This window comes from Nannobrachium achirus (assembly GCF_963921795.1).
Source record: "Nannobrachium achirus genome assembly, chromosome: 1".
NCBI lineage: Eukaryota > Metazoa > Chordata > Actinopteri > Myctophiformes > Myctophidae > Nannobrachium > Nannobrachium achirus.
Genome location: NC_137810.1, coordinates 47,684,411 through 47,828,589, shown reverse-complemented (window position 1 = coordinate 47,828,589; position 144,179 = coordinate 47,684,411). Strand labels below are relative to the sequence as shown.

At 44.0% G+C, this 144,179-nt stretch overlaps 9 protein-coding genes across 17 annotated transcripts in view; 5 read left to right on the top strand and 4 right to left on the bottom strand.

The window, feature by feature from the left end:
• Positions 1 to 20,675, top strand: part of usp24 (ubiquitin specific peptidase 24) — a 90,793-nt gene extending 70,118 nt beyond the window's left edge. For all 9 annotated transcript variants that reach the window (XM_080734253.1, XM_080734252.1, XM_080734250.1 and 6 more), the window contains 19 exons: positions 944 to 1,158; positions 4,815 to 4,939; positions 5,056 to 5,197; positions 5,704 to 5,854; positions 6,285 to 6,380; positions 6,561 to 6,664; positions 7,262 to 7,375; positions 9,242 to 9,449; positions 10,044 to 10,133; positions 11,539 to 11,641; positions 12,178 to 12,302; positions 12,680 to 12,793; positions 12,925 to 12,990; positions 13,394 to 13,460; positions 14,012 to 14,090; positions 14,310 to 14,385; positions 14,505 to 14,591; positions 15,378 to 15,488; positions 17,310 to 20,675. In XM_080734253.1, the coding sequence (XP_080590379.1) occupies positions 944 to 1,158; positions 4,815 to 4,939; positions 5,056 to 5,197; positions 5,704 to 5,854; positions 6,285 to 6,380; positions 6,561 to 6,664; positions 7,262 to 7,375; positions 9,242 to 9,449; positions 10,044 to 10,133; positions 11,539 to 11,641; positions 12,178 to 12,302; positions 12,680 to 12,793; positions 12,925 to 12,990; positions 13,394 to 13,460; positions 14,012 to 14,090; positions 14,310 to 14,385; positions 14,505 to 14,591; positions 15,378 to 15,488; positions 17,310 to 17,372 (2,136 nt within the window). In that variant the 3' untranslated portion in view covers positions 17,373 to 20,675. The remainder of the gene's footprint in view (positions 1 to 943; positions 1,159 to 4,814; positions 4,940 to 5,055; positions 5,198 to 5,703; positions 5,855 to 6,284; positions 6,381 to 6,560; positions 6,665 to 7,261; positions 7,376 to 9,241; positions 9,450 to 10,043; positions 10,134 to 11,538; positions 11,642 to 12,177; positions 12,303 to 12,679; positions 12,794 to 12,924; positions 12,991 to 13,393; positions 13,461 to 14,011; positions 14,091 to 14,309; positions 14,386 to 14,504; positions 14,592 to 15,377; positions 15,489 to 17,309) is intronic.
• A 7,232-nt stretch (positions 20,676 to 27,907) lies between these two features.
• Positions 27,908 to 31,598, bottom strand: bsnd (barttin CLCNK type accessory subunit beta). The gene is made up of 3 exons (XM_080726247.1): positions 31,130 to 31,598; positions 30,215 to 30,291; positions 27,908 to 28,035 (listed from the first exon to the last, which is right to left on the bottom strand). Exons 1-3 carry the CDS (start codon positions 31,304 to 31,306, stop codon positions 27,927 to 27,929), a joined length of 363 nt encoding a protein of 120 aa, XP_080582373.1. The 5' UTR covers positions 31,307 to 31,598; the 3' UTR covers positions 27,908 to 27,926.
• A 969-nt stretch (positions 31,599 to 32,567) lies between these two features.
• Positions 32,568 to 35,532, bottom strand: LOC308288419 (uncharacterized protein; the record flags this gene model as incomplete). Its single annotated transcript, XM_080729855.1, has 2 exons — positions 32,568 to 32,955; positions 35,273 to 35,532. The coding sequence occupies 2 exons, from the start codon at positions 35,530 to 35,532 to the stop codon at positions 32,784 to 32,786; spliced, it is 432 nt and encodes a 143-aa protein (XP_080585981.1). The 3' UTR covers positions 32,568 to 32,783.
• An 18,849-nt stretch (positions 35,533 to 54,381) lies between these two features.
• LOC308288408 (uncharacterized protein) lies at positions 54,382 to 57,105 on the bottom strand (the record flags this gene model as incomplete). The annotated part of the gene is made up of 2 exons (XM_080729843.1): positions 54,382 to 54,637; positions 56,792 to 57,105. The coding sequence occupies 2 exons, from the start codon at positions 57,103 to 57,105 to the stop codon at positions 54,382 to 54,384; spliced, it is 570 nt and encodes a 189-aa protein (XP_080585969.1).
• A 1,280-nt stretch (positions 57,106 to 58,385) lies between these two features.
• dhcr24 (24-dehydrocholesterol reductase) lies at positions 58,386 to 72,789 on the top strand. Its single transcript, XM_080723621.1, has 9 exons — positions 58,386 to 58,786; positions 59,732 to 59,887; positions 62,803 to 62,908; positions 64,500 to 64,618; positions 65,723 to 65,986; positions 68,525 to 68,668; positions 70,047 to 70,244; positions 71,336 to 71,514; positions 72,384 to 72,789. Exons 1-9 carry the CDS (start codon positions 58,556 to 58,558, stop codon positions 72,535 to 72,537), a joined length of 1,551 nt encoding a protein of 516 aa, XP_080579747.1. The 5' UTR covers positions 58,386 to 58,555; the 3' UTR covers positions 72,538 to 72,789.
• A 1,759-nt stretch (positions 72,790 to 74,548) lies between these two features.
• Positions 74,549 to 80,572, bottom strand: LOC308288398 (ciliary microtubule-associated protein 2-like; the record flags this gene model as incomplete). Its single annotated transcript, XM_080729832.1, has 9 exons — positions 74,549 to 74,683; positions 75,444 to 75,572; positions 76,178 to 76,318; positions 76,797 to 76,937; positions 77,548 to 77,685; positions 78,189 to 78,308; positions 78,896 to 79,066; positions 80,016 to 80,103; positions 80,523 to 80,572. 9 exons carry the CDS (start codon positions 80,570 to 80,572, stop codon positions 74,549 to 74,551), a joined length of 1,113 nt encoding a protein of 370 aa, XP_080585958.1.
• Positions 80,573 to 82,053: 1,481 nt separating this feature from the next.
• Positions 82,054 to 118,121, top strand: ankrd24 (ankyrin repeat domain 24; the record flags this gene model as incomplete). The annotated part of the gene is made up of 22 exons (XM_080729816.1): positions 82,054 to 82,089; positions 85,953 to 86,083; positions 87,157 to 87,245; positions 89,084 to 89,148; positions 89,462 to 89,519; positions 91,599 to 91,669; positions 92,361 to 92,467; positions 97,863 to 98,041; positions 99,770 to 99,792; positions 100,463 to 100,549; positions 101,379 to 101,540; positions 102,325 to 102,444; positions 102,937 to 103,084; positions 104,212 to 104,351; positions 108,120 to 108,283; positions 109,679 to 110,484; positions 111,893 to 112,191; positions 113,366 to 113,587; positions 116,060 to 116,236; positions 116,934 to 117,110; positions 117,498 to 117,563; positions 118,056 to 118,121. 22 exons carry the CDS (start codon positions 82,054 to 82,056, stop codon positions 118,119 to 118,121), a joined length of 3,393 nt encoding a protein of 1,130 aa, XP_080585942.1.
• Positions 118,122 to 121,262: 3,141 nt separating this feature from the next.
• Positions 121,263 to 125,245, top strand: LOC308288382 (E3 ubiquitin-protein ligase CHFR-like; the record flags this gene model as incomplete). Its single annotated transcript, XM_080729805.1, has 2 exons — positions 121,263 to 121,385; positions 123,308 to 125,245. 2 exons carry the CDS (start codon positions 121,263 to 121,265, stop codon positions 125,243 to 125,245), a joined length of 2,061 nt encoding a protein of 686 aa, XP_080585931.1.
• A 7,704-nt stretch (positions 125,246 to 132,949) lies between these two features.
• Positions 132,950 to 139,606, top strand: LOC308288373 (uncharacterized protein; the record flags this gene model as incomplete). Its single annotated transcript, XM_080729794.1, has 5 exons — positions 132,950 to 133,367; positions 133,480 to 133,563; positions 134,206 to 134,277; positions 134,715 to 134,846; positions 139,569 to 139,606. The coding sequence occupies 5 exons, from the start codon at positions 132,950 to 132,952 to the stop codon at positions 139,604 to 139,606; spliced, it is 744 nt and encodes a 247-aa protein (XP_080585920.1).
• Between the last annotated feature and the right edge of the window lie 4,573 nt (positions 139,607 to 144,179).

Below are 144,179 nucleotides of genomic sequence, written 5' to 3'. Positions count from 1 at the left end.
GAGTGATTTTCACTAACTTTGAAAAATCGTCGAATATTCAGCGTCGCTCCGATTAGCTTGCGGAAGTTGGAAAATAATTCCTGTCCACTTGCGACGATCCACTCCTAATGTAGCCACTTCCACGTCGAGCTTGTGCCCAGACCCGTCTCCCATACACATTTATTATGGTTCATTTCTTTTTCTTTTTCTTAAAAAAAGGGAAACACTGTTTTTGTTCCGGTGAGGTCATCGCCGTATCAGGTGACCTTTTAGTTACCCCGGAAATAACTGGTGACCCATAAGCTAGCGAACAATAGAGTTCTCAAATTCTGCCCGAACCCGACCATACCCGAACCCGACCGACATTTAGGGTAGGGTAGGGCCTAAAATGTATGCTAATTAGTAAGGCCGGGTAGGGCCTCGGGCTCAATGAAAAAAGAAAATATTTTTTTGTATTATTTTTGTATTTATTTTATTACTATTACTGTTATAGACCCGACCATACCCGACCCGACCCGAGGGTTTTCGGGCCGGGTAGGGCCTAAAATGTATGCTAACTAGTAGGGCCGGGTAGGGCCTCGGTCCTGCCCAGTTAGGGCCTAGTTAGGGCCGGGCCTTAATTTTCAGGCCCGTTGAGAACTCTAGCGAACAACACCATCCAGCGATAGGTCGTGAAAGTTGTCGGTGTCACTGTTGGCCATTGGGAATAACTCGTCACTCTGCAATCAATGTGTTACCTATGTATTATCTATGTCATTGTTTTTCTAGATTTATATTCCTATGCCTTGTTATATTGTTGTTGATGTACCGACATATTATCTTGCTTATTATATTGATGTATTTTAGCCTGCTTATTGTAAGTCGCTTTGGATTAAAAGCGTCTGCTAAATGCCTAAATTGTAATTGTAAATTGTTAATAATAAAGACAATGACCTTGTTCTTTCCTTTGCCGGCTGGCGTGCAGTTCCCCTGGGTGCTGAACATGGAGCCCTACACAGTCTCTGGCATGGCCCGCCAGGACTGCAGCGGAGAGGGCGGTGAGGGCCGCTGCGACGGCGCCGGGGGAGGCTCCCCGAGGAAGAAGGTCACCATATCGGAGAACTACGAGCTGGTGGGAGTTGTAGTTCACAGCGGCCAGGCCCACGCCGGACATTACTACTCCTTCATAAAGGACAGACGGTATGTTACAGTTCATTACAGCGTGGCTCTGCAAGAGGCTTGCCTTCTCTGAGAATGGTCTGTGTGACTGTCCGGATTCTGGAGATAATCTTGCAAAAAATAAAACACTGCTCAGTGCACAATAATTTCCTTTCACATATCGTTGCTGTCGGGCAGAAACCTCTTCTCTCCTTATATATATATTTTTTTTTAAATAAATTAACGACCTACTTAATCATACTACAGCGTGGCAAAAAAAAGCATCTGCTAGCTCGAAATCTACAAGCTCAAAACGTGGCGCGAAGCAATGTGTTTTGCTACTTTTGAATTTGAATCCTGAAAAGTATTGTACGTTTTGGACATATGAGGTTTCCACCCGACGAGAATTTTTTTCTACTATAAATTGAACAAACCTCTGTCTGTCCGTCATTCTGTCTGTCCACATTTTTCTCCCTCAGTGGGTTGAGCAATTGATCTGAGCTTGCACACGGGCGTCGACCATTATATGTATGAACACGGTGACGGAGCTCATTTTTAACTTTAAGCTGTTTATTAGCGTTTTGTCACCTCGTCTAATCTTGCACGGCCACCGGCTTTGTTGTCACGGTTACGCTCCACGCTGGCCATAGGATCTCAAGTAGTTTCTGAGTTATTGCACACGCACAGCTACGGCCTATGGGCTCTGTTGTCTCGGTTACGGTCCCCACAGGCTTACCGACTTACCTTCAGGGCTACAGTATTCACACACACACACACAACGCCACCCAGAGAACCCCAGCATAGACAGACCTGCGGGTATTGACTCGTTCAACCTCCATTTTATAATAGAAGTTGCATTATTAGTTACCTTGCATGTCATTCAACATCGCCTCTCATTCCCATCTCTCCCAAAGAAAGGAGCAGAACATGATCTTAAATATGAATATTCTGAGGAAACCAACCGTCAAATCGATGCTGTATTCATTCAGTTAGGACCAATCCCCTGTGTTGCCAAAATGCTCTTGTTTCATTTCCCAGCAGCCATTCCAACACTTGATTGTAAGGGATACTCAAGTAGTAATTGATAATGTTAGCAGTCTGAACGTTTGGGAGCCTTAGACGACCTCGTTGGCTCATCATGAACGCAGCATTAGGCTCCGTGTGGCCTCCTGGTTGCAGCCTCTAAGCATCTCCAGATGTCTGGCTGTGGAAAACAAGAAGACTCGCTGGAGAACTGGAATGTGGGGAGACCACAGAATCTAATACTTATAGTCCCTGTTTTCTCTTCCCTGCTCGTTCTGTTTCCTCCTCGTCCATTTCCCTCCTACTCCCTCTTTACGTTACAGCAAACACCGTTCACTGTCCGGAAGTTTCACGTCTTCACAGTTTCACACGTTGTGGATACGTTTCGATGGAGCAGTGGTTCTCTAACCTTTTTTATGTTGAGGACCTCGAGGAAATGTTTCGTGTCAGGAAACAACAGAGGAGACGATTATGTAAAATAAATATAACAATTTCAATATGTTTCAAAGAATTTCAAAAATACTTTTTAGAAATACTTTGGGAAAAGTACTGCTTCCAATCCATCCATCCATCTTCAACCTCTTACCGGAGTCATATGGACTGTTTGATGGACATATTGTAGAACTGTCTTACTAACCAGTTTTAGTTGGTAACTGTTCTCAAGTGGAAGTGGGTTGGATCAGCGGTTTTTACACAACCAGAAATCTACAAATCTGTCTCTGTCTGTCTTCCTTTAGTTTTAGCCTGTATGTGGAGATCCCTGATATCATCAATATAATTTCATGACATCATAGACTGGCGTCAAAGATAATGGCCTAGGTACTCTGATAATGGGTATTATTGCATAACCAAGGGGTGTGAATTTCCAACGGAAAAAAACATTTCAGATGACTAAAACGAAATGGAAATTTATTCAAAGGCAATGACTAAAAAGTAAATCAAAATGTTCTGTCAAAATCAACACTGATGTACCCCCAGGCAGCTTCTTTGAAAAAAAGAGAGACTTGAGAGTCTAATAATGGAGTGGCCTCTCTGTCCAATCTTTGGCTACAGTTCTCAAGTTACAAGTTACTGTACTTGGTGATCAAATCATTATCTTCTGTGCCATTCGTGTGGGTTTCAGTTCCCTGCTGCAACGGGTTAACCCAGCATTCACATTATAAGCCAAGGATGCAGCGAATGTCCATTCTCTTATACACTTAAAACATTGAGTATTTACGTTTCTGGTCAGGGATATAGTGATGTGGGATTTCTTTGGGGGGGGGGGGGGGGGGGGGGCATGGAGATAAACCCTGTTCTAGACGGCTTGGCATTCAGCCATGCTGTAATTTCTAGCTCATGACCTGGCATGTAATCCCTGTTTCTGTCCAATCTATTGAATCTTTCCCCAGTCTAAACATTAATAAAAAATAAATAAAAATGCACTCACTCACAAAAATATTCTCATTGGGGCGTCTTGGTGACTCAGCCATTTAGAGCACATAGTAAGCATAGTCATCACAGTGACATCACAAGTCTGGTCAGCGAACTTTGTCACATTTCATTCCCTGCCTCCTTCTCCCGCAGTCTTTCCCATCGCTCACTGCTCTAAGCTATTTAATAAGTGCAATGTCTTAAAATAAATACTCCTGTGCTCCAGAAAGACTTGCAGTGCTATGAGGACTGACCTTGATATACAGCCAGGCTCTTCCTCAGCCAGCAGACTGGACAGTGAGAGCAAGCCCTGTGTTGGTCACTCAACTAGAACTGATCATCACTTTTGATGTAGGCAAGAGTTTCCAAATTTGGAATGCTTGGGTTTCATTTTTACCGTCTTCCTAAAACACCTTGGTCTCCTCTGTCTCTCCTTACGAAATCCCTTCTCTCTTTCTGTTCCTTACTCTTCTGTTTCCCCAAACAGTGGGTCGAGACCAGGGGGAGAGTTCCGCCGATTTAAAATGACTCCAATACGGAACTAAAACTTCCTATGGTTGGCCGCTAGTTGCGCTGTTTTCCCCCCCGGCCGATCGCAAAAAGAATTGTTCTCCTTTGGACCCCATTCATTTCCCCCTTTCATTTTCTAACCTCAATTAACACTTTCATACATACTTTATGGTTCCTATCGCTAGTTAAAAATTGCCTTTCAATCACGATGATATGCGTTTTGTGAAAATAAGGTCCCATTTATGTTAAAATTGATGATAACGTTGCAGGGGGGCCAACTAAACTGATACCAGCCGGCTGTGTTCTTCTTCGTGTGCTGTATTTCGGGAGGCTTCGACCACATTCTCCCATGTATCCCTGCGGTTGCACGTAACCGTTGGCAGCCAATAGCCTCCTCTGATCGCATTTCAATCTATGATGGCGACACCCATGCCAAGGACCCATATTGTTTCATTTGCGCTGCATAGAAACCAATGGCGTCGCTTTGTCCATATCTTTTATACAGTCTATGGTCGAGACCCATGTTGCGAGTAAATGTCCTGATTTTTTTGTGTGTCTTCCAAAAGATCACAACTTTTCATCAATTAAATGAAATCCAACATACAAGCATTTCATAATTAAAAAGCGTGTAGATCTGCCATTTTCACTAGTGTGGGTCCCGGGCAAACGTCTCATTTCTATTTTGGGTGTTGAGCTAAAACATTTGGGAACCACTGCCTTACACCACCTCCTCCCTTCTGTCTCTCGTCCAGGGGCAGTGCTCGAGGACGCTGGTACAAGTTCAACGACAACGTGGTGGAGGAATTCGACATGAACGACGAGACTCTGGAATACGAATGCTTCGGAGGGGAGTACCGCCCCAAAGTCTATGACCAGTGTAAGTCACGTTATGTTCATTTACATTTAAACGACTAGCAAGGCAGACAGCGTTTAAAGAGAGGTAAATGAGGAATCCCTTCTCTTATATGAACTGTTGTGTGTGTATGCCTCTAGCCAACCCGTACCCTGACGTGCGGCGGAGGTATTGGAACGCCTACATGTTGTTCTACCAGAGGATCAGTGACCAGAACTCTCCTGTCCTTCCCAAGAAGAGCCGGGTCAGCGTCATGAGACAGGAAGCCGAGGACCTCACACTGTGAGTCAGCAACGCGCACACAACGCTGATGCTAATTCTACGTGAAAATGTTTGTTTAAAAAACAACCGCTTACAGTACTTGTTAAAGCTGATATAAGTAGTTTTCTGCTGGCATAAGCCGATTTTTTGGGGGCGATAGCTTATTTTTATTTAAATAAATCTAGTCTCTGTGACAGTCTGCCGCAGTCTGCCTTCAAAACTATTGTGTTATCTGTGAGTAGCTCTGTCACTAGCAGCTCATTGGTGCATGAACCGGCCGACCCCGGGGCTAAAAGGATTGACAGACAGGTCTAACCAATCCAAACGAGAGTCACACTGATTGGTAAGTTGCAGGTGGGCATGTATTTCTGGACCAATGACAGAGCTTCTCACAGTTAACAGAATAGTTTCGGAAGCAATCGCCAAAAAACCTGCTATGTCAGCAGAAAACTACTTATATCGGCTTTAATTCTAATGTGGAGGTCGAAGTTGACTTTGCCGCTGTCGTCTCCGTGTCTCCCCCCCAGGTCGGCTCCCTCCTCTCCCGACGTCTCCCCCCAGTCCTCCCCTCGGCCCCCCAGGGCCAACAATGACCGGCTCACTCTCCTCACCCGTCTGGTGCGGAAGGGAGAGAAGAAGGGCCTGTTTGTTGAGAAGATGCCCGCCAGCATCTACCAGGTACACTGGCATCATGCTTATCCTTTCATCCATCCATCCATGAATCCATCCATCCATTCATTCATCCATTAAACCATTTAGGCTGAACGCAAATCTGTGTCACTTTAGATTTGAACCACTCTAACCATTATTTTATGCTTTAATTATTAAAAAATAGCAGATATACAAGCTCACAGCGCGGCACCGAGTGCCGCACTGCAAGCTTGTAGATCTGCTGTTTTTGAAAGTCTTTGAATATTTTTGACCCGATTCTATAAATGTCTTAGAAAATCCTTCTTCTAAATCAGTGGTTCTCAAACTTTTTCATGTCAAGGACCCCCAAAAGTACATGTATTTGGCCGCGGAAAAATACATGTAATACAGGTAGTCATAAGACCGCTCTGCAGTTCACGGTTACACAACTGTCTTTCTCCAAATGGTGCGTCTGCAGATGGTGAGGGATGAGAACCTCAGGTTTATGAGGAACAGGGACGTCTACAACAGCGACTACTTCAGCTTCACGCTTTCCCTGGCCTCCGTCAATGCAGTAGGTGTTTGAGCTGTGTGTGTGTGTGTGTGTGTGTGTGTGTGTGTGTGTGTGTGTGTGTGTGTGTGTGTGTGTGTGTGTGTGTGTGTGTGTGTGTGTGTGTGTGTGTGTGTGTGTGTGTGTGCGCGCGCGCGCGCGCGTTTGGTCACAAAAAAATCTCAAATATTGCGTGTGTTTCAGACAAAATTGAAGCACCCAGCCTATCAAGCTATGGCCAAAGAGAGTCTTCAGCTTGCTGTTCATTTCCTCTTCCATACGTACCTGCACACCAAGAAGAAGCTTCGGTACACGCACGCACAAACACACACACACACACACACACACACACACACACACACACACACACACACACACACACACACACACACGCACGCTGTAATCAACCCATGACTTTGTAATCTAGTCAATAAAGACAATGATCATCAACAACAGCATTATAGTCTCTCTTGTTGGCCAGTGTTTTTTCAATTCACCGTTTGTGAGCCTTCTGGTTGGTCCCTGACTGACCAACCAGCAGGCTCTATCTGCCTTGTCCCGCCCTGGTTCCGCCTTTTTCATGTTGAATTTGCTAAAACATAATTTTTTGAGAAATAAAAACTGCCACTGAGCAGCTCCATTTTACTGAAACCAAGTTTTAAATGAGAATTGAATACACAGAATAACAATACGAAGCAACTGAATTACAATGGTAGTGGATGGAGTGTCCCTCCGAGTGTCCCACCAAGATACAGTAACCAATGGGTGTGAAGTGGGGCGGGACAACGGGCGGGACTTGACAAAGGGTGAATTGCTCTCCTCTCTGCGTCTCTTATCGTTCATCCTCTCCCTTTGTCTAACCTCCATCCCTCCCTCCCTACTATCTCTCCCTCTCTCTCTCTCAGGGTTGACACAGACGAGTGGATGGCTACAGTAGAGGTGCTGCTGTCAAAGAGCAGTGAGGCGTGTCAGTGGATGGCACAGTACCTGGTGGGACCGGAGGGAAGAGAGATGACCAAGTTAGTAAAACTGTTGGCTTATTACTGATTTCAGTCATTTGGGTTCCATAGAAGCCAGAATGTCTTCTATGGGAGCATGTTACACATCGAAAATAGCCAATCTATAAGCTCACAATGAGAGATTGTAGATTGGCTATTTTTGGATATTATTTTAACTCATACTCTGCCCCCCTCACGAGTTTCCCGAGTTATTCCTGTTGTCTGACGCCGCCACGCCCCCGAGTTTTGGTCTGTTTTTGCATACAACTTCTTCTTCTTCTTCTTTTTTTTTGGGGGGGGGGGGGTTCCTTCTATTTACCAGGCATGATCGCGATCGTGAAATTGCATGTTTGACCCCCCTGCTTGGCACTCAGCATCAAGGGTTGGAATAGGAGTCTTAATCTTCCTCATTTCTATCTTTTCTCCCTCTCATTTTCAACCTGTATTCTTTTCTTATCTTTCTCTGTCTCTCTCTTCTCGCCCATCCTCTCTCTCTGCAGTGCTTCTAGCGTGTTTGGGAATTACCTGAAAACACATGGCCCTTATGCAGTTTCACAATGTAATAAAGGACATGCCTGTAACCATGCACACGTTAACACTGAGGGGATTGATAGCACCTCTGTGGGCCGGGCACGGCTGACTGACTCTATGCTCATTGGCTGAAAGAGTAGGCTTGGCTCTGGAATGTAAACATGGCCCTGGCCTGGCTGTGCCAGACAGTATAGTTTACCCCAAATAGTTTACCCCCAAAGAGTGTGCGCGCGCCCGCGTGCGTGCGTGCGTGCGTGTGCGTGCGTGCGTGTAAGAGACAAAAGTCTTGGGTTTCATACACAAAGACAAGACTCGTTTCCAAAATGCTTACTGTACATACGGAATCGACTCAAGAAATGCATGAAACCACTGAGAATGCAACAAAACCACTGTAGTATATATGCCAGGCTTGTGAGTGGTGCTGTAAAGCTGCCACAAAGCACCCAAAAAGAGAGAATAAAAAAGCAATGTGGGGTTTGTTTAGCCTTTTTTATGTCCACTTTTTGCTGACTTTGGTAGTGTAGGAGCCTGGAGGGAGCTGTACTCAGTATAGTACTGTGCTCAGTAGCAGTACATCACGCAACATCTTTGTTGTTGTTGTTGGGGGATGCGAGTTAAGGGATAGGTTGGCCTGGAACGTCATCGTTTCAGGAAATATGCGTATTGGGTTGTACAGATGGAGACGCGTAGCCAGCGTCTTCAGATTTATTCACTATGGGAGTTGGTTTCAAAGATATGCGTATTCAGGTACCCATAACGCTGGCTCCGTGTGGCAGAAAGGTCTAGACCAGTGTTTCTCAAACTTTCAAATTTCAAGGTCTCCCCGTAACTCTGACAGTGTACAAATGGAACCAAATGAACCCGTTAGGGTTCATTTGGTTCCATTTGTACACTGTCAGAGTTACAGACTTGAATGGGTCAATTTAGACCCCCATAACGGAACCCACAGAGTCCCTGGAATCCACTTTGAGAAAAAACTGGTCTAAACGATTAAAAATGATGTGGATTCACCTAACATCGTTTTCATATGGACGGCGCCTCATTCATTGTTGTAGGTTGCGGCATGGGGTGATTGCACTGCTCTAAGATGCACCAATACACTCCAGCCACCCACGCACTGTTCTGGTTGTCAGCCACAAACCTGCTAGCACAAAAACTGTGTTCTGGGAAATTAACGACTTGTACTGTGTCAGTCCACAGTCCTCAACAAAAATGAGTTGCAACAGAATCCCAAAACTACGGCGACCTACACGCCAATCCAAATATATAGTTTTCAGTGTTCATACCAAACCTCTGTTGAAGACGTAATGTTTAATAAAATGTGTTGCGCTGTGGCGGTTCCTCCTCTCCTCCCAGGGTGTGCCTGTTGGAGTGCAGTGTCAGGGAGGTGAGGATCGTGGTGGCCTCCATCCTGGAGAAGACCCTGGAAAGTGCTCTTCAGTTCGGAGACCCCGGCCTGGACAGCCTGATGGACGCCCTGCTCTCCTTATTGGACAAGGACGTGCCTGAGAACGTCAAGAACTGCTCACAGTACTTCAGCCTCTTCAGCAACTTTGCCCAGAGGGTAATATATCTGCATCCACATTAGGCACACGTCATGTAGTATGCACAATTTACATTATTCAATGTCATTTTCTTTCTTATTTGTTGCATATAAACAAACAAGAAAAAGAAGAAAAGAAAAAGCGATTTCATTCTGCAAAACGAGAGATTACCAACACAAGCGTATTGGGGGATTTGTGGGGGCCTCTACCTACAAGTTTAGCTGTGTACGATCCTTACAAGTTATACCTCGTTCATAAAGGGGACTAATCAGCGATAACGATATAACGATAAATAGATAGATACAACACAATACCAATTGGTATTATTGAAGGGAAGACTTAATCGACCAAAGTAGTTTATATATATATAAATAATGTTATATATTTTTCAGTTAAAAATGTTCACTCTGAATTTGCAGTAGAGATACACGCAGCTCAGACCCGTTGGCAAACGAAAGGTCGCGTCAAGAGACACTGCAACTACACGCCAACACTCTTTGGATTCGACTATACCTCACTTCATATATGCCTTTTATATACAGTTTATAATAGTTTTGAGGAGTTTATATACGTATATCATTGTTTATAAGATATTGGAACGATTTCATTTCCAGGGTTTCAGTTCTTGTCAGCTGTTGTTGAAACACTCTGCGTATCGGCGGATGCTCATCTTCCTGCTGGGACCCAACAGACAGAACAACCAGGTAAGACTGACAAGCTCTACAAAGTAACACGTTTTCTAATACTTGTAGTGGAGTAAAAGTGTAATATTTGCCTCTGAGATGTAGTGGAGTAGAAGTGAAAGTATTGGAAATTGGAAATACTCAAGTAAAATACAAATGCCTCATAATTACAGTACATTACCTGAGTACATGTACTTCGTTACTTTACACCAGTGGTTCTCAACCTGTGGGTCGGGACCCCCAGGGGGGTCCCCAAATTACTTTGGGGGGTTCCCCAGATGATTAACTTATTGCGCAACATTGTTTTCTCACTCAATGGTAAACAAACCAACATAAAGATTTACGTTTTTAAAGGGTATCTGCACATTTCTACAGTGACAATTCAAGGACTTTAATACCTCTAAAATGACAAATTAAACATTGGCCAAATTGTCAAATATTAGAGGCAGAAATTGTGAAAATGGACGATCTACATGGTCACAACGCCTTGCAACGCCTCGCATGTAGATCTTCTATTTTCACAATAGAGGGTATGCGCGTGACATCATCATCATACCCAGGAGTTATGCGGGAACGCCTACTGAGTGGCAAAAAAACTACTTTCTGGCCTTGACAGCCCATACATCCAAACAGAAAAGTCCTGTATGATTGCATGAAGTAACGTTAAACAGCGTTAAACTCACTTTGCCACTCCATCTGCCATTCACTTTATGCATGCGCATACCCTCTATAGAACCGTATTGTACAAAATGCCTCAACTCTTATAGTGCTCGTCAGGGTGGTGGGGGATCCCCAGTTAACCCATTTAGGCCTAGGGTTATTGACTGCTTTAACTATTGAAAAATAGCAGATATACAAGCTCACAGCGCGGCACCGAGTGCCGCGCTGCGAGCTTGTAGATCTGCTATTTTTGAAAAATCATGATATTTTTTTTTGCAAGTCTTTGAATATATCTATTTAATAGCAAACATTTGTAACTCAAATATTTGCTTCTGGGGGGTCCCTGGAACAACATATTTTGACATGGGGGTCTGTGGCTAAATACCTGTAATTTTGGGGGTCCTTGACATGAAAAAGTTTGAGAACCACTGATTTAGAGGAAGGATTTAGAAGTCGGGTCAAAGATCGGGTCAAAGATATTCAAAGACTTGCACTCATTTTCACGATTTTTCAAAAATAGCAGATCTACAAGCTCGCAGCGCGGCACTCGGTGCCGCGCTGTGAGCTTGTATATCTGCTATTTTTCTAAAGTTAAAGCATACAATAATGGTTAAAGTGGTTAAAATCTAACGCGACTCGGGCGCGTTCCAGGTATTTGAGAGTTAAAATATGATTATTTGGGGGGTCGTGGCCTGAAAGGGTTGAGGACCACTGCTTCACACCACTGAGTGACACTGAACACATGTTCTCTGGTTGATGTGTGCAGAACCGGCGCTGGAGTCCAGCTCAGGCCCGGGAGTTCCTGCACCTGCACAGCACTCTGGCTCTCATCACACTGAACTCTGACCTCAAGATGCAGCAGACACAGAGTGAGACATGAGCGCACACACACACACACACACACACACACACACGCACACACGCACACGCACACATTTAAAAGTATATTTAATAAAATACTTTGCATAATCGTCAATCATTTCTATGTTGAGAAATCTTCTTATTTTCTACATTTAAAGACATTTTTTGAAATAGCAGATCTACACTTGAGCTTGTAGATTTATTTCCACTATTATTGATATGTTTTAGTATTAGTATAAAGTGTAAACTTAATGCAAGTTATTTGTCATAATCTTTCCTATGACCTTTTCATAATCATAATGTTCCAATGTTCAATGACAGAAACACAATTAATTTGTCAATCGTCAAGTGAAGCGTCATAATCGTGACTGCACACACTCACACGCACGCACACACACACACACGTACTACACTCCTGGATTCACACACCCAGGTTTCTCAGGGACATGCCAACACAACACATGGATTTATTTACGGTAGTTTAGTTTAGTTTAATGTTCCCAATAATACACATCTTACATTATCCATGTATTGTGTTCCACAGCTGCAGGAGCTGCCTTTAAAGCCAGTGTGAGCAGTGTGTCATCCTCCTCCTGCGCTCTTCTCCCCCTCCACACGGACGTGCAGCACTCCCTCTTCACCGCAGAGGGACAGCCATACCTGCTAGAGGTGAGACACACGCGCACACACACACAACTCAAAATAGTAAAGCAAGTTTAGGCATAAGGGGTAATGGCCCATAGACTTCTAAACATTAAAAAAAGTAAGTAAATGTGTAGTAAAAGGCGATATCAATGTTTATGGTAATTAATAATAGTTAAATAATAAAAGAGTATGTCCGCACACTCGTAGCTGCCGATGCAAGTTTTATTGTGGACACAGAGACAGAATTAATTACCATAAACAGTATAACAGGAAGGGCAGCAGCAGACGCAGCTGACATCGGTTGAATCCAATTCAAATGAATCCTGAAACGGTAATCTAAGTCGGGTCCTACAGCAAACGGTTTCTCTGACCTGCGTGTGTGTTGTGTGGTGTATCTCCAGGTGCTGTGTTCCATGCGGGAGCTGTCAGGTCCTCTGTCGCTGCTGATCGAGATGGTGACTTACTCCTCTTTCTGCAACGAGCCCTTCTCCCTGGGTTTCCTGCAGTTACTCAAGGTAAGAAACCCCGCCTTTTCTGTCTACTGCAGTGATTCTCAGGAGCTGCCAATGAAGTTTTCAACACTAGGACAATGGAGACAGAAATTATTTTATCTGTGTTTCTTTGTTTGTGTCTCTTTGAACTATAGTCCCAGCTAGAGACGGCTCCCCCTCATGAACTAAAGAACGTCTTTCTGATGCTTCAAGAGCTGCTGGTGAGTACTAATGCCTTTAACCCCAGTAGTTCTCAAGGGCTTTTTCCCTCGGATTCCATCCTGCACTTAGATTTATTTTCTTTTGTATTGGCTAGACTATACAATAGGTATTTAAGTTGTTAGTTAGGCTTAAATTAGATGTTTTATTTATTTATTTGTAGGCAGTTTTATGTGTATGTATGCATCTATTTGTAATGTTGTCATTGTGGTGTATTTGACTACGGAAATTGGCTTCCAGTTAAATCCGGCATATTTAACTTGCAGCGCGGCATGAAGTGACATGCTGTGAGCTTGTATATCTGCTATGTTTGAATAGCCAACACAAAAATCTAAAATGACACAGACTCGATCCCGATTATAAATGGGTTAATTAAGTTAATTGACGTTTGTATTTTCCTTTCAGGTCATTGAAGATCCTCTTCAAACTCAGAGACTGAAGTATGCCTTTGAGTCGGAGAAAGGCCTGTTAGGTAGGATGCTTTGTTCTTCAGTATACGCACTCACAACCTGCTGCTGTGTGCCAGTGAAGGAGAGCAAGCAAAGCATCATGCACTGCCTTTCCAGGGGGATTTCATAAGCACATGGGGATAGATATTGTCCTTATAATGAATTTTTCGATTCGATATTTTAATAGGTTAATAATGTATGTAATGTAATGTTGCATCAAGGAGTCCACCATGCATGAAATCTATGAAGAATATTGATGGTCTCCCTATTCATTAGAAGTAAAAATATCAGTGGCCCGAACCAAGGATGTATGTTTTCATTGAGTCCAACATGGAGTTTGAAGTTGAATGTGCTTATGTGGGGGTGGGGGCATGTGTGATCAAATGAATATCAAATATCTAAATATTGAATCAAACAACTTGAAAACATTCTGGGGTTTCACTTTCACAGCAGTCAGTAGACTTGAAAATGACCCCGTAAGTGTTTAAAAGTGAAATTTAAGTTCCGATGCGGTTGGTGAAATTTGAACTGTATTTACTAAATAAAAACACTTCCACTTCTTTTTCTCCTACAGCTTTAATGCACCAGAGCAACAATGTGGACAGCAGTCGCTGCTATCAGTGTGTCAAGTTCCTTGTCACACTGGCCCAGAAGTGAGTCGCTGTTCAGCGTTATATTATATATATCGTGGGTATATTTGGTTCCATTTGTATACACTCAGAGTTCCAGCAACATATGGGTCCATTTGGTATATATATATATATATATGGCCCGGACCGCGGGCCAGGACTTGAGTGTTTTGACGGATGTAATGAATATCGGTGAATGTTAAAGCCAACTATTTATCTCCTTTTATTGTTTTGCCCCATCAGGTGTGTCCCAGCTAAAGATTACTTCAAGGATCTGTCGGGTCATTGGAGCTGGGCAGTGCAGTGGTTACAGAAAAAGGCGAGTCTTACGAAACATGACACAATGTTAACGCATCGTCTTTCCAAAGGTCTGACACACTCTCAGAGGGCCTGTGTAACATCTTTGTTCTGTGTTGTGACACATCCTCTTCCTCTCAGATGTCAGAACACTACTGGACTCCACAGAGCAACGTCTCCAATGAGACTTCTACCAATAAAACCTTCCAGCGCACCATCTCAGCACAGGTACACACACACACACACACTCTAGTACAGGGGTTTTCAAAGTTGCCGCGACGGCAGTCCAGGGGTGCCGCGAGATCATTTGATAATATTTGGAATTTATTTGGACACTTGAAGAAATATTTAGTATCATTTTAAACTTGAAGTACAAAGTTATTTTCAGTCAGTTCTAACCAAAATGGCTATTATCTCAACATAATCACTAAAATATCGTCACTGTCAGGCAGAAACCTCTGTCGCACAAAACTAGTGAAAATAGCCGATCTACAAGCACACAACGCCTCGCACCGCGAGGCGTTGTGTGCTTGTAGATCTGCTGTTTTCACTAGTTTAGTACATTTTATAGATGATAAATACAAAACGAACGGTTTTGGACATACAAGGTTTCCACCCAACAACGACGATATGCTATAAATTTAAGGTGCTGGGAGTGAAAATTATAATGTAGGGGTGCCTCGGATTAAAAAAATATTTATGGGGTGCCCTGAGACAAAAAAGTTTGGGAACCCCTGCTCTAGTACATACACGTTGTTCCTGTTTAGAGGATTATTTTGGCGTCCCCTCCCAGACATGTTTTAGTTTTGTCGTTTTAAATCAGTGTCATGTCATACATATTCTGAAGAAAACCTGGAGAACTTCAGTGATTGAGTATTATGATCAAAATAAGAACATTATAATGGTGTGTAAAACCAAAAATGTGCTACAAACACATATGTCCGTGTACGTACGGCCATATATTGACACGTGTATTCATGTGTTATGTGTGCGTGCGTCCTCCCCTGTCTGCAGGACACCCTGGCCTACGCCACAGCGTTGCTGAATGAGAAGGAGCAGTCAGGCAGCAGTAATGGCTCCGACGGTAGCCCCGCCAACGACAACGCAGACCGCAGCCTCCGACAGGTAAACAGCAGCCGTGGTGGGGGATGTATGACTAACCGTATCGTCGCTGACGACTTTCGGTGTTCTTTCGTAAATTAACGTCCCGCGTGATCATACTAGAGGGTCAAACAAAAAGCATAAAAAACAGCAGATCCACAAGCTTGAAACGTGGCGCGAAATGATGCGTTTTGAGCTTGTCGATCTGCTATCTTTGCTATTTTTTTATTTGAAGTAACAGGTTTCCAACCGCCAGAGACGATGTTACAGTACAGGTTCATCTTGTGCAACAAAGCATAAAGCCAAGGCTTACAAAAACACTCCCTCGGTTTTAGAGGCACTGCTCGCCTACATAATTAAAGCCCCTTTCTGTTCTTTGCCTTTGCTTTTAGCTGCCGAGTTGTCAATGGCTTCATCCTGTGCATGGAGTGGCACTGACTCATTGCTGGCATTTTACAGAAGCAGTACATGTATAAAACAGGTTCACGGAAATTAGTACTAAACAATAGTAATTACATCCCCGTTCTCGCTGCAGAATGTACTGTTGGTAGTGCACACTGTTCTTTTAGACGCAAAAAAAAATGTCTCTTTTTGTTTGTTCATCATTCATGGTTACTGATGGGTCATATTACTCATGCTCCTCTCTCTTTCTGTTTTTCTGTGGAACAAGCTCCCCTTTGCAGTTAGAGCTACAGACTCGCTCCCGTAATCTGTAAACTCACCTCTTCAGACCCTATAGCGTGTAGCACTTGACTGCCGAAGATTATATTATTATCATGATTGATTATGTGTGACGTTATTAGAGTAGATTATGTGTATATCTAGTTCTTATGATGCATCATAATAGCTTGTAAGAGTCTGGATGTCTCACTAGGCCTGAGTAGCTGTTGTTTTGGTAAAAGACTATCTTGTTATTATGGTACAGCTCGTCCTCGAGACCTTGAAGCAACCACAGTATAACTATGTGTGTGACCTGTGCCTCGGCGCAGAACTACCTTACCACTGACATGAGTGTAAATGTACTTCTGTCCATGATATATCATATTACATAAATCATAACCACCACCACCTAAACATTGTCTTGTCTCCTCAATGCCTCATTGATTATTGATTGATCAGAATTCCACGACATCACCTATGGTTATGATGACCAATGATCATGCAGACTTTGGTGATTTTGTTCTCGTGTTTTTGTTACTTAAAGGAGTAGTTCACCACTTTTCAACCTGTCTTCATATAATAGGTCCTCACTAATGTTCATGATAAAATATCAAAAAAAAAAATCTACTCAGTCCAAGTCTCCTAGGAGAGCTGTGGGAAGTTCAGAATCCATCGTCTTGTGACCTCATCATTTTCCAAAAAAAGAAAATTAATCAATATTTTTGAAAAATATATTTAGATTTTTATTATCGCGAGAACAATGGCTTCCACTTTAAAATTGCAACTTTTCAGGAATAGAAAGCCTGCAGTTTCTATAAGCTGGATTGGCAATCGATGATGTCACAAGACGATGGGTTTCTGACCTGCCCACAGCCCTCCTCTGAGAAAAAAAAAGAAAAAAGCTATTTTTGAGTGAGGACCAATTATATGAACATAGGTTGAAAAGTGGTGGAGTGCCCCTTTAAATTCAAAAGTAGCAGATCTACAAGCTGAAAACGTGTCGCTTTCATGCCGTGCGGATCTGTACATTTTCAAAAAAGTTTTAATATGAAGATCCTGCCCTACAGCAACGTTATTGTAAGTCGCTCTGATTAAGTTAAATGCTAAATGCCTAAATTGTAATTGTCATTTCTGTCTCTCTGTCTCTCTCTCTCTCTGTCTCTGTCTACCTCGCTCTCCCCCCAGGGTTCAGAATCTCCTATGATGCTCGGTGACTCGAAGAGCGATTTAGAGGACGTGGACCCCTAGTTTTCCTCCAACCTGGCAACCAAAATCCCTCCAATGGAGAGGCAGGCGGCGCAGCTCCCCCCCGGCAGCCAGTAGAAAAATACGAAAGATACAAAAAAAAAAGAAAAAAAAAAAGAACTGCACTTCACCTCCTCTTGATTGGTCAGGACATTTTTATGAATACTCGGACAAAGCAGCCAATCGGAACACTTAATAATGAATGGAGGCGGATCATTATTAACGGGGGGTGGGGTGGGGGCTGATGATGGGGTGTGTGTGTGTGTGTGTGTGAGAGGGGAAAGTGGAAGGACCTTCCATACCAGATGGATGACTTAAGTTTATCCTTTTATTCATTCATTCACTCTGAATGACCAGAAGATTTCGAGGAAGCGAAATGGGTTGTGTTTTAACAAAAAGTGTTGTTTTTGTCTTGTTTGTTTTCCTCATTACTTGCCAATGTAACTACCACAGAACATGTTCACATTGTAAAGACTTGTTCCATATGTGTAATATGAAAATGTAAGATAATATTTTAAAGCCTCCTGTGCTCTCCTCCACAGCCACCTTGGTTATAGCAAAAAGAAAAAGAAAAAAACGGAAAAGAAAAAAAGAACACTGGGGTGGCGTTATCTGCTCTTCACGTACAGCTGTGTGTGTGTGTGTACGTGCACGTACGAACACCTACACACACACACATAAACACAAACAAGGCTTCGCTGGGGTTTTTTAAGTATGCACTTTATAGTCCAACCCAGTCATGTGATGTACAGCCGCACTGGTCAGTTCCTCCTGACTGAGGAAGTCATACGTTTATGTCTCCTCCCCTTCCTCTTTATTTTGTTTGTTTGGATCAAACAATGTTTTCAGTGCCACATAAGCGCAGTCAGTCAGTCAGCCGGCATCTCGGCAACGTGACTGTTATCCATTTCCCTGGTTGACTAACAGTGTTTTACAACACATCATCGGAGTGCTGTCCCTAACTGTCCTGCACATAGTAGACACAGGGGGCGTAGTAGACCCATAGTAGACCCCCCCCCCCCCCCCCCCCCACGCCCCCCAAACAGATCAAGAGCTGTGCGGGTGCCGGCACTCTTCCCCTGCACCCCACCTCCCATCCTCTCTTTCCAGCAAGACGAGCAGCTGATTCGCTGGATTTTAATGCTCTGTTGTTTGTTGTTGTTTTGTTTTGTTTTTTTTGGGGGGGGGGGGTGGGGTATTGGTTTTTGTGTGGTCTCTACTAGAGTGGATTTGAAAAAAAAGGGGGTTTTATGGATTCATGCCTTATGCAAGAAAAAAAAGCTGCTCTGTGCGCTGCATGGATGCAATGTGCTCGTGCAGAGCACTAACTGGTGCGGCGGGCATTCAGTGCCAACCGGAGGGGAACTCAGGAGCTTGTTTTATTTTTTTGTTGTTGGTGCCAACCTAATGCATACACACACACACACACACAAATAAACACTATGCTTCTGTATAACCTCTGTAGATGTAGATCACATGCAAACAAATGCATGTACAAACTAACTAAAGAACCAGTCCTCTCTTCACTCTGTGCATTATCAGCTTTTGATTTGCTAACTTGAGTTTCTTCCTTTTTTTATTTTATTAGTTTGCCTTTTGCTTTGTGTCTGCCTTTTGGGGGTAAAAACACACACACACAGAGGGTTCGTGATCCGACCAATTAGCCCCCGGGTTCCATCTGACAATTGGCTCCAAATCATCACCATCCCACCAACCCAACTATCGGGAGACCTTAAGTGCCTTAATCTCCCGATTGGTCCCTCACATCGTGTCACTCGCCGGTCCTGATCTGGCACCCATCTCGTAGGTGTCCCATCACTAGGATGAAGTGTAGCTGCCCTAGCCTGACGACAGCACTGACCCCCATCCTCTCATCTAGCCACCATTCACCAACTACCCCCCCCCCCCCCCCTGTGTGTCGCGTGCCAAGGACTGTAGGAATGTACTTGTCGGTATTTACCTGGATTCTGTGTGTATGGGAATTGGGAAAGGGGGGGCGGTGGGTGTGTGCAGTAGTCCCCCCGCACTCCCCATCTAAACAGGGTTTAGCTGGACAGGACAGGGTTGTTGTTTTTTGGGTGGTGGTTAAAATGCTGCTTCTCTTCACGTAGCTTAGACTAGCGCAGACACATTGTAGTGTTAGATTTACTGAATTATGCCAACCTGGACAATGTGGGGGTAAGCCACAGCCGACACTGAGAAGTTCCTCGAAGACAATCGCCTTGTTTAGTGTGTTAGCCCGGAATGTCACATTCTGAGCTTCCCAAGGTTCTTCAATCTTCTGCGTGGCTCTCCGACGTGGCGCGACACAGGCGAAAGCCAGCTCGGCATATTCAGCTCTCAGCTTTAACAGTTTAATGTTTACAGTGTTGGGACCTACTTGGCAAATATATATTTTTTTTTTTTCAGCTGGAGTCGACATGAGGTCCATGTCCGCTTAGGGCTCCTCCTGTTGCGTCCGTGTCTTCAGTGCTGCCGCTTCCGCCGAGCCTGAGGAAAGTTGAGCCCGATTTGTACTTCTATCGTATGAGGCCGGAAATACTTTTTCCAGCATCTCGCGACTGGGGTTGGGATCATTTTCTTAGGATTTTAACGATTCCGGTTCCTTAAGGATTCTTCCGTGACCCACAAATGGGTCCCAATAATTAAAAACCAAATGTAGGTAACAAAAAATTAAGGGACCATAAAAATGTGTCCGTGACCCACGAATGGGTTCCGACCCACTGTTTGGGAAACAGTGGACTATCGCGGACGTGTCCACAAACGGATCCCAACCCTAACATACAACAAAAGTTTAAAAATGTGTCATACCCACCCAGCCCCATCTCCCCCTTCCTCCCTCCCTCTCTATCTCACTAAACGTTCTGAATGTGACCCTGGCTGCTGCTCTCTGGCATTCGCATGCGTGACAGCGAAGCGGTGGAGAAGTGTGGTATCGTGACGGTGTTGTTCTGGTGGTGGAGGATGGGTAAAAACCAAACCTCCAAATGTGGTGTTTGCTGTGTGAACTCTCTTGTTTCGTGCCCATTTTCTCACATAATCTCCCTGCGCCTCCTTTCTCTGTGGCTAGTCGTGCTCTCAAATGGGACTGTGTGTGTGCGTGTGTGTGTGTGTGTGTGTGTGTGCGTGCTTGAGAGAAGGGGGGGGGGGGGTCCCCCTACGTACCGTGGGGGCCAGGACCAGAGAGGCCTGTGAGGATGCAGCCCTCTTGGTTCGGCCCAGAGAGCATCTCCTTAAGTTTGCCCCTCCACAGCACCTGTAGTCCTTTTTTTAAAAGACTTGCAATCAAATCTTTTCTTTTTATCAGTGGGGATGCAGGGAGGGAGGAGGGAGGAGGGAGGGGGGGGGGGGCGAAGGGTGTAATTGCATGGGTGGGGGGGGACTCCGTATATGGGTTTTTACTCTGTCACTCAACTTTGGAAAAGTTCACATCTGAAAGTTCAAACCCTGCCCACGGCAGGATTCTGTAATGCATGTTAAAAAAAAAACTGTTTTAATTTGTACATCAGAGTTTGATTATGGGGAAATTTGATATAAAATAAACTGGAATGCACAGCCTTTTGTAAACATGTAGTTTATTTCTAATAAGTTTTCAGTATATAACTAGTAGTGCACTGCAGTACCCGTAGTAGTTACTGCAACAGAACAGTACCTATCAGAGTACAGTACTTAAAGGACCAGTTCACCTCTGGGACAACCAGATCTTATTTTATTGTTGTTTGGGACACGGTAAACACAATCCTGAGTTCTTTTTTTGTGTTCAATCTGTGTTTTTAGATATTTTATTATATCAGCATGCTACAAAGCATCATATGATGCATTTTGCATCATATCGTCGTTGTCTGGTGGAAACCTTGTATCTCCAAGTTTCAAATGTACATTCTTTCGCAAAGTAAAGCCCTGCTTCATACAAGGCCGCCACACAAAAGTAGTGAAAACAGCCGATCTACAAGCACACAACGCCTCGCGGTGTGAGGCGTTGTGTGCTTGTAGATCGGCTGTTTTCACTAGTTCAAATCATTTTAAAAATTATAAATGCAAAACCAACGGTTTTGGACATTAAGGTTTTCACCCGACAACGACGATATGATGCTTTGTAGCATGCTAAAATATCGTGTAAGATCCGCGCGCACGCCGTGGTCTGTTTCGCGATTCCAAAAGATCCCATGTTAATCCATGCTAGCAATGCTGCTCTGTGTAACAAGGAAGTAAACTCCCAGGAGAAGGTGTTCACAGAGAAACATGTTGTCCCGCCCCCCCAAAAATGCATATCCGGTTCCGCTTCCGTGCCCAGAACGGAAGCACTAGCTCTGGGTTACTTCGTAACCCCGGAGCGGCGATCCGATTTCGGGTTGCTTCACTGACACTGATTCAAATATAATGGAAATGCTTTTATTGAAAAGATATATATACATAATAATGTATCTCTGCTGTCGGGCAGAAACCAGCTAACTCCAAAATTCATTCATTTCAGGAAATGAAAAAAAAACCATGCAGCTCAAGTGGAGTTAGGAGGTTTTGTCCATCATTGATAAGGACAGCTGACAATGGATTTCCAAGTGAATTCATTCCTCTGTGGCTGCTCTGTCATGCAGGGGAGAGGGTTAAACCGCTAACTCCACCCCCTCTGGTGGGTCCAGGACGGCAGAACCACGGGCCACAGGCGCTACGTAAGGGATAATGAATGGCTCTGTGGTGAATGACAATATATAACAGACCGACGGCCTGACACTGGCGCCTTGGGGAGTTAAAACAAGGAAGTGCTGATTAGATTGAATCCATTTTCTGATACTACGTTGTCTATTTCTCGCTTAAAATATTTTTAAAAACATTCTTGAGAGCAACGTTTAGTTGTAAATGTCACTGTTTGTTTACATGGCTGACATGTTGGATACAGCACGCAGATTCACAAGATTCACGCAGTGCAGCTTGACTGCTGCAGGTGTTCTGAGTCTTTGATTAGCAGCGGTCTGTTATAGAGCGCAGCGGTCTGTTATCCAAAAGTATCAGACCTCTGATTTCAGCGCTTGACCAATCAGAATCAAGCATTCAACCAAGCCGGGTAATAAGATCTGTTAACATCCAACCGGAAAGGACAACAAGACGCCTCAGGCTGGGACGGGAAAGAGAGGGAGCGATACCATTGACACACTTTCAGATTTCATATCATATAGCCTACAGTACACATGATGATTCGTGGGCTGCTATTCTGTGAAATGGGATACAATCAGATAGGATGGTGGTTCAAGATCAAGTAAAAGAAATAAAAAACATATGTCAAACAGATTGTTAGTATCTGACATCACTGTGATGTCACCTGTGATGTCACAGTGATGTGTCAGGGGAACGACAGTGCCAGGCGTTACCCGGACGGTACGGTCAAGCTGTGCCGGTTCTGACAGTAAACTAAGTAACAGACTCCACAAGCTCCAAATGTGGTGCGTTTTGAGCTTGTAAATCTGCTATTCTTTTACTTAAATCCTGAAACGTTTTGGACATAATATGAGGTTTACACGTGAGTCGGACGCACACTTCCTCTGATGTTCGTGGTGACAACGTCGTCCACCTGCTGGGTTGTCAGGTGAGGGGGGGGGGGGGAACAAATCAGTCACACTCAAAACATATTGACCAATAAAGGAGACAGAATGAAGTGACTGATGGCAGAAAATACTTTGACATTGATGGCTGTTTGTAATTTGAACATAATACCTGCCAGGGTTTCTGACACCTTTAGCCCACCAACTTCCATTGAGATTTCCAGAAGTTGGTGGTTTACGAGGCTAGGCACCAGCCAAATGTGTGCTGTGACCATGTCACACTGGCTGGCCTATGAGAGAAGCATACTGGTCTGTAGGTTCCCAGTTAGAATATTCTACGGTGGGTAGTCAGTAGTTGATAGGATGTCTATTTGCAGAGAATGGACTACTAGGCCAAATAAGCTGAAGTCTACTTTTCACAGAGTGTGAGAAAGGTTTACCCCCCGAGTTCCCCTGAAAATATGTAGAGGGCATCATGTCATGTTTATATAGCCTCACTGGTAGGCCTAAACCATCCCGGTCGTGTGAATCCACATTATCACATGTCTTATGCAGAAGACACGTGATCTACACATTGTATTTGTGTATGAGTGTTTGCACACACGCATTTCTGTCTGTGAACCCTGAGTCGTTCCCATAGGTCGCACCTCCTCGTCATTGTTGAAGTCGGTGATGAAAACCAGGCTTTTCTCTCTCTCTGTGAGAACCTCCATCAAATACACACCTCCACCATCCCTCCATCCATCATCTGCAGATGGGAGGAGAGGAGACAGGGAAGTTACTATCAAAACCTCCACCGCCTGTCTGTCAGTCTGTCCGTCACACGTCACGTCACACTTTTGCCCTACTCATCTCTGCCACCGTTGCCCTGATCAATGCCAAACTTTGCACACACACTCCTTGGCTGCCAAACCACCCCTCATTTCTCACATGGCCCTCTTCTAGCGCCACCATGAGGCAGATTCTTGCAAAACACATTTTTGGACACTGCTCCTATGATTTTGCCCTAAAATCACTCAAAGCGGTACACAGTATCTCTAAGGTCATGTCATCAACATGGATCTGTCCCATTTCCCATATTCACCTCCTGACTGGCCACCATTGCCTTCTAAAGTTTGTGTCGCTTATCTCCCGATTGGGGAGTCTTACTGGTGTTAATAGCGTTTGCATGTGAGACAGCGTAACAGTGTTCGTGTGTGTATCAGCAGATGATCAGAGAGAAAACCTGAGTCTGTGTAGAAGAGTGTTTGAGAAAAAGACAGTGTGTGCGTGCGTGCGCCTGTGTGTGTGTGTGTGTGTGTGTGTGTGTGTGTGTGTGCCAGACAGGCTGCTCGCTGAGAGGCTTGTATTTCTCGGTGTCAGGAGGAGTGGTGCTGTGGGGTGACAGACAGTAGGCTATTTAACCTCTGCAGGTTGAAGGGCACACTTTGGGCACAGATACATCATACACCAGGGGTATTCAACAAAATTGTCTAGGGGGCCACATTGACAGAAACCCAAGGGGCCGGGGGCCGCACTAACGTAACTCATATCGCGCAAACCATACCTATAACGTTCATTAGTCTCTACAAAAAAAAAAAAAAATTGATTATTTTATTTTATTTATTTTTTTTCAAAATTGCTCCAGGGGCCACAAGGAAGGTCCCCGTGGGCCGCATTTGGCCCGCGGGCCGCCAGTTGAATACCCATGTCATACACCGTCCATATAGTCCTCCTCCATGTAAGCCATGTGAGGATAGGCCTGTCACAATTATTACATAATTGTCTAATCGCAATTAATCTGTGTTCTTTTTAAAGTATAAAGTTGTCAAATATGTCAGTCATTTATTTGTATATTTATAGGTGTCATATCTGCCATGTGCAACTTCAGACAGAAATGTAATTGGCAACGACAAAAACTATTAATTAAATCATTAATCGCGATTATTTGATTGACAATTAATCATAAAATGTCATAATCGTGACAGCCCTATGTGAGGATAGGGAGAATTACCAAAGGTGAAAAGGTTACAATTAAATTTAGAGAGCACGCTATTTAGACAGATGGCAGGTTCATGTGTTGACCTTGCATCTGGCGTTTCAATGTACATATTATTGTTTTGAAACCAAGAACCTGACAGTAACTGATGTTCGGTTCTTGTTTTACCTATGATTCTAGATGACTATTTCAATGCATTCGATGTATTTCCTTGTATATTTACCTGCTTAGTGCTTACTGTGAATCGCTCTGGATTAAGAGTTTCTGCTAAATGTTGCCAGGTGCACAACATCACTGCTCATCCTGGACATGTCCAGGAAGAGGCTGTGGAAGACTCCAGAGCAGCTGTGGAGCAGGATCTCCTGGTAGGTTAACTCTCCTATCCTGGCTGACTTGCATCTGTGGGTGGTCCTCTGGGAGTTAGATTCATGGCTCCCTTAGGACGGATACAGGAGGTATATAGGTGGGCAGATAGTGACAACTGGGCACCTCAATACAAAATTGGCTATTTTGCTCAACATAAAAAAAAAACAAGTCATGTAAAGTATACATGATGTGAACATACACGTTAAATCATTCTCAGACTTAATTTTATCCTTCAACTTCTTTTTATGCCCCAAAAGGACTGGATATAGTGGGCCCTAATTTCATCCATGCCGTACCACTTATCCCTAAACTTCTTTGACTTTTTTTTTACTATTTTGAAAAACATTTTAAAATACTTCAAATAGCCTATATAAATCGACACATTGTGAGCTTATAGATCAACTATATTGAACTATTTAAAAATGATTTTCAAAATAGTAAAAATGGCAAAGAAGTTTAGATATAGGGCCCAGAGTCTCATTGTGTCAGGTGGTAGCCTAGATGCTCTGCTCGATGAAAGTATAAGCTGAGCATAATCAGTAGATTATGTTGTTCCAAATGGACCCTTTTCATGAACCAACCACTGCAATATATCATCATCATATGGATATTTGCATGCCTGTGAAACAGTGTTCAAGGTTCAGGAACCGACGGAGGCTTCGGCACAAGATTCAGGTTGAGTCCCATCGCAGACCAGGCATGTGCACACATAGACATCAAAGGGGGCTTGAGCCCCTGCCCTTTTATCCATCTGTAAAAAGTGCCTCCAGAACATGAATGCAGTTTTTACTAGGGTGAAAGAAATGCAAATGCCCTCTTTCCATGTCATACTTGAAGGCAGCATTCAAAATAATTTTGCCTTGCAATTTCCTTTTCCAAACTCTCCTGAACTTGAATGCAGCAACTTATGTTGAAAGAATTGCCCTCTCTGTGTAGAAATCCATGCCGTACACACATCTCCAGTATTCAGTTGATAATGCTTAGTTCAGTGTGGTATCCCGCAACGAAAATAGCCGACGCGGCTATAGCCAAGCTCACAACGCGTCACAGCGCGACGCGTTGTGAGCTTGGAGGTTGGCTATTTTCAATATTTCCACCAAAAGGCCCTTTAGAAATGTCAGCCCCTGCCTCTAACATTCTCTGCACGTTCTGTCGCAGACACCGGAGTAGATCCAAAATCACCTGGTCGTCCTCTAGGAGTCTAGGCCTATAGGCCTAGAGTCCGGCATGCTCACGGCCAGAGGCATGCATGAGCACAAACAGAGAGCGCCCAACTCGTAAGGTTCAAGAGGCAAACACATTCTTGAAACCAATCTTGGAAAATTTCTGGTCAATTTGACTGGTGGACTCCAGGAATTTATCAAATTAACTTATGGCTCTAATTATATTGATAACATCTATATTTTGTTCAGGGGGTTTTGGTCTCCCTCAGCCATGCGCATGTCTCTCTGAAAACCCGCTTAAGGTTATAAAATAAATGTAAACTAAAAATGGATTCTTATAATTCAAGGCAGGGACTGATGACTTATTTTCATTTATTGATAGATTGATGATTGAATAGGCCTACTTAGTCAGCAATGTAAACAACACGTGGTACAGTAAGACAAGACAATAAGGCGAAAAGGATAACACAAAAAGGTCCTGGGGAGTTGTTTCCATTGTGGTCTTATTCAATTAATCAACATACAGTAGCAGTGAATGACACCTCCTTTCAAGGTATTGGGGGCTCATGGAACCACTTTTTCTATTGAAAGATTCAAAAACGCCTCTGCATGCCTTTGTCATGGAGTCATAGTTCACAGTTGGGGTGTGTGGTCAGTTCATACACAGCTTTAAGTTGCTGTATGTCACTGTTTATATTCACTCACAGGTCAGTTTGATGTTTAAACTTGCCACGTGGACTTCATGAGCTACAGGTAGCCTACAGTAAGTAGGCGGCCTGTCTTGTCGAGAGCTGTACAATTGAGAGTAGGCTATTCCCAAATGTACAGTATGTATTGCGTTCGTGCTTGTGTGTTGAATTAATGAAATGTATAACTATATTTATATTTTTTTGCACATTTATTAGGTTTTACACATAGACCAGTTGCGGATATTGCACTCAAGCACGCCTGTTACACACGTTCTATCTAGTGGTCAATTCACTTGTGAAACTCAGACCGAATGTGCATCTTTCTTTATCACTGGTTCTCTGTATGTTTCTATTTTCATAGTGCCTCGCTACTGTTTACTCACAAGTCTTTCTCTCATTACTCTCTCTCTGTGTGTGTGTGTGTGTGTGCGTGTGCGTGTGCGTGTGTGTGTGTGTGTGTGTGTGTGTGTGTGTGTGTGTGTGTGTGTAAGTAAGTACGTAAGTAGGCTACCCTGGCCTGAAGGATAGATCAGCTGAATTTATCATCTCATGTTGACAAGCTGTGACAGAAGTATGCCGTTGACGGAAAATCTATAATTTTATTCTACTGAATAACTGATAATGGAATATGTGTAGCTAGCAAGGGTTCTTGGATTCAAACCCAGGACAATCCATGTGGTCGGAACAACAGGCTGAGCTATCAGAGCATCTCGAGCTTAAATATTTTATTAAAATTCCATAAAAAAGTAGAAAACGTTTTTGCTGTCCTAATGTTAAAGTTGTTCCTTGGTGTGGGATTGGAGCCTGCCCACAGTGCCCAGACATCAGACCAGGTGGAGAGCTGGACAGCTGTGACTGTAATCTTTCAAGGCCTCAGGGATGAGAACATTGATTGTCTTTTCTCCATGGATGCCATGCATGGTCCCAACATGACTGGAGGAAGAAATGAAGAAAGAAATTTAAAAGAAACAAAAATATAGCAAATGAATAATAGATATTCAGATTTTTGGGTGGATATTGCAACTACCAGGTGAAGAGCCATATTATGTAGAAACGGCTAAGCAAAGGTGATGGGTGGCTTGTATTTCTGTAAAGTTTACTTGACACTGAAGTTTGTCAGCCAGGAAACCACACTTTTGGTATTCACTTTATTAAAAACATATATTTGATGTTTAGGAAATGTCTGTAGTTTTTTACAATGACAATTTCTTGATTGTTTTGATTCTCTTTTCTTTGTATGACAAATTGTGGTTTTGTGCAATGAACTGCACAACACCTGTTCTGCTTTCCACAGCAATTCATTTTCACCTCTTCAAAACAAGGAGCTTCTCCTGCCACCGTTCTAGAGTGTGGACAGAACATTACATTTATTTCTCATCATTTCACTGATGACTGATGATCATATTCAGAATGACATTTGCAGATAAAGATTAGGCTATACACTGCCCTTAGGGTCAAGTATGTTGACAAAACCAGAGTTGTATTCATTAAATAATGTTTGTTTGATGAAAAGACTAAACCATTTAAATCAGATTAATCACTTTATTCAAATTGAGGATTTTGTTTATTTGTTTATTAGATTTTTTACAATTATTTTTTAATGATTACATAAATATCAAACATTCAACGCATCATTTGAAAACTTCAATACAAAATTACATTTGGTACACAGACCTGGTGTAAAGGATTTAGAACAAATCATGACAGCAGTGGGGAATGCAGGAGATGGGTCTCTCATGGGGCACAGCACAACTGGCCGCTAAAGACCGTGATAGGTGGAGGAACATTATCGAAGCCTTATGCCCCATAGGCAGGGGCGTCACACCAAATTCTGGGCCCTGGGTACAAGGATTCACTGCGGGCCCCCCATGAATGTTAACTATTGAAAAATAGCAGATATACAAGCTCACAGCGTGGCACAGAGTGCCGCGCTGCGAGCTTGTATATCTGCTATTTTTGAAAAATCATGAATATGTGTGCAAGAAACCTATGTCAAGGACCCCCAAGATGATATGTATTTCGCCACGGACCCCGATCTCAAAATATTTCGTTCCAGGGACCCCCAGAAGCAAAATTTGAGTAAGAAATGTTCGCTTAAAAAATACATATATTCAAAGATCTTCACACATTTTCACAACCTTTCAAAAATAGCAGATCTACAAGCTCGCAGCGCGGCACTCGGTGCTGCGCTGTGAGCTTGTATGTCTGCTATTTTTCAATAGATAAAGTTCCACCTTGGGCCCCAGTAACTCAGTCCCACTTTCCTACCCCTTGTGACGCCCCTGGGCACAGCACAACTGGCCGCCAAAGACCGTGATAGGTGGAGGAACATTATGGAAGCCTTATGCCCCATAGGGGTTGAAGAGCATAAGTAAGTGGGGAATGAACCAGGCCTATCGTTAGGGTTGGGATCCGGATTCTAACATTGAGGAACCGGAAATCGATTCCATCTCATTTAGAACCGTTTTCGGAACTGGTTTTCATCACACTGTCAGAGCTTATGTGGACGTACGAATGGAACCAAATGAACCCTTCCATTTGGCTTGATGTGTACACTCTCAGAGTTACAGACCATTTTGGAACCCCTATAGGAATCATTAAAGGGAACCGTAAAGGGATCGGACCGTTAAAAGGGAATCGCTAAGGAACCAAAATCGTTAAAAATCCTGAAGGGTCCCAACCCTACCTATGGTCATTGTGGGACTGGACTGTTGCTCTGAACAACCTACTGCTACAATGTCAGCCTTTACATTCACCACCTTAATTCTACCCAGATGGTTTGCTTTGGGGCGATGCCAAAAGACGGTAAGATGTTTTATCAGCCTCAGGGTAGGGGTAGGGCATCCGTTGCCGCGGCTCATCATTACTTCCTCGTGAATATGACATTGCAGTAATAATGCCATAGTGTGTGCGTGTATTAGTGCCATCATCCTCCATCCGACCGCACTGGGCCATATTACGCTGCCTCATGTCTCCACGCTAATGTCCTGAGTTACGCTTTGCCAAAACCACTGGGAATCATTAGGACCCAAGCATTTACCGCCCCTGGGCTATTAGTGCTGTGTGTGTGCATGTGCGTGTGTGTGTGTGTGGCACACATGTTTGATAGTACCTTTGTTGTGTTGCGTCTGCTGAATAATGCAGGTGGTCCTCGGACCACTTTCGGTGGAGTTCAGGGTTCATGGTGACCTGCATACACGCACACACACACACACACGACACATACACACACACACACACAAACCAACACGCAACGCAAGCCAGTGGCAATTACAGTACATCGCCCCATAATCGTAGAGAACCACATGAAATTTCTTCCCTTCTCTCATTGAAAGCTCTCTCTCTCTCTCTCACACACACACACACACACACACACACACGAATTTGTGAGGACAGCAACATCCATTCCTTAAAAGGCCAGACTGCACCAATGCAACTACTCGCAACTCCTTGCAACTAAACGGTTTTAAGGCCATGTCACACCAATGCAACTCCTTGCAACTAAACAGTTTTAAGGCCATGTCACACCAATGCAACTCCTTGCAACTGACATTGGGGAGAATGGTTGCAAGTTGCATGTTGCAAGGAGTTGCATTGGTGTGGACTGGCCTGATTAGGAAGGCAATTTTCTAAATGCAATGTTTACTATCTGTTTGCCATTTTTAACTCTAAAGTCTGGGTTGTGCTTTAGGTTGTGTGCTGGTGTTGCACATCGGAAACAGTGTGACGCCTTTGTGAGCTTTTGTAAATCTGCTGTTTTGGAGGCATAGCTGTAAAGCTAACTCCTAACCTCTAAATACCTGATCAACTCTTGTAACAAAGCCTAACACTATAAATAATTTTAACCATAAAAAGAAATGTCTTAATTCAAGGAAAATAGTCCTCCAATATCTATTTCTCAAACATATCTACTATAGTTGTGAACCTGTGGAGACATTTGTCCCTCACAAGTATAGTAATCCGCGCACGTGCACACGCACACACACACACACACACACACACACACACACACACATCTTTTAACTACCTTAGGATAGCACTGACAGAGGCTCCAGGTTGTCCCGGCGGCCACCATGACGACACCCAGCGCGCAGAGCGTGACATAAACCTGCGGTCGCTCCTCTGCCATTATGAACAGGCCCACGGCCACCACGCACAGCCCTGCCACTATCAGCCCATAGCGGTACGGCTTCCCCTCCGCCATTACGCTTTACACACAAAATATGACCGAAATATCACTGCACACACACTGTAGCAGCAGAGACTGACTCCGTGTCTGTCTTGTGTGTGTGCTGAGCTTCACTGGTGTGTACAGTGTCATGGTGTTCGTTGTGTGGTTCCGTAGTGGCGTTTGAAGGTTGAGGGAGGAGAAATAAGGCAGGTTAGGGTTCCACTCTGGTGGCTTTTTACAGCCTCCAGACTGCCTGAGCTGGCAGAGGGAGGGAGGGAGGGAGGGGGGGGGGGGGGGGGGGGGTCTAGAATTGCAGGTGTGTGTGTGTGTGTGTGTGTGTGTGTGTGTGTGTGTGTGTGTGTGTGTGTGTGTGTGTGTGTGTGTGTGTGTGTGTGTGTGTGTGTGTGTGTGTGTGTGTGTGTACACGATAGGTCACCTTGCACCTGGTCACAACTCACAACCCCTTCCCAACTCCCTCCCTCCCTCCTACAACCATATATGTTCTCTCTCTCTCTCTCTCTCCCGAACCATTTGGTTCTCTGTAATGTTTTGATAAGGTGCATTTTTTGCACAGTGCACGGTTTACACACAGTGCTGACTTAAAAGACGCAGTTTTTTTGTGGATAAGTAAACATCTCTCTTTCAACTGGCTTACAGGTGGGGTGGGGGGTGTTGGCTCCCAAACAAACTATCCATCAGCGCCACCCGTGGAGCGCTTGAAGGCCTATTCATTAACCAGAGTTTATAGAAACATCATAACATTAACAGTAACACAGGCGACATTCCTCCCCAACACTGCTGTTGACATTCTGGCTCTTTGCAAAGGCACTTTGCTTACAGGAATAAGCTGTCACTGTCAGTGAATCTGCCCTTAAGGTCATTACGGGATAGAATGCAGACGCGGACAGTCGGTAAAAACTTGTTTTACAGACGGATGCAGCTGTGGAGGCACAGTAGTAGTAGATCACACATAAAACCTGGTTCCAGCAGGGCTTCCAAAGCCCTGTTTGAGCCTCTTGTACTCTTGTATCCCAACCTTCTACAGTCACCACCATTATGTGCAGCATGCCAATCTGTCCACAACACCCCGATCTCGAGGAAAGTATCGAGTCCTTGGTGAGTAAAAGAGGTCGAAACGGAGGCGTGGCAAGAGACGGCATCCTCTCTCCCACTTCACCCGGCAAAGCTCTCGCAACTTACTGGCCATCGTAGACGCCAAGCTGGAGGCTCCGTGCTGTGGGCCTCTGTCCATAATGGTCCTCTGCAGAGCCCCTCAGCACCCCCGCCTCCTCCACTCCCCTCAGCCATCGTTTAGTTCCAGGGTGGCTGCATTAAGGCACAGATAGAGTAGTCACACGTGGCTGTCAGTAAGGTAGGCGGCCGTGCCACCCAATATGAATGAGCCTCAGGCTCCACTCAGAGCCAATCAGAAAGGCACTGACATGTGGGTCTGAAGAGGGCCGCCGTGTTAGGCCTCCCTGCGGGAGGGGGGATTGGAGGGGGTGAGAGGTCAGAGGCGAGTGGGGGCCGCCTGTTCGTCCGCCTTCATGACCGTGTCGTAGGACGGGGGGGGCTCCATGTCCCAGGGGGGCGGGGTGGAGGGGAGGGAGGGCTCCGGCGGCGTGACCGGCCTCCTGGTGACCGAGTCCTCGGACATCTCCCTGCGGATGCGGTCCAGCCTCCTGGAGAGAGAGAGAGAGAGAGAGAGAAATTAATAAATGGATGGAGGGAGGGATGGATGCTGTGGGTGTGTTTGGAGTTGGCTTTTATTGCTTTTGTTGCAGCACAGTCACAGAGAAGAATGACAGAAACTTGATTTATACTAAAGACAGATCTATACTTAAAGTTGCGTGCCGGTGTCGTGCTCAGTAAATATCAGATCTACACGCGTCACATTCATTGTAAATTGTTATAATCTGCCATTTACCGCAGGAAACACCGGTGTGCAAGTCTAAATCAGGCTTTGGTTGTGCGCCGGTGTCGCGCACCAAAAATAGCCAATCTACTGTTGCACATGTCGCAGAGTGATGTGTTGTGAGCTTGTAAATCTGCTATTTTTGCCATAAATTAGGCATAACGGCCTGGTAGGGAGACACGGTTGACACGCGACAGAACTTGCATAACAGACTTCTTGACATCCAACCCCCATATTTACTGTATACTGTATCTGTATTACTCCTTTATTACATAACAAAAATGTCCCCCCTCAGTCACTCAACACTCAATGAATTCAATCTAATTTTGTATTCTCTGACTAACTCCCATTAAGTTTCGAGAGAAAAGCACCCAGAGTTCTTGGAAAACACTGATGACTGTGACCCTTGCACGGAGTGCTGTCAGGTCGACGTCTGGTCGCAGAAAAAGCTCTGCTGATGATAACTGTGCTCCTGGCGTGGGTCTAAGTGCCGTGCTGTGGACACTGAGCAGAGCACGTCCTGTCTAAATTCACACACCATCGTACATCACCTCAGACAAGGCCGGGGGAGTCTGTCAGCCACAGTGTGTGTGTGTGTGTGTGTGTGTGTGTGTGTGTGTGTGTGTGTGTGTGTGTGTGTGTGTGTGTGTGTGTGTGTGTGTGTGTGTGTGTGTGTGTGTGTGCGTATGTGCGCATGTGCGCACGCGTTGTGCACGCACGCACGACTATACTCCGTTTTCCAGGTGACCTACTTCTCTAATCAGAACATCTATTGTTCTCTCGTCACGTGTGCAATGTTTTGGGTTCCTAATCTTTACCTCACTCTACCTACAGTATCCCTACAATCCTCAGTCCTTCCTCCTTGCTGCCTATAGAGGCTAGAAGTTCTACTACGCAGATGTAAGTTGAGACATTTATAGTCGCTGTCAGGCAGAATTCTCTTATCTCCATATTTTAACTTATGTGTCATACCACTTATGTTCGTCATACCACTACGGTGTCAAAAACGTAACAAATATAGCCGATCTACAAGCTGCGATGCATTTTGATCCGCTATTTTTGCTTTTTATATATATATATGCTGAAAAGTAACAGTTTTGGACATACAAGTTTTCCACCTGACAGCAACGATATCGATATGCTAATATATTTCACTTCGATTCATTTTGAGCACAAATGCTAAGTGTGTTATTCGGAGAGCACAGGTTGTTTGTTTGGACAGATGCTCGGTTGAATGTTTACCTGGTATCCTAGCTACTTTCTAGCACTTGTCTTGTGTTCTTGGCAGTGTGTTTGCCCAGGGTTCAGACCACTTACTCCCTGCTTGCACTCTGCAAGCCGTGCCGGATCAGAGCGTCTGCTCAAGGCCCTAAATTGTAATTTGTAGTTGTTTAATCCATCTCAGACTAATCCTCTCCCTGTCGTCTTGGCTGGACCACAACAGAACAACTGACTCAGCCACTCGGTCAAATGAGTGATGAAGATATACTGGACACCAGGGGTTTTCAACAGAGGGTCCGGGACCCCGCGAGGGGTCCTCAGAGTTACTACAGGGGGGGCCACCTCAAAGTGTGCTATGACTAATGGACATGCTTTGCTATTTCTCTTACGAGTTTATAACGTTGTTGTTTCTATGTTTTTATTGTTCTTATTAAAGTTATAATTGCTGCTACAACATTGACAATCAAACACTGTTACTCTTGCGTACTGGTATAAAATATAAGGATACTAGGGATCTTAAATCTAGGATAGAATGTGTTTGATTTTGATCAAAGTTAGGTAACCTTGACCATCAGATTATTATCAAGAATTATATTTTAAGAATTGCTGTTAATTTCACTCGGCTATTACAGCGTAACAAGTTCAAAATCTATTACCATTAAGACCGGAAAGGGGCAACAGTTAAGTTATAGCACAATATTACAATAACCAAAAGAGCCCAGATGATGATCTGGTATCATATCACAATATATCGATATTGCATTGATATGACACCCAGCTTTACAAGTATACAATACAGGCATGTGTGTGTATACACTTGCATGTACTGTACGTCTACTGTATGTGTGCGTGCGTGCACATACCTCTGTATGGCGAGGGCCTGGTGTGGGCTGAAGCGCGTGCCGGTGCGCGGGTGCAGCAGGAAGTGCCCGGGCACCGCCACCTGGAGGTTCTTGATGGCCATGCAGAGGCCGGTGACGATGAGCACGATGCCCAGCAGGGCGGCGCACAGCCCGAAGCCGAAGAGCACCAGGGAGTGGTGGGGCACGCACAGCGCCATCACCACCCCGCCCACCATCAGCACCAGGCCCAGGCACAGCAGGATGCTCTGGGGCACGGGCATCCTCTTCTGCTGCTGCAGTAGTAGTAGGCTATGTAAGCAACGGGTCCTGTTACCGTACCAGGCAGCACGACCTGTCCTAGAGAGGCTACTATCTCTCCACCACCACCACCACCACCACCACCGTCATCATATTATAGTGTAGTCAGCCTGAAACAGCGACAGATATAGAGATTAGAGAGATATGAGGCTCTTAACGACAACAACCACAGTGTTTAGTGTGTGAGCGATAGTGGTGCGAACACCAGATGCAGAGAGAGAGAGATAGAGAGAGAGAGAGAGAGAGAGCGAGAGAGATAAAGAGACAGCGAGAGGCACCGAGAAATAGAGAGAGACAGAGAGAGAGACATTAGAAGGGAGAGTGAGCAGTATATTTAGGGGAAATCAATGTGGTTGCTGTGCAGTCAGAAGAAGAACACAACTTTTGTGTGTGTGTGTGTGTGTGTGTGTGTGTGTGTGTGTGTGTGTGTGTGTGTGTGTGTGTGTGTGTGTGTGTGTGTGTGTGTGTGTGTGTGTGTGTGTGTGTGTGTGTGTGTGAGAGTGCGTACGTGCGTGTGTGTGTGTTGTTATCTACCTTCCTAGTACAGAAAGAGTCCCTCTCAGTCAGTCCGCACCACTAGTACAGGAGCCAGCCGTTCAGCAGATGCGGTTCCCAGCTGCGGCTGACTGCATGCATATGGGATTAGCAGCAGCGAAGAGTGTTCCTGTGTTCTTCATCTGCTCCCAGTGCTCTCCCACCACCACCACTTCCTCCTGACCTAGACTCCCATCTGGCGACTGCTCCGCATCACGCCGGGGGAATGCCTTTTACAAGAGAAGAGGTGTAACGACATAGTAACTGCATCGAGGAGTCGATTTTAAATTGCAACAATCTACTATATTGTTATGCAAACAGAATTGATTGATTGAAGAATGTATTAGAAGTTTGCACAGGAAAAAGTACAGTTTCATGACAGTACAAATAACTGGTACACGGTCAACCAAAAGGAGATCCTAGTAAGCTTTTCGGCTTATTTACACACAATATCTGTATCTCATATAACATTGAAAGACAGACCGATAGCGCACAGTAGACTACTTTATAGGGAATTGCCAGTAACAAAAGGGGAAAAGCAAAAGGTAGTCATAAAAAATGTAAATAACAAGGGGAAAATTAATAATAGTAATAAAGAGAAATAGGAGATATTCACAATGGAAAAGGGGACATAGAAAAACATTGTATTGTTTGACTTTGTATTGTATTTTGTATCGAATCGTTTTGCAATGCAAATAATCAATTGTATCAATACTAAGGACTTGTGTGTGGTATTTAGCAAGAAGAAAAAGGATAAAGATGGGTTTAATTACTTTTCCATTTGGTGTTGCTACATTTGGTTAATCGATAAATCTGTAATCTCTGTGTTCATGTCAAGGGTTGTCCGTAAAATACAATGTCCAAATATTTGCCAGAGAATCATTGTTTACGTATTTACAGTATAATATTATACTGTAAATAAGTAAGTGAGTGCAAGTTCTTTAGTGTAAAATATTATTTCCCTTAAAGAACATGCACTCTCGGTCTCCACACGTTTCACACAGATACAATGTTTTGCTAAATAGTTACTATTACGATTTTAAATCATTGAATCGTATCGTATCGCTCGCCGTGAATGAACCAATATCGTCCATGACCATGTAGCCTATCGAATGGTCAACCATCCATGTGTGTTGAATGATGCGTATCGTATCGTATCGCTAGGCTGTTACAATGTATCATCCACCACCCCTACCTTTTACTCCACAGACCACAGTCCACTGCACCGATCACACACACCGCACAGCAGCCTATCAAAGCAGACCGCGCCCGTATGAGTTGATCTCTCGCTGCTGCCGCCGCTGGCTTTTCCCTCTGTAACGTAACCTTAGATGCATATCCGGTTGTAAATGATTATGTGTTGTTGTTTTATTATTATTATCGCGCTGCCTGAAACTCAGTTGAATATGGAAGTTTGTCTGGGCGCTCGGTAGTTCTTCACACATAGGAGCTACCAGTAGATATATAGACTGTACGATCATAGGAAGGAAGACCACTTTTTTTGTTATGAGGAACGGTTTTGGTGACGAGAGAGAGTTCTGGGCTGGGCGGTGCGCCCGGGTCCGCCGCCACCACATCTGAATAATCTCAACCCCTCTCTCTCTCTCTCTCTCTCTCTCTCTCTCTCTCTGTGTGTGTGTGTGTGTGTGTGTGTGTGTGTGTGTGTGTGTGTGTGTGTGTGTGTGTGTGTGTGTGTGTGTGTGTGTGTGTGTGTGTGTGTGTGTGTTTGGTCCTACTCTAGTGGTTCCCAAACAGTGGGTCGGGACCCATTTGTGGGTCACGGACCAATTTTTATCTTTTTTCCCACTTTTTTGAATTATTTCAATACCTATATATATATATATATATATATATATAGGTCTATATATTGAAATAATCAATAAGAATTAATCCCCCTGGCTGTATTTTGGTTAGCCCGACCAGAGCTTTAATTGCTCCCTTTGAACGATGTGTCTTTGTGCAAGTGTAAAGGCCCATTCCCACTGGGCCAGATAACAGATATCTGGAGATATTTCTCCAGATATTTCTCCATGCAAAGTGGATGGTAGATACAGATAAAAAAATGTTTTGCCACAGATAAAAGTATCTGTGGCAAATATCTGTGGTATATATCTTTTTTATCTGTATCTACCATCCACTTTGAATGGAAAAATATCTGGAGAAATATCTCCAGATATCTGTTATCTGGCCCAGTGGGAATGGGCCTTAAGGGTGGCCCAGCTCACATTAACCGCCAGTGTTTAAACTGGTACCTTTGTCATTACCTTGTTACTGAATTTGCCAATAAATAATTATAAATACACCTTTTTGGTTTGTCGTATATTATTAAGTATTATCATTAGCAGATTGTATAATTATAAGTTTCCGACAACGCCACCTCGTTTAAAGAGGAAAATAAGTGCACAAAAGGCACAACCTTTAGGGACACACAAGTTCGTTTACGGAACACCAGAGCAATATAAATCATGAGGAGAGAATGACCAGGACGACAGTTTAGAAAAGTATAACAATCTTTATTACTAGGTTACAGCGGCCTCTATCACGCCAAAAACACAATAATAAAATAAAAGGGAACCCTAAAATCCTACGGCGCCAACTAACTAAAAAACTAAAAATAAGAGCACTGTCAACAATAAAACATTAATTCAGACCCCCCTTCTTCCTCTTATCGTAACGTTCTTGGTGACAATTAAAGTGCACTTAGTTTAGGGTACCGGCTCGTTAAGGCCTCAAATCGTAATAGTATAATAATTACGATAATTAATTATAATGCAAGGAGCGCAGATTTAAGGACGAATAAATGTTATATAACTAAGCAGATATGAAATAATAGGCAGAGTATCGTTTCAGCAGGTGGGAATAGTGACTTCTACAGCAGGTGGGATGGCACACACAGCGGCACACAGCTCATCTTTGGTCATCTACGTCTTTAGTCCACCGTTCTGTGAATACAAAGAATACGCCAGTATCCTTGTCGTGACGACTATACAGCTCAACTCTAGGCCAGTGACTTTAGTGACAGTGGTGTACAGGATTGGATACTCACACGCAGGCAGGCTTGTGACCTGCCGCTGCGAATAGTTCACACGACACCACAGTAGTCACAACGACCCCTCTCGTTAGCCGGGTAGCCGGTTCGGCTCGTCAGGACCCTCTCGCTCGTCTCTGGATGGCCGGACCCTGCCTGGTACCGCTGACACCCGGATCACCGTCTGGAATCCGCTGGGTTTGTAAGGTAAAGCGCTACTCGGTCCTAGCACTTTAGTTCAATAAGGTTCAGTTCAGTTACTGCCTGGCTCGGCCTGTGCCTGTCTCTCTGCTCATCACAGCCGGCCACCTGAGTCACTTCCCTCAGCCTGCTCCACACACACGTCTGCGCCCCTTGCTTGTCAACCTAGACTGAGCCTGGCGTTCCTCTTAAAGGGCCGCCTCCCACTCTGCCAGCCGCCCATTGGCTGGTCATGACGTCAGTCCCCCATACATTGGCCAGCACCGGCGTCTAGTTATCCTATCAGTTCGCAGTCAGACTCACACATGGAAAGAGAGGAGGTTGTTAGAGGGAGACAGCAATATAGCATTATCACAACGAAACATATTAGAGAAATTATACAAAACATGCTCAAACAAAAGGAAATAATTGTAAAAACAAACAATTATTAAAGAAAATAAAAAATAAAAAGGATAACGCTACTTCCACCCCCTCACACTCCCCCCTACTAAATCATTAGCAGTCCCTGCGACCAACTCAACCAGGGCTGTAGCGTACGGGCGGCTGCCCAAAATTAGCCCGCCCTGATCGTCGTTGAGCTACGGGGAAAAAACCATAACACTGCTGCCACACCGGCCCCACGACTGGCTGCTGGGGTGTCGGTTCGGGACACTGGGGCACCTCTGGAGGCGCTACACAGACTTTCAAGGCATTACGGTGCACCGTTCGATCTCGCCCACCCTTTTCTGGTCGAATCCTATAAACTAGCCCAGCTTCGCCCACTGTTTCTAGTACAACAAAGGGTTCTGGGTCCCACCAAGAAGCCAACTTCCCGTGCCCCTGTCTGTTCCGATTTCTCACCCACACTCGCTCTCCGGATACCAACGGTGGGATACCCGCCCTCTTGTCATACATGCGCTTGCGCTGTTCTGCCATCCTTTCCATCCTTTGCCCTGCGGTGCGATACGCATCATTCAACCGCCGTTGGTGATGCTGAACCCAGTCCCCCACCCCAAATCTGTCCTGCCTAGGCTGTACTCCCAGTTCCACGTCTACAGGGCGCCGCAGATGGCGGCCAAACATTAGAAACGCCGGGGCATAGCCAGTGGCGCTGTGAGGAGTGTTATTATACGCATGAATCAACTCAGGCAGATGCTCAGGCCATCGGCCATGCTTATCAGTGTCCAACGAGCGTAGTAAATTAAGTACCGTTTGATTACAGCGTTCCACGCCACCATTTCCGGCTGGATAATACGGCGTAGTACGGCTCTTAGTAATACCATAATTATTACATAACTGTTGCATGAGCGCAGACTCGAAGTTAGCGCCTCTGTCCGAATGAAAACGGGCGGGGCAACCGTACGGCTGTATAATATGGGTCCATAACACCCGAACAGTGGTCTGAGCAGTTTGATCACGTGTGGGTATGGCCCAGCTATATTTAGTAAATAGATCTGTGGCTACAAGGATATTTTGACAGGTGTCGGCAGGTCGACCCAGGGTAAGGAAATCAATAGCCACCACTTCTAAGGGGTACGAGACTTCGAAAGGTTGTAAAGGGGCTCTAGGCTCGACCCTAGTTTTTTGTAAGCTACAGTTTACACAGCCCTCATGGAAACGACGTACCTCCCCCTCCATGCCTTGCCAGTAGAAACGCCGCCGGAGCTGCACCAGCGTCCGGTCCACCCCCGCATGTGCCGCAGCCACATGCATCTCTCTCCACACCTCCTTCCTCCTGGAACCTGGACAGACAACTTGTAAATATTCTTCCTGGGTGTAAGGGTCAGTCACATTACGGTACAATATCCCCCCCTCCACCCGCAGTTTCGTCCATTGGCGCAACAGCTGGGCCGCCTCTTTCGTCCAGCTCCTCTTCTCTGTCAACGTAGGGTGGATGCCCCTCTCCACACACCGCGTCACCACCTGGATAGCCTCATCATCCTTCTGTGCTCGCAGCCACTCAGCACCAGCCCAGCCAGCATTTCCTGCTGCGGGCGTTAGTTCCACCGTCGCGACCGCCCCGGTGTCTACAGGAAATCTAGATAGGGCGTCAGCATTAGCATTGTTCTTGCCTGGCCGGTACTTAATCTCAAACGTAAAAGAAGCCAATTGGGCCGCCCAACGTTGTTCGATAGCGCCCAAGCGAGCTGTCTGGAGGTGCGCCACCGGGTTATTATCGGTAAATACAGTGAACCGCGCCCCAGCCAAATAATCTTTAAATTTCTCGGTTACAGCCCATTTAAGGGCCAATAACTCTAATTTAAAGGAACTATAATTAGCATCATTTTGTTCTGTTGGGTGCAAACTACGACTCGCATACGCGATAACTCGTTCCTTCCCATCTTGGATTTGGGCTAGCACTGCACCCAACCCCCGGTTGCTCGCATCCGTATATACCACAAAAGGTTCCTCATAGTCAGCATAGGCCAACACCGGAGCTTGGGTGAGGGCACCTTTTAGCGCATCGAAAGCAGCTTGACATTCTGCCGTCCATATAATCGGTTTCTGTGAGGACTTGTTATCAACGGGGACCCCAATTAAGAGATTATTCAGTGGACGGGCTATAGCAGCGAATGATTCTACAAAACGGCGGTAATAGCCTGCAAGACCCAGAAATGCACGAACCTCCCGCACCGTGGTTGGAATTGGCCACCCTCGCACCGCCACTAACTTGTCTGGGTCGGGGCGCACTCCCTCCCGGTCCACCACATGCCCCAAGAACTGCACTTCCCGTTGTAACAGTTTACATTTATCAAGGCGCAGTTTCAGTCCGTGCTTCCATAGTCGCTGGAACACCCGATCCAGCTGCTGTAGATGAGAACAGAAGTCAGGGGAGTAGATAATAATATCGTCCAAATAAACTAATAAAGACTCAGCTACTTGTCCACTTAAACAGTGCTGCATGAGTCTCTGGAACGTAGCAGGCGCATTACACAGCCCGAAGGGCATTCGTTTGAATTCAAACAGACCCAGTGGGGTCGTAAAGGCAGTCTTTTCTTGATCACGTGGATCCATGCCTACTTGCCAATACCCACTGGCCAAATCAAGAGTCGAGAACCACTGTGCTTTAGTCAAACTGGTCAATGTTTCTTCAATACGAGGTAAAGGGAACGCGTCTTTATGGGTAACTGCATTCAACTTACGGTAGTCCACGCAGAACCTCCAGCTGCCGTCCTTCTTCTTAACCAGCACAATCGGTGCGGCCCACGGACTACAGCTCTCCGCGATGACTCCTTTCGCCAACATGTCACCTAACAAGGCCTTCATTTCTTTGTACATGGAGGGCGGCAGTGGCCTGTGTCGCTCACGAATGGGTGCGGCGCCCGCTGTGTGGATTTGGTGTTGCACGGCGTCCGTCCGCCCGAAATCTTCATCGTGTACAGCAAACACCTTTTCCCATCTCAGCAACATGGACTGCAGTCCCTCTTTCTCTCCCTCGGGCAGGTCAGTGCGATCAGCCAGCCCACCGAGTTCTTGGGATAGGGTGCGCACGGGTCCGTCTTCCGCAGCGCTCACCAGGGCAACATCCACCAGGCCATCAGCGGACATGGACAGGCTCAGATCTTGACTTCCCCGAACATCAGCATCATGCACAGGGTACAGTTTCCCCAACTTCTGATAGCGCCTCACCGTCAGGCTATAAGGAAAGGGGTTACAGAGACGAATAGGGACCCGCCCGCCCCGTACCGTAACCAAGGCGCGCGCCAACCCCAATTCCTTCATGTCTGGTAGCGCCTCGACCAGAGCCTCAAAGTCAGTTCCTCCCGGTCCCCGACGTGTGCGTCCCCATACAACCATTTCACTGCGGGCGGGGACCCGAATCCTTTGGCGACTGACGGGCCACACATAACCCAAAGACCCGTCATCATTAGTCACAGCCTCAACTCTTTTACAGGCAGCGAATGCGTCTCGCCACAACGCGTTCGCTTGACGCGGGGGAAACGCAACCCTCCCAGGCCATTTAAACAGTGTACGCCAGCATGCACTCACTACGTTCATGCCAATAATCAAGGGCTGCGTACAGTGTTCATCTTTAACAATTACGACCCCTCGCCCTGGGACTTGCACTCCCTCTAGCTCCAAATCAAATACCGCATAACTAGTGTACGGTATGTCAAGGCCATTTGCTGCTCTTAATTTAAACACAAGTGGCCCTGCACCTAAATCAGTTTGAGAGAAGTGTTCTTCAAATAAGCTCTGTTGCATTAAAGTGACTTGGGACCCCGTATCAAGCAACCCTTTTAAGTGAACGCCTCCCATCTTTACTTTAATCATGGGGCATTGCCCGATAAATGCATCATTGGCCCGAGTATGTGTCACAGATAAGGGGACTCCTGTTGCCTGGACCTCGGCAACAGGACGATTTAGTTTAACGACGGCTGATTAGTAGTGCACCATCTAGCTATATGTCCTGACCGTTTGCATTGACGGCATATGGGCCTCCCCTCCCCATCCCATTCATATCTCTGAGGTGGCGCGTACCGGCGCGCAGGTGGCACATAGGACGCCTCAGACGGCGGTGGTTGGGGACGCACAGCAGGAGCGGCAGCCTGGATGAGCGGTCGGAGTTCACTCATCAACTCTTTCGTCATACCGTGCAACTGCGTCTTGACATCCTCCATTATTTCTCGCTTCAGCTCATCTCTCCACGCAGAGGTCTGTGGTGGCACAGGGACAGTTACGGGGTTAATAGCATGACAAGCGATTTCAGTAGCTGGCGTACCTCCATGTTCCGTGTCCAACGTCAAGGCCTCCTGTCGCAGCGCGGCGAAGTCTTCGTCAGGGTGGCGTCGAGCATATATTCTCAGTGCTTGACCAAGTGGGCCCTCAGTTAACCCCATAAGAAACTGGTCTTTCAAGACGGCCTCGGAGGGGGCTGTAGTCGCATCATAACGCCGCAACCCACAAAATAATTCTCTAAGTCTCAGAATAAAGGCACTGACACTCTCTCCAGGGCGCTGTGCGCAACTATAAAATTGTGAGCGTACCTTTGCAACAGGGATTGTTTCCTTGTACACGTTATCTAGGTGAGCAAAGATTTTGGCCACAGTATCTCGATCCCCCTCATCCAACACATTAACTTGCCGTCTAGCTTCATCAGTCAAGGTTTGTAATAGAATGGCAACCTTTTTAGCCTCATTAACATCTTGCGTCCCCAATAGCCCTTTAATCTGTACTTTCCATTCCCTGTACTTAAGTTCACCCTCCGTACCTCCAAACGTGGGCAGCCACGGGGCGCCCGGATACACCGGCATCATCATCATATTAACAAGTTCACAATTACACACTTATTCACTCTCTCCTCTATATTGCTCTGTGTCCGATCCTGCCGCTACAAACGCCAATTATGTAAGGGTGGCCCAGCTCACATTAACCGCCAGTGTTTAAACTGGTACCTTTGTCATTACCTTGTTACTGAATTTGCCAATAAATAATTATAAATACACCTTTTTGGTTTGTCGTATATTATTAAGTATTATCATTAGCAGATTGTATAATTATAAGTTTCCGACAACGCCACCTCGTTTAAAGAGGAAAATAAGTGCACAAAAGGCACAACCTTTAGGGACACACAAGTTCGTTTACGGAACACCAGAGCAATATAAATCATGAGGAGAGAATGACCAGGACGACAGTTTAGAAAAGTATAACAATCTTTATTACTAGGTTACAGCGGCCTCTATCACGCCAAAAACACAATAATAAAATAAAAGGGAACCCTAAAATCCTACGGCGCCAACTAACTAAAAAACTAAAAATAAGAGCACTGTCAACAATAAAACATTAATTCAGACCCCCCTTCTTTCTCTTATCGTAACGTTCTTGGTGACAATTAAAGTGCACTTAGTTTAGGGTACCGGCTCGTTAAGGCCTCAAATCGTAATAGTATAATAATTACGATAATTAATTATAATGCAAGGAGCGCAGATTTAAGGACGAATAAATGTTATATAACTAAGCAGATATGAAATAATAGGCAGAGTATCGTTTCAGCAGGTGGGAATAGTGACTTCTACAGCAGGTGGGATGGCACACACAGCGGCACACAGCTCATCTTTGGTCATCTACGTCTTTAGTCCACCGTTCTGTGAATACAAAGAATACGCCAGTATCCTTGTCGTGACGACTATACAGCTCAACTCTAGGCCAGTGACTTTAGTGACAGTGGTGTACAGGATTGGATACTCACACGCAGGCAGGCTTGTGACCTGCCGCTGCGAATAGTTCACACGACACCACAGTAGTCACAACGACCCCTCTCGTTAGCCGGGTAGCCGGTTCGGCTCGTCAGGACCCTCTCGCTCGTCTCTGGATGGCCGGACCCTGCCTGGTACCGCTGACACCCGGATCACCGTCTGGAATCCGCTGGGTTTGTAAGGTAAAGCGCTACTCGGTCCTAGCACTTTAGTTCAATAAGGTTCAGTTCAGTTACTGCCTGGCTCGGCCTGTGCCTGTCTCTCTGCTCATCACAGCCGGCCACCTGAGTCACTTCCCTCAGCCTGCTCCACACACACGTCTGCGCCCCTTGCTTGTCAACCTAGACTGAGCCTGGCGTTCCTCTTAAAGGGCCGCCTCCCACTCTGCCAGCCGCCCATTGGCTGGTCATGACGTCAGTCCCCCATACATTGGCCAGCACCGGCGTCTAGTTATCCTATCAGTTCGCAGTCAGACTCACACATGGAAAGAGAGGAGGTTGTTAGAGGGAGACAGCAATATAGCATTATCACAACGAAACATATTAGAGAAATTATACAAAACATGCTCAAACAAAAGGAAATAATTGTAAAAACAAACAATTATTAAAGAAAATAAAAAATAAAAAGGATAACGCTACTTCCACCCCCTCACACAAGGAAACACCCCAGCACAATAATATAGTAGCTGATAAAGGTAAATTACTGCTTAAGATGCCTCAGGGCGAGGTCACGCCATGTCTTGGCCATCTGGCCAGATATATATCGGACCAGTTACCCATATATGGAGACCCCTGGTACACGGAGATCCATGTACTGTATGGAGATATGCTGCGAGAGCCCAAACATGCTTACTAAATTATTCGCATGTTTGAAAGTCCTATGACATCTGACATCATACATGCAATCCCTTTTATGCCCATACATGGAGATGTCTGTAGAACCAGCCACACAGATATGGGCTGTCTTGGCCATCTGTCTTGGCCATATACTGTATGGTTTCTGTTAGTGTGGCATGTGGCTGATGTGGCCTCCATATATGGGCATTCCCATATGAAGTCCTGTTAGATATGGGCTTAATATTGATGACATCAGGGAACTCCATATATGGGCATAAAAGGGATTCTGTTAGTGTAGTTCACCTGACATCATGGTGAAGTCAGAGCATCATATCAGAGCGGCAAACCAATTCTGTTAGAGTGATTCCCCTGACATCACAGTGACGCCAGAGCATGATGTCCGAGCGGCAAACCCATAGACCTTACAAAAGTGACACAACCACAGTGTCAGGCGTGACAGAGATACGGACAAGTTTTCCGGTTTTCATAGTTAACTGCGTCGCAATTAAAAAATGGTCTTAAAGTTACCTAGTGTACCTTTAAAATATACAATGATTAAAGCCTGTAAAAAAAACTCTTCTCGGGTTGGACTTAGGGCTGTCACGATTATGACATTTTACATGACGATTATTTGTCACTCAAACAATTGCGATTAACGATTTAATTGTGTTTTTGTCGTTGACAATTACTTTTCTGCTTTTAAGTTGCACATGGTAGATATGACACATAATTACTGACATATTTGACAACTTTATACTTAAAAAAGAACATTGATAGTGGAAATAGCTGATCTACAAGCTCACGTTGTGAGCTTGTAGATCTGATATTTCCACTATTTTTGACCTTTTATTTAAATATATGACATTTTTTCAACATGGAAACGATTATGACGATTATGAAAAATAATCACGATTAGACGATTATGTAATAATTGTGACAGCCCTAGTTGGACTGATGCTAGCCTGGGCTGGCTTCCAATTTCGGGCTTTTGATCCGGTCGGGAGCGGAAGAGCTCCTACGTTTTTCTGTAGTCCAAAACGGACTACACTTTGGCCGGTGTCGGTAGATGATCTGCCCCAGGCTGAGAATCTGCCTGGGGTACGTCACTTCCGTTGCTTGCGCTGTTGCGATTGGCTTTTGGCTTTGAATAACCTTTATTGAACACGGAAACGATACATTCCCAAAACTACGGCAACTCTATAAGGCCAAAATTCTCCCCCACCTCCAGTGAAGCTCTGTACTAGAGCAGTGTCTGCGTCTTTTATTGAATTCTTTATTCTACATTACATTATTATTTCTTGCAGTCGAATGAGAACATGATAGTGATGTTAACATTAAGAATTATATTGCTTTGAAATCTATTGCTAGGCCTTTTTTTAATCTATTGCTATTATATTTGAAATCTATTGCTTTGAATTTAGCATTTATCACTTTAGCCAGTCTGCTTAATTAAAATTGTTTTATCACTGGCAGTAATTAACAGGGTTCATGAACGAGTATGTTAAATTAAGTCTTTTTATGATCTTTTATTATTATTAGTCACATTTCCATGCACCACAATGCTATTTCTGCCAGACATCCATGCACCACAATGCTATTTCTGCCAGACATCCATGCACCACAATGCTATTTCTGCCAGACATCCATTCGCCACAATGCTATTTCTGCCAGACATCCATTCGCCACAATGCTATTTCTGCCAGACATCCATTCGCCACAATGCTATTTCTGCCAGACATCCATTCGCCACAATGCTAAGACATCCATTCGCCACAATGCTATTTCTGCCAGACATCCATGCACCACAATGCTATTTCTGCCAGAAATCCATGCACCACAATGCATGATGTCAGAACTAGCATCGTGGTGCATGGATTTCTGGCAGAAATAGCATTGTGGTGCATGGATGTCTGGCAGAAATAGCATTGTGGTGAACGGATATCTGGCAGAAATAGCATTGTGGTGCATGGATGTCTGGCAGAAATAGCATTGTGGTGAACGAATGTCTGTCTGTCAGAAATAGCATTGTGGTGCATGATTTCTGGCAGAAATAGCATTGTGGTGCATGGATGTCTGGCAGAAATAGGATTGTGGTGCATGGATGTCTGGCAGAAATAGCATTGTGGTGCATGGAAATGTGACTAATAATAATAAAAGATCATAAAAAGACTTAATTTAACATACTCGAACCCTGTTAACTCATTCTGTGCCAATCACGAGTATACTCGTGATATATTAGCGTATCCCACAGTGCCAATCACGAGTATACTCGTGATTTTAAAAAAAAAAAAAAAAAAAAAAAAAAAAAAATTTTGAAAAAAATTTTTTTGAATTTTTTTTTTTGGACCCCATCAAAACTAGTGAACATGATTTCAATCGCGATTTTTTATGTTTAACCCCCATACAACCCCCATACAACTCAGGTAGCAGACCTCCAAGCTCACAACAGTGTAAAACATAATGGCTATTATCTCAAGAATGCCTGAACGGATTTCCAATCGGATTTTTTTGTTTGAAAGCTGTGAACAAACTGCACAAACCCACAACAATGCAATCCAGGATTGCATTGGATTTTTTAGAGCTCATTCTTCTCTGTTTTTTTCCCATGCATGAGGTGTGCAAGGTTTAATCATGGCTAAGTTGACGAAAATAAGGCTTTTAAAATGCTTGGTAGCCAATAGTTAACTTCAAGCTAACTTCATCCTCTTCCTGTACATGCACAAAGGAAAGTGTTCAGGCAAGTCATGGCTGCAGGGCTTCTGCATATACCAGCATATCTCTATGGGATTGTCTGTGGCACACTGGGCCCCCTCTAGTGGTGAAAGGGTGGCATTAAATGAGTTAATTACTGCCAGTGATAAAACAATTTTAATTAAGCAGACTGGCTAAAGTGATAAATGCTAAATTCAAAGCAATAGATTTCAAATATAATAGCAATAGATTAAAAAAAGGCCTAGCAATAGAATTCAAAGCAATATAATTCTTAATGTTAACATCACTATCATGTTCTCATTCGACAGCAAGAAATAATAATGTAATGTAGAATAAAGAATTCAATAAAAGACGCAGACACTGCTCTAGTACAGAGCTTCACTGGAGGTGGGGGAGAATTTCGGCCCTACAGAGTTGCCGTAGCAACGGAAGTGACGTACCCCAGGCAGATTCTCAGCTGGGGCAGATCCTCTACCTACACCGGAAACAACGACCGGAAACAGTTTTAACCCGTACTTGCGCATGCGCTAACTACTTGCGCATGCGCTAAACTGGGTTGAAACTGTTTCCGGTCGTTGTTTCCGGCCAAAGTGTAGTCCGTTTTGGACTACAGAAAAACGTAGGAGCTCTTCCGCTCCCGACCGGATCAAACGGCCCGTTTAGTAAATGAAGACCAGGCTTTCTCTGAGGGGAAAGCCTGGTGAGGCGAGGTTAGACTGATGCCAGTCTCTCTCTCTCTCTCTCTCTCTCTCTCTCTCTCTCTCTCTCTCTCTCTCTCTCTCTCTCTCTCTCTCTGCTGGGGGTGGACATGTTACAGTCCATGGGGGTGGAGCGGTCGGTCCGAGCAGAGCAGAGACACTTGCATGTTACGACTTGCGGTCAAATCACACCATGTTTTCGGTGTGTATGCGATAATGCTCCTAATAATCCCTATAATAACAGCAGAAGCTCTAAACATGCACCTTGTCTCATAGTGCTGTGTGTAATTAGCTTACGCGACTGTCACACAAACTCATGTAAATCGTGACCTACTTTTATTAGCTTGTACAGTAGTTTATTATTAACTTGATATTGATTTTACACGAGGCTACTATTGTACTCGCCTAGTAGGCTACGCAGGTAGGCCTACGGATCTTCCAAATAGCCTAGGGCTGACTTGACTTCCTAAACAGCTTTATTTGATGCTTTACCAAGCTTTATGTGATGTAGTAGGGAGAGATTGTTGTATCTCCTTGAGTGTAGGTGTTGGGTTAGGCCCAACAGGGCAAAATCAATGCGGTTGCTGTGCAGTCAGAAGAAGAACACAACTTTCGTGTGTGTGTGCGTGCGTGCGTGCGTGCGTGCGTGCTCTACCTTCATAGTACAGAAAGAGTCCCTATGTGTTGTTTTTGAGCTGTGCTTACTGCTCCTACATCTGGCTTTGTGTGTTTGAGTGTCCATATTAGCAAGCTATGGCACAGAACTCCATGTATGAGCGTGGTATGTCCGCATGAGCACGAACTCCAGATATAACCAACATCACGGAAAGAACGGCCCATACAAGAAGAGTGTGTCACGTGTGTCAAAGTGAGCTTCTCTCACTTCGCACCGGTGTGATTTTTTACAAGGGGGATGGATCATCGATCTATATAACTCTATGGGATGGATATGCGGGGGTTGCTGCTGCTGAATAATTGATATGTGAATGTGCGATAGAATATCACGTTAATGGATTTTTCTTTTGACCACCATCAGCAACCAACACATCACTGTTAGATGAAAAGCAATCAGCATATCGAATGATTGCGTCACAGTTCACAGCCAATCAAGGCCCCCCTCATTGACTTATCAGGGCCAAGGTCAAGGGGGGAGCCTTTAAGTAATTTTATAACAAGGGGGTGGGGCCCCCTTCAAATCGCCTAGTCTGACCTGCCTTAGTTATAACAAAAATTGCTTTGCTACTGAAAATCTGTAATGTTCTTCGTTCATTTCATTTGTTTATTATTCATTTTATTCCCCAGCTTAATTCCATTCCAGAGTTCACATTCCATTTCCATTTTAATTTCCATCCAAGTTTCAGGAATGTTATTATGAAGGCTTCATGATTGACATACTGCGGCCCAACAAGCCTATAATGCATCCCTAAGTAGCTCTTGCTGACTGAAGAGAACCCCAACCTTCAACTTTTATGGCTTTAAACATCGTTTATTAAATAAAGTAAGACAGTTAGCCTACTTAAAACATAAGTAGCATATAGCACAACTCTCCCCTTCCTGTAGGAAAAAGATATATAACAGCCATTAAAATTAAAACATATTCTATTCACATGCATATTCTGAGACATGAAAAGGCACAGATGACCTGTTGGTAAATCCCAGTTCCTGTGTGATCCAATAAAGCTGTCTTCTTTTAAAACCCCAGCGTCTCAAAGTCCCAAAGAGAGGAGATATTGGTGGTTAATCTGGACAAGGGACAGGTTCAGGGGCGTCACAAGGGGTAGGAAAGTGGGACTGAGTTACTGGGGCCCTAGGTGTAGGGGCCCTAATAACTTTATCTATTGAAAAATAGCAGATATACAAGCTCACAGCACGGCACCGAGTGCCGCGCTGCGAGCTTGTAGATCTGCTATTTTTGAAAAGTTGTGAAAATGTGTGAAAATCTTTGAATATATGTATTTTTTAAGCGAACATTTCGAACTCAAATTCTGCTTCTGGGGGTCCCTGGAACTAAATATTTTGAGATGGGGGTCCGTGGCCAAATACATATCATCTTGGGGGTCCTTGACATAGGTTTCTTGCAAACATTTTCACGATTTTTCAAAAATAGCAGATATACAAGCTCGCAGCGCGGCACTCGGTGCCGCGCTGTGAGCTTGTATATCTGCTATTTTTCAATAGTTAACATTCTTGGGGGGCCCGCAGTGAATCCTTGTACCCAGGGCCCAGAATTTGGTGTGACGCCCCTGGACAGGTGTGACGTTTTTTGCAGTCACAAATAATTAAAATGAACCCCATCTTTTCATCAAACTGTATGCGTATATGCACTGTAAAATCCTGAGCTATACTGGTCCATTTGTACACGCTCAGACTCGAGTCAAACTAACACTCTGGAGTTTGCTGTGTGGTTAACTTGGATATGGTTGCTGTCGGGCAGAAACCCTCTTACCTCCATATTCTTTTTTCTTTTGTGTTTCTTTCATAAATGATTTCCCAACATGATCATACTACAGCGTCGCACAAAAGCATTAAAAGCAGCAGATATAGCAGCTTGAAACGTAGCTCGAAAGTGACTTGTAGATCTGCTATTTTTTATCCTGAAAAGTAACATTTTTGGACATTATGAGGTTTCCCCTCAACAGAGAGGATAGTTTGGTCGTCCCATAATATCCCTTTATTTCTGTCATGGAATAGTATGGTATGTAGTATACTGTATGGAAAACATGCAAAGAACCGTTTGATTATAATCAGAGAGCGTCATGCTGTGAGCGCGTGGATCTGATACATGTGGGCCTACAGTATACACTGTAGGCCACATGGTACTGGAACCCTTGGTTCGCAAGGCTACGCTGGTATTTTCAGCACATAGTCCAAGCCTAAATAGTGGTTGGTTGGTGGGTTGGACAGCCTGCATGGGGTGTATGTAAACAGTTCACTGTCTCGACCAGCCATATTTCAGTCATAGAGTGAGACTGCCCCATCCACACAGTCCGGGACGTGCAGAGAATGTTAGAGAGGCAGGGGCTGAAATTCCCTAAAAGAACACTTCTGGCCGGAAATAGCTGATTTACAAGCTCAACACGTTGTGTGCGACGCGTTGAAAGCTTGTCAGCTATTTACTTGCGCCAGCAGATCGTGCAAGTATAGGGTCTCAACCTGAGGTTCTGTGACCATCCTCTGGGAAGGATGGTTTGATGATTGATTTGACCTCTATGGACACTTTGTAAAAGATTTAGCTCCCTGGTCCCTTGCAGAAATGCCAGCAAAATGTTTGACAGCTAGGGTAATTTTCAGTCTCATTCACTTACAATACACTACACTATAAAGGCAAAAATGACTCCCAAAAAATCTGCTTTAAGTGGGATGTGAGGGGTAAAAATAGGGGTGTTTAATTATTCTGAATCCATTGGAAGCATTTGTTTTGCATGAAAAACATTCCTTGGACTAAGAATGGCCAACAAATCTATGGTTTAGTGATGAGTCATCAATTTTCACAATCTTTTGGGGTCCATTCCTTGGGCTTTTGGGGCCCAAGGAATGTTTTCATGCAAAACAAATGCTTCCAATGGATTCAGAATAATTAAACACCCCTATTTTGACCCCTCACATCCCACTTAAAGCAGATATTTTGGGAGTCATTTTTGCCTTTATAGTGTAGTGTATAGTAAGTGAATGAGACTGAAAATTACCCTAGCTGTCAAACATTTTGCTGGCATTTCTGCAAGGGACATGGGGTCTAAATCTTTTATAAAGGGTCCATAGAGGTCAAATCAATCATCAAACCATCCTTCCCAGAGGATGGTCACAGAACCTCAGGTTGAGACCCTTCCCCAAGGGCCGAATTATGTCAAGGGTACCAAGCCGAGGGCCACAACATTGCAGGGGGTGACGGCGGCGTTCCCACTACTCCAGTGACAGTTTTCGTCGTTGTCGGGTGAAAATCTTGTATGTCCAAAACCGTTCGTTTTGAATTTATCATTTTAAAAATGATTTAAACTAGTGAAAACAGCCGATCTACAAGCGCACAACGCCTCGCGGTGCGAGGCGTTGTGTGCTTGTAGATCTGCTGTTTTCACTACTTTTGTGCGACGGCCTTGTATGATTTGCGAAAGAACGTACAAATTTGGGGATACGAGATTTCCACCCGACAACGACGATATACTAGTGTTGTTACTGCTCTTATACCACCATTATTACTGGGGTTGGTGTGGGCCACACAGTAGCCCCCCGTGGGTCGCAAATGGCCCGCGGGCCGCCTATTGGGGAACCCTGCTGTACATACTCACATACCCACCCACAGACAGCTATCATCACTCTACTTGCGTGGCCTGCTGGCGCGCAAGTGCAAACTGATACAAGGCACCTGGACAGAGTGGAGGCTATTTCCAGGGGGCACTCTTTAGCTACTGAAGATGCAGCTTACAACATTTCTACATAGGAGAAATTCTTTCAACGTAAAATGTTACGTTCAAGTTCAGGAGAGTCCAGAAAAAGGCAATTATCCCAAATCACCATAGTAAATGCTGCATTCATGGTCTGGACTCTTCTGGAGAGGGCAGTGTTTTACCCAAATGGCAGGGGCCCAAGCCCCCCTTGATGTCTGCGTGTGTACGTGCCTGTGCACACAGTATCACACCTCAAAGCTTATCTCTCTGGAGCGTCCAAACAGAGGCTCTGACGCCAGGTGCGTGTCGGAGTACGCTCGCCGCATGTTGGTGGAGCTGCAGGTGATCTTGATGGCCTCCTCATATGGAGGAGGAGGCCCCATCCAGGGGGGAGGGTGCTGGGCAGGCGGCGGTGGTGCAGTGAAGCCCCCCCCATGGTGGTCCACCATGGGAGGGTAGTCAAACTCCTCCACGTGGAAGGCACACGGCGGCCGTTGTGACCTGTCGTACACAGTGAGGAAGAAATGATCTAACTGTTTTATTTACCATCACTTTATAAGACTTCTACAATACATTATGATATTTGGAAGCTTGTAAGGCGCGCCACAGACATATGCGTGAAACATCTTCTCCATATCGTCTGAGAATGGCCACTGGGAGCGCCGTACTAATGCATTGTCAATGGAAGGTTGTTTGGTGTTTTGACGTTGCCGTGTCTCTTGGCCAAAAGACAGGCTGCGGTTGAGCTAGAGACACGGCAACGACAAAAAACCAAACAACCTTCCATTGACAATGCATTAGTACGGCACCCCCAGTGGCCATTCTCAGACGATACGGAGAAGATGTTTCACGCATATGTGTGAGTCCAGCCTAAGAGCCTAAAGATGTCTCTCCACTAGGCCTAACAAATATTGTTTTGGTACGGCGTATCTTGTTATGGTTCAGTTTGTCCTTGAAGCAGCCACAGTATAACTATGGTCTCTGCCCTGTGCTCATTGGTAGAACAGAGAGAGGGAGAGAGAGAGAAAGAGAGAGACAGAGAGGAAAACTTGGGGCAACTAAAGTGTCTGTAGTTACAGATATCAGACACTAGATGGCGGACGCAGCTCTTTGTCAGAAGATGCTTTCAGATGGAGAGTATTTGACCCCTGGGTTCGGGTTAGGGTTTCTACCCACTTAGCCGATGATGATGATGATAGCCTACTGCTTAGGCTATAGGATTAGCATTATGTCTATATATATTTTCTTTCATTTGTGTCTTTCTGAACCATGTAGCCTACTTTCCCCGTGTTCACTAGGCCTGCCTACTTCCTGATATGTTTTGATTGATTGAATAGCCTAGTATACTTTATAAGCAGTTTGCATAGGAAAAGCACACAGGACAGTAATTCAGATACAAGGTCTAGGATTTAAACCCAAGAAAGCACTATATGGCGTGGGGTCCTTTTTTGTGCTCAATTCATATGAGATGCTCAACTCAAAAGTCTATGATGAGTGCCAATACAAGTTGCCAACACAAAACGCACACAAATAAAGTCGTCAGCAGCACTCACAAAAAATAAGTATATAGGCCTAAATATGTATCGCATTTTGATAATGCACATGCAGCATCAGAAGCAAACAGTTATTTGCTCAGCGTTCCTGAGACGTGTTGGTGTGAAGTCTGGTTTTAGATTTAGAACACATGCACACAAATGTGTGAACTTCCATTCTATAGGTTGGTATAGGCTTTTTAATGGGGGTTAAAATCTGTCACAATTCCTGGAGGAACTATTATTCCTGAATGATCATCAGCATTTAGGCCTATATAGGCCTAGCGCTTAGAGACGTAGATCTATCCATCTATAGTTTATTTATTGTAATTATTTGTTTATTTTATTTTAACTGTTTTGTATCCGTTTGCAGGCTAATTCGTTTTTTTAGTGTAGCTTATGTGTGTGTGTGTGTGTGTGCGTGTGCGTGTGCGTGTGCGTGTGCGTGTGCGTGTGCGTGTGTGTGTGTGTGTCTGTGTCTGTGTGTGTGTGTGTGTGTGTGTGTGTGTGTGTGTGTGTGTGTGTGTGTGTGTGTGTGTGTGTGTGTGTGTGTGTGTGTGTGTGTGTGTGTGTGTGTGTGTGTGTGTGTGTGTGTGCGTGCGCGCGCGCACAACTAGGCCTATGTTCAAGTCTATGCTAGTTTGTATAATTTCCAATCACATTCACTAATAAATTCTCACAAAGACAGAAGGATTGCTTCTTATTGAGAGAGGGGAAGATGGCAATTCAGACTGACAGGACTAAATTAAGCTATATGGAATTTAATTAATTTAATTTCCCATCCAGTTAATCAAATTGGACAAGTTCATTTGTGCAGGTCAACATTTCTGTCACTGAGTGAGAGACCACATTTGGCCATATTGGGCTGAGCCAAATCAGTTGAATTATTATATTTATATCTCAAGTGTTGTTGTGCGGTGATTCCGGTGAAGGCCTGGCTGTTGCAGTTGTGAGCTTGTAGATCTGCTATTGTCAGGAGAAAAACAAACTGAACATGTTTCTTAAAGTGTTTGAAAATGTTCTCTTATTAATGAACGACAATTAAGCCCAAAATAGGGGCGCCATCACCGCGCCAGGCCGAGTTCATTGAGTTCAACAACGTCAACACCCCAACATGACCCACCTTGGCAGGAACCCGGACTGGGACTCCGACATGTGGACCGCGAGGTGGTTGCTCCCAAAGTTGGGGTAGTCGTTGAAGGAGTAGTGCGGACACTCTCCGCTGTAGTCTCCGTGCGCGTAGCTGCTCCCCGCGCCGGGGCTCTTGCTGTTCATGGCCCAGAAGAGGCCCAGGATGAGCATGACGGCCCCCAGCACCACGCAGCACAGGGAGAAGGCCTGCAGGCGGCTCTGGTACGAGGCCAGGAAGGCGGTGGAGCCGCCCGTCACGATGAGGAACACCCCGATGAAGATGGCCCCGTGGTGGAGGGAAGGCATCGCGGCGCGCACGGCTCGCAATTTTTGGGTATACGGAAGGTTTAATGTCCGTTACGCATCACTACCATGGCACGGCGCGCGCTCTCCATGGATAGGTGTGAGTAGGATCCAGGAAAGGATGAGCCATGCACCTGCAGCTCTATTATGGGTGTTAAAACTCCTGTCTTAATTGAGTTGTGTCTTTCTCCATCACGTCTGTGTCCAAAATTGATGGTAAAATGGTCATGCTGATCATGAAGTCCTTGTGCGTAATCCTTAATGTCCAGATATTAGCCTGAAGTTGCTCCTTTGTGGAAGTTAAGGTATGAACTTAGGTTGTCTATTAAACCCAGGTTTGAAGCGCATCGTAGCTCTTGTGTGTTGACCGTGTGTTCTTCACCAGGGCAGATGGACCAGAGGATGACACACACACACACACGGCCCATTAAGGGATCTTTACTGGCGCCCCACCCTCTTTCTGTCTAATGTGTCTAAAGGGTACCACTTTATTCTAGTCAATGCGTGCGTGCACGCGCGCGTGTGTAAGTGAATGATTGAGTGCGTCGTGAGGGAGGGGGGTTGGAGACGGAGAGGGGAGCAATGCTATAACAGGACGCAAGATGCACTGTCAGTCAGTTGGCTATGACATTCAGTAACATTTTTTACGAGAAATATCACTTATAATTATGATGTTTTTGCATAGTATTCTTGTATATTTGTCTGTCATTAAATGGATGAATTGCAAACTGTTAAATTGAAGTGTTCAATCTATCGATCAATGCATTTGGAAGGCGAGATGTGTTTTGGTCATGATGATGATTCAAAGCATGTAGGCCAACGCTTGCAGGCTATGTTAAGTACTTTGGTTACAAAATATTGTGATTGTGTAGGCCTACATAACATATTAAAGCATTCTCCAGTCCCAATTCTCCAACTCGTCAAACTTCTATTCTATTCTATTCTATTCTATTAAGCGTCCCTAATTACCACTTACTGATTAGGTGCATTATACATACACACATTACATTGTAGTAACCTGCTACATCCATAGTTGGTACCAGCTGTTACTTAACTGCTGGAGAAATGCAGACCAGTGTGAATGGTGTGACGGCCACCGTGCTTTTCCATTGGCTCCTGCTTGGAGACGCCAACGCTCGGGCCATCCCTCCGTTCACACAGCAACCCTATCAGCGCGCGGCAGGGGCGGGTACAAGCCCACCACCTAGCCAGGCTGGCCAATCGGGGCGAAGGGGCAAAGTGTCAGGTTTTGGTGACACTGTCTCATCAATGAATGCGACTTCTTGTGCATGCATTGCAAGCATGCTACCTACCGCTGTCTAACAACACATAGATTTCGTGTCGAAGACAAAGTGCGATCCGCTTAGGAAATACTTTACTAAAACTGACAGCAGCTGATATACTGTTTGGCGAGGAATCCGGACTGATATCTGACCACGATCCGTAAGAAGCAATGGATCCATTATTGTATTTGGGTGTCCTGGCTGTCATGTTCCTATTGTGGATCAAAGTCAAAGGTCTGGATTATGTGATCGTCCACCAGAGGTGGATCTTTGTGTGCTTGTTCCTCCTGCCTCTGTCCGTGGTGTTTGATGTGTATTATTACCTGCGCGCCTGGTTGATATTCAAGATGTGCTCTGCACCCAAGAAACACGACCAGCGCGTCCGCGACATCCAACGACAGGTGAGTGAAGAGCTTGCTTACTTAACTTGTGTGTGTGTGTGTGTGTGTGTGTGTGTGTGTGTGTGCGTGCGTGCGTGTGTGCGTGCGTGCGTGCGTGTGTGTGTGTGTGCGCGCGCGCGCGCGCGCTTGCGCTCGTGAGTGCGCTCGTGCGTGTGTGTGTGTGTGTGTGAGTGTGAGTGTGAGTGTGAGTGTGAGTGTGTGTGTGTGTGTGTGTGTGTGTGTGTGTGTGTGTGTGTGTGTGTGTGTTTTGGTTTTGCCTACATATATTTCATATCTGACTGTAGTAGGCCTACTATGTGGACCGAATTATGACGGCACTGCACAGTAATTCATGAGCCATGAGGCCAACTGGAAAGATACAAAAATGAAATGCTCAATGATACAGAATACATTACAGATCCATCTAAAAAGAAAGAAAGAAAAAAAAAAGATACTGTAGCACCCCAAATCATAACTGACTGTGGAAACTTCCTACTTCAGGACAACTCTGACTTAAGAAGGTTGACATTTCTCTATTATAAATCCTTGTTTTGAGTGGTCTCCTGTAATATTGTAATATTTTGGAATATGGACTTTTGCACTAATTTGCATATACAGATGTGAGGGGATTTAATTTAATTTACTGTTTTAATTATATTTAAAACAAAACCCTCTCTCTCACACTTATGCCAGTGTGCCCGTGGTCACCCTCCCCTGTGCCAAAGTTGGCACCCGTGCCTATAAGGTTGCCAGCCTACCCCTGGCCTATGTTGACATAATGCAGCCCAGAATGAGTGACTCTCCCAGAGCCCAGGGACGGAAAAATTTGGAATTTAGTGTACCATTACTTCATCAAACACCCTCCCAACTTCAAGACATATTGTGAGAGGCATTGATGAATCTCACCACCCAGGGATATCTTTACATTGAATGCATGCATGCTGACGGCCATTTCATGTGTTTCAGGTGCGCGAGTGGAAAAAGGAAGGCGGCAAGAACCACATGTGTACGGGCCGTCCTGGCTGGCTGACGGTGTCTCTGCGGGTGGGAAAGTACAAGAAGACCAGTAAGAACATCATGATCAACATGATGGACATTCTGGACGTGGACACAGACAGACAGGTACTGTAGGAAGTAGGGATGGGCAATTAATCGGCCATCATATCGTTATCAGACGATGTCGGCCTTAAAATGCAATATCGGTATCGAACCGATATCAAAATAATATATCGGCTTGCCCAATTGCTCCCGGCAGGTATAAATAAAACCTTCGGGCAGGTGAAGTTGGCATTTGAGAGGGGACGCAACCGTCTAGGAAAAGTCAAATGAGCACGCACATCTTACAAAAACTTTCCGGGTGCTGAGCAAAAATACGTACAGAGCAGAAAGGAGGAGGCCCGCACACCGTCTTAAGCTCCCGAAGAGAAATTTTATTGGCAACGTTTCGACCCGCAAAGGGTCTTCGTCAGGCACGCAACCGTATCTGTCTAAACACCTGAACGTGGCCAGAGCGCTCTGTCTTCTGGTCTGTGGAATGTAAAATAAGAGCTCCGTTTACCTACAGTATAATGTGCTGTTTTTACTGTTGCTACACTTAAAAATATAAAATAAGTTTGAAACCATATACATATTCAATCATAGCTAGGTAGGTATTTGGATTTGGAGGTATTGAGGTATGGCATTTCATCACACAGCCCCAGAAAGTAAAGAAATACGTGTTAAATTGAGCGGTAATTACAATCTTACCTATCATCTTATAATGGACTACTTAGTACTTACTTTTCGGGCAAGTGGGCATGACCTTTGGGAAAGTAGAATGTGACCTGTACTTGCCCAACGGGCAAGTGCCTCTGAGGCCTTAGTGTCAAGGCTGTATAATAATTATGTTGAATTCTTTTTTTTTAAAGCCTCAAAAAAGCTTTTGTGATGATGAAGGCTGATGATGAAGGTGTTTTCTGGGGAAGCTGTGCATTTTTGTAACAAGTTGGAACATTTTTAAATAAAAATACTACATTCATTCTGTTTCAATAACGGTGCATCCCTAGTTTTGGTATAAAGAGGCATGGCTTTTTCAAATGGACAAAGTTATTATATCTTTTTTAATACAGAATGAGATCACATTGAGTGCGACCGAAGGTCGCATATACTCTGAAGAACCGTGTCGCTTGAGTGTCCTTCCGTAACCTCTGTGATGTCAGTGTGATGTCAGCGAGTTGTGACATCACTTCCTGTACGGGGCGGCTACACAAAATGTGGATAACACTATATATGGAGAAAGTCCATTCCATCATGTCATATGGGACTACCGTCATAGACAGTAGCCATTGTTAGGCCAACTCAATGGACTGAGTCACAGTGATGTAACTCAGTACACATCATTGCTCTGAATTTGATTGCATGGCAAAGGGAAAGTTGCTAAAGTCCTGTGTAGCCGCCTCGTACAGGAAGAGATGGGGACTTGAGGTCACGAGTCAGGACTTGAACCTGGAGAAAAGAAAATGTAACAAGGAGGTGGCAACGGGGCGGCCAGATAAAGTTATTAGGCCTGGATCCAACTTTAAGTCGACGCACATGATTCCAGAAGTGTAGTGCTTATTCGCTCTTGTATCAAACCGGTACTCGAAACGTTCTTAGAATTTAACATATTTTCTAAAGTAAATATGGGGGCGGCTGTGTTAAGAACGTTTCGTTGTCAAGCTCAACGTCGGGCATTTGGACCTATACATGGAGAGATGGAGCGAACCCGTTTGGCCTAACATGGAGATGTGGATAACACTATATATGGAGATAGTCCAGTCCATCATGTCATATGGAACTATCGTCATAGACAGTAGCCATTGTTAGGCCGGAGTCAATTGCTGTCTGTCTGACTGTCTGTACAGGAAGTGATGTCACATAACATACTTTTTATGCCCATATATGAGTCATTCTGTACCACATCTCCATGTTTAGGCAAACTCCACACAGAAAGGCCCTATCGCTCACACCCTAGGTTGGGTTGGCGTGTTCTCCCCGTGTCTCCTAGGGTTGATATCCTCACAAAACAACAACTAGAATCATCAGAGAAACGCTGTGGTTGGCCAGATGGTCAAGAATTGGCGCGACCTCGCCCTTTAGGGCGAGGTTGCATGTCACCCTGAGGTCGCATATCACCCTCGGGTGTCTTACTAGTATAGGCTTATATCGGTTATCGGCCATAACAGCGATTAATTATATTGGCAACACATTCTCACCCCCAAGGTGTCAGATACCTGATGCCTTGTCAAGTACCATAATGCTTCAAGTGGGGGACGCCACGGCTATGCCTACTGCTTCATGTAGGGGACGCTTCGGGTATGCCCAGTGGTCTAAGAAACGCTCTAAGAGACGCTCCTGATCACGCCAACTATCCATGACGGAGCCGCGCCGTCTCATCCACCGATGAGCCCCGGGAGTCGCGGCCGAGCGAGCGGTAGCGAGCGAGTCGCCTTGACGACCGATGCGAACTCAGCGACGTTACAGAGTTATGTGCCGTTATGGAAAAAATTGTACATTTTGACCAGGGGACTGCTTCTGCGCCCAATGTGACTCAAACTGGACTACTGCAGCAGTGTCCACGTTGCGTCAGTATCCACGTTGTCAAAGATAAAAACAGGCGGTTTGGTCAGCCGTTTCGCTAGCTCAGTCGGTATGGTTGCATGGCTACGATCACTAAGGCCCAGGTTCGATTCCCACTAACGGTAGATACATATTCGAGTAAACATGTGTCGGTCGCGCATGCGCACTAAGACTCTCCCTCTGCTTCCATAGATAGACGCCGAAAGCATCCCAGCACGTCTGAAAGGATGACGCCGAAAGCGAGTCTGAAGCGTGTCAGGGGGGTGAAGCAGGGGGGGTGAGAACGGGCTGATATTGGATATTGATATCATCCAGAAATGTCATGTCTCCCAAATACGTATATACTATTATGTATATATAAAACGATGATGATGAATTTGTCTGTGGCTCTTTTTTCCGATGCTAGAAGTTTATCACCAGCGCTAGCTCTCTGTTGGCAGGTGGTGCGAGTGGAGCCCCTGGCCAACATGGGACAGGTGACCGCTCTCCTCACTTCCATTGGCTGGACACTGCCAGTGCTGCCTGAACTGGACGACCTCACCGTGGGTATGTATTTAACCCAATAGAACCAGGAAAGCATCTGTGTCTTTTTTTATAGCAGATCTACAAGCTCATCACAGCTCAATGCTGGCTTTGTGCTGCACTATGAGCTTGTAGGTCTGCTATTTTTTAAAGATCTTTTTTTGAAAGAATATGTGGCAAAACGTTGTATATGTATGTATTTTTTTAAGCAAGCATTTTTGACTCAAATATTTGCTTCTGGAGGTCCTTGGAACAAAATATTTTGAGATGGGGGTCACGGCCAATTACATATAATTTTGGGGGTCTTTGACAAGGTTTAAGCACCACTGATATAGCAATATACCGTAGTTTTTCTGAAAACTGTTAGGATTTAGAAGATTCTTTTTTATAATCGGCCTCAGGTCTTATTAATGGGTTAACTGCTTCCAACCTTGGGTCTTGGGGTCACCGAATTTGCGTCCTAAAATGCTTAAGTGGTATATGAGCATCACTAGAATTCAACCTAGTAAAACGAACTTCTCCAAAGACCCTGCGCTTCTTAGAAATACAGACATGTTCATTGTTCTGTGACGCAGAACTCCTCTGTTAACCACTTAAACCCAGTGTTGACCGGGGTTACCCAGGGCTCTCTCTATCCATGGCCCCCTATTTCTTCTCTCTCTCTCTCTATACCAGTGGTTATCAAAGTGGGGCACGGGGACCCACAGGGGGTCCCCAGCAAAAGTAGTTAACATAGCATCACAATCATTTTAATCCATAATGTTATAACCTTATAATGTTGGTGTTGGCTATTCAAAAATAGAAGATCTACTAGCTCACATCGTCAAGCTTCAATCTTGTAAATCTATTTCTTTGTAATTTTTAAAATGTTTTGAAGTTTCAATTTAACATAAATCTTCTCTTCTGGGGTTCCTCCCTGGCACAAAACATTCTGAGATGGGGGTCCGTCCGTGGTCAAACCCCAGCTGCTCTATACCAAATCTCTTTCACTGAAAACATCAGATGCGACACATTTGGGTGCTTGTAGATCTTCTATTTTCACTTTAACGTTCACCTATTACGACATCATGCCCAGAATAGGGATGCTAGGGGGTTCAAGTGGACAATCATTGTATCCTGTGTGGAGCTTGGTGGACATCTCTAATTGGGTTAGGGGATTGATGCTGCTGCTTCAAAGACAAAACCGGGAGGAAATGGCCCTGCGGAGCTCAGTGCGCTACAGGATCAGATTGCATAATGGGTTTCCTGATGCCATAAAGTGGACATCAACAGCCTAATGTTTTCCCATCAGGGCGCTGTGCGTTCATTCATCTCTTACAACACACACACACACACACACATACACAGCAGCACGCAGCGCATACACAGCGTGCACACATTCGCAGACACACGCAGGATGTTTGTTCTTTGAAAGAGTTGGACAACGTTACCTTCTGCTTGTGTTTGCTTAATGTTGCAAATACTCCCTCTAACCCCCCTCTCTCTCTCCTTCTCTCTCTCTTTCCTCCCTCCCCTCTTCTATCTTTGTCTCTCTCCACATCTCTCTATTGTTCTCTCTCCCATCTCCCCCTCCCTCTCTCCATCCTCCTCTGTCTCTCTCCTCTCTCTCTCCCAGGTGGCTTGGTGATGGGTACAGGCATCGAGTCATCCTCTCATATATACGGGCTGTTTCAGCACATCTGTGTTGCATTTGAGCTGGTGTTGGCTGATGGCAGCCTGGTTCGCTGCACAGAGGTGAGCAGTGAGCTGTATGAAAAAAATAAAAGAAATTATATATATATATATATATATATATATATATATTAGGGATGCGGTATCGGTACTCGTGGTATCGGTACTCGCCCCGATACCGGCCTATTTTCCGGTATCGGTACTCGTCCGATACTGCTCACAAAGCGCCCGAGTACCCTGTGTGTTCTGCCACTTCGCCTTTCTCTCTCTCAAAGTATCAAAAGTAAAAATACAAAATGTTTGAGCATAGCAGATCTAGAAGATCATGCACAGTACAGGAATTTCCATGGGCTAAACCTGAAAAAAAAGTGAAATGTGTGGCAGTTGTGGCATGTTCTGGGAAAGCAATGCAATGTAATGTGTTATATACAGCCAGAAAGTGAGGAACATCTGATAAAAAAAAAGAAAAAAAAAGAAATTTAAAGACATTTTGTATCATTAATTGTACTCGTATCGGTACTCGGTATCGGCGAGTACTCAAAATGAAGTACTCGTACTTGTACTCGGTCAGCAAAAAAGTGGTATCGGGACATCCCTAATATATATATATATATATTAATATACTACACCCGAGTGCAACCAAATATAAAATGACTTTTCTTAGGACTACTTGATCTCTTCTCCACTAGTCCCTCCCTTTATCCCTCCCCTTATTTGTTGACGAAATTGTCAATATTTAGTCTTAGACTTTGTCATCATAGCTTAGTTTTTAGTTGGTGTTCCTCAGTGAAAAAAGGTAGTCGACGAACATTTTCCGTCATAGTTTTAGTCGACGACATTAACACTGCCATCAAACAGACCCTCCAGAAAAATGTGATTATGCGATTGCAGAATTTCCCGCATAATCAGCCAAATGGTGCAGATTATGCGGGGGTCACATGTTTTCCAAAAGGCTGCATGTTACATATTTCGCAACTTTTCGCATATTCGGCAACTTTACCGCATAAAATCACATACAAACCATCATACTTCATCGCAAAATCAAGGATTTTTGCCCGCATAATCAATAATTTTAGTCTGCATAATCAAGGATTTTTGCCCGTGTTTTTCTGGATCAAAGTCATAACTCCTCCTGGTATTTCTCTGTGGTTCTTCTCACCCCTCCAGGAGGAGAACTCTGACCTGTTCCACGCCGTCCCGTGGTCCTGTGGAACCCTGGGCTTCCTGGTGGCAGCAGAGATCAAGATCATCCCGGCCAAGCCCTGGGTGAAGCTCCGCTACGAGCCTGTCAGGGGACTGGACAACATCGTGCGGCAATTCAGCGAGGCGTCGGCGGACAAGGAGAACGCCTTCGTGGAGGGTCTCCAGTACAGCCTGGACACCGCTGTGGTCATGACGGGAACCATGAGCGACCACGCAGAGCCTGACAAGGTATGAGCAGACTGCTGGAAGAAGTACTTGTGTGTTTTATTTAAAGGACGATTTTGCTACTTTTCAACCCATCTTAATGTTCATTATAAAATAGCACAATTTCTTTCTACTTGGTCCAAGTCTCTTAGGAGAGCCATGGGAAGTTCAGAAACCCATCATCTTGTGACTTCATCATTTGACAGATTTTATTTAAAAAAAAACTATATTTTTGAAAAAATATTTAGATTTGTTTTATCACGAGAACAATGGCTTTCCACTTTAACATTGCAACTTTCTATTCGCTTGGATTACCGATGATGTCACAAGATGATGGGTTTCTGACCTGCCTGCAGCCCTCTTCTGAGACACAGACCAAGTAGAAAAGAATTATGCTATTTTATCATTAACATTAGTGAGGACCAATTATTTGAAGATTGGTTGAAAAGTGGTGTAGTCGTCCTTTAAGTAACAACAATACTGCAATGCAGAAATACTCTGTTACAAGTAAAAGTCTGGTAATCAAAATGTGCTTGAGTAAAAGTACAAAAGTAGGCTATTGGCATCAAAATATACCAAAAAGTACCAAAAGTAAAAGTACTAGCTATGTATGAAGAATGTCTAAATTGTCTAAAGTGTGTAAAGGTCTTTTGAAAATAGCAGGGCTGGTTTTCAAATAGCCAAGTTTAAATAGGGTTGAAGAAAGTAAAAAATACTTGAGAATTGGCATCCAGGGCTTGTTCATGGTTAGGGCTGCGTTATCGACGTTATAGTGATTTGGTAATATGAAACTAGACACCACCTGGGATTTGGGATATCATAATGTCATAGTGATATGGCATTAGTGTATTTCCCTGGCTTTAGTAAACACAGCATTACATTAAATAGTAATGTGATTTTATGAGCTTACTTGGCTGTTTTCAGTGGTGTGTTCTACCAGTATACGACGTACTGTATATACATAATTACGTAGTATACTCAAACCGAAAATTTAAAAAGGAAAAATACAAGAATTAGCGTACCTGAGACACTGAAGAAGGGGTTGGGGGAAGAATGTGCACTTCAGTCGCCTTTTTCAGATGATAATGCAGTGTCCATGTGAAGGCTGGTGTGTGGCTACTGAGGTGAGAATGACCATGAGAGTGTCAAAGTACTTCACACGCCAAGATATACTAATTTAGTATTACATTCGGTGACCGTGTGCGTCTATGCGCGCGCATGTGCTTTACGTGAGGGAAGAATTATGGAATACCTTCTTATAAAAATACTAGACTACAGCACTGGCTGTTTTGTCTATTTTTCTTTTGTTATTTTATAGGCATTAAGTAAGCCTTGCAGAGCTATGTGGCCCATAGCCAATTAGACCTCCCAGTATCAGGCCGGACGCTCTAACCACAAGGCCTGGGCATTACTGATGATTATTGATCAAAAATCCAATTTAATATTATATAAATACATTTAAAACCACACTGACATGAGACCTGCTGTAGAGCTTTCCTCTTCTTCACTGTATGTTACCGTCTGGAAGGAAACTGTAACAAGATATGGCTGCTGTTGGGTGGAAACATCATATGTCCAGACGTTACTTTTCTGAATTTAAATTCAGAAGTAGCAAAAATAGAAGATCTACAAGCTCAAGCCGCGTCGCATCACTGCGCGTTTTGAGCTTGTAGATCAGCTATTTTTGCTACTTTTGTGCGAGCACTAGTATGACGAAGTAGGGCGTTCATTTATGAAAACACATAAAAAGTTATATATGGAGAATGGAGATACAAGATTTCTGCCCGACGATATTCAACTTTAGACATGCTTTTTCTTTAGAACCCTTTCTATCTATTGTCCTTTGTTTTAAATGAATGAATGAACTTGCGTTCTGCTAAATGGTTTTATTGTGCAGGCATATCATACAGTGAGTTTGTATCTGAGCTCTATCTATTATCAGGGCTCCTTTGTTAAAGAGACCCTTGTCTCAGCGGGATCTCCCTCTATAGACTTGTAAACATATTGTGTTACATATTGATGATCGATTGATCTAAATTTAGATACACATGATTTATCTGTGCGTGTATTACGTACAGTATGTATCGATTGATTGATCAATCGAGGATGTGCAACTTTTAATGCATTTACGTTCTCAACTCAAGCATTATTTAATGTGAACACTAAGAGTTGAGGAATTACATTTTGTATAACACGGTTGGTTCTATTACCAAAAAGGAAAAAAATGCAGATTTACAAAAAATAGCAGATCTACATGCTCACCACTGAGCATGTAGATCGTCTATTTTCAAAATATCTGACTCTAATATTTGACAGTTTGGCCAATGTTTAATTTGTCATTTTAAAGATATTAAACAATCCTTAAATTGTCCCTTTAGCAATGTGCAGATACCCTGTATACACTTGTTGCACATTACGTTAATCATCTGGGGACCCCCCAAAAATAATCTGAGGACCCCCCTGGGAGTTGAGAACCACTGATTTAAAATAACTGAAATGCTCTCGTCCTGTGTGTGTGTGCGTGCGTGCGTGCATTCGCACGTGCGTTTCTCTCTCAACCAGATCAACAGAATTGGCCTGCACTTCAAGCCGTGGTTCTTCAAGCACGTGGAGAGCTACCTGCAGAAGGACTGCAGTGCGGTGGAGTACATCCCTCTCAGACAGTACTACCACAGACACACACCCAGCATCTTCTGGGAGCTCCAGGTAGGGCTGACACACCATCACCACATTTTAAACTCCATGACACAAATAATTGCGATTAATGATTTAATTGCTTTTGGTTTGAACATTGGAACATATGAATACAAATGTAATATATTATGTTTGCCGTTTAGGCTTGGTAAACAATCATTGCACAGGGCAGATTTAAAAATATTAATAAAATCTACTAGCTCATACCACATCACATCCGTCGCGTTGTGAGCTAGTAGATCTGCTATTTCTGCTATTTTCTGAGATGTGTGAACATTTTCCAACATGAACACACAATTATGTTGATTATTTTAAAAATAATTGTGATTATATCAAAAATGCGATTATGTAAAATAATTGTGACAGGCCTAACTTAGGTACTCTAGGACACACACACACACACACACACACACACACACACACACACACACACACACACACACACACACACACACACATACAAACATGATGTAGAAGAGTTTTCCATGTGCATTAGAAAGATTATGATGAAAAACCTTTTATCTGCCAGTTAGTCATCATCTTCCCATTCCTCTTCCCTGCACATTTCTCCGCATTGCACGCACGCACGCACACACACACACACACACACACACACACACACACACACACACACACACACACACACACACACACACACATACACACACACACACACACACACACACACACACACACACACACACACACACACACACACACACACACACATTGTACCATTAGCCATTAGTACACTGAATGAGTTTTGGGGGTCATTGCTTTCCATAACCATAAAATCTGTGTGATGAATTATGCACACTATTGATTGGGCTCTATTTGCTTTTGCTTTTGTTTCTTTTTCCTTTTTTTTAAATTATTGTTTTACATTTTCACCCAAATGTAGCCAGTGCCAGTTTCCCCCAAATATGTAGGCCCCCCCTGCCAACCCTTACTGGTGGTATCGAGGCAGTGTAGTCAACTCCCTTGGGTCCTTAGCAATACACATGATTGCTTGATTGGTTCTTGAGATATTTGAAGGACAGATACACAAACTGATTCCTGGAATTTATAGTTAGATATCTGTTTTTTCCTCTTCAGCTGTTCACCCTCAGGGAATCAGTTTACTTTACACGTTTTGTTGTTAAAGAATCATTAGAGTTGTTCTTGTGTCTCAAAAAGCTAAAACACCTGTTCATGATAAAATAGTTGGCAAATGGGTGAAGTGATTTAAGGGTAAATTGCCAGGTACTCACTTGGCACAAACATATTGATTGCTTCTGTGTAATAATAATCATCATCATAATATTCATGCTTGCTTGATCAAGCAGAATGTGCTTAATGTAGGTGAGGGCATTAACTACTGTACGTTCTTAATGTGTTTCATCTTCTCTAGGACATCATCCCGTTTGGGAACAACCCTGTGTTCCGCTGGGTGTTTGGCTGGATGGTTCCCCCCAAGATCTCCCTGCTGAAGCTGACCCAGGGAGAGACCATCAGACGGCTGTATGAGCAGCACCACGTGGTCCAGGACATGCTGGTCCCCATGAAGCACCTGGAGGCTGCCATCACACGCTTCCACCAGGACATCAATGTAAGACACACACACACACACACACACACACACACACACACACACACACACACACACACTCACGTACACGCACGCACGCACGCACACACACACACACACACACACACACACACACACACACACACACACACACACAGATAGCACATACTTTAAAGCAGAACTATGTAACTTTTTAACAACTATATAGCACACTGTTTCCCAAAACAGTGGGTCGGACCGATGGGTTACAGACCGATTTGTGTGGGTCGCGAGTAAATATCCCCTTTGTTTTTTCTACATTTCAAAAGATTTTAAAAAGTTTAAACAAAAAACTAATTTTCACAAACACATAAAAACAAGCAGATCTACAAGCGCACAACGAGAATGCAGAGAAACCGCGTAGTGCCTCAGGAAACAGGATCACATGTAAACCAAGAACCTACTGTAGCATCAGTCTAATATAGTATACATTTATTGTTGCTGTGTGTAATGTTAATCCTACATTATGAATTAGATGAATAAAAGTTACATTCATATTTTTACGTTAATAAAACATACAATTTCACATGAAAAATGTAATAACATTTTAAATTAACACTCAAATACCTGGAACGCGCCCGAGTCACGTTAGATTTTAACCACTTTAACCACTATTTTATGCCTTAACCATTGAAAAATAGCAGATATACAAGCTCACAGCGCGGCACCGAGTGCCGCGCTGCGAGCTTGTAGATCTGCTATTTTTCAATGGTTAAGGCATAAAATAGTGGTTAAAGTGGTTAAAGTGGTTATTTTTGAAAAAACATGAAAATGTGTGCAAGTCTTTGAATATCTTTGACCCGAACTTTGACCCGACTTCCAAATCCTTCCTCTAAATCAGTGGTTCTCAAACTTTTTCATGTCAAGGACCCCCAAAATTACAGGTATTTAGCCACGGACCCCCATCTCAAAACATGTTGTTCCAGGGACCCCCCCCCCAGAAGCAAATATTTGAGTTACAAATGTTCGCTTTTAAATAGATATATTCAAAGACTTGCAAAGAAAAATCATGATTTTTAAATGGGGTAATAGTTACATTATGAATCCTATCCATATGTGTGTTCTTGTTCCAGGTGTATCCTCTGTGGTTGTGTCCCTTCATGCTGTTCCCAGGCCGGGGCATGGTCCACCCTAAAGGCCAGGAGGAGGAGCTCTACGTGGACATAGGAGCGTACGGAGAGCCCAGAGTCAAGCACTTTGAGGCCAGGGCCACCACACGTCAGCTGGAGAAGTTTGTCAGAGATGTGCACGGGTAGGGCTGTCACAATTATTACATAATCGTCTACTCGTGATTATTTGACATAATCGTGATTATTTTTCATAATCGTCATAATCGTTTCCATGTCAAAAATTGACATAAATCAATGTTCTTTTTTAAGTATAAAGTTGTCAAATATGTCAAGTAATTTCTTGGTTTATTTAGCTTATGTGTCATATCTACCATGTGCAACTTCAAAGCCTAAAAGCCAAACAGAAATGTAATTGTCAACGACAAATACACAATTAAATCGTTAATCGCAATTATTTGAGAGAAATGAGAAAATATGTGGCACGCCCCCGGTGGCTCAACGACTTACTGCACTGACTAAACAACTGATGTCTACTAAATGGTAAATGGTGCATTTATTTAGTGCTTTTATCCAAGGCGCTTTACATAGATCGTGCATTACACATACATTCATACACCGATGGCGGAGGAAACCATGCAAGGGTGCTCGGATTCGAACTGGGAAACCTTCAGGAACCCTTCGTGCTCTAATGACGGTTTCTCTACCCCTGAGCAGTTGAACCACTTTAACTAGGCACTTTAATTAGGCATTTTGAAAATAGCCGATCTACACGCTCACAACACGTCACATCATGATGCTTGTAGATCTGCAATATTTTCGAGTAGTTTTTAAATAAATTAACAATTTGGAATGCTTTGGAAACATTACAACACAAATATTGTATGGGGGTCCCCATGGGACAAAATATGTTCAGATGGTGGTCCACGGCCAACTATATACCAATTTGGAGGGTCCTTGACATGACAACGTTTTAGAACTAGGCTATAACATGTTTATTATACTATGTTTATTATACTATTTATTTATCATCCTGTTGCTGTTCCCCTGGCAGGTACCAGATGTTGTATGCAGATGTGTACATGGACCGAGAGGAGTTCTGGGAGATGTTTGATGGAACACTGTATCACCGGCTGAGGGGGGAGCTGGGCTGCAAGGACGCCTTCCCCGAGGTTTATGACAAAATATGCAAATCAGCACGACACTGACCCACTGAGCACTGAGCACTCCCCTGGTCTCATACACCCAGCGGTCTCTTAAACCACTCAACCACATGTGCAGAAAATAGCAGAGCTTAATGTACACCTGCTATATTCAGCGGGGAAATATCGCAATTTCAACATAACATTATTTTGACTACGGGCATCGGCAGGTTAGCTACTCACCTGCGTCGGGGTTACCGAGTTTAGGGTTAGGGTTTGGGTTAGGTTTAGGCATAGAGGTTAACATTCACCAGCGTCGGCAGGTTAGCTACTCACCAGGTTAACATTCCCCTGCGTCGAAATACTGGGACGTAGAACAAATGTTATGTCGAAATGTGCCGGGCTTTCTTATATGGCCAATGTATGTGGATTACTTTTGATGCAGTAATGGTCCTGAATTCTGACCCACAAATTGAGAACCAATGCTCTAGACTTAATGGTGGGGGTTAAACATGACTTCGGCCCCTGATTCTCTGCCAGAGATGGACTGAGGCACTTTGTGCCTGTGAAGTACACTTCTATTGATAGCTGGTGTTTATGTGCAAAAAATGGTTTGTAAAACTATTTCTATACCGTTGAAGTCTGTCCTCTTTGTGGCAATATAAATATAAGCTTGTTAAAAAAGTGGTAACAGTGGTAAAGAGGTAACAAATTTAATAAAATGGATAATTAATATATTTTTTTACCCAAGGCAGCACTTCATGGACTTTAATTTAATTCAAAAGCATCAAAACTCGAAACGCATCGCTGCACCGTGTTTCGAGTGTGGCTCTGTTACTTTTGATGCTTTTGTGTGACGCTGTAGTATGATCAAGTAGGGATTATGGTTCATCTCACACCAATCCTTCAGCACAGCTCAAAAACAGCCACTTTAACTCACCAGCCCAACACAGTGATCTCTGCATCAGCATGCCTTGTCTTTTATCTTTGGTGTCTGTGGAGCACTTTGTTTAAGCTAAACCTTTCCAATTCCAGCTTAAAATGACATATTTGAGAATGTGTGGATGTATTATTTTGTTATTTTCTTTTCTTTACTGGCTACTATTCATTTAAAAACAATTATCATTACACAACAAATGTAAGCAGACCTTTGACTTTAAGACCACAAGCCTCCAAACTATGTTTACCATTTGTGAACCTTTTGAATGCGCCTTTTATTTACAAATTCTACGGTTCCCAAGTGCCATTTATCTTTGACAGCATTTTCTATTTAATACCCTACAGAATTTCTGCTTCCACAAGAGTGGACGGCAAACACAAACCGCCTTCAGAACTGTCTTTGTTGACACAGATGTAAATGTAAATCTGCAATAAATGTCCTCTTTGCATTTAATTGTTTTAATTGTGTTGACATGACATCATGCCCTTTTGCGCCGTGGCTACTTGTGTCCGAGCCGATTCCCCCTGGAAATCCCTTCAACGAGACACCAGGAAACTCCGTCTGTCCACTGGAACATTCACCGCCCGCAGCCTCTCCCTGAAACACACACACACACACACACACACACACATACACACACACACACACACACACACACACACACACACACACACAGCGCTAGTACTGCGTTGACCTGAAATGTACAGTAAACTTCACTAAAGGCATTCTATGTAACTTTGCTCTGTGTTTACATAACAAAACACATTTAAAGAGTTAGTAGGGTGGTGGTGTTTACCTGCAGAAACACATATCCCTCAGTATTTAATTTTAATCTTTTCACTGTTTTAGTTGACAGGGAATTTTTTTAGGCAACCAAAACAAACAGTGAAAACGGTAAACGGTAACAAATGTATTTGTGGGTCCGACCGCTCCGGATTGGGGCTTGATTTGACCCAGGGCGACTGTGTATTGGGGCTACAGTTCCTATATTTGTGAAAACTCCAAAATACTGCTAGAGGGTAATGTGATTCGGCAGGCAAACACCACCACACTACTCCAGTGACTGATGATGACTGCTGGTACAGAGCACATACAGTACTATGCCTTTAATTACATGTACTGTAGCTAATGTTCCTCTTACTGCATGTGTCTGTCTCTGTGGGGGAGAGACAGGCATCTGTGTGTCTGGGATTTGAAGGGGGACGTGGGCCCGCTGAGACTCCTCTCCTCATCCTTTACCTCTGTGTTATAGCGACCAGGGCCGATGACGTTCTGAGGGAAGGATAAAGTGGTCATCAATATGTCTGTACACAGACAAATGTGTCCGTGGCAAGACTTGGTCTTGTCCGTGGAAAAGTTTTGATTTTCTGTTTTACACACCATTATGATGTTCTTATTTTGACCCAATTACTGAATGTCAAGTCTCCAGGTTTTCTTCAGAACATCAGAACATGTGACACTGATTTACTATATGACATTATGGCACATTATGAGTCCAACTAGTACTAGTGGTTCTACGTATTATTTGCAAGGACCATCCGTAACTGAGAGTGTACAAATGGAACCAAATTCATTTGGTTCCATTTGTACACTCTCAGAGTTACAGACATGTTATGGTCATTCAGGGCTATCTCTTTATGTGTTTCTGGTCATATTATTGTCTGCTCATTTTCTTTGTCCGTGGCAAAAATGGAATTTTGACAAAAATGTCCACCACAAGCCTGGTAGGGCTATAGATATTATAATAATACACTGATAATAGGCTAGCTCCTCACCTAAAGGTTTTAGTTCAAGAGGACAGTACGGTAAATGTATAGTAAGGCTCAATGATCCATTCATTTTAGGTTCACTATACAAATATTTAAATGTCTCATCTGCTCTAAGTATAACGCAGATATAAATGTTGTTTAATAAAAGCCAATCATGGCCCAGACGGCTAGGGTAGCAGTCCGGGCGCACAAATGTGTTTGTTGCGCACCAAGCCCAGTGGCAACTCGGTCCGATTTTTACTAAGAATAGAAGGTTCACTTACGTGATTCCCATTCAGCTGTCTCTCTTGCTGTTTAGTCTGTCGAGGGGCGGAGGAGAGGAAGGGTGGAGGGTTGTGACTTCCAGGACGGGATGGGACCCTCACCTCATGGGCTCCTGGTGCAGGTGAAGTCTGGAAAAAAAGGAGAGAGCTCATGGTAGAATGTTTGTGATGATATGATGATATACAATATATATCTGTCATATCCGTCAACGTCAAGTAAATAGAGGGCTAAGAAAATGGGCTGCAAAGTAACTATGATACCAGTTAAACATGAAACAGTACAGTATGTGTCTAAACAATATGCTATCAATTCATAATTTACTATTTAGGCATTTAAATAGCTGGAGGAGATATTGGCTTAGGACCGAGATGCCTGGAGAACTCTTGTAGACAGCCTAAGTCCCAGAAGGGATAATAGGCATAAGTAAGTAACTCTATACTATCTAAATAACATACTAATCTATATATTGTGTTGCTGTCGGGTGCAAACAACTGTTACTTTTCAGAATTAAAATTCCAAAATCTACAAGTTTCAAATGCTTTTGTGATACTGTAGTATCAATAGGGCGTTAATTTACGAAATTACACATTTAAGAGATAAGAAGTTTCTGCCCGACAGCAATGATAGGCCTACGTATGTATACATATTATAATATATTATTCTGTTTCTCTTAACCCTTTAATTGTACTACTTTGTTGTTGTTTTGTATGTGGGTGTGATGTGTGTCACTGACCGCCGGGCGAGGGCACTGGGCCAGGGTACTGTGGAAGATCCTCTCAGTGGGTGTGGATGGATGTCGGTCCAATGAGCTGAACAAGCCATGCTTTCTCTTCTCCCTTCGCTTCAGCTCGTCTCCGAAGTTGACCACCTTGTACTGTCCAGGAATTGGACCTGTGCGCTTCTGCAGATATGAACGCACGCACATGCACGCACGCACGCACGCACGCACGCACACACACACACACACACACACACACACACACACACACACACACACACACACACACACACACACACACAGATGAAGCTACAGTTTCTATGAAATCTAGGAGAAAGTTATGTATTGTTTATACAATATATAGTGAGGGTCTCTGCTTCATCTCTCTCTCCCTCTCTCTCTCTCTCTCTCTCTCAGCTAAGGGTTCCGTGGCCTGACAAACATTGAAGACCCCCGCTCTATGCCAAAAATAGCTGAAATACATGGTCACGCATCGTGATGAGAAGCGTTGTCAGCTTGTAGATTGGCTATTACCCAGGCCACTATAGGGTTCATCATGTAAGCATATGGTGAGTTAGAATAAAGTAGTGATCTGTGCATCTCTCTTTCTGTATGACGTTCCATTCTGTTTTACCGGCGTTGCACTGTGGGATGTGAGCGGCTGGTCCCTCTGACCAGTGAAGAGGTCATAGGGTCCTCTTTTACTGACGCTCCTGTTCAGCAGGACATCAACGCTGCTCTTCAGGCTGTAGGAACAGGGGCTCGGACCACCGCCCTGCACACAAACGACAACACAACACAACACAACATATTGTTGTTTTGATGTTTTTTCTTATTTTTTTTGTAAATGAATGCCCTACTTTGCCATACAACAGTGTTGCACAGAAGTAGCAAAAATAGCAGATCTAAAAGCTTGTAGATCTGCTATTTTTTCTACTTTTTGAATTTTAATCCTGAAAAATAATTAGTATGTGGCCTATAAACATACAGTAACTGTTGATGAAATAAGACACTGGAGTGCACTGTGCACTACCACATAAAGTAGTCTAGTCCCTTAGCTATACAGTACAGTTTCCTCCTGACGACCATGTGTACAAAGGTTACTTTACCAATAATCAAACATAATATAAGATAAGGTTCTTGCTAATTTGCTAATAATAAGACTTAGCCAATTTCTCTTTCATTTACAAAAATAGCAGCAAATCTGCTATCTATGCTACTTTTGTGTGACACTACATGTAGTATGACAAAGTAGGGCATTAATTTATGAAAAAAACATAAGAAACACAAGGCAATATGGAGATACAAGGTTTCTGCCTGACAGCAACGATATATAATATTATGTATACAGTAATATTTCAATGCTACAGTAGTTTGTACAGTACTTGAATGTTTTCAGAGAAGCGTTTAACTGGACCACAGAGGTCCATTTGGAGGCATCCTGCTGACTCAGCCCTCCTCTCTTCCAGAGCAGCCCAGGGCACCCCTCCTCTGCCATAGCTGCCAGGGCCTGGCGTACAGCTCTAAACACACACACACACACACACACACACACACACACACACACACACACACACACACACACACACACACACACACACACGCTTTTGTTGAAAAACGTGCTTGCACAAGGTTAGGTTTGAATGAACTGATACTGTAAATTGGCACAAAATTCCATCTCCAGTTAACCACTTATGCCCTATTTTTTGGTTGGGTATCTGTATGAGGGGTTGAGCGACCCCCTTTAAAACGAGATGAGAGGGCTCCTCTAACAGAAATGTCTAAATAATTATTTCAAAAATAGAACAATTAGCCCATATAGAACACTGGGAGCCTGTTATTTTAACTATTTTCCTTAAACAGTAACATTGGGCTTCAGCTGGTTTGGGAGAGTTGGCATCATTGCTCCTTTTTCACTAATATAGGCTACTGTTAGTTGTCCCATACTGCCCTCTAGTGGTTGTCGAAAGAATGACCCATCTAAAGAGCTAGATTTACCCTAGATTTACCCGTGATGGAGACACACCTTCACCACCTTGAACCTCCTCTCCAGGCTGTCACACACGCCTCGCACGCTGCCCGGCTTGTTTGTCAGCTCCTGCATGAGGTCTCTGCTCTCGTAGGTGCCGGGGCCCACTTTGGTTTTCTACACAAAAAGAAAGCAACACTCAGGCCTTCATTTCTTCATCAGGAAGAGCACATTTGGTCTGGAGTCTTTAACCTGGGGTCTTCAGAGTTACTACAGGAGGGCTGTCAAATCTTTTTTTTTTTTTCAACTTGAATCTTGTAGCATCCCTTTTCTGAGGGGAACAGTGTCCGGAAACAGCAGATCTACACGCTCCTAATAATTACGAGCTTGTAGGTCAGCTATTTTCAGCAAAGGGGTTTGGTGGCCTATAGAGAGAAAAGCAGCAGACCAAGCACACGTTTTAAGTATTGAGGGTTTAAATTATTAAACTATTGATTCATTAACATGAATCAACACAACACTACACAATGACAGTGCTGTCAAACAAGTCTATGACGCTATCTATAATGAAAAAGAATGGAAAAGGTTTAATCTACAACTAAGTTTTATACAATATGTAATGGGGGGGTCCCTGCTTCATCTCTCTCTCTCAGCTAAGCGGTCCTTGGCCTGAAAAACTCCTTGTCTAAACAGCAGCCAGTATAGGAAACCAACAGATTTTACATACGACACCTTTGACACTTGTCCAAGGCACATTCACCCACCAGGAACTGTTTGTTGACCCAGGCATCTCTATACAAGAGGTGGGGTCTCTGTGCGTCCCTGGAACACTCCAGAGCTCTGCGCCAGCCGGGTCCTTTGGCTCTCTCTGCCACAGATTGTGCGCAGAAATCACCTCTGTCAACGTTGTATGTTCCCGGGCCAAGGCGCCTCTCCTGTGTGTTTCATGGAAATCAACAAGTAGCCTGTATTAAATCAACAATACTGCTGTTATAATTGATATGATTAGGACTGACATGTATCTGCTTGACCAGTAAAAACATTTGTGGATTCCCTCTCATCATAAGCACTGATACACTTGATAGTGTCAAGTGTATCAGTACAGTAGCCTGCAGATGTGACTCATGTGAATCAACAAACGTGTGTAAGCACTGTCACGCTGATGAATGTCAGTCCTATACTCCTATCACTGCCCTGAAAGTTGTGGATGACTTTATAATACAGACAGACAGACAGACACTCATGGATCCGTGACCCACAAATGGTTACTGGCCCACTGTTTGGGAAACAGTGACTAGGCCTATACAGTGTATATAGCCTTGCCCTCACTCTGTAGCTCCTGTCCACTTCACAATCAGCACAGCACAAAACACAACAATCACAATTCCCAAGCAAACGCCTACCATGTCACAGGTCATGTCTTTGGTCATCCTCTTGCAGTAGGGAATGTGTGTGTGTGTGTGTGTGTGTGTGTGTGTGTGTGTGTGTGTGTGTGTGTGTGTGTGTGTGTGTGTGTGTGTGTGTGTGTGTGTGTGTGTGTGTGTGTGTGTGTGCGTGCGTGCGTGCGTGCGTGCGTGCGTGCGTGTGTGTGTGTGTATCATCATACCATGTCACATTGACACTGTCACAGATCATGTAGGCCTACCTACCATGTCACATTGACATTGTCACAGATCATGTAGGCCTACCTACCATGTCACATTGACATTGTCACAGATCATGTAGGCCTACCTACCATGTCACAGTGACATTGTCACAGATCATGTAGGCCTACCTACCATGTCACATTGACATTGTCACAGATCATGTACTTACCATGTCACATTGTCACCGGCCGTGTACTTAGCATGATATGGTCATACCTACCATGTCATAGGTACCTACCATGTCACTGGTCATCCTCTTGCAGTAGGGGATCTGTGTGTATCCTCCCACCTTCTTGTTGGCAGGATGGACCCCTGACACGTCAAACCTGCAGAGCAATGTTTAAAACTACTGGCCCAACGCCCACTATTAAACCTGCCCACCTGACATTATTATGTCCTGTCTTCTACCCCATCGGTTCTCAAAGTGGGGTCCGGGTACCAGCTGGGTCCCCAGTAAAATTATTTAATATAGGGTTACAATAATTTCAACCACTTATTTTCTACTTTGGTTATTAAAAAATAGCATATAAGCTATATAGCCTACTACCTCACAGGGTGTCAATTTGTGCCAAATGCATATCAATTTGGGGGTCCTTGACATGAAAATGTTTGAGAACCACTGGTCTACACAATACAGTATGTTTGATGACTTACAGTGGTAGCTACTAGGTCAGCTGCCTATGAGCTCAGATATCTATACAAATTAAGACTTATTGGAAAAGACAAGGCTGGGCCTGTATCTCACCTTGCGGATTGTCTTCCGAATGGAGCCCCTTTAAATTTCTTCTCAGCCATTGTTTCACATTCCTTCCTCTTCCTGTGAAAGACATGAAAATCTTTGTTGTTGCCAGAGATGTTTCTATGGCAACACAGGCGTCCTTGCAAATCATAAATAATAAATTAATGATGTCCAACCTAGTGTACCATGTAGCCTAAATGCAGATAAACCTGTCTCCCTTGTGCCACTATACTAGGCATACTAGCTATTAAGTGTTGGTAAGACTGGAAATAGTCTCAATCTGAATGTAAATTATGATTTCTATATAAAAATGTCACATTTACTTTTTTCCTGTGAGTATTTTCTATTTAGTAAAGAACTGAGTTCATGATCCACAGAAAGAGGAGGGGACAAATAAGAGGTGTTTGCAGCCATGACTGTTGTGGCCCCTTGGGGGCCATCTGGGAAACAATCTAGACAAACCCTGGAAAATAAACAAAAACAAAATAACAGTAAGGTATCCTATTGGAAATCCGGGAGAGTTTAATTATATGGTTTGTCAGCATGAGTAGGTTACCTGCCAGATGCCTTTCTAGGCTTTGACCCAAACAGATAAGCATAGGGTGCAAAGAGACATAGAAGTCCAAGTCATACCAAGAGCGCCATCTCCTGACCGGGGGCACACATTTAGACCACAAAGAAAAATAACACTAGAGGCTTGTTTTGTAATGAATCCGATATAGTCTAGATTCATTCACTGTAGGTTCCTCACTTCCTCTCATTAACGAATCACATTTGCCCTTTTGAGTTAAACTCGAAACATTTCTCCCCCTCGAATGCCTCGATCTATCCCACATTAATGGGTGCAGGGCGGTGCAGGGTGCATTCTACCATTGACAAAATAAGTGAGGATGAGAGAATTTCCTTAGTTGGCGGAGTATTTGGCGCCACCTGTTGTCCGATTACGCCCACACACCAACACACGGTTAGAACAAGCCAGCGTATTTATTTTCTCCCCACGCCGCTCTGTGTCCATAACGTCACAGCGGAGTGGCGTATCCTACTGAGCTGCTCTCCATGGGACACCTGGCCGCCTGGGACTGCCTGTCCTCCACAGGTAGGCTTGCATCCGATATTCTTTATAACTATATCATTATATGCAGTTATATGCACGTTTGAGTCATGTGAAAACCTCGTGCATCCTCCTATTTGACTTGACTAATTAAGTATTAGGCAGGCTATATTTTACCGCCGCTGCTGCTGACTTATTGACATGTGGTTTGTTTTCAGTGAAATTATTCCTTGTAGTTTTTTTTAGACCACAATTGAATTAGACAACCTTCTGGTGCAGTGCATGATGAAACCGTTCACATAATTCTATATTGCTTACCACTGACACCTGTTTGTTTGACTACACTAGGTATTACAGCCTGGTACCAACTGTATGCACGCAGGCTAAATAAGCTATATGTAAGCTAGGATGTATTCTTGTAAGTTTTGCTCTTTCTTGTCCCCCTGACTATAGAGTTCACCTGGAGGCAGAGTTTATGAGGCTACAATGAAAAGTCTGAAGGCAAAGTTCAAAAAGACTGAGGTAAGAAACCACCCCCATTGTAGGAGCCACTTTTGTGTGGATGTATTATTGTTATTTTTATTCAATAAGCAGTTTTGTTCAGTTTTGGGAAAGACACTATATTGTGTACAAGACTGTGTTACACAGACTTCTTCTATTTAACCCGATATTAACCTGACAGTATATTCAAGTCAGTGGCAGGTGCCAGGTGGTCATTGGTCATGTAGTTGTGTGTGTGCGCGTGCGTGCGTGTGTGCGTGTGTGTGTGTGTGTGCGTGCGTGCGTGTGTGCGTGTGCGTGTGTGTGTGTGCGTGTGCGTGTGCGGGCCGGGGGGGCTCTGGGATTTGGTGTCTGAGCACAGCAGCAGGAGAGTAGAAGACCTCCAGGCTCGCCAGACCTGGGCTGTAACCAGAACCCTCGGGTAGCCTTTAATTATTCACGCACGCACACACACACACACGCACACACACACGCACACACACACGCACACACGCGCGCGCGCACACACATGCACACAGCACGGGCACATGCGCACACACCTGAATCCCATGGTGCCCTGCTGTTGTTGCTGCTGTCCCATGGGGGAAGACTGTATCAGAATGAATGGTGTTCTGCCTCCTCACAGCAGCAGAGCTGCTGTTCACACAACATGGACAACTTTAGTGAAACTGGTGCTGCTGATCGAGGCACTGTGATGGACAGTACGCTACCTTCCCCCCTGCTGTAGAGGGACATGTTCTGACTGCTTATAGCTCCCCAATGAGAGATGGGAGATTATGATAGACAGACAGACAGACAGACAGACAGACAGACAGACAGATAAATCGATCCTAAAGATGCCCTGGGACACATCTTCAGTGATAGATGATAGATACTGTAGATAGGTGGATCGATTAATAGATAGATAGTTCGATAGACCGATAGCTACGTAGAAAGGTAGGTACTAGGTAGGTAGATAGGTAGCCAAGGTAGGTAGATAGGTGGGTGGGTGGATGTATTGATAGATATACAGTATAGACATGGACATGAGCATAGATGCACGCAAAGTTATGTGCACGCATACTAATTAATCTACAGTAGGTATCTTCATGAGAAGAGATAACCGTCCCATGCAGGGGCTTGACAACATGAAAAACAACTTGTGTGTTCTTTAGCTAGGTATGGTTTCAGCGTGCCACAGTGTCCCCTCTCTGCCCTGCCCTGTCACTGTGTAGGCTATGTTAGCTAGAGCAGAGCCAGCTTGTTTCTCCTCTTTATTTGCTGACTATTTTAAATCCCGCACAGGGCCCTGTCTTTGCTTGAGCTGCAGAGTCCAGAGACTCCATAACACTGCCAAGAGAAGAGAGGGGGTGGACGGGGGGGCTGGTACCGTCCGAAACAGTACAGTACAGTACAGCTCCTGACCCAAACGAACGGAGACAGGACTGGATTAAGAGAGCCTAATCTAGAGAAAGCGAACAGAGAGATAGAGAGAGAAGACAAGACAGTATTGGGTTAGAAAAAGGAGGACACAGGAAGGGAGGTGGCGGAGCGTGAGTGTGTGACAGTGGACTTATATGCCTCTGCTAACAGCAGCAACCAGCACAGGGAAGAGAGAGAGGGATGCTTTTTTATTTTTGGGCTGCAGGAGCACTGCGTATGCTTACTATGCTATGGATGGAGAGGGACGGGATGTTGTGAGGACAGGCTAGTGTGTGTCTGTGTGTGGGTGTGGGTGTGGGTGCGTGTGTTTGCGTGCGGGATGTGCGTGCATGTGAATGCGGTCGTCGGTGTTGAATGTCATGGATGTTTACATGGCCATTTAGGTAGCCAAGTAAGTGTGATGCTGTTTTGACTATGAGGTGACTGACGTGCGCTTCCTAAACATAGCGTCGGTTCGGTCCAGGTTGTCCTTGTTGTTTCCTTCCATATTGTTGTGTGGTCACTCTGACCTCTGAGGATGAGGATGTACAGTATGATTAGGGATTATGGGTAATCGAGTTCTAGAACTGGTGTTAATTAAGCAGGCAGTTGACACCTAGTGGAGTATAAATCTTATGTGTGGTGGCTGGTGTATAGGGGTAATGGTGTGGCTTTCAATAGCAGCATGTACGTCAATAGTTAGCTTGTATATACAAAGATGAGTTTGTAATGTATACTGTGTGTTTTTGTACAGTTAGATGAAACAGGTTCTATTGCTGCCTATACGTTATGTAAATATAGTCAGGTACTACTGCACACACAGTATTGTGTGTATTCCGTAGTGTGTATAGTTGGTAGAACACACACAGAGGTGTGTGTAAAGCTTTCACTAGGATGGACCCTAAACAGCCAGCGTTGAATAGCCTGGTGAATAGTATCTGTGCCTGCTTCAGCCTGCTGCCTCTAGAAGTAGGTATCTATCTATCTGCAGTGCACCCTGGCCCAGCATTTATGACAGTATTAGATTTATTCAAACGTGTCAAAAGTGTCTTTCAGGTTGGGATATTTTCTGCCTACAACCCTGGCGCCCAAAATAGGGGCGCCAGGGTTAAAGTTGTTAATAAAGTTTCTGTGTGCATGCATGCATGTGTAGTACGTTGAGGTGTGCGTTTTTCTGTTGGTTGGTACGATATTTAGACAGACAAGGACATACAACCTATGTCATTGTATTTGTCTAGTAATGTCTCAGCCTAACAGTTAAAATAAATAAATAACTATACATACATTTTATTTTTAATCTTCTTCATTTATCCACTTGGTTTGAACCCTTTAGAATTGTTTCGTGTTATGCATTCTGTTGTTTTTCATTTGCCTTTTCTGTATTACTGTAACATGGACAGCCTCTGTGGAAACTGGAAACCTCATATGTCCAAAACTGTTAATTTTCAGGATTCAATATCAAAATAATCAAAAATAGCAGATCTACAAGCTTGCGGACCTGCTACTTTTGATGCTTTTGTGTGATGCCGTAGTATGACCAAGTAGGGCATTAATTTAAGAGATAAAAAAAACAAACAGAAAAAGTATGGCGATAAGAGGTTTCTTTCTGCCCCACAGAGATGGTATGATATAAATTACATCCTTCAATCGATGGCTGCATGACAGAAAAGAATGGCCCATTGTTGTCTATGTTATGAGATACGGGGGGCAGTGGTGGAAAAAGTACTCACATTTCTTACTTAAGTAAGAATACTGCAATGTAGAAATACTCTATTACAAGTAAAAGTCCGGAATTCAAAATTTACTTCAGTAAAAGTACAAAAATAATGACTAAAGGTACCCTCACACCAAAATACCTAGAGTGGAATCCGCCAATTCATTTCAATGAGAATGGAGCGTTTTTTGCAGAAATCCTCTACTGGCAAATAAACGCTCCATTCTCATTGAAATGCATTGGCGGATTCCATTCTAGGTATTTTGGTGTGAGGGCACCCTTAGTCAAGACTTGAACTACCAAAGAAAGTACTCGCTATGCAGAATTTTCAAATGTACAAAAGGCATACAAATCTTTTGAAAATAGCAGATCTACAAACAATCATTGTGAGCTTGTAGATCGTCTATTTTCGAATGGCCGAAACGTATACTGTAGGGCTTAAGTGGTAAATCTACGTTTTGAAATAATTAAAATGTACAAAGTAATTTGTAACTAAAGTGTTCAAATAATTGCAGTGGAGTAAAAGTATAATATTTGCCTTTGAGATGTAGTGGAGTAGAAGTAAAAGTACTGACATTTGGAAATACTCCAGTAAAGTAAAAAACAAAAACAAACGCAAAACTGTTCTAAAGTACAGTGCTCATGAGTAAATGTACTCAGTTACTTTACACCACTGACGGGGGGTATGGTATCAGTTTCCTAGTGGACAGTAGGGAGGATAGAGTTGTGACCTATTGTGACCTATTCCCCTCCCCCCATCCCCCCTCAGAGTCAGGACTGGAGTAAGAGTGATGAGCGCCTCCTGCAGGCCGTGGAGCAGAATGAGCCTGACAAGGTGACAGCCCTCATGGTGAAGAAGGGCCTCAGCCCCACCAAGCTGGACGCTGAGGGCAAGTCAGCGTGAGTCACAACACTTCACTGCATTGCTTCACTGCATTTTAGGGTTCCCCCCTTATGCCCATATATGGAGATCCACAGGCATCAAACCAAGGCCCTAACTCACCAAGGCCCTGCTTGGCATTACTAATTAACGTACGTTTTATGCCCATATATTGAGATTCCTATATTGTCAATATTAAGGACATTATTAAGGATATTATGTTATCAATATTAAGGACAAATATGGGAATGTCCATATTTGGTAATGTCCATATATGGGGATGTTTTGACACTATCATACAACTATCATGAAGGGGTCTCCATATATGAGTAACTGGTCCCATATACATCACTGGCCAGATGGCCAAGAATTGGCGCGACCTCGACCTAAAGGGCGAGGTCGCGCCAACCTGAGGTCGCAAGTCATCCTGAGGTGTCTTACTAGTAGCTCTATGAAAAGCTCCACCGGCTGTCTGTCTGTCTGTCTGTCTGTCCGTCCGTCCATCTGTCTGTCTGTCTGTCCGTCACGTCACACTTTTGCCCTACTCTTATCTCCGTCACCGTTGCCCCTATCCATGCCAAACTTTGCACACTCCTTGGATGGCAAATCACAACCTCCGCCCCTGATTTCTCACATGGTCCTCTTCTAGCGCCAACATCAGGCAGATTTTTGCAAAAAACACTTTTTTGGACACTGCTCCTACAGAATTTGGCTTAAAATCACGCAAAGCGGTACACAGTATCTCTAAAATCATGTCATCAACATGGATCTGTCCCATTTCCCATATTCCCTCCTGATTGGCTACAATTACCTTCTAACGTTTGTGTATGCGATGTGACAGTCGCTTATCACCCGATTAGGGAGTCTTACTGCTGATAATAGTACTCGTTGCGGGTGTTTGTTCAGTAACAGGGGTCTGTCTCCCCGTCTTTCCAACACTTAGGTTAAACAGAAAATACATTTGCAGGTCAGTTACTATAATTTCATCCAATCAGGAGAGGGAAAAGTGACATTAGAAATGATGAAAAAACGAAAGAAATTAGCAAACAAAATCACAAATTTTCACAAAGTTTTTCACCCCCCTTCCCGGTAGGTTCCACCTGTGTGTGACCCGGGGTCGGCTGGACTGCCTGGAGGCCATCATCTCTCATGGAGCAGACATCACCGTCACTGATGGAGCCGGTATGGAAGTTTAGCCTTTCCATTTGTTCCATAACCACTTAATCCTTCGTACTTGTGTCCCCCTTTGCACGTGTTCATACGTATTCACATGTGTCCCCCCCTTCAAGAACAATTAAAAGAAAAGACAGTTATGCCAGGTTTAATGTGCAATTTCTTTTTTTTTTTTATTAATAAATTGTTTGATAATTATTATTATCAAACACAAAGCATAACAGATGGTCTGTCTTAATTCACCGTTTGTCAGCCTTCTGATTGGTCCCTGAGACTCCCTGACTGGCCAACCAGAAAAATACATTCACTTTTTGCAAGCGGGGGTGGAGTTCTGCAGTCGGAGAAAGTGGCAGCCGTCTTTCACCGACTGTCCGCACTGCGGAGCACGACCAGGCCGCTCGCGACCATAGCGTTTGCGATCATTGTAATGAATAAGCTTCAACAGACTAGTTCACATGGACCTTATCAATGGTCTAACTTGTTACGTTTGGGTACATATATTTTAAATGGGCAGAATTACGAAAAGCCAGCCTATTATGTGAGGAGAACAGATTATAGTTCTCCTCTTCCTACCCAAGATGCAATGCGCGATTTCTATTCTCTCTCTGATCCAGAGGATTAAACTAATTAAAACATATATTTTCGGGGGAAAATTACTGTTTTGCTATGTAATTACTGTACCTTTTTCTTCCCTTTTTATTAATATCACGTAGATGTGTTTTTTTTGGTACTTTATATAGCTGTAATGAGGCTATGAAGGAGAAAAAAAATCCCATCCACTTCCACTATAAAAGAATCTGCAATAGTGATTCTGTCCCACTGGGATTAAACAAATTAAAACATATATTTTCGGGGAAACCCCCTGTTTTGCAATGTAACTACTGTACCTTTGTCTTCCCTTTTTATTAATATCACCTAGATGTTTTTCCTTTGGTACTTTAAATTGCAATAATGAGGCTATGAAAAAAAAAATCCCATTCACTGCCACTATAAAAACAATCTGCCCAGGGTTAATGTCCCACCATAGTAACAGGGCAGAATGGGGCGGGATTTGCAAAAGCCTGAATTCAGTCTGACCTGAAGCAGGGATAAAACAATATCCCAACAGAAAATCAAACCCTGTTAAGGTTGTCAGAACGGTCATTCTGCGATCTCATTTATCAAGTTTGTTCTAATGTATCTAACGTATTATTTATCTTTGCACCAAACATATATTTTCGGGGGAAAATTACTGTTTTGCTATGTAATTACTGTACCTTTTTCTTCCCTTTTTATTAATATCACGTAGATGTGTTTTTTTTGGTACTTTATATAGCTGTAATGAGGCTATGAAGGAGAAAAAAAATCCCATCCACTTCCACTATAAAAGAATCTGCAATAGTGATTCTGTCCCACTGGGATTAAACAAATTAAAACATATATTTTCGGGGAAACCCCCTGTTTTGCAATGTAACTACTGTACCTTTGTCTTCCCTTTTTATTAATATCACCTAGATGTTTTTCCTTTGGTACTTTAAATTGCAATAATGAGGCTATGAAAAAAAAAATCCCATTCACTGCCACTATAAAAACAATCTGCCCAGGGTTAATGTCCCACCATAGTAACAGGGCAGAATGGGGCGGGATTTGCAAAAGCCTGAATTCAGTCTGACCTGAAGCAGGGATAAAACAATATCCCAACAGAAAATCAAACCCTGTTAAGGTTGTCAGAACGGTCATTCTGCGATCTCATTTATCAAGTTTGTTCTAATGTATCTAACGTATTATTTATCTTTGCACCAATGTTGACGTTCTTGCTGTTCCCTCTTTGTCTTTTTACAATGGGTCGGCTGATTTGCTGATTCCAGGCTTCAGCGCCCTTCATCTAGCAGCCAAAAACAGCCAGCCTGAGTGTTTGAAGAGGTTACTACAGGTAACATTATAGATAAACGGAGCCTGAACAAGTTCCAAAATACCATCTATACTGCCAAACGTTGAAATGAATTAATGGTGGCTCTTAGGCAGCGGGTCGCGGGTTTGAGTCCTGTTCCTGACGATCTTTGCTGCATGTCTCTCCCTCCCCATCTCTCTCTCCCTGTTTCCTGTCTGTCTCCACTAAACACTATAAATACAGGCAGAAAATACCCCCAAATATATTTTAAAAGAGAAAGAAGTGAATTAATGGTTGTCATGCATTGTCTTCGTTTGCTTCCTGCTGCTTTAACTTCCTATTCCCTCCACAACAGGAGCGATTGCCTGTAGACGGCGTAGACAGCATTGGCAGAACAGCGCTGCATCATGCAGGTAACTACATCTAACTCTCTACAGCAGTCGCTTTCAAATATACAGTAAATGTTTGAAATGTCACAGACACGATCCCCATCAATTGGCATTCATCACGTCATGGACCCTCATTTCAAAACGATTCTGTCTTTTCAGGACTCTGATATTAAAGTATGACTTTTCAACCTGTCTTCATATAATTGGTCCTCACTAATGTTCACGATAAAATAGCAAGTAAATCTGTTTTTTAAAACAAGATTTTTTAAAAGATATTTTTATTATTATCGTGAGAATGGCTTTCACTATGGCATGGCAATACAAAGCCTGCGGTTTTTATTAGTTTGGATTCCCCATCGATGATGTCAGTGGTAGACAGGTTTCTGAACTGCCCACAGCCCTCCAATTTCTTTGTTGCCATTTTATCGTGAACATTAGTGAGGACCAATTATATGAATATAAGTTGAAAAGTGGTGAAGTCATCCTTTAAACATTTTTTTGGTTTAAATGAAATGGTCTAAACATTATACTTTGAGAAATACATGAGAATCTTAGTTGTGATTTAGAAATATTATTATATTGTCACTAATAAATGTTTTGTATAATAATAATGCCAATTGAACTAATATCGATGAGAACTCCCTGTCAACGAGCCCTGGGGGTCCCTGGACCCCACTTTGAAAATCCTTGCTCTACAGAGCCTGGATGAGCTCCATGGTGGCGGGACAAACTGTAACTACATTGCACTTACACTTGCAACGGATACTTCCAACGCTTAAAACGACTGTGTTGTAATAGAGTGCCACTGACAAGAGTGACTGGTGTCGTTCTAGTACAACAATATCACGATGGTAAATGTTCTGTCACTGACACACACACATCTACTGTTTCAACCTCAATGCTGTGTTTGTTCCCACCGTGTTTCTCTCAGTGGTGGAAAAGGTACTCAAATGTTTTACTTGAGTAAAAGTACAGTATCAATACTGCAATGCAGAAATACAAGTAAAAGTCTCGTTGTACAAAAGTATTGGTATCAAAATGTAGTCATTATATGCAGAATGTCCCATTTCTCAGGTTTTCAAGTGTATAAAATGTATTAAAATCTTTTGAAAATAGCAGATCTACCACCTCACAATGCGACGCATTGTGAGCTTGTAGATCGGCTATTTTCAAATGTCCGAAATATATATAGGGCTGAAGTGGGTAATGTATGTTTTATAATAATAATCAAAAGTAACTAGTCACTAAAGTTTTCAAATATTTGTAGTGGAGTAAAAGTATAATATTTGCCTCTCAGATGTAGTGAAGTAGAAGCAAAAATAATGGAAATTGGAAATACTCAAAATACTAAATTGTACTTAAAGGGGAAGACCACCCATTTTCAATATTGAACTATGTCATTAATATACCTTAGAGGAGTTGTGTGGAAATAGAAAAAAAGTTCCCCCCCTTCTGTGTTGCCTAGAACTGGAGGATTGATTTTGGGGTTTGTATTGTAAAGTACAACTTGATGACATCACACCGTTGTACTTTACAATACAAACCCCAAAATCTAATTTAAAGTTGTACTATGTAACTTTTTTTATAAAACAAATCTTAAAATTCTCCTAACTATTAAATCACAAAAGTTTTAGAAGATCCGCGCCGTGAATTTCAGCCTGTAAAGCCTTCTCTGTATGTAAACTGAGATCCTTGCCGTGGACCGGATCTCGCGCCAAAATTGCGTCATCACACTACCGGCCAATCACAGCGAGGGTTATACAACTGCCGGCCAATCACAGCGCATCTTGAAGTGGGGTCGCTATGGCAGCCATATTTGTTGTCGCCCGTTTGTACCATCCCTTCTCTAGGTAATTTCGCCTACCAGGCAGGGTGAAGGAGTCCGTATCTCTGGAATTACTGAACGCACAGGAACAAGGGACCCCTTAAAAGATAGATCTCAGCGAGGTGGAGGCAGACGCGGGGGTCTGAAGGTACGAAAAACGTCCGAAAGACGCGGACGCGACCGCGGTTTGCTATAGAGCTAATGACCACTAGTTGGGCATCTTACACAGTATGGCTTTAAGTAAATTAGTTACTTTACACCACTGTGTTTCCCTGCAGCGGTCAGTAGCTGCCTGTCCTCAACTGAGACTTTGTGGGATTTCAAAGCCGATCTGGATCTCCAGGATAAGGTAAGCACAGCACAGCACAGCACAGCACAGCACAGCACAGCACAGCACAGCACAGCACAGCACAGCACAGCAAAGGGAATCCATTGAACTATTACATTAGAATGCTCTGGGTCAGCCTTTCCAAAACGTAGGCCCGCACAACCTTACCCGTTTCTATGGATCACGCACAACTCAGTAAATATCGAGTTATTATTATTACTTTTTTCATTGAAATTTCAAAACATTTTCAGAAATGTCCTTTTTCAAAAATGTTTGATCAACCAATTCAGCGCAGCTGTCTTCAGTTGGTCAGTCAACGCCTAGGCGTCATCACATCAAACTGTGGGAGAATGAAATTAGGGACATACCTTCCATCAATGACATGGGGGGCCCACGTATCTTCAGCTTAAGTGGCCGCGAACGCTTTTGAGATTTTCTAGTGGGCCTTGATCCAGAAAAGGTTGAGGAACCACTGTGCTTTTACAAATAGACTTTCCTTACTACCCATCACTTCCAATGCAAGTGTTCTATTTTCAGTAGGCTATCTCATTGAACTTCATTACATGGAGCTGTGGTGTGTAGATGAATGCTGATGTTTCCTGTGTGTGTGTGTGTGTGTGTGTGTGTGTGTGTGTGTGTGTGTGTGTGTGTGTGCGTGCGTGCGTGCGTGCGTGCGTGCGTGCGTGCGTGCGTGCGTGCGTGTGTTCTTCAGGAAGGGGCCACCCCTCTGATCCTGGCAGCTCAGATGAGCAGAGTGGAGCTGTGTGCCTTTCTGTTGAGTCGAGGGGCCAACGCCAACATACAGGACAGCCAGGGGAGGTATAACAGCCAGCTCTCTTAACAGCACTATGGTAGTTGTACTATTTTCAACAACAAAAGGCTCCATGATATAATTAAACTAGACCAGGTCACCTGGTTCTGCCAGACCCGCAATGAAAATCAGAATGCAAGGAAGGGGTGCAGCTGTGTATGAGTGTGTGTGTGTGTGTGTGTGTGTGTGTGTGTGTGTGTGTGTGTGTGTGTGAGACACACACGCATCTGCCCCTCCCTTCCCTTGCTCGGCTGATTGCCTTGAGTGCCGTCACCTGTGTGTGCACACTATGAGTGTGTGTGTGTGTGTGTGTGTGTGTGTGTGTGTGTGTGTGCACGCATCTGCCCCTCCCTTCCCTTGCTCGGCTGATTGCCTTGAGTGCCGTCACCTGTGTGTGCACACTATGAGTGTGTGTGTGTGTGAGTGTGTGTGTGTGTGTGTGTGTGTGTGTGTGTGTGTGTGTGAGTGCGTGCGTGCGTGTGAGTGCGTGCGTGTGAGTGCGTGCGTGTGTGCGTGTGCGGTATCCTGTGAAACTCATATTCGCCAAACTTCGCCATTTATTGTAGTTCATGATATTGTACAGTATAATGGTAAGGCTGTTAATTCACTCAAGTCTGCCGGCTTGTCTCTCATTGCAACACAAGGGCTTATTTGCATCTACCCCCCAGTGCTCCTGGGTGGAACACAGTCACAGGCTACTATCTTTGTGTAGGAATGTCACATGTTGCTGTGTTCTATTGATAAGGTGTTTTCAGTCAACAAAGGCCCTTAGGGGCAGAAGCCATTTGGCCACATGCAGATGCTAATTTAATCAAACTGTCTGGACAGGTTGAGTTTGAGTCCGCCTTCAATTGCTTTAAAAGACCATTGAATTTGTATGTACGGGGTGCATTCCCGGGAGGCCGGCAGGCTGACCGGTTGGTCTGTGGGCTTAGGCCTGTGGGCTTCATACTATGCAATAAACCTGGAATCATCTCAACATCTTTGCCTGTCTGTTCCTGGTTGCCTGCTACTCTGTTTCTTAACATCTCCTCTCCAAGCGACAAAGTTGAGTAAATAGTTGAACTCATATAGACTCTAAGATACGTCATAAATAGTGGGGGCTCAAATATGGGTACTAATATACGCCAGGTATTTTTCCTGTGGTGAGTTTTCTATTTAGGCTTACTATGAAGGCAGGATTTTGATTTGTGCGTCGTTTTTGTCAAAGGACTCGGGACCGTGGAAGAGCTGTGTGTTTTTTCCTATTTTCCTCTTTGTTGCGTTCGACGGAGGAAGGTTTTTTGAGGAGCTGTAGCTTCAGTGTCAACGGGCACCTCTCTGGTCGAGGGAGGATGACGGACGGACGGCAACGTGGGAACCCGCAGACCGCGGCTACACTACAACAGCGGTGATGACGACAACGCGACGGAGGACGCGGTGCGGGTGAGAGATGTCCACGACGGCAGCGGCTGCCTCAACTCGACTCATCTGCAAGCCAGGAACCTCGCAGCGCATGGCTGTGATGATGCTACGCTACATGGCCTCACAGATGGACCTCTGTGATGTTGGAAGGAAGAAAAAAGTGCGGTGAATCCAGGTCTGGTTCACCGCAGGGGGGAGAAGAGGTGATCCAGTCGTGGATCCAGTCGGACAGTAAAAACTTTTCGTGAACAATAAACAATAGCAGCATGCAGCTGAGCGCCGAGGGAGGTCCGGTGATTTTCGTTCACCCGGGATCAAGGGCTTTCTTGCCTGGCTGTCTGTCCTACAGCGCATCACCCACCAAGGCCATGCAGGGCCAAGGGAGGTGTTGGACCCTTTCAACGTGAACATGCCACACAACGGCAGTAGGTGAGACAAGGACATTCTTTGTGAGAAGGCTACAGAAGCGACATATAGGCTACGAAGAGGTCAATTATTTTAAATTTCAATACCATGTAATAATCAATTGAATGTGTGTATGTTTTTGTTGATTTTTAGGATAATTAGTGTAAAGTTGGCATAAGAGGAATGTTTGATTATGTAAACAAATGTAATTTGAACGAAATGTGTCAGCTGAGGTATATTTGCCAATGAATGTGACGATTATTAGTTTTTTTATGGAGTAAATTCTGGCCTTTCAACCGCATAAGAGTTGACAGCAGCCTGGCCTGGGTCGTCAATGGCTGTACTTGAGAAGTATGGGGACGGATTCAGAGTGCGGGTGCGGACGTCTTATTTTGGGAAACAGAATTTTTAAGTAAATAAACAAATATTTTATCTCACATATCCAAAATTGATGTTGTTTGGGCAGGGTGTAGGACTTTCTATACCTGTTAAATTAAAAGGCCAGGTAATGATTGCATTAATAGATTTGATCTCATATTTTCTAAATTGTCAGGACGATTTGCAAGCCAGTTAATAATTGTTTAGCTTAGGCTAACCAATAAGATGTTAAGTACAAGAAAGTTGTTTCTGATTAAGTTGTGAAAAACTATGTGTTGATAAGTTCATTATTTGGTGATCATTATTGGGAGGTGAAATAAGCTATTATCAACAATTGTTTGTATGTATTTGTGTATCATTGTAAACCACCATTTCTAGATTATGTATTGGTTATAATTGCAACTACATTAAGAGGGATATTGCAGTGTTAATAGAGGATTTTATGTATTTCTTTGAATGTCTGGTATTGGTGTGGCAACGTTATAGGAAATAATGTTTTTACATTTCAGATAAGAGGAAACTGAGATCTTTCACACTGAATGAGTGATGTGATGTATGAACTGTAACCACATGTACATGTAATCTTGAATCTGTATGTACTATGTCGAACTGTATCTTTCTTCCTTTTATGTTTGTGTTCCACTTATTTACATGAATATGGTTTCACTTTTGTTATTGTGAATATCACAGGTGTCTGTGATATTAGGGAGGAATGCGGTATCCTGTGAAACTCATATTCGCCAAACTTCGCCATTTATTGTAGTTCATGATATTGTACAGTATAATGGTAAGGCTGTTAATTCACTCAAGTCTGCCGGCTTGTCTCTCATTGCAACACAAGGGCTTATTTGCATCTACCCCCCAGTGCTCCTGGGTGGAACACAGTCACAGGCTACTATCTTTGTGTAGGAATGTCACATGTTGCTGTGTTCTATTGATAAGGTGTTTTCAGTCAACAAAGGCCCTTAGGGGCAGAAGCCATTTGGCCACATGCAGATGCTAATTTAATCAAACTGTCTGGACAGGTTGAGTTTGAGTCCGCCTTCAATTGCTTTAAAAGACCATTGAATTTGTATGTACGGGGTGCATTCCCGGGAGGCCGGCAGGCTGACCGGTTGGTCTGTGGGCTTAGGCCTGTGGGCTTCATACTATGCAATAAACCTGGAATCATCTCAACATCTTTGCCTGTCTGTTCCTGGTTGCCTGCTACTCTGTTTCTTAACATCTCCTCTCCAAGCGACAAAGTTGAGTAAATAGTTGAACTCATATAGACTCTAAGATACGTCACGTGTGAGTGCATGCGTGTGTGCGTGTGCGTGTGCACGTGCGCGTGTGCGTGTGCGTGTGCGCGTGCGCGTGTGTGCGTGTGCGTGTGCGTGCGTGTGTGTGTGCGTGTGTGCGTGCGTGTGTGCGTGTGTGTGTGTGTTACACACACACGCATCTGCCCCTCCCTTGCTCGGCTGATTGCCTTGAGTGCCGTCACCTGTGTGTGCACAGTGAGGAAAAGAGGGACAGACCGACAGACAGACCGACCGACAGACAAAGCCTTTTGTAGGCCGACCCTCTGGGTCTGGCAAAAATATGTATGGTGCAGAAAAAGTGTATATACCGGTATTAGGCCTGTCACGATTTACGAAAAAATCGATTTAAATCGATTTTATTGGGGGACAGCGAAAATCGATTTTTTAAAAAACGAATTGCGATTCGACCACCAGAGGTCGCCCTCGACTTAATCTCCATTCTGTCTTCAACGTCTCTGCGTGTTCAACGTCTATAACGTCAGGCAGACACAGGCAGCGGCAGCTACAGTAGGAAGGCTCACCCACTCACAGCTGCCAGCGTGCCTCCATTGGGCTGCAGAGAAGAGCTCCGTGATTTCGATTGACAAAGAGAGCAGTTAGTTGAGTGCTGTGTCATTACTTTGCTGCTACAGAGCATAGCACCAATCAGTGCTAAGGGCTAACAACAACAATGCTACGTACAGATGCATGTCTCTGCCACTGGTTACAATGTGGAAACAACGTTTCTAGTGAAAACAAGAATTGACACAGTCAATATATAAGCCGGTGGAATGGTAAACAAGAATTGACACATTCAATATATAAGCTGGTGGAATGGTGTGTTAGAAAGTCAGGGACTTTGAACAGTCTATCCACAATGAGACACTAGGTCTTGACTTTGATGAATTATTGATTTTGAAAAGAGGGTAAGAGTTGTTATTATGCCTTAGTTTGTGCCTGGCTTACAGTACAGTTGGCTTGATATGTACCACAAAAAATGCATTCTTTGATACAGTATTGAAAAAAGTGTAAGAGTGTTGTTTAAAAAAAGAACAGGATTTGACATTTAAGAATTGATAAGTTTACACTATCTGTCATTTGCTATTTGCTACTGTATAGAGGATGAGAGAACATCTAAAACATACAGGATTCCTTGTAAGAGAAGACAAGTGAACTGAAATGTTATTGTTGTTTTTTGTCATTTGATAGTTCTACTGTATTGAAAAGAGCATAAGAGAAAACAGTATTGTTAAAAGCAAAAAAAAATACTGGAATTGTAAGAATTGTGGATTTTTTGGGTAATTTCTCTGGAAAATAAATTTGTTGAAAAAATCGTGAAAAAATCGTGACATCGTGAATCGTCAACCTTGAATCGTGATTCGAATCGAATCGTGGGTTTAGTAAATCGTGACAGGCCTAACCGGTATACGGTAGCTTGAGGAACTGAATAGAATAGGGAGCCACTTCTCCATTGAACTTCAACGGACGCGGCCACCATGTTCTATTCAGTCGCCGTTGAATGGTGTGCTCGTTCTTGATAGAGCATTAAAGAAATGAAAAGCTGCCCACTGCCAATGGCGTGTAGGTTTACTTTCCTCTTTGGCCGGTACAGACTAACCAGCCCCTCTGGTGTGTACAAACATTTTGGAGACAACTTCCTGAAATGTAGACTTTTCATACAAGAACAAATAGCTTCTGTTGTCTTTTTTACAATTCTGCCCTAAAGTGATACTCAAGTTTAAAGCGGTGTGGCCGCTTACACTTATTTATCACCATACCTCGCTGTGGTGTAGATTGTTAATGTTCAATGTTCAAACGACTGGTGTGTGTGTGTGTGTGTGTGTGTGTGTGTGTGTGTGTGTGTGTGTGTGTGTGTGTGTGTGTGTGTGTGTGTGTGTGTGTGCGTGTGTGTGTCTGCGTGTGTGTGTCTGCCTAGGTCCGCCCTGATGCTGGCCTGTGAGAGTGACAGCGCTGAGACGGCGGAGGCTCTGGTGAGGGGCGGGGCCAACTCACAGCTGATCGACGCCCTTGGACACAACGCCGCCCACTACAGCGCCACCACGGGCAACCAGCGGCTCTCCTACCTGCTGCAGAACGGAACTCTTCCAGCTCCGGGTATGTATGTATGTATGTATGTATGAATGTATGTATGAATGTATGTATGAATGAATGTATGTATGAACGCATACTGTGTGCGTTCATTCCCTCGCCTCTGTGGCCGTTCACTCACACACCGAAGGGGAATGGACGCTGAGCTTTTTACCTAAAGTCCTCATGGAGCCGTGGCTGCTTTTTGTGAAACTCTAAACTTTGAAGCTCCTCTGTCTGGACTAGCCTGGCATCAATACCATTTTCGGGTTTCTGATACGCTCGGGAGCGGAAATAACTTTAGGTCATGTTGTAGTCATCAGGCGGACTACATTCGGCTGGAATCACTGACTGCCATGCACCTCCAAAATGTTTAAAATTGGTTTAAATTGGTATAATCGTTTCGTTTCTTTAGGTTTAATAATTCTTTGGTATGATCATCTTTTATTCTAACTCATAGCACGACTAGCAAGAAACTAATTGATTCAGATTATTACGGAAATACCGTTATGTGAAGTTGTAGTTTGTTGTAGTCATCAGGCAGCTGGAACCAACAACCGGAACCACTTTTTTAAACATTTTTTACTGGATCACACGGCTAGATTTAGAACGAATACCAGGCTATCCTCCGAGGTGTTAGGTCTTGTGACACGAGGTTAGTCAGGACTGGTTCTAGTTCTGTCTCTCCGCTTCCCCAAGCAATTACTGTAAAACGAGGAAGTAGATCAAGGGAACAACTGGGCATGATGATAGTGGAGTTGGAAACAAAAAGAAACAACCTGTTCCTCCTATCTCGAAAAACAAAAGCTTTGTTGATTTATGAAGGACAGGTTTGTGACGGTTGGTTTGACGGGGAGACGAGGGGAAGAGAAGTATTGTGTATGACAGCGGACACGTAGTTTCTCACGTATCATTTTTATGCCTCCACCAGAGACAGCTGTGGTTGAAGGCATTACACAGTATGTTTTCAGGTTGTCTGTCCGTCTATACGTCCGTCCGTCAGTCCGTCCGTCCGTCCGTCCGTCCGTCCAACAGCCTGCCCCTCTGTCCGCTGTTCCATCCACCTGTTGGTCTGTCTGTCCCATTCTCATGACACAATGTCTCTTGAGGGAATTTAATTACTTCTGGCACGAACGTCCACTTGGACTCAAGGATGAACCGATTGGAATTTGGTGGTCAAAGGTCAAGGTCACGGTGACCTCACAAAACACATTATTACATTTCTTCAAAGTCTTCTGTACATACTGCCAGGGTTCCCACCGTCATGAAACTCCTGGAAGTTAGACATTTTCTTCTGTTCTTCTGTTTTCTCCAGGTCTGGAAAATGTTTGGAATTAATCGAATGCTTTGGAATCACATGAATAACAATAACATTACGTGAAACATGTAACATGGTAAAATGTATTGCTGCGCTGCACAAGCTGCGTGAGAGTGGCCTAACACGTCGCTTGACAAAAATAGTAGATCTACTGTGCATGCTAACGACACGTTGCATTGTGATACCTTGTAGATCTATTATTTTTGTCATGTGATGCCTTCGTTTGAGTCAGTCTTGTGGTAGCCTCGGAAACCCAGACTTTTATTTTGGCAGTCTTGTGGCATGCATGGTGTAAGATCCTCATTCATTATTGCACTGTATGATTGCTATAGGCCTGGAAATGGGGTGAAATACTTTGGAAAAGTTATGTTATGTTATATTTTTGTGTTCTGAACCTCAGTGTATTGTTATTTGTCTCCCTCCATGCTCACACACAGCCCCTGAGATCTCAGTGGAGGAGGTAACACATGCACCAGCGCGCGCACACACCACACACTACAGCACAAACACACCACTGTGCGTTTCTTACCCGCTACAGCACACATCAACCACAGCATGCACCACCAGCACACACACCACTGTACATGTGTGCATGTCATCCACATCATGCGCCAGCACACATCATCTTATAGGGTTGCAACTATACATTATTTTATTAGTAATTATTCCGCTGATAATTTTTTTCAATGAATCAAACAATCGTTACAATATTTTTAAACATATTTTATTTTGTATATAAAGAAATGACGAATGTATACCAGCTTCCGTTACTCGGATTTTGGGAGGTGTAGTTCCAGACGCATTCGGAGATTTTGGAATAGTTGTCTGGCTACACGAGACTATGAGCTTATAGATCTGCCATTTTGCCATTTTGCCTTGAAAAAAGCTAAATGACACATTTGTTTCCCTCAAAGTCGATTATTTTTACGCATTCTTTTGTAATTAATTAAATCGATTAGTTCAATGAACAACGTTACACCCCTACCACTGAACATGTATATGAGGTGATGGTTCTGGCTTGCTGCTTGTTTTGTCTGTTTATGTTTTGCTTGTGCTCCATTATTGACCCTTCCTGCACTCTGAGCTTGACCCCCCTCCTTATCTGTGAACCCTCCCTCACCCCTCGCCAGCTGCCCCCCCCTGCTCCCCCGCAAGTGCAAGGGGGCTCGGCCCCCCGCAAGAGGAAAGCGCCCCCGCCCCCCCGCTCCCCTTTGCAGGTACTGTAAGAGGTCATCATGTGTGTTGTTGACCAGCACAGCACATGAGTACTCACCGCCTCTTTGTCTGTAGATGCTGTGTTGACAGCATGCAGCTTGTAATATGTTTTCATAATACTGTAGGCTTGATATTTTTGTCATATGATATACACTAGTAAAAACAATAGCATAAGGCCCCCCTCCAGTATATACTGTGTATACTTTGATTCCAGAGGCATTTTTGACAAATACAGGCAAGTGCATTTTGAGAGCAACATTCAAAATGTTACGATTGCCTAATGCTGCATTCACACTGAGAGAAGCCAAGCTAATGGTTTGCTTGGTAATTCAATGTATTCTCTATGCAAACCAGCTTTAAAAATGTCCAAGCTTTTTTTCCAGCTTGGAAATTTTAAAAGCTGGTTTGCAAAGAGAATACATTGAATTACCAAGCAAACCATTAGCTTGGCTTTTCTGTATGTGAATGAGGCATTAAGCTACATTTCTCTAAATGTTATGTATAATTTATTACTATGAACAACGATTTCACAGCCACCCTGAGGGTGGAATGGCCTGGTTGCCATAGTGTTGATAAGACATGACATATTGTGTGATTTCAAACCATAACCCTCGAACAGTGGTTCTCAGAGTGGGGTCTCAAAGTTACAGGTCTGTAAACTCACAGAGTTACGGGGGTCCTTGAAATGAGAAGAAGTTTGAGAACCACTGCCCTGGCAAATAACCCTGAAAAACAAGAAGTTGAATTAGCTGGAGGGGTGTGCTTTTCATTTGTAATGGATATATTGAAGGCTTCATGTGATTCCGTTCTTCCACCACCACCGTGATCCAGGGTTTACAACCTTCTCCAAGTCCCCGCAGCGCTGCTCCGCCAGCCCCCGGCCGCCAGCCCCCGGCCCCGGCCCCGTCTCCGTCCCCCGAACCCCAGCCCCCGACCCCCAGTCCCCCTCCTCCGCCGTCCCCAGAACCACCGCACCCTGCCCAGGAGAGCCTTGTGAGTGTCTGCGCGTGGTGCTTTCTGACGCTTTGTTTCCTATTAGTTTGCTCTTGTCATTTATGCCTCTTTTTTACCACAAAGGGTGTTGCATTGCAACACATGAGCTTGCAACACTATTTTAGTCGTAAAATTGAAAGTATAATTTTGTGTTTCGGTGTTCTCCTCCTGATTAGAGTTCTCAAAGAGCCTGAAAATTAAGGTCAATTACCATACTGTTAGGCAGGAAAAATATCCTCAAAGTCACGCTTCCAACAAGCTTTCAACTGAGCAGATTGGACCTTCTTTTCCAGAGATAAAGGCAAAAACATCCTGAAAGCTGCGTTTTTCGATCGTGGTTTTTCAAATGAGTTTTGGCCATTGTTGCCCGTTTTTCTTTAATAACACAAACTAAGAAGGTCGGACAAATTAGATACCTGAGCAAAGTTCACTTTGAGCTGCACCCCAAAACATCCACTGCCATTTCTGTCGGCCGACCTGAAAACGCCGGGGCGGGTCGGATTCGGGCAGAATTTTAGAACTCTACTCCTGAAAACTGAGCCGTATCTTATGGTAACACATCCAGAACCTGCGAAATATGTTTAACTGATAATGGCACAACACGACACAGTCCTCTTAGTTCTTGTAGCCTTTAGTTGCTATGACCCATGAAACTTAATGACGGTACTGTATGTCTCACTTGTGCTTGTTTGTGTGTGTGTGTGTGTGTGTGTGTGTGTGTGTGTGTGTGTGTGTGTGTGTGTGTGTGTGTGTGTGTGTGTGTGTGTGTGTGTGTGTGTGTGAGGTGGAGGACGAGGAGGTGTTCGAGGAGATCCGGAGGCTGCGGCTGGAGAAGGGTCACCTGCTTCAGAAGATCAAAGGTCTGGAGCAGCAGCAGCAGAGCGCCACCTCTGCCCTGGACGAGGTACTGCGGCATGCCTCCATTTCACTTCTCTTCCCTCTCCGCGATTCTGTAAATATTCTGAGCAGTAACGGCAAACATGAAGAATACACTACTGCATGGTGCATTATTTCGACCGTAGGTCATATATACTATGAAAACCTGCAGGCTGCAGCTCATGTGCGTCAGTCAGTTAGTCACTCAGTCAGTCACGCCTCATGTCACGCTCCATGTGAGTGGCCAAGACAGAATTCATTTGTCATGTCACGGCAACCACACTTGCACATTCATTCTGTCCTTGTCCCTTTTATGCCCATATAATGGAGATCCCTGATGTCATCAATATTAAGCCCATATCTACAGTAGCAATGCCCACATATGGACATATTGTGTCAGTCTGTTGTTTCAGCGCTTCTGGCCCTTAGGGCGTCTTACTGGTGGCATTTGTGTGTGTGTGTGTGTGTGTGTGTGTGTGTGTGTGTGCGTGTGCGTGTGGGTGTGCTGACTGTGCTCTAGGTGTCCCAGCTGAAGCAGTCTCTGGAGCAGGCAGAGGAGGAGAAGGAGAGACTACAAGGAGAGCTGGAGAGCCTGAGGAGAGAAAGCCATGGGGTGGGGGGCGGGACCAGTGACATGGAGGACATGGATGAGATGCTAGAATTCCCAGGTGTGTGTATGTGTGTGCGTGTGGGCATGTGTGTTCGCACCTGTGTACGGGTACGTTCAGATATCTGGCGACAGATGGCGGCGCAACGCCCCTGCCTATAGCAGCATTACTCCCTTACCTTTGAACCGTCACACTTGAGCAGCTAATGTGAGTGTCAACAAAGTGACGTTCTTCCTGCGTTTAGTTCTGTCCCATTTAGGGCTGTCACGATTATGACATTTGACATGACGATTATTTGTCCCTCAAATAATTGCGATTAACTATTTAATTGTGTTTTTGTCAATGACAATTACATTTCTGTTTGGCTTTTAGGCTTTGAAGTTGCACATGGCAGATATGACACATAACCTAAATATACAGAGAAATTATTGACATATTTGACAACTTTTTACTTAAAAAAGAACATTGATAGTGGAAATAGCCGATCTACAAGCTCACAACGCGTCGCGGTGCGACGCGTTGTGATCTGCTAAATAGATCTGCTATTTCCACTATTTTTGACTCTTTTTTAAATATATGAACGTTTTTCAACATGGAAAAGATTATGACGATTATGAAAAATAATCACGATTATGTCAAATAATCACGATTAGACGATTATGTAATAATTGTGACAGCCCTAGTCCCATTGGTTAGTGAGTGTCTCTACCCGATGAGAGTACAGCAGTGCTGAACCACAGCCCCATGGCCTCCCCTAAGTAACAAGAACTCTTGTGAAATAAAATGTCGTCAACCAATCATCAAGGACGATGATACACGAAAGAAGAAGAAGAACCTGTATTGAACCCTTGAGCTCGTGACCCCGCAGAGGCATAATGTGTCTTCGATCAGAGACCTAGCGCCTCTTCCGGGTTATTCTTTTAACATGGGAGTGGATGGGGGTCAATGCATCTGTCTCTGACTGTCTGAACGTACCCTATATGTGCAAGTGTGTGTGTGTGTGTGTGTGTGTGTGTGTGTGTGTGTGTGTGTGTGTGTGTGTGTGTGTGTGTGTGTGTGTGTGTGTGTGTGTGTGTGTGTGTGTGTGAGAGAGAAAGTTTAATGAATACAGTGCAGTGCATAGTTACGCTAGCAAGCAATGGAAGCTATTCTATTCGGCTGTTAATTCTATTAATACTCCCCTCCAGAGAAGCTGCTCTCCAGGAATTCCAAGGCCTCTGCTGCCCAGGATCAGCCCACCTCAAACGGGGAGACGAGCTCGGCCGAGCTACGCCGACAAATAGAAGAGCTTACTTCACAGAACTCTGAGTTATCGCTCAAAGTGAAGGTGAGGCTGCAGATGATGCAATGGCACCAATCGCGCACACATATTTCAAAAGCACTTGCGCAAACACAAATCCAGGCTCCCCTCTCTAACAGGAGTGGATTGATAGGGAACGGGTCATTTAATCGGCTGATGTGAAAAGTATTCAAGGCTAGCTGAGCAGTGCCTGACAGGATCATTACTCATGAGCACTTTAGTCGTGGAGGGAAACAGCAGTGCTGTGCTACTGAAGCGCTGGCATCCAAACAAGCATAAAAGGAAGTATTTTGCAGACATGCAGACATTTATTTCACTAACTGGCTCAGGGTTTCTGGAGGTACACAGATCATTATAATTCTTTCCACGCTGCTCAACTGAAATAAATGTTGCTGGTGTGGTTTCTCATTTACATCTGGAGCGGTGTGGTGTGAACCACATGACCCGGAGAGTCACAGCACACAGCCGTTGTAGAGGCGGGGAAGAAGCCGTGCTCAAACCTTAACTCACTAGTTGCTCGAAGAGTGAAAGCCAACCCCAAATGCTAAGAACACAAGAAGAGCCTAGATAGATAGATAGATAGATACCTTTATTATCCCAAGGGGGAAAATTTGTTGCCCAGAGGCAGCACAGCAGTATAAGGTTATTTACAAAGTTACAGAGAAGTATGAAAAAGATAAAAAGAAAAAACAAGACCAGAGTACAGAGTACAGTAAGTACAGTAAGAGCAAGGTACAACAGGAAAGGGAACGAATAATATATATACATAAAGTGTCTTAAAGCACGACTATCAAAAAAATAATACAGTGCCCAAATCAAAGTGACCATACAGTCAATGCTAGTTAGTGCAACAAGTATCTCTACATCAAGTCAAACACAAGCCGAAATACTAAAAGAAAATTACTAACACAACCTAATAGTGCAGTGTCCAAAGGTCAGAGCGATAAAAACAACTAGCAAAAAAGAATAAAAATAAACAAGAAACAAGAAAGGGTGATGCGGCAAGACGCACAAAAACACACCCTCCCTGGAAGGTCCTTAGAGGTCAAAGTCAGTGCAGATATAGTTCCAGTAATGAAAAAAAGGCTACCGTCGTCCTACGTTAGGAAGGTAGTCCTTGTCAATCGACCGTTGTGTGTCTCGTTGTACAGCTTGAGAGAAAGCGGTACAAAAGACTTTCCTAGTCTCTCTCATCTCCGCCCTGGGTAGACAAAACGGTCATTTCCTCTCTTACTCCAGTAACTGAAGATCTCAAAATGGAGGGGGTGGGAGGAGTTGTTCAAGATGGAGTCCAACTTCCTAGCCGTTCGCACCTTGGCAACTTCCTCCACCCCCTGCAGAGAGGACCCAACAACAGAGCCCGCTTTCCTCACCAGTCTATTTAGGTTAAAGGTGTCGCCCGCTCTGTTGTTGCCACCCCAGCAGGTTATTCCAAAAAAGAGGACACTTGCCATGACAGACTGGTAGAACATCTGTAGCATCCTATTGCACACGCCAAACGATCTCAGTCTTCTCAGGAAGAACAACCTGCTTTTCCCCTTGCTGTGAATCGCCTCCGCGTTGTTCGACCAGTCCAGTGAACTGTTCAGGTGCACTCCTAGGAACTTGTAGTTGTCCACAAACTCCACCACCTCTCCATTAATGGTGCTTGGCACCGGGGGGACTCTCTTGGAAGTGCGGAAGTCCACCACCATCTCCTTGGTCTTGCTCGCGTTGAGCCTGAGGTGGTTGGCCTCACTCCACTGCACAAAGTCCTTAACCACACCATCGTGCTCAGCCGTGTTGTCACCCGAGATCTGGCTGACCACCACAGTGTCGTCTGAGAACTTCTGCAGGTGACAGGTCTTGGAGTTGAAGCGGAAGTCCGATGTATAGAGAGTGAACAGGAAAGGTGAGAGCACAGTGCCCTGGGGGGCACCCGTATTGCTCACCAGCACATCAGACCGACAACTCTGCAGCCTCACGTACTGTGGTCTGCCTGAAAGGTAGTCTGTGATCCATGCCACCAAGCCCTTGTCCACCCCCATCAGCGCAAGCTTCTCTGCCAGCAGAGGAGGTTGGATAGTGTTGAAAGCACTGGAGAAGTCAAAAAACATGATTCTGACCGTGCAGCCCAGATCTTCCAAGTGGGTGAATGCCTTGTGGAGCATGTAGGTGATGGCGTCGTCAACCCCAATGTCAGCCTGGTAGGCAAACTGAAGGGGGTCCAGGTGTTCACTGACCGCCGGTCTCAATTGGTTCAGTACCAGCCGTTCAAAGGCCTTCATGACTTGTGATGTCAGGGCAACTGGTCTGTAATCATTGAGGACCGAGGGACGGGTCTTCTTAGGCACCGGGACAATGCAGGAGGACTTCCAAAGTTGTGGTACCCTCCCCGTCCTCAGGGAGAGATTGAAGAGATACGTGAGGGGGACAGCGAGCTGCTCTGCAGCAACCTTAAGCACCTTAGGGTTGATGTTATCAGGTCCCGCAGCTTTCCTGGTGTTGATTTGTGCGAGTTGGCGCCTCACTTGCTTGGTGGTGAGAGTCAGCGGAGATGAAGGTGCAGGGGAAGGTGCAGCTGAAGGCCCAGCAGCAGCTTGTCGAACACTAACAGGAGCTCCGTCAAACCGGTTGAAAAAAAGGTTCATCTCGTTTGCCAGCTCCCCCGTGCCTGACACAGTTGAATTAGCAGAGCCGTACCCCGTGATCTTTCTGAAACCACCCCACACTTGTCTAGTGTTGTTCTCCTGCAAACAGTTCTCCAACTTAGCCTTGTAGCACAATTTTGCCTGAGCTTTGAGTACTTTAAGCTCCTCCACCACCACCCTCACACCCTCCGAGTCTCCCGCCTGGAACAGATCCTTTTTCCTCTTAAGGAGGTGAATGATTTCTTTTGTCATCCAAGGTTTGTTGTTAGAGAAGCAGCGAACCTTCTTAGTAGGAACGCCTAGGAAGCCTAGGAAGCCTAGGAAGCCTAGGAAGCCAAGATGGGCTGATGGGTTCCCAGATTGAGATGGGCCTAACTAACAGAACAGCAATAGACATGTGGAAGTGGGTGGGAGAAAGAGACCACATTCAGGGCACCCTGTAGAGTAGACAATATGCCTTCCGGTTGGTTCCAAGATTTCTAGCAGAAGTGCTGCGTTTAACGGAAGTTACGTTACGGGAAAACCGGGGAAGCTCACTTCCGGGGAAGCTCACACGGCGGAGGTTTTAGCGCTTTCTGCCTTATATTGTCACCAGGCTTTTCTCTTTGCAGATGGGTAAAGCCTGGCTACGCGAGGCTACATTCAGGGGGTTGTGTGTGTGTGTGGGGGGGGGGGGGGGTCATCCAGGACAACCTGCTCGGTGTCAGGCACTGGCGCTGGAATGGGGTGCGCCGAGATCCCTCCCACTTTAAGAAAATATATATATATTTAGAGTCGGCCTCCCTCCCTCAAACACTTGACAAATTGTGTTTGTCTGTAGACACTCGACAAAGCCAGATGCAGTGGCATCGTCTCAGTCTGGTTACCCCTATTGTGTACGCAAGGCAACTCTAGATCATCGATCTGAACGCTGTCTCTCTGCTCCGTCCCTGATTGTTTGAATGGGCCTTTCCCACGTCAACGTGTTTGATACGTGTCAGATACACATGCTACTGATGTGTTCATGGGGTGTAGATACACATGCTACTGATGTGTTCATGGGGTGTAGATACACATGCTACTGATGTGTTCATGGGGTGTAGATACACATGCTACTGACGTGTTGATGGTGTGTAGATACACATGCTACCTACTGTATGTGTTCATTGTACTGTGTGGTGTGTAGATGCTGGAGATGTTTGAGAAGGACGACACGGACATGCTGAGCTCCAGTCCAGACGTTGTCCCTACTGAGCGGTATGAGACCTTGAGGAAGGAGTATGAATCCCTGCAGGAGCGCTACGCCCAAGCCCAGGCCTCAGACGGGGCCTCCAGCCTGGCAGAAGATGGGTTAGTTTTTGATTGATTGATTGATTGATTGATTGATTGATTGAAGCATTTATTAGAAGTTTGCAATAGAAAAAAGTACAGTTTCATGACAGTACAAATCACTGGTACAAGGTCAACTAAAAGGAGATCCTAGAAAGCAGAGGCTTATTTCCACAGGAACCACACTTTAAGTATCTCATATAACATTGAAAGACAGACGGATAGAACATAGTACTTTATCTAGGATAATATCAGTTCATTAATGAATTAATTAATTAATTCGTTCATCCATTCGTTCATTCATTCATTAATTTGTTCATTCATTCATTCGTTCATTCTTTCAGTTAGTAAGTCAGTCAGTCAGTCAGTCAGTCAGTGTAGTTCTTCGAATCTAGCATAGTGAACTTCCTCAGAATTCACAAACGTTTCTTCTCCACCATAATAAATCAACCCATTTCTTCAGTTAATGAAAGTTAATGAGTTAGTGAGTGGACTTCATTTAGCCTTTCAGGATTTCTGTGGGAATTCAATTACCTGAACATTTTGGTTTATAATGAAATCATAAATTCATTATTTGGAATAGAAAACACAGATCCATTGGCTAATAAAGCAGAAATGAAAAGTAAAAACACAACATTTTAAAGTGTCAGTCAATCTATAGGATGTTCTAAATATGTTTGTGTTTAAGAGTTGAACATTTGGTGGAACTCCCCCAAGAAATATCTGGGGCAAAGGCTCCAGATGAACTGCAATAACATCTGACAACACGTCAAAGACTAGAAACAAAAATAAAATACCAATCTGGGGCAAGACAAAAACATGTGAGTGTGATTAGCTGGTGAAGGGCGCATATTTGTTTTTAAATGTAATAACATCTCTAAGAATGCTAAACATTTATATTTGATTCACATTAACAACAGTCGGCTGACAGCTGTGGAGTGCTGCTTCACTCTCAGGGAGTGTAATATCTGTCCCAGAGTTCCATCTGTGTTGAAAAGATCAAATGACATATGAGAGGATGAGAGTCTTCATACAACATGATTCATCCTGATCCATTTTTAGCCCTACTAAAGGAAGGCAATATCAGTCAGTCGAACTTCTGGCCATCCGTGCACCACTTTGGTCCCAAACAAGATAGCTCAAAATCTACTGGGTGTAATCGTCGTGGAATTTGTTTGTGCACTTTTTTTCATACTCCCCTGGAGGATGAAACCTACAGATTTTGATGACACCATGGCTCTTTCCTCTAACCGCCACCATTAGGCCAAGATTTACACATTCACACCAGACTAGTCCAGACATGGCACAGGAATTTAATCCCACTTGCTGTATGTTTAAGAAATTAATTGAATGTCCATCCGAGAGAAAATACGTTTTTCTTCACTCCTGTCTTCCCAAATGTGGTGCTTTTCGCAGTAGCAACACAGAGTCTCAAGGGGGAGGCGCGGAGGGAGAGCGCGTGGAGGCTCTGAAAGAGAAGCTGCGCGGCTTAGAGGAGCAGCTGGCCTCCTCCCGGTCCGAGCTGGAGGAGCTGAAGGAGAACATGCGGCTGGGCGTCCTCTCCGTGGAGCCGTCGGGGGAAGAAGAAGGGGTGACGCCCGGGGGGGAGGAGGAGGAGGGGGAGGGGGCACAGCAGCAGCTGAGGGCGAGGGTGAGGGAGCTGGAGGCGGAGCTAGCCGAGAGGCAGGGGGAGGCACCGGGTGACAGTGACACGGTCAAACAGCTGACAGCCAAAGTGGAGGAACTCCAAGCCGCCCTGCAGGCTGAGAAGCAGACGTCAAAGCAGCAAGGAGAGAAGACCGACACTGGAGGAGGAGGTGGAGGAGGAGGAGAAGGAGGAGACGACGAGGGAGAGACAGTGAAGTGCCTCAGGGAGAAGGTGGCCGAGCTGCAGGGAGCGCTGGCGGAGAGCCGGACGGCCGGGAAGACGGATGGAGGAGGAGGAGCGGTGGAAGGAGAGCTGGTGCGGCGGCTCCAGGGCCGCATGGGGGAGCTGGAGGCGGAGCTGAGGAGGTGCGTGCCGCGCTCGGAGCTGGAGGAGGTGCAGGTGACGCTGGGGCTGCAGTGCGAGCAGCTGGCCAGGGAGCGGGCCGAGGCGTCCCTGAGGCTCAACCAGGCCCTGCTGGAGCTGGAGAGACTCAGGCCTCCAACGCACCACAACGAGGAGGAGGAGGAGGATGAGGAGGAGCACTCCGAGGGTTCAGAGCCCTCCATCGCGTCGGGTCAGTTCTGTCTCTCTCTCTCTGTTTGACCTTTTTGCTTTGTTATTCATGCAACGCCGTGCAAGGTTTATTGTTTGTTGTATAACGCAGGGGTTCCCACATTTCTTTGTCTCAGGGCACCCCATGAATATCTTTTTAATCCGAGGCACCCCTACATTATAATTTTACTTGTACGTCCAAAACCGTTCGTTTTGTATTTACTAAACTACTGAAAACAGCAGATCTACATGCACACAACGCCTCGCATCGTGAGACGTTGTGTGCTTGTAGATCGGCTATTTTCACTAGTTTTGTGCGACAGTCTTGTATGATGAAGCAGGGCTTTGCTTTACCAAAAGACGTACAAATTTGAAACTTGGAGATGCAAGGTTTCTGCCCGACAGTGACGATATTTTAGTGATTATGTTGCGAGGAAGACGTTGAGATAATAGCCATTTTGGTTAGAACTGACTGAAAATAACTTTGTACTTCAAGTTTAAAATGATACAAAATATTTTTTCAAGTGTCCAAATAAATTCCAAATATTATCAAATGATCTCGCGGCACCCCAGGGTGCCCCGTCACCCACTTTGAAAACCCCTGGTATAACGTTGCTGTCGGGCAGAAACCTCTTATCTCCATATTGTATTTATTTGTATAGATATATATTTTTAATTAACACTGTAGTACGATCAAGTAGGCTTAGTAACAGTTTGGGGCATTTTGGGCATACTTTACTTCTAGGGGCGTCAGTCTGCCTCCAAAACTATTCTGTTCATCTGTGAGAAGCCTGCTTGTGATTAACCAATAAGGATGCCTCTCTTTCGGATTGGTTAGACCTGTCTGTCAATCATTTTAGCCGCTGCTAGTGACAGAGCTAACAGAATAGTTTTGGAGGCAGCCTGCGGCCCTAGAAGTGTCACAGAGACTAGATTTCTTTAGGGAGCATTGTTAGCCCTCTGAATATAATAAAATAAAACTACTTAGATCAGCTTTAACTGAACTAAATAAAAACTATATACCTTATGTGAAAAAAGATAACTACTGTAACTGAAACTGTATTGTGTGTTTACAAAACTAACTACTGTAAAGCAAACTGAAATTATTGACAAAATGCCTCAAAACTAACTAAAACCTAAAACTATTATAACCTTGATATGGGGCGGTTAAAGGAATAGTTCACCCCAAAATGACTTTTTTTCCTATCGATTATTAACCCCATAGAGACTTGAATTCATGGATTCTTTTTTAGTTTTTGGCACATAATAACTAAGCCAATAATTTAGGAGGAGACTCCGAACAAAGCAGGCATTTTGTGCCTCCCTTATTGGCTTAGGAATTCAAGTCTCCATCAATAGAAGAAAAGTAATTGTTTGGGATGAACTAAACCTTTAAGCAAGAGCGTTTCTCTTTCTCTTGGTCCAAGCAGAGCGCGGCACCCGCACGCTGACCTCCATGAGGGAGGAGCTGGAGGTGGCGCGGCAGGAGGCGGCCCAGGCTCTGGACTGCCTGTGCGCCGAGCGGGAGGGCCGCGCGCAGGACGCCATGGAGCTGGGCGACGCAGTGCCGCTGTCCAAACACAAGGAGGCGCTGGCCGCCGTGTCGGAGCAGCTGGCCCAGGCGCTGCAGGAGCTCCAGGAGGAGAGGAGCTCGCGGGGCCACCATGCCCCGGAGCAGCTCCACAACATGCAGGACTCTGTGTCCAGGGAGGAGCACCAGAGAGACTCTGTGTCCAGGGAGGAGCACCAGAGAGTCACGGTCAGCTTCAATTAGTATTGTTTTAACACATTCTCCCTCCGCGTCATCAGCGCCCACACCCTAGGTGGGGTCGGCGATAGGGCCTTTCTGTGTGGAGTTTGCATGTTCTCCGTGTCTCCTAGGTTTGATACCCTCACAAAAACATGCAGTAATCCTGGTCTCAATAATGCCTCCCCCTGGCCAGCCGGGTCGCCTGATGGAGGGGAAAGGAACTGGTTGGAATAACGTGTTCCTTCCACGCGCTACGTCCATCCCAGGGAAATCCCCCCTGTCAGGTGAAAAGAAACAACTTGGACTACTCATGCATTGAAGGAAGCATGAGGTCAGTCCATTGTCCCCCCAGGCGCGGCAGAGGGAGAGCTGAGCCCAGGATTACATAGGCAATTGGCACTGGGTGAAAATGGGTTGCAAAATCGTGGGATAAAAATTATAAAAAAAAAAGAAACACATTCACTTAGGGCTGTCACGATTATGGCATTTTACATAATTGTCACTCAAATAACTACGATTAACGATTTAATTGTGTTTTTGTCGTTGACAATTACATTTCTGTTTGGCTCTTAGGCTTTGAAGTGACATGGCAGATATGACACATTACCTAGTAAAAACACAAAGAAATATAATACAAATATTTTGACAACTTCATACTGTACTTAAAAAAGAACATTGATAGTGGAAATAGCCGATCTACAAGGTCACAACGCGTCGCGAGCGTGCTTGTAGATCTTGTAGAGCCTGTTGCAAGCTTGTAGATCTGCTTTTTTTCCACTATTTTTGAACATTTATGAAAATATATAAACATCTTTCAATATGGAAACAATTATGACAAAATAACTGCCTTTATGTCAAATAATTGCGATTAGACGATTATTATGTAATAATTGTGACAGACCTACATTCACTGTGATGTCTGTATCCGGCCTTGTCACGTCACTGTCATCTGGGCACCTCTCCCAAACTCTTGTGGGGACCCGACCCACAGGTTGAAAAACACTGACGTACTGTAGCACACACCAGTCCAGCTTGGATCTATGGAACTAACTACGTTTTCTAAAGAAAGAAAATAACATGGAATGTTTTTTACATCATTGTTTTTATCAATAAAATCCTTGGTTTCTCCCCCTTCTGTCAGGAGGAGCTGCAGCGCTCCCTGCAGGCCAGCGAGAGCAGGGCGGCGGCGGCCCGGGACGCGCTGAGCGACAAGGAGAGCGAGCTGAGAGAGCTGAGGTCCCACAAGGCGGCCGAGCAGGGCCTGATCTCCAAGGAGGACCACGAGTCCCAGAGGCTGTCGCTGCAGGCCGACATCAACGCCCTCAGCGCCCGCTACAACGACCTGGCGCGCAAGCACGAGAAGACCTGCACCGAGGTGGGTGATGATGTGGCCAGGAGGGCAGAGGTGTTGGTGGGTACTGTACAGTATGTCAGTGATAAAAAAAATATCAAAATTCTTTTGATATTTTGGGGGCTTTTAGCCATTATTGATGGTACTGTACAGTAAGTAGACAGGAAACAGGGAGAGAGAGAGACGGGGAGTGAAATGCAGCAAAGGCCGTCGGGATCGGGATTGAACCTGCGGCGCGCTGTCAGGCATCAGAGCCTGTGTAGTATGCGCCTGGACCAATAGGCCAGCGGGCGCCCTGGACCCCATGGTTTTCTATTGATTAGGCCACAGATCCCCATAACTCTGAGAATGTACTGTACACTCTCAGAGTTACAAATGATTGAGCTGTTGACCCTAACTGCGAAGATATTTAATGTAAAGCAAAAATGTAAAGTCACTAGTATAGATCCCAGAGGGACTCTAATAGCTGTGGTCCCACTCCCCAGCAACATTTGTTGTAATGCTGTCTCTTGCCCCATGGGGGGCTGGCAGTGGCTCAGGGGTAGAGTGGCCGCTTGGGAACTGAAAGGTTCCCAGTTCGATCTTGGGCTCCTCCAGAGTTAGTGTTGAAGTGTCCTTGAGCAAGACGCCCTAATTGCTCCCGATGTGCATGTTGGTGCCTTGCATGGTTTCCTCCGCCATCGGTCCCACAAAAGATCCAACAGATCTTCCCTGGTGCTCACTGCTCACTGCTCAGGAGCCTCACCTCCAGCTGACCTGGTCAGAGGCTCCTGGATACTGGTCAGAGTATCATCAGTTTGCCCAGAGAACCACAAGCATCACGAGGGGGCCTTGGGCATTGGCCCCATTGTCTCGGTCCGTAATCCATCCGTGTGTGTGCGTGCAGGCGCGCGCGCGTGTGTGTATTTCATGTTCTATTATCCCTGCCTACTCTCAACCCACCGTTATCACTCTCAAAGAGAGAGCCATGGTTCACTGAGGGCCTCTTTGCCTCTCTCCATTATTCATGTGTGTATTACTTTCTCTAATTCTTCTGCTTCTATAGACGTCCTCTCTATTTCTGCTCACTGAGGCCTTTAAAATACTGCATGTCCCCCATCAATACGTTTTCTGGACCCCTGTGAGATGGAATTTCACAATCACAAATAGTCGGGGGCGTTAAGGATATTTCGCGCTAATCAGTCTAAAAGTGCAACATTTTGCACAGATGTGGCTCAAGGCACGCTCTAATGATTTAGCTAGGGCGCCCGAGTCGGCGACCTTCGGGGTCGCCACAGCTCCACAAAACACCCACAAAACTCTGAAAAGTGATGACTCATCACTTTTCATCACTAAACCATCATTTTCTGGGGCCATTTGTTGCCCAAGGAATGTTTTTTTGTGCAAAATAAATGCTTGCAATGGATTCAGCATCATGACAAACCCATAGTTAGACCCCTCACATCCTACTTAAATACCCAGAAAAAAGGTGTTTTTCTGGATATTTTCCTCCTGTATTGAAAGTCGATGGGAGCCCAACTTGATCTGGCCGCTGTGGCGACCCCGAATGTCGCAGACTCGGGCGCCCTAGCTAAATCATTAGAGCATACCCTGGGCTACATCTGTGCAAAATTTGGCGCTTTTAGACTAATTAGCACGAAATTACCATGTCATCTCCCTAACGCCCCCGACTAAAATAAACAAGCTCTCTTTGCCCTCAGCGCTCACCTGGCATTTATTTTTTGAGCGAGCTGCATTCTTTTCTGAATTTTCTGAAAAAGAAAAAAGATTTTGGGGGAAAATAGCTCACAAAATGTCATGCGTTGTGAGCTTGTTGGTCTGCTGTTTTTGAAAGATTTATGAACAAAATGGTATGCCTAAAATATGGACGCCAGGGTGAAAATGTTGGCACGATATTATCGTGATTATCAAAATATGCTTAAAACTTAAAATGCCACTTTTGTTGTTAACCACTTGAACCCCAGGAGTTGCAGCGTTCCCCCCAGAACAGGGATGCTACCTATTCTGAGGGGAACGTTGCAACGCACTGTGTGCTTGTAGACTGTCTATTTTTGGCGACTCGATTTGTGTAGAGTGAAATAAGAGCATACCAAATGCACTCTTTACAGGTCCGTTTCATCAAGTACAGAGGGTTTTAAGTGGTACTGAAACTAATCTTAGTAGCGTATGACGGGAGATTAAAATGTAACTGCAAATTAAACAAGAAATTACACAGTCCTTTTATACCAGCCTGCGCCTTGTGGACTAGCCTTGCTGAGATGGTGACGTCACCGAGAATGCTGAGGATAAAATAACGCGAAACATAGAATCAGCTAAAATGCCAATTTCTTTTCCAAATATGCTAAATTCAGAAGATTTTGGCATACTGTGGTAGCTAGGTTGGCTGACGATCTGTAGACCAGCTTTGCAAGCTGGTAAAAATCTCAGCGATTATTGTGGGCGCCGGTAAACGATGATAATAACGATATATCGTCCCCCACTTCCCTATGCTACCAGGTGTTCCAGGTGCAGAGGGAGGCTCTGTTCAGTAAGAGTGAGCGGCAGGTGGCCGAGGCCCAGCTGGCCACCGTGCAGCAGCAGATGGCCGACCTGCAGGCCGAGTCCTCCCACATCCAGGTCCTGCACAAGGACATCCAGGACTCCCAGGGCCTGGTCCGGGAGAAGGACCGCAAGGTACCATACCATACCATACCATACCATACCATACCATACCATACCATACCACACCATCCAAGACTCCTTGGGCGTGGTCAGGGAGAAGGACCGCAAGGTACCATACCATACCACACCACACCATACCACACCACACCACACCACACCACACCACACCACACCACACCACACCACACCACACCACACCATCCAGGACTCCCAGGGCCTGGTCTGGGAGAAGGAGCGCAAGATACCTACCTACCATACCATATTATACCGTACCGTACAGGACTCCCAGGGCCTAGTATAGTCAGGGAGAAGTATCGCAAGGTGAGATAGATAGATAGATAGATAGACAGACAGACAGACAGACAGACAGACAGACAGACAGACAGACAGACAGACAGACAGACAGAATGACAGACAGACAGAATGACAGACAGTCAGACAGACAGACAGACAGACAGACAGACAGACAGACAGACAGATAGAACTTTGTAGTTCAGCTATTTTCACAATATTTATCTGTGGAACTGAATGTAAATGCCTCAACTCCTACAATTTAGAAACATTTGTTGCATGTCATTCCCTCTCACTCCATCCTTTCTCGTTTCCCTGTTTCAAACCCTCCAGCGTTTGCTGTTCATTCGCATGAACAGCAACAGATACTTTGCTCCGGTTCTGATGATGACACCCGGTTTCCTCTGTCTCCCTGCAGATAACAGAGCTCTCTAAGGAGATCTTCCGCCTGAAGGAGGCTCTGGGGGCTCTGTCGCCTCCCCTGGGCATCACCTCCTCCTCCACTATCTCCTCCTCCTCTCCCATGCATGTCAATAACCCTGGCCCTCAGATGGCCCTGCAGAACAGGGTGGCTGTACTGACACAGCAGCTCCAGGTGAGGGAAGCACCGAGTCCCAGCTCTCAGCCTCTCGCCCATGACAGCATTAGGGTATTAGAATGGGTCAAACTAGCATTTAGAATACATGTTCTATTGCTTATATTGTAATTTTCTTTTTCTTTTTTTTCCAGAAATCAATAAAATCCTAAATGGTATCAGATATTTCAAAACACTAATATGTTATTGATAAAAACATTTATGTAAAAAACATGTCATGTTATTTTCTTTCTTTAGAAAACTTAGTTAGTTCCATTGATCCCAGCTGGAAAGCAATCGACGACTCATTAAGACTGTGGTTCTCAACCTGTGGGTCACACATGATTCTTTCACCTGAGTTTGCGTTGCAACATTATTAACTACATGTCTCATAATGTCTTTTGTCAGGACTGGGAAAGAAAACACAGGCAGGTGGTGACTGTATACCGCTCTCATCTACTGTCAGCTGTACAGGTCAGTCCAAGAAACTAACTGATGAAGCTACAGTATGTGACCATCTGAACACTGGGATTGTCCGTCCGTCCGTCCGTCCGTCCGTCCGTCCTTCTGTCTGTCTGTCCATCCACACGCAATAGCCACAGTATTTAGATATTATACAGCCCGTCATACTAGGGATGGGACGATATGAAAATGACAAAAATAATTGCGATTTACGATATTCTTGCTATAATCAAAATATGCTTAAAATGGCCCTTTTGTTGCTACCCACTTCCAACCACTGTTACGCACGTTCGCGTATTGATTTGTGTAGAGTGAAATAAGAGCGTACCACGGAGGACAATTTCACAATACATTTAAATATCCGCTTTTTAATCATGATGTTTGTGTGTCTGCATTTGAACGCGTACATATTGCATACTGTGTGTGTGTGTGTGTGTGTGTGTGTGTGTGTGTGTGTGTGTGTGTGTGTGGTTGGTATAACATTGTGTATGTGTTCTGCTGCAGGGTCGTATGGATGAGGAGGTCCAGGGCTTGCTGCTTCAGATCCTGCAGATGACTCACAAGTCATGACTCCCCTACATACACACACACACACACACACACGCACGCACACACACACACACACACACACACACACACACACACACACACATGGTTTCCTACCCCAGTGGTTCCCAAACTTTTTAGTTCAAGACCCCAAAAGAGAAATGTGATGTCTCTCCCCAGGACTCAAACTAGTGAAAATACGATCCACGATGCGATGCATCGTGAGCTTGTGGCTTTTTAAATGTATTTAATGGAATTGCTTAGATTTTATCAATTTCTTTTGGGGGGAGAAAAAAAAGATAATCTGAAAAAGTGTATTTATTTATTTATTTTGTAATCTTTTGAAATAATAAAGAAATTACGTAGGAAATTGGGGGAGGGGTAAAAGGGGATATTTACTCGCAACCCATAAAAATGGGTCCGGATGTTTGGGAACCACTCTCCTACCCTGCCTCTTGTCCCTTCTTCTGAACCAATATTATCTGCATAAGCAAAACACTGAGACAACTGAACACAGGTAACGTGTGTTCACAGCAAGTAGCTGCATGCACCCAGAGCAGTCTATAATACAGCCTATACCAACTGGACTGAAGCAGTACTGGACTGAGCAGTGGACTGACGGAGTGCCTTCAGGGCTGAGTGATAGAGTATGACGACGCATGGTGGTAGCTGGTTGGCATTTAGAAGGGTGAATCAGGTGTATTCATTGTGTGATGAGCCTATTGATTTTGTATGATATTCTTATAATAAAGCTGACAAAAAAACATACTTCTTCCTGGTCAGGCCTTTTGTACCCTCGTGCAGTGGTGTAAAGTAACTAGTAACTACTTGAGTATTTCCAATTTCCGATACTCCACTACATCTGAAGCGCATTTTGAATTCCGGACCTTTACTTGTAACAGAGTATTTCTATATTGCGGTGTTGATACTTTTACTTAAGTAAAATATTTGACTCCACCACTGGTGCAATGTGATATTGAACATGTAGAATCCCTTCTGAAAGGACCACTCTGGCCTCTGGAAGTGCAAAACACTACAAGTGGTGGAAAGTATTTAAGTACATTTACTAAATTTACTCTCTTTAGTTTACTCTACTTAAGTACAATTTTGAGGTAATTTTACTTTATTGGAGTAATTCCAATTTGGATACTTTTACTTACTTACTCCACTTCATCTCAGAGACAATTATTAAGTACGGTACATTTATTTGAAAAAATATATATAAAAAAAAAAAAATATATATATATATATATATATATATATATATAAAAGATAAATTAAAAAGGTAATTGAAAAAAACACGGCGCCCTCACGCATTAAAAGGACCACAGTCACCACAACCAATATTTGGGTGTTTTCATTGAATCTATCATGGTTAAAATGGAGTTTGACGTTACAATGGGTCGTTTGTATAGGAGGGCATGTCTGCTAAAATGAATATGAAATATCTAAATACTGAATCAAGCAACTTAAAAACTGTATGGAGGGGCACCTGCTGGCCTACTGGTCCAGGCGCATACCACTGCCACATAGGCATGGTTTACCCTCCAAAGCTGACGTCAGCACCAGGAAGTTGCTGAGAAATTCGCTTAGTGCGCATGCGTGGGAGGGCCGTGAATAGGGTCTATTACCTTGGATGTAAAGAGGAAGAAGCTGAGGACATGCGGGTGTGGGTGGGAGAAGGCTCTCAGACTACAACATGCAAACCCATAAAAGAATGTGGTGTAAGGAGGTGAGCGAGACCAACAGCAACACTTGCACTGGCCAGAGGTCATACAAGAGGGGCACAAAGCTAGATCTGCTATTTTAGAAAAGTTGTGAAAATGTGTGCAAATCTTATATTTGCATCTGACATCTGAATGATTGATTCCCCAAAGTAATGATGAGACTTGACATTCAGTGTCTAAAACACATGGAAGTTAAACTACATTCATTCATGAAGTCGTTAAATTGAAGATGTTAAATTTAAAAAATATATATGATGTTTAAGAAGAATCAATCCGATTGAGAACAAACATACAGCAAACTTGACAATGACATCCTAACATACTGTAAATGTCAAAAGGTGTAGAACATTTTCATTTTTTTACTTGTTCCTTTCATTCTATTGTATCAAATCACTTTTTCATTCTTAGGAAATGTGTAATATCTTGATTTTATTATACATACATTTTCCTGTGCAGAATGAGGCTAGCTCACAGGCGGACACAAACACAGCCAGCCCTTCTCCCGCCCCTGAGAACCTCAGCACGATGGCTGAGCTACAAATTCAAATGGAAGAATTTGATTCACAGAACTATGAGTTAGTTGTCAACATAAAGGTGAGCTTGCAGATATGCCTGGCAGAAACCAACTAACTCCATTTATCAGGTTTTAGATTTATTATATTTATTTCATAAATCTGTGCTATTGAACACCCTTTACATCGGTGTGTTGGTTAAAACAATATTGAACCAATGAAAAATATTAAAAAGCGCTTCAGAGCGCGCAAGTTCTGTGATCGGTGCTGTTCGGTGCTGTTTGTATGTATATGGGTGGCCGAGTTGGCACTCTGCCAAGGTGCCAACTTGCCCTGTTATTGCCAGACCCATGAAATGGGTAGGCCTACATAAGCAAATGTCGGTCCGGGTTTTCTATATAAAGGGTATATATGATGATGACATGATGATGACATGCCTACAAAAGGCATGATGTCATAAATGATGATGACAGACAGGGGGTCTGGCACAACCAGGTTGACCTGGTCTAGTTTATATGTATTATGCTCGATTAGTATACACATCTGGTTGATGATGTAATATGACCACTGTACCAAAAGGCTCAGAAAATCCTCAAAATAACTTCTGTTTGTACCGGATGACAAAGGTAGAACTGGGTATGGGAGAGGAACATTACTGCAATGTTTGTTCTTTTTCAGTGGTAGATGAGATCAGAATTGGCAGTCACCAAAGGCTTTTCAGATCTGTCCAATCAAATACTTCAGAGCTCTCGTGGAGACACCCCTTGCTGTCGTCAGTTTGTCCACACAAAAATCGAATGGGAGCATCGTGTATTCACCGCTACATCTGGGATCCGGGAGATGGCGTTGAAGGAGAGGACCTACCACGCCGGCAATGGACCCTACTGAACCGCCTGCGCACTGGAGTCGGCTGCTTCAAATCATCTATGAAGAAGTGGGGCTTGGCAGACAGTGCAACATGCGAGTGTGGAGAGCCCGAACAGACTGCAGAACACATTATCAACACCTGCCCCCTGTACAAACCACCTTCAGAGGCCGACCTCTTCCAAGTGGGACCAGAGACAAGGGCGTGGCTACACAATACTGAGTTGGACATTTGAGGATGATACACGAAAGAGAGAAGAGAGAGAGTGTCTCAAATGTGGATCTGGACTTCAAGTTATACCATGTAACTTTTTTTATAAAACAAATCTTAAAATTGTCCTAACTGTTAAATTGCTAAAGTTTTAGAACACACACTCTGTTATTTTCAGCTTCTGAAGCCTTCTCTTTATATGTTTTCTATGAGTTGTGAGGGGGGGAGAATTTCCCGGCAAAATGATGTCATCTCCCACATGATACACTACCGGCCAATCACAGCGTCTTGCTGTCTCTAAAGGAAGTAGCTTCCCTCAGCAACTGTGTTTACATTGGTGAAGGAATCTTGCAGGCTACTCCCTCAATCCTGGTCTAAAAATGATGGGAGACGGCTCTACGGATGCGTATCGGCGAGGCGGAGGTGATCGCGGCGGCCGCGGTGGTCCGCGGCGACTCCGGCCGAAAAAAGCAATACCGCTACTGACCACTAGTTGAGCAGCTTCCACAGTACAGCTTTCACATGACCAGCCTGTGATGTCATCTATTCCAAACAGTGCGTAAAAATATCTATTTTTTCCCCGTTTCGCTTTATTGTGCCAAGATGTAGGCCATGCTTCGTGTCCTGAACAAAGCCAGATGTCGGAGCTGTCATGCTGTAAAATACTAATACCAAAATAAAAAAAAGAGAGAATGTGATGATACATTCAAATTAATTTAATAGGGATCCCTAGAGAAACAACTAACCTCCGACATGCGGGATGATTGAGTCTCCAGAAAAATACAATACATTTTATACACTTTACCCAAAAGAGGTGGAGTGATCACATGACCAGACTGCCATTGACGACAAGTCTTAACTAGAAATACTGTTCCTACGAAACAGTGTGGGCTCGCAGAATGGTGACAAAGGGTGAATTGCAAGTGTGGTTGCCAACGTTACTATATTCTGCAGCGTGCTAACTGTCATGTGAAGCTCAACCAATACTCCAGCTAACACCACTCCCAGATGTTTTTCTGCCAATTGCACCTCAATTGGCTAAGGGCCCTGTCTGCGACGGAACTTGGTAAATAAACTAGACCAGGTCAACCTGGTTGTGCCAGACCCCCTGTCTGTCATCATCATTTATGACATCATGCCTTTTGTAGGCATGTCATCATCATGTCATCATCATATATACCCTTTATATAGAAAACCCGGACAGACCGACATTTGCTTATGTAGGCCTACCCATTTCATGGGTCTGGCAATAATGAAGATAACATAGTGTTCTCGCCTTTCAGGCGAGCCCACAACTAGAACTGCACTCTGCTGAGGTGCCAACTTGCACCTTGTGCACAAGTAGGCCATGTATGGCCTACTTGTGCGCCAGCAGAGCGTGCCATGAGGTGCACTCACCACTGGCGATGCCAGTGACATCACCAGGAATGCTGGTCCCTCATTGGCTGTTAATGATGACGTTGCCAGAAATGCTGGTCCCTGATTGGGCTACGGGCTTAAACAAAGAAGGCCACCGACATACAATGTCTAATTTCTCTTTTGGGTCTTAAGCCAAAACGTTTGGGAACCAATGATCTATGACGTCAATCTGTGACATACCTGTGACGTATTACCCCAATCAGTATAAAACTAAAGTTCAATATTTCAAGAGGTAGAATGATTATTGAATATTGATCAGAAATGGGGGACCGGGGTCTCGCACATGAATCTGATTTGAAGAGACATTTGAACGTGGAAGGTCTTGCAAGAGGGCAACCATGGGGAAAGCTGGTGAAAGTGGACTCCTGTGAAACTGGAGTATTGTACAGGGAAGTGTTGCTCGTCAAGAGGGAATGCACGGTCGGTCGGAGTAAAAGATGTGATCTATCATTTCCCGCTAAACGACGGATCTCGCAGGATCACTGCAAGATCATACAGGATGCGCGCTCGGGCCAGGTGTGGCTGGAGGACATGAGCACCAATGGCACCGTCATCAACAAGTCCACGCTGGTGAAGAATCAGACCCACATGCTGCACAACGGAGACGTCATCTACTTTGTGTACAGGAAGGATAAGCCGGAAGAAAATCTCGCCTATGTTTACCATTCCATTCAACCGGAACGTGCTGATTCACATGATATTAGTAGTGCTGGACCAAATGCTGCTGACGTGATGGAGGAGAGGTCATCCCACAGACAAACCGTTGCATCACCAGACCTGTCTTTCTATGCAGGGCCAGCAATACCACCCCAGCTCTGCAGCTCATCCCCCCATCTGCACACAAGTTGCCCTGCGGCAGCTGGCCCTATTGTGCACACAAACTCCTTTGCCCCAGGCCAAGCTAGAAAACGTGTCCCTACTAAAGAGAAATGTGCCCATGTCCAGGAGCCAGAGAGTAAAAAGAGGAGAAAAACAAAACCCGACGAAGGTTGTTGCGATCTGAGTCTCCCGAACCTCTCTGGAACTGAAGCTGCGGGTCTGCCCAAGGGAGGCCTTCAGGATCGGCCGGCCAAGGCTCCTCCGGTGGAAGGTGCCAAAATGGACAAGATGGAGGAATATTTGACGTGTATCATCTGTCAGGACCTGCTGTATGACTGTGTAAGCCTGCAGCCCTGCATGCACACCTTCTGCGCGGCCTGTTACTCGGGCTGGATGGATCGCTCAGCCCTGTGCCCCGCCTGCCGCTGCACCGTGGAGAGGATCAACAAGAACCACATCCTCAACAACCTGGTGGAGGCCTACCTCAGCCAGCACCCGGAGAAGTGTCGCAGCGAGGCGGACAAGAGGAGCATGGACGGCAGGAATAAGATAACGCGGGACATGCTGCAGCCGAAGGTGGTCGAGCGCTCTGTCTTTGATGAGGAGGGGAGCTCTGACGACCTCTTTGAGCTCTCGGACGACGACGAAGGTGAACCATTCATGATATACAGCCGAACTCCAGACTACTGGGAGCAGGACTCCTTCTACTGGCTGTACTCCACTGACGAGGAGGATAGCTCTGACTCTCTCTCTGAGCTCTCCGACAGTGACAGTGACAGTGACTCCCCAGACACTAGCCAGCCATGCAGACAGTGTCCTGGCTACAGCAAGGATGGCAGTCGGTTGCTGTTCCAACGCTCTGACCTCGCTGGGTCTCCTGTGTCACCTTCTCTCCCATCCCGACCCACCGCTATGCCCATGCCTGGAGCGCAAGGCCCTGGGGAGAGCCCTGGGGAGCCCAGTGCTGGAGAAGAGCCCTCGTCATCTTCCAAGGTCCCTGCGATGACGGCTCCTCCGGAGTACAGGTGTCCTGCTCAGGGCGGCCACGTTTTGTGCGCCTGCTGCCTCCAGCCAATGCCAGACCGGCGTGGTGAACTCGGCGGCCAGCAGGAGGTCCCTGCTCAGCAGTGCATGCTGTGCCAGCGGCCCTTCTGTCATATGTACTGGGGCTGCCAGAGGACCGCCTGTCGAGGCTGCCTGGCGCATTTCAGCGAGCTCAATCTAACCGACAAATGCCTGGATGGTGTTCTGAACGGCAATAAATACGAGTCCGAGATCCTAGAGAACTACCTGTCTACCAGAGGCATGTCTTGGAAGGACATGCTCCAGGAAGCCCTGCAGGGCTTACAACATGGAACCTTCTATCTGTCTGATTATCGCATTAATGCAGAGATCATCGTCTGCTTCTCCTGTGGCATGCAATGCTTCAAGGATCTCGCCTACGAATACAGACGGAACATCCCCGCATCGGACCTGCCAGCATCTGTAACGTCTCGTCCAGACTGTTACTGGGGGCGGAACTGTCGCACGCAGGTGAAGAAGAATCATGCCATGAAATTCAACCATATATGTGAGCAGACTCGCTTCAAGAGATGAAGGGACAAGAAGACTCATTCCGATGCAAACAGAAGGAGACCTTTAAGAATCTCCAGTATTATCCACAAATCATTCGAAGAGATATTACCTTCAGTCAGACGCAATCAGCAGCCAACACGCCCAACAGCAATATCATTTTTCTTCATGTATTTCCAAACACCTTTTTTTGCCTCAACTTTCATCAGTCCTATAAATTCTATTAAATTTTAATTTACTTTAATTTTTGATCGGTGCTACTGCTAACCTCTCCTACGTCTGGCTTTGTCTGTTTGTACGTATGTCCCGCCCCATCCCACATTGGCCAAACTTCGCGGGACACTTAATGAAACTAGATAATATTGTTCCTGAAGAAACAATGTGGGCTCGATGGAGAAAATTAATTCACAAATAAATGTATATAAATTAAACTATATAATACGTATCTCTTAGAAAAAATTGCATGTATGCGTGTCCCGATGAAGCCGGTCGATTTGGTATAAAGTCGGACAAGTACTATAGTCTGGTTGCCATGCAGGGGCAACCACATTAATTACTCATATTTTCAAAAATTGCAGATGTGTCAGGGAACTTGGGAAGTAGCAAAAATTACTAAGATTCGCAAAGAATAGATCTACAAGCTCATAACTTGTCACACTGTAGATCGGCTGTACAGTATTTGGTTACTGTAGGATTAGTATTACAAAATCTGCAAAGTAAAGTTCATTGATTGTCAATGTACAGTGTCTCTTGTAGCTCAGTTGGAATAGCTCTTTACTCTGAACCACAAGGTCATGGGATCGAATCCCGGCAGTAGCAACTTGTTTTGATGTTGCTACCTTTTAAATGGTCATGGCCATTGACAATGCATTGGGGGCTTAAAGTTAGATATTTAGAAAATGGCAAATTATTTAAACGTTTTATTTTTAAACATATTTATTCTCATTACACATGAGAGCATTACGTTCAGCTGATCCATCATGAACTTGGAGATTGAAACTCTAAATATGTAGAGAAAGAGAAAAAAAAGAAATAGTTCAGTCGATGTTAGGTTTTATGTCTCTGTAAGTCAGAGATATATGAAACATCATTATTAAATCCATGAGACCAATATTGGAGAACAGAAGGCAACTCAAAACTGAATCCATCCTGTACTGTCCTGACTGGTCTGGACATGCACGCTCTCACACACACGCGTGCACACACACAGTTCAAAGGGTCTGTAAAGGTATAGGTGTCTGATGAAATTGATAAAATATCAACATTTTGAATTGAGCAACTTGCACTGCACTGAAAAGCCCAAGTAAATGTTAAAATGACCCCAGGAGTATTTTTAAAGTGAAATAAGGTAACCGACCGTAAACATTGACCAGACTCTGGTCTGATTCTCTGAGCGTCTGAACCTTTGTGCCAACAAATGATGCCGGATGAGGTCATTGCAATACACTAGAGCAATGTCCTGCTTTGGATCTGAACCTTCACTTCAGAAACATCACAGATGGTGACCTGTTCAGGCAACAAACAATGATAATTACAACAATCTCAATCATCATCATCATCATCATCATCATCATCATAAACAACAACAACAACAACAACTAGAAGAAGTGCTCTTCCGAGCACATGTCTCCACCAGGCCACGCGTCCTGGTGGTGCTATAATAGGCAAATGTAAAAAAGGGTGGCATGTGTTCTTCACAAATCTTAGACCTTTCATGGCGCCACCATGAGGCTAATTTGAACATTTTGTAGTGTAATTTCTTCCTTGGCCTTTTGCGAATGTGCGTGCACAATTTCATTACAATTGCACGCTTTGTTTGATTTGAGGCATTTTGTTTTAAACAGATCAATCCTGCAAAGTTTGGAGGCCAATCTTAGCCAATCAGGATGGAATATTTAATATGGGACAGATCCGTCTTGATCATATGACTGTAGAGATACTGTGTACTGATTTGTGTTAATTGTGGGTAAAATCTGAAGGAGTAATATCCAAAAATGTGTCTTACATAAGTCAGCCTCCTGGTGGCGCTATAAAAGGCTGATGTGAAAAATGCAAGGAAATGTTTTTTCCTTGGCCTATAGGGAGTGCGCTTACAAAGTTTGAAACTGATCGGTGGAGTTATAGGTAAAACCACAAATTGGCCTGTTATAGCGCCACCATGAGGCTGATTTAAAAAATTTGAAGTGGCATTTCTTCCTCGGCCTAGTGGGAATGTTTGTGCACGATTTCATGTTAATTGCACTCTGCGTTTGTGATTTGAGGCATTTTGTCCAAAATGGACCAATCTTAAAACTTTGAAAGCCAATCTCAGCCAATCAGGACAAAATCTGTAGGAGTACTGGCCAAAAGGTAGTTTAGTCAAATTGGCCTCCTGGTGGCGCTAGAACAGGCCCATGTGAAAAATGTGGGGCAGAGGTTCTGAATGGGCATCCAGAATGGGCATGGGAATGTTTGTGCGCGATTTCGTGATAATTGCACTCTGCGTTTGTGATTTGAGGCATTTTGTCCAAAATGGACCAATCTTACAAACTTTGAAAGCCAATATCAGCCAATCAGGATGGAATATGGACAATCAGACGGATCCGTGTCGATCACATGACTGTAGAGATACTGTCTACCGATTTGCGTGATTTTTGGACAAAATCTGTAGGAGTAGTGTACAGAAATGTGTTTTGCAAACATCGGCCTCATGGTGGCGCTAGAACAGGGCCATTTGAAAAATGTGGGGCAGAGGTTCTGAATTGGCATCCAGGGAGTGTGTGTGCTGGCAGCGACCGGGCCAACGGTGCCGGAGATTAGCTGTTAACAGACTTGGAGGACGGACGGACGGACGGACGCACGGACAGGGGCGAAAACATACTCTCCCCCTGCCTTCGGCTGGTGGAGACAACAACAACAACAACAACAACAACAAGTCTGCCAGTAACCTCTGTCTTGTACAGGTGCAAACATCACTATTTCCCCCTCCATAAACTGGGTTTCTGAGCCGCAGGTGTTGGAGGGTTCCACTTTCACCATCAGCTAATTAATCAAAAAAAAAGTGTGACGTGACGGACAGACTGACAGACTGACTGACAGACAGCCGTTGGAGGTTTTGGTAGTAACTGCGACCTGACGGTCGCAATAAATAGGCTATATTGAACATTTCTTCAACCATTAACAACTAAATGTTAGGGATGGACTAGTGGAGAAGGGATCCAGTAAAAGACAAGTCATTTTATGTTTGAGTATAGCCCCAGTTAGTACAGCCAAGACCCAGAGCACAACAGCCCTGCCAATTGGGCTCAGCCCTATTGTCATGTCAGGTTGTGTGTTGGTCTGGCGAGTGGGAACCCCAGGTTCAATCCCCGCTTCCGTGCATCACTACTAAACTCGTATGATATTTAGCCGACTAAAGCTAGACTAAAACTATGTCAAAATCAACACACACACACACACACACACACACACACACACACACACACACACACACACACACACACACACACACACACACACACACACACACATTTCCATGGAAACATCTGTTGTGAAACCAAAATTATAGGTGTCTCACAAGTCACCTATAATAATATGTTTATAATAATGTGTGTTGTGAGTTACATGTCTTATTTGTGGTGGTATGGCATACACATACAGAAAGTGAAACGTGAAGTGAAGTGCATTTGGAGACAGTGGAAGGGAACTAACAGTATTTGATCAGCTGATCAAACAAACAGTGAATGGGGATCACTGGTACCCCTCCCTCACTGAGTTATACTGGGTTGTGTACGTGACATGTTCACATACAGTAGGTAATAGGTATTAGTTGTTACATCGGTTTATATTTTTGCTATTGTTCTAAAACCATATGGTGATATATCAGTTCTACCATATCTGCTGCTATTTTAAAAAAAAAGGAAAATTATGTCCAGTTTTCCTTATTTTCTTACTATCCTTATCCTTCATTAAACCTGCAAATATGGGAGCTTATTACAACAAATAATTATTTTGTACACCAGTTAACCTGTGATGTGACAATGAAGTTCAAGTTGTTCTTCAAAGTGTTCTGGCTGCCAGACAAATTAGTTATATGTTTATGAGTGATATTGCATTAATTGTACATGTATTAATTCGATTATTGTTCATCCCCCAAAGATCACCATGGCTGATTTGACCTTTTTGACGATCATGTCAACCACAAATGTAGTTACTGCATTTATAGGCTTTGTAGACAGTGTAGCTAGTTTTATTTGATTGCGAGCTTGTAGATCTTCTATCTGTGCAAGTCTTTGAATATTTCACATCCTAAGATTTAAAAAAAAAAACTTTGTTTCTATGTCAGTGGTGCTCAAACTTTTTCATGTCAAGGACCCCCAAAATTATATGGATTTGGCCATGGACCCCCCATCTAAGATTTGCACACATTTTCACAACCTTTCAAAAATAGCAGATCTACAAGGCCCCTCCACCTTGGGCCCTAGTAACTCAGTCCCACTTCCCCCCCTTGTGACGCCCCTGGGTTCATTCAAAATGGTCAAACACATGTATGTGCATGTGTTTCTACGTATGATTCGAGGGCATGGATGTCACAAAGTGACAAAAGAAAGACCTAAGAGGCCCTGTTACATTGTCTTCCATTATTTGTGCTTGGATCAGTGAAGAGAATTTTTACCTTTAGAGAGAGAATATTTACAAACTGAAGCAATATCAGATTGAGAGACCATTTCTCTTTATGGACACTCTAAACTCAGTTAGGAACATGATCACAACAGAGGAACAACCTCACTACATGTATTTTAAATGACAACAGCTGATTACATTAAATATATTCACATCCACTCTGAGCCAGGACATACAACCCTGCAGCTCTTATCATGTAGCCTACGCTACCACATGTTGGAGCTCTCACATGCTTACCGTAACCGTAGTCTCCCAGAGGACTCACGTGTCCTGTGGGGCAGAGGTTCTCAAACATTTTCCTCTCAGGTCACCACTTTTCCATCCACGGCACCCCTGAATTACATTGTTACTTTAATGTATTTAACATTTATGTCAAATAATGTATCTTTCCCTCTAAGATACAATATGTCTCGAGGAAAAGAATATCTGTTTTCCATTAGGACAGACTGAAAATAACAATTTTATACTTGGCGTTTAACCACTTAAACATTCAAAAATAGACGCTCTACAAGCTCACAATGTGTAACAATGTGACGCGTTGTGAGCTTGTAGATTGGCTATTTTTGCTGAAGATACTGTACTGTAGGCTGAAAAAATCATACCGAGTACAGTAACTCAGGTCCATTTTACTAAGTCTAAGTGGTTAAAGCGAAGTCATAATTAATGATACATTCCAAATATTATCAAAGAATTCTGCGGCACCCCTGGAATTGCGTCACGGCACCCACTTTGAGAAACCCTGCTGTGGGGTAGCAAAAACCTGACTTGCATTTTAAATTGCAACCACTGATTGACTGGTGATACAAGGAATTAACAATTATACCATGGGGATTACTGAGCAATTTGAGCAATTTGACAGAGATAAATGGAGGAAGGTAATGAATGTAGAGATGACAATAGAGATGGTGAAATGATAACCACAGGCTGCGCTACTTTCATGGCTGTGGTTTCGTTTTAAATTTAGCTTAAGTAAACAAAAATGTAAGGTATTTATTTTTGTTCTCTTTTTTCTAAAATGCATAATTTGAATTTCCCTTGATTAATCGTTAAACTTTTGACCCCTTATTACTGTATGTAGAACTTTCACTGAATATCTATTTTGCCTCCTGGCAGAGATACAGTATGCACTCTACTGATCACACAACTGGCTTATACAGAAGTTAAAGCATAACTGTCAACTTTTACACCGCATACATATAACTCCTGCCCTTAAAAACAAAATGGATCCAAGTGTGTCCCCACTTTGTCTTAAATGCAAAACAGAAGTTGGTAATTACGTCCACTGCCTTTGGTCATGTGTGAAGCTTCAGAATTATTGGTCTGATGTTGTAGCAGAACTATCCGCTATTTTCGGTGTCCCTATTGATTCAAATCCTATGTGTCTTCTACTCGGTCTCCCAGATGGTCACAGTGTTAATGCCAATCATAAAAGGCTGTTCAACGTGTTAACTTTTGCTGCCAGGAAGAATATCCTCCTGTTTTGGATCAAGGATGTTGCTCCTTCCAAAAAATCATGGCACAATATTATAATGGATTGTATTCCCTGCGAATATATCACATGTATGCTACGCTCTAAGATACCGTAGACGCCTTTTATAAAATCTGGGACCCGTATCTAAAATTCATTGGACCTGTGCTGTCTGCTGCTGTGCTCAAGGGGTTTCCTTGTCGGCCCTGATCGATCTATCTATTTTTCTGTTTTACCTACTGCTTCCGGACTGTTGTTGAATGGCCCTCTGGCGAATGCCACTCTGGCCGGGGCTGGGTTTCTGCCCTCCCCATACTGGGTTGCGGGAGGCTGGGGGATTAATCCTACCATTCATCTAAACTTAAATTTGCAACGGGTTGGGTCTGAGCTGTATTTGTTGTTTTTGTTATGTTATTGTATTGTTGTTTTGCTGTCTTGTCGCTTTATATGTTGTTTATATATTGTTTGTTGAAAATGTTATAAACATATTCTTAAAAAAATAAATAAAAACTATGTCAACTTTTGTAATGAATACATTGTAATTTTTGTCCAATCTTTATGGTACTGTAGTATGTTAATACAATATTAACTATTGAGGTTGTTGTATTTTGTCTCCCTGCTCTTGTATTGAGACATTTAGATCGTGTCAAAGGTCATGACTGTCACGGTTCGATGTTGTGGTGGTGAGGACACAAATGCAGAACTCAACTTCAAAGTAGGCCTATATGCTGGAAACCAAGGAGTGTAGTTTACGAAGACTTTACTGAACTTAACAGGGTAAACACAAGCATACACTGAACGCATACACAGAATAACACACACTGAAAACTGGAGGAACAGACAGCAAAACAACGATCCAGCACAGAGAGCAGCCACAAGAAGTCTTAAATACTGTAGGCTCTGGCCAACTAGGCAGTCATTAGGCAAAAGCTCACAGCTGTGAAGCCGGGAGGAGCTCAGATTATCAATCGGGTTCACAGGAGGGGAGGGGCGATCAAAGAGTGGTACTGTAGAACAGGGGAAGAGGAAGGGCCCGACCCAGACTGTGACAATGTCTCACCTAGATACAGGATCTGACATACATTTTGACCTGATGTTCAAGATTCAATTTATCCCCTGAGCAAGCAGGCTGGCTCTATTAGCTCGATAAATAAAAAGTTACATATGACAGGAGATGCAGTTGGCCCTAAGTAAAATACTGATGAAGGTATTTTTATTTTATTTTTGGGTAAAACTCAAACCATAAGGTGACAGCAAACATAGAAATGCTGCTTCACTCCTTCCAACTCAAACCAACGGTGTTTCTCAAACGTTTTAATTTCAAGGACCCCCTATAACTCTGTGAGTGAACCAAATGGACAGATGAGGGTCAGCAGCTATACAGTATATACTATAAATAAATTCACACTCACACCTTTCAGAACCAGGATATCTTATCTTGCAGCACATGTTGAAACTCTCAGATGGTCCTTGACTTTATTTAGTGTCCAGCTTGTTCATTAACTTTCCACTGGGTAAAACCAATGTTGGTTTATCAGGGTTGTGAGTATATAAGGACATGAATTTGCCCAATATATTCTGAGTGACTCTGTTTCAGAATGAAGGGCTGTGGAGCTGTGCTTGTTTTGCTGTTCTGCCTGTCTGAGGCTGGGGCTCAGGGAGAGAGTGGACGGGTCAAGGAGATAGAGAGCCATGGTGGACCAGGTACCCTCTTACAACCGGACATCTGGGCTGAGCTGAAAGCAGTGACAGACCTGGTCCATAGCCTGGGAGCCACCGTGGTAGAACAGAGAGAGAAGCTGAAGAACATGGAGGCCAGGGTGGCAGCCAGCGAGGGAGAAGCCAAAGAGCAGAGAGACATGGTGCATCGTCTGGAAGCTACAGTGGTAGAGCAGAGAGAGAAGCTGAAGAACATGGAGGGAGAAGCCAAGGAGCAGAGGAACTTGGTGACTGATCTTCGGGTGGAGCTGAGTGTCGCCAAAAATGAGATGGAAGGAATGGCAAAAGAAAATGCAGGTTAAGATGGTTAACACGGTGACATGCAATATGTTTGTTATGCAAAATATGAGTTAAAAATGGAACTTGAAGATCCAGGCTGAAATGTATGTTTAACATATATCTGTTTCAGAAATGGCTGCGGAATTGAGTGCCATTTCGACCAGACTGGGTGTCAGTGAGGGCCAGGTGTTGGACTTGAAAAAGGAAAATGAAGGTAATTTGAACAGCAGGTAGAAGCAGTCAGTGTTGAAAAATGACTTACTTAAAGTGCAGGTGCCATGATTTTCCCCTCTATAAAACATGATTATCTACTATTATGATTATACTAGGAGGAAGAACTTTTCCAAAAAAAGTGTACAGAAAGAGTTAAAATGATGTTTTTATGTGGCCACACCCACCAATTCATTGTTATGCGTGGTTGTCATGGTGGGTGGTGACCCAGCTGAAGTTAGCCACACCCTTGTGTGTTGGGTGAATGGTAATTAGGGGAGGGGTTGATTCTATGATGTAATAAGTACTGTAGGTGTTTTTGGAACGGCACGTCTGACCCAACAGGTGGCATCCTCCAGCTAAAAACCCAAATAAAAAGAGAATGCATAATTTCTCATAACAACCACACCAGGGGGTCTAATGAAGTACTGTCAACCTCCTAGACACATGAAAACCAGAAAAAGTACAAAACTATGGCACCACCTCTTTAAGTGTTAATTACTTCAGTTGAACTCAGAGAATAGATAATAATTTGATAATGTAATTTATTGTATATTTGATCCATATAATCCACATGGGAAAGTTTATTCCACTCAAATGATGCATGAGTATTTATGTTTGACCACTAATATTGTGTTGATTTTAGCCCATGTTGCTCAGCTGTCCACCATAAAAACAGATCTGACTGCAACTGAGAGCCAAGTTGAGGAACTGTGGAGTAAGTATATTTAGAAAACATTATGTTCTAAAATGAAGACTGAATACTGAAAATGTTATTCCCCAAAATGCATAGAAGACATATTTGAAACTACAAATCTAAGCAAATTGAATCGTTCCATAGTTTAACAGAACTCTAACATCGAAATTCCTGGACAAACAAACAAGCTCACAACGCACTACAATGGTCAAAGTAGTGACATTACCTTCCTACACCATTAAAATGAGGGTCTGACCAATTAATGTATGTGAATGAAAACACTGTATTTGGTAGGTAGGCACTCCGTGCCGCGGCGGGGAACGCGCGTGCCGAATCTGAAGCCGGTGGGACGAACGGTTCTCGAGATACGCGGATTACATACACGCAGACACGCAGAGACTTCTCGCATTTATAGATAGATTATAAACATAATCATGATAATGCTCCTGTGTTGACAGAGAAACCAAAGGTGGCCTTCTCTGTTGGTTTGACTAATTCTGGACCATATGTGGGACCATTTAATGTTGACACCACTCTGGTCTACACCAAGGTCTTCACTAACATCGGCAACGCTTACAATCCAATTACAGGTAGGTGGTGATTAATTCATGTCCATTCATGGGTTTCAAATACACCGGCCATGTTGAGGACCAACACAGGTGTTCTGATTCGTGTAGAACATTAGTTCTATGCCAATCACACAAATGGAAACACCTGTATTGGTCCTCAACATGGCCGTGTCGGACTACATTTGAAACCCATGAATTATTGCGACCACAGGTCGCAGTTAACTATAAAAAAACGCACATCTTGTCCGTACGTCCTTCCGCAACACGGTTGGTTCTATACAGACAGGGATCTCCATATATGGGCATAAAAGGGATCGCATGTATGATGTCAGACGTCATAGGACTGGGGACTGCCCCATAGGTCGAATTCCCGTTGGGTCGAACTGCGTCCGGCCGTCGGCAGGTTAGATAATCACCCGCGAGCGTCGGCAGGTTAAATAATCACCCGCGTCACGGTTACTGAGGTTAGGTTTAGGATTAGGGTTAGGCATCGTTTTACTGAAGTTAGGATTAGGGTTTGGGTTAGAGTTTGGTGGTCGATCCAAAGGGTGTTCAACCATGTTACCCATAGGACTTTCACATAACGAGTAACCGAGTAAGCATGTCTGGGGTCTCACAGCACACGGTTGGTTCTATAGACTCCAACTCTTGCACACGACCTCGCCCTCTGCGCCCTAAGGGCGAGGTCGCTTTTCGCCCTTAAGCGTCATACTAGTAGTAGGGGAGATTAAGCTAAACGTGGCGGATAAAGCATGACATTTGACACATGTCCAATGACGTCATCCTAAAACATCCTAGAAGGGGTGCCCAAAAAAATCTTCAAAAGGAAGTGAATTATTGACAAAATTGAAAATGGCCGCCAAACAGTTGGCAATTGACTTAAAAAGCCTATAGAATCTCATAGAAGCATTACAATTGGCACACATGTCCCCTTGGGTCATCCTAGAAGGGGTTCCCAATTAAAAAACAATATACAAAAAAGCATATCTGGTAAGTACATTGAGTGCTCCTTTTTATATCCTAGGGGTCATTTATTTTTTGTCAGTTTGCTTGTTTATTACACTTTTTAGAAGAAATTCTAATTGGTGGTTTAAACAGTTGACAACTGCAGACTTATTTTGAGTCAATGCCCATCGCCAACAATTTTGTCAATAATTCACTTCCTGTTTAGGATCTTTATCTAGGATGTCTTAGGATGACCCAAGGGACATGACTGAGACATGATTGTGTGCCAAATTGTATGCTTTTTGGAGATTATTTTGGTGTCTTTTGAGTCAACAGACAACAGTTTTAGGTGGCCATTTTACATGTATAAAATGTCACGCTTTATCCGCTGCGTAACGACTTTTCACATAATCCCCCCTACTATCAAAGGGATATTTCACTTTCAAACATCTTTGGGGTAATTTTAACCTCTACTTGAGATTTTGTGAGCACCTCAGACAGTTTTTTTTTAAGTTGCTTTATTCAATATTTAGATATTTGATTTGATACCCTTCCTATACACAATCCCATTTTAACTTCAAACTCCATTTTAACAATGTTGAATTCATTGAAAACAGCCGTCTTTCGGTTCTTATTCGGATGTATAAAAATGAGCAACAACTCCTTCTTAACACTGGATACGATGCTAGGGATCGTGAATATGTATCTAATGGAATGATCATAGAGCTGGAGGTGGGAGATGTAGTTTACATGCGTTTAGCCAGTGGGAACAGGGTCTTTGATGACTATAACAACCACATGATATTCAGTGGTTTTCTACTCTTTACTATGTAACACTGATTGTTTGTTTGTTTGATTGATTGATTGATTGATTGATTGATTGATTGATTGATTGATTGATTACTTTTATTAGCAGTTCGCAAAGTAAAAGCAGTGCACAGGACAGTGTAGTTCAGATCCGTCTACTAAAAGGATTTAAACCCAAGAAAGCGGCTTGTCCTTTTGTACTCAATTCGTAGAGACATTAAATGACAGACAAATATACACAGTAGTGGTCTACTAAGCAAAAAAACATCACATAACAATGAGAAATCTGAAGTAAACACTGGTATAATTACATTAAACAGATTGTGTTTGTTGCCCTGCATAATGCTCTTATTATTCATCCTGTCAATAAACACATATTCAAAAGAAGATTTTTCAGTCTATTGTGTGTTTTACTGATTATTTTAACTACTAGATTAGTTTAGATGTTCTTTATTATCCATAAGGGAAATTAGTTTTGCTGATGTAGTAGTAGTGTTATGTGTCTATGGAGTTAACTCTAATAGACCCCCAGGTGTGGTTATAATATGCAAATATGTCTTTCCCGTGTATTTGTGGTTACTTCCTGGCACCCACCTGGCAACCAGGCATACTTAATGAGCAGGTGGGTGTGGCCACATAACACCAGTAAGACTCCCTAATCGGGAGATAAGCGATCGTCATGTCGCATACACAAACTTTAGAAGGCAATCGTAGCCAATCAAGAGAGAATATGGGAAATGGGACAGATCCATGTTGATGACATGACTTCAGAGATACTCTGTACCGCTTTGTGTGATTTTAGGCCAAAATCTGTAGGAGCAGTGCATCCAAAAATGTGTTTTGCAAGAATTGGCCTGATGGTGGCGCTAGAAGGGCCATGTGAGAAATCAGGGGCGGAGGTTGTGATTTGCCATCCAAGTTTGGCATTGATAGGGCCAACGGTGGCAGAGAGAGTAGGGGCAAAAGTGTGACATGACATGACATGACATGACATGACATGACATGACATGACGTGACGTGACGGAGGGACAGCTGGTGGATTATGTTGTAGGAGAGAAAAAATCACAGCACCACATCTTTAATTGCGACCGTCAGGTCGCAGTTACTCTCAAAACCTCCACCGGCTGTCTGTCAGTTAGTCAGTCAGTCAGTCTGTCTGTCTGTCTGTCTGCAAAACACATTTTTGGACACTGCTCCTACAGATTTTGCCCTAAAATCAATCACACAAAGCTGTACACAGTATGTCTATAGTCATGTCATCAACATGGATCTGTCCCATTTAGCGCCACCATCAGGCAGATTTTTAAAAACACATTTTTGGACACTGCTCCTACAGATTTTGGCCTAAAATCACACAAAGCTGTACAGTGTACAGTGACATGTCATCAACATGGATCTGTCCCATTTCCCATGTTCCCTGATTTCCTACCATTGCCTTCTAAATGTTGTGTATGCGACCTGCCGGTCGCTTATCTCCCGATTAGGGAGTCTTACTGGTAATAATATCTGGCCCCCCAAAAATAGTATGCGGTGTGGGAGGTAGGTTGGCAGTGGAGTATAGGGTTTGAGTGTCAATTGTCAGTGGAGAAAATTAATTATGTATTAAATTAAACTATATATAACGTATCTCTTAGAAAAATATCACACATGCGTGTCCCGATGAAGCTGGTCGATTTAACATATGTGCGTGTTGGTGCGTGCCACAAACTGTGGGAGGAGTAGTGCGGCAAAAAAAAAAAAAAAATACTTGGGAGACGATGGAAGATGTAATAAAGTACTGGTTGGTCTGGTTGCCCTACAGGGGCAATGACTCTAATTACTCATATTTTCAAAAAATAGCAGATGTGTCAGGGAAGTAGCAAAAATTACTAAAATTCGTTGGAAGAGCTCTTTACTCTGAACTACAAGGTCATGGGATAAAATCCCGGCAGTATCAACTCAGGTTTTGAGCAATCTGGCTCCCAGGCATATGAACCTGCATGTGTTCTTTGCTGTTGCTACCCTTTAAATGGTCATGGCCATTGACAATGCATGGGGTGCTTAAAGTTAAATATTTAGAAAACTTCAAATTATTTAAACGTTTATTATTTTTAAACATATTTATTCTCATTACAGAAGACAGCTTTACATTCAGCTGATCCATTGTGGACTCGCTTCCAAACAGATTGATCAGGGGTCTGCAACCCACGGCTCTGGAGCCGGCTCATTAGCCCCTCGCCTGTGGCTCCCTGTAGCTTTTTCTTTTTTTAAATTAACTATTTTTGTTTTCTTAGTTTTAATTTATCGTTACTATAGTAGGCCAATCATGACACATACAGTGGGCCCTATTATGATCCAGGTCTTATGCCTTATGCCTTAACTTCTTTCCCTTTTTTTACTATTTTGTTTTTGTTTTTTAAATATTTCAAATAGCTGATCTGCAAGTTCACAACGTGCAGATGTAGATCAGCATTTGAAGTATTTAAAAATAGTGAAAAAAAGGTAAAGAAGTTAAGGCATAAGGCATAAGACCTGGATCATAATAGGGCCCTGTACAGTCTTATGTTTTCCAATATTGTACAAATGTGTTAGAATAAATACAACATTTCAATATTTTTGGTCATCTGCGTCACAGCCTCCAACACATTTATTGCAGAGTAGGCAGACAGGTGACTTGTGCAACAAACCGGTGTGATTCCAAAAAATATAAGATAACTGAGGAATTCAGGTTCATGGACAGAGTGGTTTGCTTTCACTGCCAATACTGCTGGATTACCTGTATGTTTGATCTACTGACAAATTGCAGCTGGTCCAAAATGCGGCGGCCAGGGTTTTAACTAAAACCAGGAGATGGGAACATATTACTCCAGTTTTGATATCACTTCACTGGCTCCCAGTTAGTTTTAGGATCAATTTTAAAATTATTTTACTCATTTATAAAGCCCTCCATGGTTTGGTTCCCTCATACCTTTTAGACTATTTACCGAGACACGTTCCTGCTCGCCCCCTCAGGTCCTCTACTGCTGACCTCCTCGATGTCCCAGACATAAGGAAAATGAAAGTAAAAAAATACGGCCAAGCAGCATTTTGTTTCTATGGCCCGACGGCCTGGAATGGGCTCCCTCTTCACCTAAGACAGCCTAGCTCTGTGGACATTTTTAAAAGACAGCTTGAGACTCATTTATTTACCATAGCTTTTAGTTAACTGTTTTTGCCCACCATTTTCATTTCTCCTATCTTAACTGTTCCACCCACTAATGTTGTCTTTATGGTTATTTTCTCTTGTCATTATTATTATTATTAGTTTTATTATTATTATTATTATTGCCATGCTTTGCTTTATTGTACTGGTACTACTGCGTTTCTACTTTTTTGTGAAGCAATTGTGATGTTGTTTTTGTATATGTGAAGGGTGTCTGGCCCCGTTACAGATGTTGTCCAAAAATCATGCAGATCGGTACACAGTATAGCCATTAAACAAAGCGGGTATTTCTTACATTGATGCTCCTACATATTATCATGCAAGCACCAGTTAAAGTTACTTTCCATCCCTCATATACACACCCCATAACCCACACACTGCACATCATTTCGGAGCTCATATCTTTGAACGGGTAAGGGCTAGTATAAATAAAGTTTATTAATATTATTATTACTAATAACTCATCATTAAATGTTGTTAATGAAAACAATTAAATGTGGACATCCCCAAACCGAACTTGGATATAGTGCTGATCGAGTAACTAACAGTAGGCTATACAGAGAAAATAAACACTCTTCCTCAGACTGGGAAGAGTGTTCCCAGTCACAGCTTTATTTGGTGCAATAAAGCATCTGTGGCATTGGCTCCAGTTTTAGGTGAACATAGCAACTCACCGCGGTGTATTTTTCTAAAGTCAGAAAACTACAACATTGTGTCACTCACCGCAGTGAGTAGCAGGTCTAGCAACTCACCTCTCACCCTGACACATCTCTCTGTTTTTACTGACAGTCAAAAGGACTTTGGACTATGAATGACAATGAGGCCCCACAGTATGTTCCTAAGGCAAAGAAAATAAAATAACATAATGTAGAAATTGTGATATTGTCATGGCTTGTTTGTGACCATTCATACCTTGTACTTTATACAGTACAGCATTCTTTAACACACTATTAATACCAGTAAGGCTCCCTAATCGGGAGATAAGCGACCGTAGGTCACTTATCTCCACAAATAGGGCAAAAATGTGTTTTGCCAAAATCTTCCTGATCCATGTTGATGACATGAGTGTAGACATACTGTGTAGTGATTTTCGTGATTTTAGGGCAAAATCTGTAGGAGCAGTGTCCAAAAATGTGTTTTTAAAAATCGGCCTGGAGGTGGCGCTATATGGGACAGATTCATGTTGATGGGATGAGTGTAGACATACTGTGTACCGATTTGCGTGATTTTAGGGCGAAAATTGTAGGAGCAGTGTCCAAAAATGTGTTTTGCAAGAATCGGCCTCATGGTGGCGCTAGAAGAGGGCCATGTGAGAAATGAGGGGTGGGGTCTCCGCGCCGGCAAGGCGGACGAATAGGTACCGGCCCCGGCTGTCCCGGTCGCTCCTAGCCGGAGTTACGGCATTTTATGTGAGCTGCAGTGTAGGGGGTCCTCCACTGGGGGCGCCACCACTTTTGCATCCGTTCTGGAGCACCAGGAAAGTCAACAGTTCTGTAGAGAGGGAGGAAGAGAGGAAAGGGAGTATCCTTGCAGTTTTAATCTTGACTTCCCTTTTTTTGTGCGTTGTTGATGTGGTTATCAGTATATCTAGATAATGTAGATGTTTGATGCTGTGGTATTTCTCTTTACGTGTATAACTATCGTGGGTGTCTAAATGTGACGCTATAGGCGGAATTCACACTGACCCAAGCACGCACAGTGTGGGCAGATAGGCAGGGCCGAGTTCATGTTTTGCACCCTGTCTATCTGTCTGTCCGTCCGTGTGTCTGTCTGTCTCTTTCTCTTACCAACTCCAGCTGTGGGCCCGGTCCCTGCCAAACTGTACACACACACTCCCTGGATGCCTGGATTTTTCACATAGGCCTGTTATAGCGCCACTAGTCTCATGTGGCCAGACTGTTGACTCCACAATTTGCACATTTATCCTAATATAAATAAAAATGCATCAAGCTAAATATGCTTAGCTGATTTTTGTTTGCAGGATTGGTCTGTTTTGAACAAAATGCCTCAAATAATGAACACAGCATGCCATTTTGGTGAAATTGTGCACACACATTCTCTCTAGGCAGAGGAAGAAATGCCACTTCAAAATCTTCAAATCCGCCTCATGGTGGCGCTATAACAGGCCAATTCGTGTTACCTTTTTTTGTATCCACCGATCAGTGTAACACTTTGTATGCTCACCTAGAGGCCAAGGAAAAACCTTTGCCCCGCATCGTTCATATCTGCCTTTTATAGTGCCAACAGGAGGCTGACTTATGTAAAACTTTTTTTTTTTTTTTCAAATACTGTTAGGGCAACCACACTAATAGAATCCCTTTTATGCCCATCAATATTAAGCCCATATTAACACCTTCTAAGCCACGGGGAGCCCCTTAATGTTAAAACCGTACTATATCGCACATCCCCCCAGGGACTCTCAGCCACGCCGTACATTCCCGGACTTTGTCTTTAAAACCGGAATAAAAGCTTTTGATCCGAAAATCGGCGATCGTCTAACCTTCCCTAGTCACCACTCGTGCACTGATAGCTCATGCAGACCGTGCATGAAGCAGAGGTGACGTCAGCGCCTCTCCTTCTCCAAGGCTACTCCCAGCCATCCGTTTGCTGTCTGCACACTCGAGCTCCTACAGCAGCCATGCTTGGGGCTATGCTAGCGAAACTTTTCAGTTCTGTTCTTCAGTCACACATGGACTATTTGCGGGGACATTTACGTGAAAGGATCGCGCACGCGAAACGCACGGGGACATCGACGATCGGCCAAAACCCCCATTCTATCCCAACGGAAATCGAGAAAATCATGGTGAGTTACTGGCCTGGGAAAAAAAAAAAAAAAAAAACAGCGGCGCTGTTCAAGATGGAGGGGCTGCGGGGTCATGTTTATAAACATAATATTATGTCTCAGATCACAATACAATAATAGAAATGTCACGGCTAATCTACCAACCACCATTCTATTTCGGACGTCAAGGTGTTAAGGGCGAGGTCACTTTTCGCCCTTAGGTGTCTTACTGGTACTTTAGACCACTTTGTCATGTTATTGTCACATTACAGCTTTGTCATCTCTCATTAAATGATGCCTGGAATTTGTGAGATGAAAATATTGAAATGTAGATTACAATCAAACTAACACAAGACTTATATGAACATTTAAATGTCCCTGAGTGCAAAATCTGAAAAGAAATGGCCCTACTCTTATCTCTGGCACCGTTGCCCCTATCCATGCCAAACTTTGCACACACATTCCTTGGCCCTCTTCTAGCGCCACCATGAGGTTGCTTTTTGCAGACACCATTAATGTGTATACATGCGACCAGACGGTCGCTTATCTCCCGATTAGGGAGTCTTACTGGTGATTTAGAGTTGCCTATTATTGTGACATCCATCCCTCAGGAGTTGTAGTCAGAAAGATCGCCCTGGTTGGATAGACAGTGACGGAGTGGATTCAAATCTGTAGCCTACACTGTGGTGGACAGGACACTTTACCCATGTACCACCCGAGTGATGTGGGTACATGGGTATAGCTACCAGTCCACCATCACCAATCCAAAGAAATATAGTTTGGCTAACTGTTCATGCAATTGAAATCTAAATTTCAAAAAGATAGGCCTAATATGTTTTTGTTTGTGATCATTCATAACCTTGCACTTTTTTACAGTAATGCATGCTTTTTTGATGCACTATTAAGACACTTAACAGTGTGAACTAAAAGTCAGTAGTAGTTAACACAATGTGTTTTGTATCCTAAATAAATATGTATAAGTAATGTGTGGAGAGAGAGAGGGAGGAGCAACATATTCGGTCCACATATTCTAGTGGTTTTCACATTGACTTCTCTTTTTAGTTTTGGGTGTGTGTTGATGATCTGGTTAACAGTGTATAGATGACTGTTAATGTAGACGTACTGGACAGACGGGCTCTGGAGACGGGTGAGTATGTCTGAATGACCTCACTGTAACTTAGTAACAGTGATACTTTTTTATATTCATTGACACGATTGTGTCTTATACTGATGTTTGACAAGGTATATGAGCTCATTTTCACTATAAACCATTCAAAGATGTGAGTCCAACATATTAATATAAAACCATGTGATAGTATATTACATCACATATTCAGTGGACATATGAAAATGTAACATTAATATTGGTGAGACTCAGTATATCCATAGATGTATTGACATCTTATTACAGAACAGAGAGTACAGTACATGTGTTGGTTGTGAAGTATGTCTTTCATTGCAGTTACTTGATGCTGGGGTCAGTTTTCACCTCAAGATACCATGAGGTTTCTAAAGACAATCAGTGTGATCCTGAATATTCTGATCTTGGTACCTGGTAAGGACAGTTTGAAACGCTTTCATATTCACAGTGTGTTCACCCCTCATAGATATACAAAATTTCTTGCTGTTTATCGGTTTT

What these genes read in the sequence shown, in the direction of transcription:
- bsnd (XM_080726247.1), bottom strand. Translation starts at nt 31,306, where the DNA reads ATGGCGGAGGGGAAGCCGTACCGCTATGGGCTGATAGTGGCAGGGCTG. An exon ending in TCTGTCAGTGCTATCCTAAG is followed by an intron (nt 30,292 to 31,129) that starts GTAGTTAAAAGA and finishes GCGTGTATGCAG; the next exon opens with GTCACCATGAACCCTGAACT. An exon ending in GCAGACGCAACACAACAAAG is followed by an intron (nt 28,036 to 30,214) that starts GTACTATCAAAC and finishes TTCTTCCTCCAG; the next exon opens with TCATGTTGGGACCATGCATG.
- dhcr24 (XM_080723621.1), top strand. Translation starts at nt 58,556, where the DNA reads ATGGATCCATTATTGTATTTGGGTGTCCTGGCTGTCATGTTCCTATTG. An exon ending in GCCTGGTTCGCTGCACAGAG is followed by an intron (nt 64,619 to 65,722) that starts GTGAGCAGTGAG and finishes TCACCCCTCCAG; the next exon opens with GAGGAGAACTCTGACCTGTT. An exon ending in ACCACGCAGAGCCTGACAAG is followed by an intron (nt 65,987 to 68,524) that starts GTATGAGCAGAC and finishes TCTCTCAACCAG; the next exon opens with ATCAACAGAATTGGCCTGCA.